The 141977-nt window shown below is 35.2% G+C and overlaps 8 protein-coding genes and 1 long non-coding RNA gene across 12 annotated transcripts in view; 3 read left to right on the forward strand and 6 right to left on the reverse strand.

The window, feature by feature from the left end:
• Nucleotides 1-28758: 28758 nt before the first annotated feature.
• On the reverse strand, nt 28759-33673 carry LOC125654791 (solute carrier family 46 member 3-like). Of its 3 annotated transcripts, none has more exons than XM_048884864.2 (5): nt 33532-33673; nt 31272-31680; nt 29797-29880; nt 29387-29543; nt 28759-29166 (listed from the first exon to the last, which is right to left on the reverse strand). In XM_048884864.2, the coding sequence occupies exons 1-5, from the start codon at nt 33535-33537 to the stop codon at nt 29040-29042; spliced, it is 783 nt and encodes a 260-aa protein (XP_048740821.1). In that variant the 5' UTR covers nt 33538-33673; the 3' UTR covers nt 28759-29039. The 3 variants fall into 3 exon arrangements, with proteins under 3 accessions (XP_048740821.1, XP_048740810.1, XP_056005243.1); XM_048884853.2 differs by having other exon boundaries at nt 30555-31680; XM_056149268.1 differs by having other exon boundaries at nt 28761-29166; nt 31653-31680.
• Nucleotides 33674-39677: 6004 nt separating this feature from the next.
• LOC125653503 (carboxypeptidase B-like) lies at nt 39678-49501 on the forward strand. Its single transcript, XM_048883040.2, has 11 exons — nt 39678-39738; nt 41254-41331; nt 44605-44689; nt 44922-45146; nt 46011-46112; nt 46267-46371; nt 46640-46750; nt 46879-46963; nt 47718-47920; nt 48835-48919; nt 49286-49501. Exons 2-11 carry the CDS (start codon nt 41258-41260, stop codon nt 49468-49470), a joined length of 1260 nt encoding a protein of 419 aa, XP_048738997.2. The 5' UTR covers nt 39678-39738; nt 41254-41257; the 3' UTR covers nt 49471-49501.
• A 10010-nt stretch (nt 49502-59511) lies between these two features.
• On the reverse strand, nt 59512-69319 carry LOC125653495 (CD180 antigen-like). Its single transcript, XM_048883002.2, has 2 exons — nt 69114-69319; nt 59512-61716 (listed from the first exon to the last, which is right to left on the reverse strand). The coding sequence occupies exons 1-2, from the start codon at nt 69156-69158 to the stop codon at nt 60157-60159; spliced, it is 1605 nt and encodes a 534-aa protein (XP_048738959.2). The 5' UTR covers nt 69159-69319; the 3' UTR covers nt 59512-60156.
• A 97-nt stretch (nt 69320-69416) lies between these two features.
• Nucleotides 69417-74138, reverse strand: LOC125653492 (toll-like receptor 10). Of its 2 annotated transcripts, none has more exons than XM_048882986.2 (2): nt 74078-74138; nt 69417-71098 (listed from the first exon to the last, which is right to left on the reverse strand). In XM_048882986.2, exons 1-2 carry the CDS (start codon nt 74120-74122, stop codon nt 69533-69535), a joined length of 1611 nt encoding a protein of 536 aa, XP_048738943.2. In that variant the 5' UTR covers nt 74123-74138; the 3' UTR covers nt 69417-69532. The 2 variants fall into 2 exon arrangements, with proteins under 2 accessions (XP_048738943.2, XP_048738932.2); XM_048882975.2 differs by lacking the exon at nt 74078-74138 and adding an exon at nt 73879-74025.
• An 8-nt stretch (nt 74139-74146) lies between these two features.
• Nucleotides 74147-75902, forward strand: LOC125653635 (uncharacterized). The gene is made up of 2 exons (XR_007361995.1): nt 74147-74285; nt 75727-75902. It is a non-coding gene; the product is annotated as an uncharacterized LOC125653635 (long non-coding RNA).
• A 107-nt stretch (nt 75903-76009) lies between these two features.
• Nucleotides 76010-85084, reverse strand: LOC125654781 (toll-like receptor 3). Its single transcript, XM_048884840.2, has 2 exons — nt 85021-85084; nt 76010-77936 (listed from the first exon to the last, which is right to left on the reverse strand). The coding sequence occupies exons 1-2, from the start codon at nt 85021-85023 to the stop codon at nt 76335-76337; spliced, it is 1605 nt and encodes a 534-aa protein (XP_048740797.1). The 5' UTR covers nt 85024-85084; the 3' UTR covers nt 76010-76334.
• An 8008-nt stretch (nt 85085-93092) lies between these two features.
• LOC125654291 (acyl-coenzyme A diphosphatase FITM2-like) lies at nt 93093-94285 on the reverse strand. The gene has a single exon (XM_056149722.1). The coding sequence runs from the start codon at nt 94164-94166 to the stop codon at nt 93234-93236; it is 933 nt and encodes a 310-aa protein (XP_056005697.1). The 5' UTR covers nt 94167-94285; the 3' UTR covers nt 93093-93233.
• Nucleotides 94286-94385: 100 nt separating this feature from the next.
• On the forward strand, nt 94386-121281 carry LOC125653434 (zinc finger protein ZFAT-like). Its single transcript, XM_048882883.2, has 16 exons — nt 94386-94510; nt 98265-98467; nt 99665-99838; nt 100183-100284; nt 103645-103779; nt 104374-104898; nt 108445-109218; nt 109443-109868; nt 111526-111748; nt 111939-112063; nt 112230-112509; nt 115649-115868; nt 116487-116633; nt 118569-118680; nt 118841-118920; nt 120279-121281. Exons 2-16 carry the CDS (start codon nt 98287-98289, stop codon nt 120573-120575), a joined length of 3801 nt encoding a protein of 1266 aa, XP_048738840.1. The 5' UTR covers nt 94386-94510; nt 98265-98286; the 3' UTR covers nt 120576-121281.
• A 4996-nt stretch (nt 121282-126277) lies between these two features.
• Nucleotides 126278-141977, reverse strand: part of LOC125654756 (neurochondrin-like) — a 26758-nt gene continuing 11058 nt past the window's right edge. The window contains exons 10-19 of the mRNA XM_048884794.2: nt 140139-140308; nt 137246-137440; nt 135053-135168; nt 134013-134751; nt 132123-132246; nt 130209-130298; nt 129525-129692; nt 128365-128463; nt 126927-127044; nt 126278-126834 (exon numbers count right to left, since the gene is read on the reverse strand). Coding sequence (XP_048740751.2) covers nt 126762-126834; nt 126927-127044; nt 128365-128463; nt 129525-129692; nt 130209-130298; nt 132123-132246; nt 134013-134751; nt 135053-135168; nt 137246-137440; nt 140139-140308 — 1892 coding nt within the window. The 3' untranslated portion in view covers nt 126278-126761. The remainder of the gene's footprint in view (nt 126835-126926; nt 127045-128364; nt 128464-129524; nt 129693-130208; nt 130299-132122; nt 132247-134012; nt 134752-135052; nt 135169-137245; nt 137441-140138; nt 140309-141977) is intronic.

Consider the following 141977-nt stretch of genomic DNA (forward strand, 5'->3'; position numbering starts at 1 on the left):
TTAATGTTGCATATCTATATTTTGTTTTGATTAAAATGTAAACTACTTTATAAAATACCTGTGGATGTTTAAATGTGTGTTTTAAATTAGGTGAATTAGTAGGAAAAACACATATAGTATAAAATTATAACTATTCCTTCAACACTGTTCAAGACAATGTTGTTTTAAAAGCTAAATCACTTCGTGTTGGAATGTTTACATGAAAACTTCTCTTGTTTGATGTATTGAATGTATTGTATATTAAACTTAATTTTACTTGATAATCTTCCAAACCATAGACTTCTGATGATAAAATTATGAAAACACTGTTCACGCTTTTATTTATGAGGGCCGAAACCTTCTTGGTGCTTTGCCTTTAAACTTCATTTTATAAAACTTGCTTTCTTTTTTTTTTTTAAATATGCTTTTTTCGAAGAAAAGTTATAACCATGTATTATAAATTATTTTGCACCAAGAAGGTCTCAGGAATAAATCTGTTCTCTTACCTGACTGAGGAGGCCCAAAGAGAACATTTAAATATCAGCATTTTCAAAAGTATATTTCTTATTTCAAAACAAGCATTAAGAAGCCAAAGAGGCATATCAGATTTGATGTATAGATGCACCTTTTTAAAAAACTTCTTTCTACTACAATACTCAGTATCAGTGAGTGAATGGAAGCATTAACTGAGAAGAAGATTCATTAAAATATTCAATATGATGTGGGTGTTGCAGTTGGGGTGGGAAAAGTTGTGATGTAGCTGGAGGGGGGAAGCCCAACTCAATCATTTGAATTAAATATTGGTTATTAATCATCACAATGTTCGTTAAAATAGTGATTTTTTTAATTTGAATCATTCAAATAACAAAGAGGAAAGAAAAAGTGTTAATAAACCTTGTACATCTACTTCCAATTCATGTGTACTTACTGACCTATAGCTTTCTGTTACTACATGTATTAAACTGTTAAAGTACTTATAATATTCTTATTTTGTAATTCCTATTTACCATATTGACATTATTGTGGTGATAACCCTTACTACAATATGTCCACTGTCGTATGTATTTACATATGTGTGTAGAACATTTCTTTTCCACCTATATTTTAGAACTTTTCATTCTCACAGGGGTCCAACACAAAACTAATTTTATCCACTTCATTAAAATACATATGTGGTCATTATTGTGTTTATACATGTATGTCTTAATTTACCAAAATATTACAGGCACTTAACATATTTTTCTTATCTAAATTTCGGTGTACTCTGCAACGTAAAGCTGGCCGGGGGGGGGGGGGGGGGGGGGGGGGGGGGGGGGGGGGGGGTGGGGGGGGTGTTAAATACCACTGTGCTTAATTTGTCAAGGTATCTTAAACCATTTATACATTGGGTTAAAATTCCAAGCAAGTTAATACCTTTGTTACCTAGAGTAACACATTAAATATCATAACATTAAACTAACACGTAAAAGAGACGACTGATACGGGATTTGACCGTTTTCTTACTTGATTCTAGGCCTACTTTCACTTTGTGTGTGACGTCACAATTATGGTCACATGGTGTGCAGGGAGCTGCCTTTAGACTCGTTCGTGTTTAACATGCCAATTTTATAGAAAATTCACAATCAAAGTTTCATTTGAGTGGCACATTTGTGTAATTATTACCTTTCTACACTTACATAGTATTTTTAGTCATTCATAAAACAACGTAATATTTTAAAACAAACGACACCTGTAGTTACTCGCGTCAGTTTCCGTCTTTGCATATGACCTCGGTCTCAGCAACCCGATTATGTTCGGCAATCATCGTTCCCATGTCCCTGTATACGACACAATGGCGGTTTATACGAAACGCTCATTGTAGGTGTGCTCTCAAACAATATTCTCTTGTTTATTTTGCTGATTTTTTCTTCAAATCTTGGGGATTATATTAGTTATATCGGTAGGTGTTATTTGGTGAATAATTGGATAGTTGAAAAAATACCGTCAGTTACAGCTTGTATAGGCCTTTCCGAAAACGTGAGTTATCTCTCTTTGTATTCTTACATTTAGTGTGAATATGACAACTTCCGGGTAGTAACACAGTCAGACTGCTCATATATTATTAGTATGGGCGCTGTTCAAAATCGAGAACAGTTGAAATCATTTGTACGAGTGAGTTAGAAAATGTTAATGGAAAAAAAGAAGAAGAATTTCTTGATCGAGTCGGGAGTGATTTTCGGGGGGAGGGGGGATTTTAAAAATTAAATTGGAAATCACCCAGACATTCATTTGTTTACATATGTATCCAATAACGACTGACATAATTATTTTGTAGGCAATTTTTTTTATTATAGATATTTAAAACGTCGAGTGCCTGTGGTGAGAAGATCTTGCATACATGTAAAATCCCCCCCCCCCTCTTTTCAAAATAAAAGAAATCAATTAAAATAGGAAATCAACGCTTTCATTGTTTTATCAGGGCTAAATTTATTCCACCACCACCAATCGACTCTTTCAAAAATAAACCAGATTGCAATCATTGGGTAACTTTCTGCAAAGTACCTGGACGTGGACGTGCAAATCATTTTGTACACTGCAGCATGAAGCTAGGATTGTTAATATCAACTGATATGTTTAAAATGCAGTAAAATAGGTAACTAAATAATATTTTTTATTAATTTTGTTGAATATTGCTAGACTGATATAAATTATTTTTCATAGACCTGTGTGATCCCGGAAGGGGGGGGGGGAGGGCATATTCTCAAATGTACTCTCTGGGGGATAGGTAAGTTTACCCCCCCCCCCTAATACAATGCTTTTGACGTCTCTGTATCTTCCCTCTTTTATTCGTTTTAGCCCCCTTGAAATCTATTTGATTATGTATAGGCACGTATCGTGTCATAAAAGAAATTGCAATGACAGATTTAGACACCCCCTTTCGCCACAAATTTACAAAATAATTTGAGTAAAACTCCGAATATTTTACTCAAAATGGCTGTATTTACAGGTACATACTCTTGCCGACTATAAATTCAGGGTGTTCAATTATACGTTATTTTATTTTCAAAGCATTGCATGTCAGTTTAAAGATGGTTTGTGACGACGAAATTCTTTATGGTTATACTTGTATTTGAAACTGTATAAAATTTGTGGGCAGACAGCTGGAAATCTGTCAGTGGCCTCTGCTTCATTTACAAATTTTACTCACCAATCGAAGGAGATGAACATTTTCAGAATCCAGATGTGTCAGTCCGACATACCTAGACGTACATCGTGGCAGAACTTTCATCACTGAATGTACTACATTGATATTGAACAAGTAACTTCTGATATTTTATTATAAATCTGACTGTATTAAAACACGGGCTAAAGATCCTGAGGAAATGTATGCAATATATGATATATACTAATTTCAGTTATAAAACACGTGAAATCCTGGAAAATGGGGGGGGGGGGGGGTTAGTTAGAATAATCTTACTGCGTCTCGGGACAGGCCCGTCGTAGGAAATTACATCAGTTTAACGATAGAACATCCTATCGGAGAGGGGGGGGGTGTCCTCCTCTACTTACAACATTAATTTTCTATTATTTTTACAGGCAAAGTTGGTTATTTTCACGTGTATGAAGTAAACCTATGCATTGAGATCTTTTACTAACGTTAACATGTTTGTTGGCGTGATTACTGTAAAATTATACAGCATTATCTTTGCGGCCTTCTGCACTGTTGATAATGACGCTTCTCGAATATACTACCCGGAAGTCTTAACCTACTGTTACGCAAGCGTACTACGTTCCGGATCAAGGAAAGATAACTCATGTTTTCGGATTGGCCTATTGCTTTAAATATGAATTTAAAAAAATCGCTAAAATTTATCAAAGATGCGTATGGCCGAGTTGCAGTTTAGAATGACCCTAATTTGTGAAGGTGAACACTGTTTTAGTAAAATTGAATAGTAAGTTACACAGAACATTTAAGAGAAGGGGAAATACTTACTTTGAAGTAAAATAATGAGTTACATGTATAACAAACCTCTGTGGACAATATATATGGTTGTATTAATTGCAGAGTTTACAGAGGATTTGTATATTGAATTGTGAATGTGTTTATGCATAAAATGAAATCCAAGTTAATGTTTTAATTTATTTACATTATATCTTCATCCATACAACTTTATGGTCAGACCAGTAGGTTTCTACGATCATGATTTGTAAGTTTCACAAAGATGTCCCTAGTAGTATGAAAGTTCCGAGACCGGACAAGCTCAAATCTATGGCATTTAGTGACCTTGACCGTTTGACCTAAAAATAAATAGGAACCTTCCTCCTTTGGATGTGATCATGTTTTGATTGATTAATTGAATATTGTTTAACGTCCCTCTCGAGAATATTTCACTCATGGAGACGTCACTACTGCCGGTGGAGAGCTGCAAAATTTAGGCCTATGCTCGGCGCTTACGGCCATTAAGCAGGGAGGGATCTTTATCGTGCCACACCTGCTATGACACGGGACCACTGTTTTTGCGGTCTCATCCGAAGGACCGCCCCATTTAGTCACCTCTTACGAAAACAAGGGGTGCTGTGGACCTATTCTAACCCGGATCCCCACGGGACTGATCATGTTATGCAAGTCTCACAGAGACCGGACAAGCTAATTGTGGACACCGCCCGCCCGACTGACACCCATCCTTCGCCAATTTAAAAGCCGAGATTTACTACGCAACTCGGCTAATAAATGGAACAAATCTCAAACACACAGGACGGACTCTGCCCATAATCGGTACCATTACCGATATATATCGGAATTCGTCGGCACCGTATTTCCGACAATGATATCGTGTACTAGCAGCAAAAATCCCCCATCCAAACTAAAGCTTAATACCACCTTCCCACTCACGGATTTTTCTTACGAGTCCTTACGGATCTCCGACTCGTAGTCAATCGCAAGCATTCGTAAATCACTCGTCGGTATCCGTTAATAACTCGTCAAATCTCGCACACACTCGTAAGGATTCGTGTAAGTAGGAGCATTTTTTTTTTTTTTTTACATGTCAAAAGAAATGCACATGATTGTCCACGGATTTCATTTTCCGAAATCGGCCGAATATTTATCAAAATGTAAAAACAAAAATTATGTATTTTTTAAAGAACATCTGCATAACAGATTTCATAAAATGTAACCCATGTAAGTTTAAAAATCATAATTGATAATCAGTTTTATATTCAAACATTTTGTTCACAAACACTGCAGACTGGGCTGTAACTTCCACAGAGAAGCGGTGTTGATCGTATCATCCAGCATTCGGAAACGAAATTAAACTTACCTCTAAACTCACTACTTTATGCTAATTGAAATTTAAACTCTTTTAATGAATGAAAAATGGATAAATAACAAGCAAGAAAATGTTTATCTATATTTTCCGCCATATTGTTTTCCATGTGCCCGCTCTAAATTTATCGGGCGATCCGGGCTACTTTTCGGTCGACCGGCGGCTTAAAAATACTTGAAACAATTTACTTGCCCGCTTCCGGAAGTATCAACCGACTTGACCAGGGCGATGAAACAAGTGCGCCCTATGCGTCATTAGAAACGGACCGGCCGATCTCAATTATTGCTATATCTTTAAAACTATGTAATTTTCGGCACGTTTTTTTTTTTTTTTTGTATGATGTTCCATTTAAAGACTTTTTATACCCCCGAACGAAGTTCTGGGGGGTATATAGGAATCACTCTGTCTGTCTGTGCTGATTCGTGTCCGGGCCATAACTTCTTTGTTCTTTGACATAGGCATACGATATTTGGCACACAGGTGGATCACCATGAGACGATCTGTCGAGTATCTTCATGACCTCTATATGACCTAGACCTCAAGGTAAAAATTAAAGGACCGCCGCGGTGGCCGAGAGGTTAGAGCGTTCGCCCCGTATGCGGAAGGCCGGGATCGAATCCCGGCCGCGACAGACCTAAGTCGTTAAAACAGGCAGTGACAGTTCCATCGCCAAACACTCGGCATCAGGTGTGAATGTCACGGGTCCTCGGAGATGACCTTAAAAACGGATGACCCGTGTCACAGTAGGTGTGGCACGCTAAAAAACCCTCACTTCTCAACAGCCGTAAGCGCCGAGCATAGGCCTAAATTTGAAGCCCTTCGCCGATCTTGGTGACGTCTCAATTTGAGCGAATAATTCTCGAGCGAGACTAAGCAAGATACAATCAATCAAAACTAAAGGTTTTTAACATCGGATTCGTGTCCGGGCCATAACTTCTTTGATATGGGCATATCATATTTGACACATGAGTGTATCACCATGAGACGATGTGTTGGGTACCTTCATGACCTCTATATGACCTTGAACTTTGACCTCAAGGTCAAAATTGATTAAATGGTTTTGACATAGTCATACCACAAGACATGGGTGTATCACCATGAGACTATGTGTCGTGTACATTCATGACCTCTTTTTGAACTTGATCTCAAGGTCAAAATTATAGGTTTATACCATGGATTTGTGTTCGGACTATATCTTCCATTTTCTGCTACATAGGCATACCATAATTTATACCTATTCACAACACTTTTTGCACGGATTTACAGTCTATGACGTTTTTTTGCAACTTTACCTTCGTGTTTACATTATGGATATCGATAATCCCAGTTCGTCAACGTTGGATTTTTTCCTCACTGGGAAAGTAACGCACTTCCTACTTGGAGAGAAGAGGTCTTAGTCGTGATGGAACAAAGAGTGAATTGGCCGCACTATGTTTTGCTGCAACAAAAATGCAAGTACCGGTCGTGCCAACTTTCGAAAATTCAGTCGTCAATATGACAAGATTTTAACCCTTGACGATGATACTGTTCTGCCAAATCCAATTAAATTATGCAAGGGTTGGTTTGGAGAGAAAGAAGGGGTAAAGTTGTGGCCACCTGTGTCCATCAGTGACATTTCTCTATATTTTATGCATAGAAATGACCCTATGAGCTGCAAGTATTTAAATGAGTACAAGGTGGGGAAAGCGTATGAATATTTTGCAGCTGGGTGGCTCAAAGAAGTGTATTTCCATCCTATTACTTCACATTCCCCTTATTGTTTGTTGCGTGCTGCCTGCACTCCTTCAATGAAAGTGGCAGGTGTTGACCATTCAGTATGGTGTTGTATCAAAAAGACAGAGGGAACAATAATGAGGGCTTATTGCTCCTGTACTGCAGGGTAAGTTGTTCTTTGTTTCTATATTTCTTGATGTTTTTCATTAGTAAAAAGCCGCATTTATATTTGACAGCAAGTACACAGACAGTAACAGTATTAATACTACTATTTGAGCAAATAATATTTTTTTTAAAAAAAAGATATAACATCTGACCACCATTACAAAATTGGGATTGCGAGACAGATGTATCAATCACATTTAGCCCATGATGTAATAGAAGCAGAGGCTCTTTTTAAAAAGTGTATAGCAAATATAAATAGAGTTTTTCGTATGGTTTGTTTATGACATGTTCCTTTCATATCTCCTACCCAAAGTAGGTGTGTAAATAAGTAAGGGATTTAGCCTTCGGCCTCGTCCCCTCCCCCTCGCAAATGAACATCTAATTTGGAAAGAAATATGACAGGAATAAACTGTATAACTAATATTGTGATAATTCTAATAATCTGTCTATAATATGCTTGTCCCATTAATAAATTAAAATGGTCAATGATTATATGTAGTTCTAAATGAATATTTCTGAACTTGTACTTGATTTATAATACATGCCATTATTATGCCCCCCTTTGAAAAAGAGGGGGCATATTGTTTTGCACCTGTCGGTCGGTCGGTCTGTAGACCATGGCTACGTCAACAAACGAAATCATTTGAAGCTTGGAGTTTTCAGGTCGTATGGGGCTTTAATGAATATTTGAAGGTATGTTTAGACACAAGTATTGTAGGAAAATATGTTAAGAATTTTTTTATATTAAATTTATGAGACATCAACTCAAGAATACAACGATATAAGGCCTCAACCGTGCGCAGCTTTTTTTGCGCCGTAAATCGAAGGTTTTTATAAGGGGTGGCTCTGTAGCTCTCTGTTATGTCAAAATATTTTTTCAGAGAGCTACAGTTCTGCAGCTAGGGAATGTACATACAATTTCAAAGTATCTCAATACATGATCATATTTACACTTTCTATATTTGTGAGTAAAGAAAACAATGCAGTAGAACATAAACAGTTTGGGCAAAACTATGACATAATTTACAATTCTTATTTTTGGAAATAATTGAAGATTTATAAATATTTTCTACAATGCTCATGCAGTCTGTCTTGAATCAAAAAAATTATGAATGCACATGTAATACATAATATTTTGTGTACATTCTGTCTGATGGCAATATACTTTTAAAATTTACTTAATATCAGCTATTTTAAGCCATGGGATATTGTCAAGTTATTCCCCCAAGTCACATTAATCAATGAAATTGTCACTAGACAATATACTAAGGCTACTTAATTGTTTTTCTATTCTTACAGTAGTGGGAAGTTTAATTGTTGGTATTTAAAAGGGAATACATTATAGTTGTATGGGACATATTGGAGGGATCTCAATTCCTCTTAGAGTGAATAATAGTACATGTTATTTTATATATCACTTATAGATGACATTTCGACATGTCCAAACGCACTTGCGCATGGAATAACTATGGAGCCTTTGGCAAAGGCACAGTATGCCACAGAGGACTGTACCAAACATCTTGGATTCCGAAGTTCTGAATGTGGGTTATTTATCCATCCCGAAGTTTCATACATTGGAGCAAGTCCAGACATGTTTGTTACATGTACATGTTGTGGAGATGGGTTACTGGAAGTTAAATGTCCTATGTTAGATCCTTGCAAGTCATGCATGCCTAGTTTATGTAGATGTAAACATTCCCTGAAATATTTTTGTCATAAGAATAATGTAACAAATTTGAAGGAAAACACTGCATACTATGCACAGGTACAAGGTCAAATGGCCATTACTGGCAGAAGATACTGTTATTTTTATATTTTCACAGACCGTGCAACCTTTTGTGAGCGAATAACGTTTAATTCACAATACTGGTCATCCATTTTGAGTAGCCCGACATATTTTTTTCATGAAGTTTATGTCAAAGACTATACTAGAATGTGATAATGGACACAAAACTTCAGATGAACCTATGGATGTTACAGCCATACAAGGCAATGTTTGTTTTTGCCAAATTTGTAATCTGGTTGTTAAAGAGTCAGAAAATGTGTTTTTTCTTTCCAGGAGCGTAGCATCTGCTGTGACAATTGGTATCATTTTAAGTGACCAAAGCACGCTTACAGAGTGCAAATTCATGGATATGTAAATTTTGTGTTTAAGCACCAAAATTGTTTGATTAACCATGTACATGTATGTACAAGCAAATATCATAATGTGCAAGCAAAGATGCCAATATATTAAAAAATCAACAACAAAAATATCAGAAAAACTGATGGATGCTCCCCAAACTGCATCTAACCAATGAACTAGTTCATATGAAAAATCACATGCACAATGATCAATATACATGTAACTGTTGAAATAATGTTGCTGCAATGAAGGTTATATATATATTTATCTCATGCGTGTGGTGTATATTGAAAGTGAGATAAAGCATTTAGCTTTATCACATGCCCGTTTGATAAAGCACTTCCGGTCCGAACTACTTTTGACACTGTCCCCGCTTAGATGACATATTTTCTGTGTTTATGCATATACATGCATGAAATAAGCGTAAAACTTATTATTCTGTATTTATTTAGAATTTATTTTATAGTAAAATTAAAATGATGTTGCCCCCACTGACATATAATGCAAGTTACCGGCCACAAAAATACCAACTAGTTCTGTAACTACTCAAAAATTACGATCAGAAAACAAAAATATGTGCACACTATTATCATCGACAAGGAATCGACCGCCTACTGGACAAGCCTAATCGAAAGTACCTCGACATGCTGTGGTACCAAGTATTCACAAGCACAATCTCTTTTTTCTGGAGCATATTAGGCCTAAATGTACAAATCTCAACAGCTTTACTAGGCTAGGCCTATTTAAAGTGCCTCAGGATTTCCTCTCGCCCTCAGATCCAAAGAAACTACGTAAATAAAATGCACAAACACTTCTACTTTTCATTTTAAACTGTTGAACATTCTAATAATGCTGCATTAAAATATTACTTTCATTGATCATTGTTACACATGTTTATTTCAAAACGTCATCAAACTTTTATCAGAAGGTCAGGCCTACGTCAAAAAATAAATACTCGGTCAATAGTTGTTACTTTGTTGGAATGGCAAAACCATTCTTAATTATAAACTAAAATCCCTTCTAAAACAATTTTCATCCATGGTTTCTTTTATAAAAATGCACTTTTGTACTGTATATTAATGGTTTATAAGCGCACTATTTTTTCCAGCGTAAGGTAGACAGATTAAGCACGGCGTCTGAGCCACGGATTCAAAACAAATTCAATCAGCTGTTTCTACCATACTGGGGATCATCTCAAAATTAAGTGAGAAGAAGATGCATGAGATAAATAGAACATCTGTAATTGCGTATTTTAATATTTGGTTTATCCGAGTCGTTGATAAGGTGTATTTATTCGCTCGGCAAGCCTCGCGAATAAATACACCATATCATCTCGTTGGATAAACTAAATATCAAAACATGCAATATAGATATCCTCTAAATATATATGAGTGACATTGACCTTTCTAAAAATGACCTTTGTCTAAAACCATATCATTATGCCTGTTACTTATTTGTGTGCTATATGATCTACTTGTTCAAAACTGCTGAAATAAGGAAAATTTTAGTTTTGTGTGACCTTAACCTTTTCAAAATGACCTTGAGAGACCTTGGTCCTGCATTAAGTATATCTAGGTAATGGTGGGTAGAGATTACAAAGACCAGCAACAATTTTCACTATATCATCTAAGTGATGTAACATAGTAAAAGGTACCTCATTTTTAATTATGTGAAAAGTTTTCATTCTGCAAATAGCCTGTACAATATGGATCCTTTTATTTGTAATTTCTTTTGTTTTCCTCACTTCTTGTGTGGTAAATTGACTCTTCTACCAGGAGGAATAATTAATTCCGCATTAAGTAGCAAGAGGTCCTCAGCTATAGTAAAGCCTTTGTCAGCAAGAACCTTGTCATGTGGTTCAATGAATCGCGCCGGTAAGTGAGAAAGTTTCCCAGTTTACTTTCGGAAGGTCGGTGGTTTCCCAGGTACATTGTATCTGGGTTCTATCTTCCACCAATAAAAAAAATGGGCGCCACCAGATAACTGAAAAATTGTCGAGTGTGGCGGAAAACATCAATCAATCAATCAATGAGGTCTAGAAAGCCAGAATGCTTCGTTATGTGTTTATCACTGGCCCGCCCTCCCCAACCCATTGGACACAAAATTTATCATTCCCGATTGAGTGATACAAACATGGTACTTAGCAGTATTGTGCTTTTTGTAGTCACTCCATGTCTCTGCTTTGACTGAAAGGTCATTTGGAGTTTCAAGAAAAATCTCAGTGCAGTCCACAATATGTCTAACAGCACTGTATGGGATTTTCTTGAATGAGGGGATAGATTTTCTTTAACTATTTCAGAAGGGGGGTTAAACACAAGGGATCCAATCACCTGTGACAAAATTTTGACCCATGTAGTGAAAATATTTGATACATTTTGCTTGGAAATACCAAATCTTTGTGCCAGATCTTTATTAAGTAAACCTAGTCGGATTTTCATGAGGGTCAATAATATTTCATTCATCATCGCCAGGCGACGACTGGGACCTCTTTTATTGTAACCAGATTTGTATTTTAATGGATTTACAATAAACCTAGGGTCATTCCAGTAGCGAACATTTGGCGCTAATAGAGTAACTTCATGACAAAGTTTGTCATAAGCCTTGAGATTTGAAATTCCAGTGTAAAATTTAATAGTTTTATCATCATTAATTTCTTTAATGTCCAAAGGGCTGCAAAAGTTTCTTCTCGTATTTTGTTTTCAAAGTGGCTATTTCATGCTGGGCAACAAGAAAGTTGTTTATTCAATTTTTGATAATGGCATCCTTGCTTGTACATGATGAACATCCAGAACAGTCATCATAATCATGCTCATTACTGATATATGAATGCATAATATTGTTTTCCGTTTTGGGCATTCTCTGATACAGTAAAAGAGGGTGCAGAATTTGATGTGTTAGTACATTCATTTTGGGAAGATTCAATGTCCATGAAAGTTTTATCATTTGAAACTGTTTTTAATTTTTTTCTTTGGACTAGGGAAATGAATCATTTCCCTTTCTTTTGGGGTTTTTCTTGGAGTTACAACAGATTATATATGACCCAAATGTAAAGTAGGATATGGATTGATACTTGTAGGTTTGCTGTCTATGAAATGCAAAGAGCATATTCTTGAATCTGATTTGGGAGTCCATATTTTTGTTGGGTCATTTAGATTTTTTCGATTGACAGCTCTCACGCAGCACTGTCGTTCCACGGCATTATCCTCAGATGGAAAGGTAAATAATCTGAATGGTGGATCACATTTACAGGGATATTTCCCATAATTTGTATTGTGAAGAAGACATTATTTCTTATTTCAAACATTTCGGTTGAGCATCACTGAAGAGACATTATTTGTCGAAATGCGCATCTGGTGCATCAAAATTGGTACCGTATAAGTTTTACATCCTACTCTTCCAAATTCTCAATCTATATCCACTGTTGAATATCCAGTTACACAACATATTCTATTAGACAGGACTGTCAATTTGATGGTAAGTTCAAAAATAAAAGAAATAACAGAAAGTGGGATATACAAATTCAGTGCAAACATAAATACAGACTATAGTTCTATTCTGTGCAACAAATTGTGAAAAATATTAGTTTAAGCTGACAGTTAGTGATAAAACATAATGATAATAATAGTGCAGACATATAAAGTATATTGTTTATGATAAAATATTAATGACATCTATAAATTAATTCAATTTTTCTGCCACTGAAACACAAACATTCATATACATTAAAATCATAATCAATGCATGTGCTACTGCAAATTGTGAGTTCATATATTGCAAGGCAATATTGATTGTTACTTCAAGCTGACTATTAGCATGATTAGTGGTGAAACAATGGGTATGTGATAGGATATAAGCAGCATGCAGACATTTTGTAACAAAGCACCGGATGGTTAGGCGAGGTGAAGAACATAATGTTGAGAATGACAGTGGGTAAATGATGCAGATTAAGATGCAGCAAAGTGGCTCAAAATTAGTAATCCATCAACATTCTGTAATAAAATTCACATCCTTCAGTAAAATCTACTAAAAATTTATTCTATATCATTAAATGGATACTGTCATATATAAATAAATATATAATTTTTTTTTAAATCACTGTCTGGTATGGGATATTGAAATAAATAAAATAAACAACACACAAAGATAAAATTCGAATGCAAGCGTTTCCATTTTAATACCTCATGTGTTACATTTAAAAATAATTTTGGGTATGTGAATTATTACCTATTTTAGAATTATTAACTATTTTAAAATGTAACGCCTGATTATTTTAAAAGGGAAGTGCTTGTTTTCGAATTTCAACTTTCTGTGTTGTTTATTTTATATATATCATTTAGGCCTTAAATTGGAATAAAACATATATAGATAGATAATAAAATTAATTGTAATTTTTACACATGTATAATTTTCAAGGAAAATGGGGGCCAGTTTTTGTAGTTTGTCCTATCTAGTCCTTTGACATTGGTCATAACTCCTAAATGGTAAATATTAGAGTTTTTATACTGCACATGAGCATTTCTTGTGACAAGATCGTTCTACTGGTACCAAGATATTTGTCCTTGTGACCTTGACCATCTTTGGAATTGACCATTATCGGGGGCATTTGTGTTTCACAAACACATCTTGTTTTTTTTTTGTTTTTTTTAACCTTCTCCTCGAGAACAAGGCCATGATTAATCATATATTCGTGTGAGCTCGAAATAAAAGACACCAGAATCGTCCACTTCTGCTACATACTTGGATATTTTATTAAAAGTAGACATTGATGGCAAACTGACAACTCATTTGTATGACAAACGGGATGATGTCAGCTTCTCCATCGTCAAATTCCCATATTTCATAATTACCTGCATATAGTGTATATATCTCTCAACTGATACTATACGCAAGAGCTTGTTCTGCGTATTGTCATCGAGGCAAGCTACTGACAAACAAGTTGATGGTACAGGGGTTTCAACAGTCTCGATTGAAGTCAGCATTTCGCAAATTCTATGGTCGTTAAAACGATCTAGTTCGTCAATACAACCTATCATTAGGTCAAATGCTGTCTGGCGTGTTTCATACAGATTGTTAGGCCGTTTTTGGCACACTGATTTTGACTACGGATAACTCCGTTTACCTGACCAGGATATAGGGCTCACGGCGGATGTGACCGGTCGACAGGGGGATGCTTACTCCTCCTAGGCACATGGTCCCACCTCTAGTGTGTCCAGGGGTCCGTGTTTGCCAAACCATCTATTTTGTGTTGTTTAAAGGAGTTGTGAGATTGATCGCTGTTCGTTATCTTCACCTTTCATAAATATGCAAGCATTCCCAGATGGTGCAAATTCAAATGTAGTGCATATGTGTTCCAATTATATTTCACAGGGGTCGGGTGGGACCATAATAGGGTACCAAAGTTTTACATGCGAGTACATCTTCTCCAAAATAGCTGGGCCGGGAATACCCTTATTAATATGCAAGCATCTCCAGGTAGTGCAGATCTTCACCTTTCATTCTTAGCCGGCTATATATCCCCTTTTAAAACCTTGATTCTTGATTCCCTATTGCGACCCAATCCTATCCCCGGAAGCCATGATTTTAACAAACTTGATTCAAAGCTACACTATCCGAGGATGATTGCATATTGATGAGTTTTCATGGCCCTGCTGAAAGATTTTTAAACACTGTTCCTATATATTCCCATTTAAACCTTTGATCCCCTATCGTGACCTCATCCTACCCCCAGGGACTACAATTTGAACAAACTTGAATATGCACTACCTAGAAACGCTTGCATATTCATATGATCAGTAATGGTCTTGTTTTTTAGACGATTTTTAAAGACTTTGATTCTCTATTGTGGCCTTGCCCTACCCCCGGGACCATGATATGAACAAACTTGAATCTACACTATGTCGGCAACCTTTAATATGAATTTCAACTTATCTGGTCTAGTGGTTCTTAAGATTTTTAAATACCCCACCCTTTTTTTACTTTTTCTTCATTGTCTCCTCTCTGCAGGGAACATGCCCTTCTTTTTAACAAACTTGAATCCCCTTCACTCAAGAATGAGCTGTGCCACGTTTGATTGAAATTGGCTTAGCGGTTCTTGAGAAAAGATACCACAAATTACTAATTCTTAATTATCTCCAATTCAAAATGAGCGTGACACTTAATAACTTAAATTTTCTTCATGCTTTATGGCAAATATGGCTGAAATTAGCCCTGTGATTCTGAAGAAGTTTAAAATGTTAAAAGTTTACGGACGGACTGACGCCAGACAAATGATCAGAATAGCTCACTTGATCTTTCAGCTCATGTGAGATAAAAAAAAAAAAAAACAAAAAAAAAAACAACAACAACGGTAAAGTCCATTGAATAGATTCCCACATGTGACAATGTTAACGTTTCATCATACAGCCTCTATTCTAATTCTCGTTGACCGATTAAGCACCCTTCAAATGAAAGGTCAAGTTTTCTATATCGAGTTGAAATCTCGCAGTTCTAACTAGTTCCTTGGGGATCCGAGTTGGAATGGGTCCTCAGTACTCCTTCCTTGTTGTAAAAGGCGACTAAATGGGGCGGCCCTTCGATGAGACCGCACAAACCGAGGCCCCGTGTCACAGCAGGTGTGGCACGATAAAGATCCCTCCCTGCTCAAAGGCCATAAGCGCGGAGCACAGACCTAAATTTTGCAGCCCCTCGCCGGTAGTGGTGACGTCTCCATATGAGTGAAATGTTCTCGAGAGGGACGTTAAACGATAATCAATCAGTACTATAAACTAAGGTTGGTTTGTCGGGGGAAATGCGCGTGTCCATCTAAAGCATCGAAGTGATGGAAGCTTGGGGTATTTCAAGGATTTACATGTGGACGCTAAATTATGTAACATTTGAACATCTACATCGTAAATGGTATTTCCTCATTGCCACTGTTACTTATCTTCACCTTCTCATTATCATATATCAGACATCTGAAATTCCGAAGATACCGATTTCTTATACTGCTTGAAAATTCAAAAAACCATTTCATTTAAGGTAGGTAAATACTATTGGAAATTATTTTCGATCAAATTTTTTTTTTCATTTAAATAACTTTTACAACTCATAAACTAACTTTAAAAACCCATATTAGACATACCTTTGCGGGCTTAGTTTTATACTTTGTGCTACAGAGCACATATACCCCCAAATGCAAAAGCCAAATTTTAACACAAGGATGCATGATCTCATGTTTTATTAATTTATGCACCAAAGCACATCATATTAAGCTATAATTTATAAAAACCAATAGAGATTCATGTACTGAGAGAATTTTTAAAGATATTCAATTGAAAGCATACATAATTGCTGTTTAATCTGCTCACATCCTTCAGAGAAAAAAATCACAAAATATCGCAATTTCAAAAAATTCTCAAAATCTATATTGTTTTACATGTCAGATTTTCTTTAAAAATATTTAGAGTTATATCGAAGGTTAACAAAAAATACTAACATATTTTACCATAGTTGACCAGAGATATTTTGCAAAATGGTTTCTTAAATATGTAAACCCCCATTTTGGTAATTCCAAGTTTTACAATTATTCTTTGCACACTTTGAAAATAGTAAAATGTAACATCAAATACAGTCTTAAAATCAAGATTAACAGAATATAACTATATATATATATATATATATATATATATATATATATATATATATATGACAAGATGAAGTATGTTGCCACACATGGTGCAACCTCTTTTGAAATTATCTTCTTGTGTACAAATTTCTACGATACGTCTCCCAACACGCCACGAACTTTTTGACTAAGGAGTACGTATGACGGGGGTAGAATCGTTCTCCAGACATGGATCAACATTTTCAACATCTAAAATTTACACATTAAATAATTGATTCTTTTGTTACATACGCCAACCCAGCGCAGGAACCTCGCAAAATAATTGTTTTATTTTTCATGACATGAAATTACACTTACTGTGTTTAGTTTTTGAACCACTGGCTTCCCTTGCTTTCTCTAGTCCCTCGAGTCTGCGGAGGGTCGACGCTTTCACGAAAGGTGCTTTTTTTTAACGGGATATTCTTGTATTCTTAATAATAACTATATGATACGTTACAGAATGTTTCGAAAGTCGAAGTTATAACCGGAACTTCCTAGTCGGTGTTTAAAATTTAAAACCGGATACGTAAAAGTACGGCCTTTCCTTAATGCACTACATTCTTGTCTTGTAGACTTTCCATTCTAAAGAATGATGAGTAGGGTGTGCCTATGTACACTTAGAGTCTTAAAAATGTCTTGCGTGAAAATAAAACGACTTTCAGTGTAGAATCGTGCTTTCCTGACACTGATTGATAAACTTTAGTAAAAGAAACTACAATGCGGTTCTGTATGAGAACCACAAATTCTATATTCAGCATAAGGTAAAAAATAAATTAAAAAAAATATGAAATATCTCGTCATGAAATTGTATTGGAATAATTCTGTTGTTAAAGGTTACTTAAGAGTCCGGGCGTGTTTTTATGTGGTATCATAAGTCAGATAGTTAATGCAATAAATGCGTAACCATACATTTAGATTTGGAACATGTTTTACCACGCGGCCACAGGTACGGGTTCCAGTGATTTGGAACAGTTAGCAATGATTACAAAGTTGGCATTGTAGATAACTTTATTAAAAATCAACAGCTATGTACAGTAGAAGACGTTTTCTAAGGACTGGGGTTGAAGTTAAGGTAAGACAATAGCTAACAATTAAAATGTCTTTGTAACCTACAGTCCAGGAAAAATAAGAGTACTTTAAAGCTAGTTCCACTTGGGTTTAACTACTTGAAGAATTGATAATACAACTGACTTCAAAATAATTAATTTTGAAGTCCATCAATGTTTAACATAAAAATAAATCTTGATACAAAATCAATCAATTTATTAAATTGCGTGTTTTTATCTGTGTGATTTCGGAAAAATTAGTAATCGGTTATTTAGAAAGGATACTGTTTTGATTCTGTTCATCATTAATGTATATTGAAACTTCGATAAAGACTGGTCATTTATGCACTTCTTTTATATTTATACAAATGTAGTATGTTTGGAAACGACTAGCCCACCAATTTTATTCCGTATGAAATATTTCTGTTAGTACTGCTGAATATAATATTCATATTGCTGTAAAACGCTGGCTTACCTTGTGAAAAGCTTGTGAAGATAACAATTTTCACTGTTCCATACCCTTCAGGGGTGTTTCCATGATAACATTAGCTAGTTCGTTGTTAATGTTGAAATTCAAATCTGCATAATTTTTCACCAATAAGATGTTAATTTGTCTATACTGATTTAAAAATTTCATGATTCCACGGATGGGGTTTGGCTCTAGTATGGGGCCAGAATTATAGCAATTATTGTCGTTATCATTTGGAAGACTTCTTTAATTTACCTGTTGTTGTATAAATTTAGGAAAAGCAAAAATGGATGTACCAAAATTATGAATTTGCAACCCCGGGATTTTAACTCAAGGGCAGGTCCAAAATAGTCACAAAGTGGTAATGTGATATTTTGTAAAACCTTTTATCAGTAAGAGAACTGTCGCGACATTTGTGTTTAAAGAACATATCTTGTTTTATACTGTTGCTATATGTTAGATGCAGAACAGGGGAATTATATTAGATTTCATAGCCCTTAGAGCTAGTGATACTTTTAACTACTACTCGGGTGACCGATAACGCCTGTGGGTCTCTTGTATTTACTATCATCAATATTTGATTCTTGATAGAAAGGGGGTCATGGGTAAAGCTGCATACTAAGTATTGTTTTAATAGTGTTTACTAGTATTCTGACCTCCATAAATGTTTATATACCATTTAAGTAATGCTACAACTAAGTATTCACTGGTTCAATACTGATCCCATTGGTGCAGATATATTACACATCTATTGCTGAACCCTATCCAGTTGAAACTTTTTGTGTCAATTCAAATTTTTAAAGGATTTGACAGGGACTATATTTTGTGGCGGAAGGATTCACTAATCAAAAAGTTCTAATTCTGCATGATATTACAGTTTCTGTTTCATCCAATATATCGTCTATTTTTATACCCCTATACGTGTATTTCAGTTTTATAATTTATGATACAGGTAGTTGAGACTTGGAACTAGTTCAAATGTTGTAATTTATTAACTTGGTTGATATATTTTTCCAAACGGAACACCGATTCATAAAAAGGTTTTAATTAATTTACTCGAAATTTTGTATAAAAATTCAGTATTTTCGCCAATAATTAAAAAAATTGATCTCCAACTCCCACTTTTTTAGTTGCATTTTAAATTGGAAAGACCAGCTCTTGAAAATTATGTAAAATTTTAGAAATTGACATTACTCCTAATATGTCCTTTTTTAAAACTCTCAATTTTGACGTTTTTCGTATATCAAGTACAAAAAGGTCATTATTTATTTCCTTTACTAGTATTAATTTCATTTTCTTCACCTGTAGTGTTAGAGGACATGATTATGGATCTATTTTATGTAATGATTGATTTGTGTTCCTTATGTTGTGTTGACACTAACAGAAAAATCAAGTTTAATTGAATAAATTCTAAGTGCAAAAAGGTCATGTTTAGAACACTATAGCTCAATAACTAGCGTTGCGACCCCAGTTTTTCTTCTTAATTTCCTAATTCTCCTTTAATGTAGAAATCAAAAATGCACTTCCCAAAAAAATTGACATTACTCCAAATGTCAGGTGCGAACCTCTTTAAGTGCCATACTGCATTTATTAAAATATATTTGAACGCCTAAGAATATAAGACTCTCTTATGAGTAACCATGAAATATAAGGTTATTCCACCCGAGGGTTGCAAAAAACCTGTGAAACCCGAGGCTTTGCCGAGGGGTTTACCGCTTTTTACGTCAACTGAGTAAACTCGGGTGACCTATTGCAATTTGTTTTCGTCGGTCGTCCATCCTGCGTTAACAATTGAACATTTTTAACTTCTTAATAACTACCAGTCCAATTCTTTTCAAATTTGGTATGAAGCATCATTGGGACATAAATTATAAATTTCAGGACTCCAGCACCCCTGGGGTCCTAGGGGCGGGGCAAAAACTGCCGAAAATTGACCAATTTTCAAAAATCTTCTTCTCAAGAACCACACACATGTAAGAAAAACTAAATGCATAGTGATGCAGGAAGGCCTCTACCAAAATTGTAAATTTCATGATCCCCGGGGTAGGGTTTCTGACCCCAGGGCGGGGCCAAACTTGTTATATAGTGTTTATGTGTAAAACACTTGAATTACATCTTCTTTAATGCTATTGATAATAAATTGAAAGTAAATAGTTATTTAGAAAGAACAGGTAGTCCTTTACCAAAATTGTAAATTTGATTATTCCAGGGGTAGGGGTTTTGGTATCAGGGTGGGGCCAAAATGGTCAGTTATCAAATGTGTTAACAATAGACATTTTTAACTTCTTCTTGATAACTATCATTCTAATTCTTTTCAAATTTGGTATGAAACATATTTGGAATAAGGGGAACATATAATGTAAATTTCAGGATTCCTGCACCCCTGGGGCAGGGCAAAAAATGACCAATTTTCAAAAATCTTCTTCTCAAGAACCACACACATGTAAGAAAAACTAAATGTATAATGATATAGAGCCTCTACAAATATTGTAAATTTCATGATCCCCGGAGTAGGGGTTCTGACCCCAGGGCGGGACCAAACCTGTTATATAATGTTTATGTGTAAAACACTTAAATAACTTCTTTGGTGCTATTGATACTAAATTGAAAGTAAATTCTTATTTAGAAAGAACAGGTAGTCTTTTACCAAAATTGTAAATTTGATTATTCCAGGGGTAGGGGTTTTGGTATCGGGGTGGGGTCAAAATGGTCAGTTATTAAATGTGTTAACAACAGACATTTTTAACTTCTTCTTGATAACTATCATTCCAATTCTTTTCAAATTTGGTATGAAACATATTTGGAATAAGGGGAACATAAATTGAAAATTTCAGGATTCCTGCACCCCTGGGGCATTAGGGGCAGGGCAAAAAATGACCAATTTTCAAAAATCTTCTTCTCAAGAACCACACGCATGTAAGAAAAACTAAATGCATAGTGATATAGAGCAGGAAGGCCTCTACAAATATTGTAAATTTCATGATCCCCGGAGTAGGGGTTCTGAACCCAGGGCGGGGCCAAACTTCTTATATAATGTTTATGTGTAAAACACTTAAATAACTTCTTTAGTGCTATTGATACTACATTGAAAGTAAATAGATATTTAGAAAGAACAGGTAGTCCTTTACCAAAATTGTGAATTTGATTATCCCAGGGGTTGGGGTTTTGGTATCAGGGTGGGGCCAAAATGGTCAGTTATTAAATGTGTTAACAATAGACATTTTAAACTTCTTCTTGATAACTATCATTCCAATTCTTTTCAAATTTGATATGAAACATATTTGGAACAAAGGGAACATAAATTGTAAATTTCAGGATTCCTGCACCCCTGGGGCCTTAGGGACAGGTATAAAAATAACAATTTTTTTAAAAAAATCTTCTTCTCAAGAACCACATATATGTAAGAAAAACTAAATCATAGTGATTTAGAGCAGGAAGGCCTCTACCAAAATTGTAAATTTCATGATCCCTGTGGTAGGGGTTCTGACCCCAGGGCGGGGCCAAACTTGTTATATAGTGTTTTTGTGTAGAACACTTAAATAACATTTTCTATAGTGCTTTTGATACTAAATTGAAACTAAATGGATAGAGTAGGTAGTCTTTTACCAAAATTCTAAATTTGATTTTCCCCAGAGTAAGAGTTTTGATCCCAGGGTGGGGCAAAACTTAGTATATAGTATTTATGTGTAAGTTTGCTGATACTGTATAAAATCTAAATGCATACTTAGGAATAGCAGAAAAAGATGTACAAAAATGGTGAATTTCACAACCCAGGTTTATGACTTTAGGAGGAGTCCAAATTAGTCATATATTTTAATGTTCCGTGGCCGAGTGGTTAGAGCATCGCGTTCAATATCACACGGCCTCTCACCTCTGTCGGCGCGGGTTCGAATCCCGCTCGCGCCGTTTAGTGAGAAAGTATCCCAGTTTACTTTCGGAAGGTCGGTGGTCTCTTCCCAGGTACATTGTATCTGGGTTCTCTCTTCCACCATTAAAATTTGGGCGCCACCAGATAACTGAAAAATTGTTGAGTGTGGTGGAAAACATCAAACAATCAATAATACACTTATTATTTAAAGCCTTTCATCAGTGAATGCACTTTTGAGGGCAGTGAAGTTTTAAGAACACATCTTGTTTTATATTGTTGGTGAACCGAGGGGAATGATTTTTCTTGGGTGAATAAATCTTCCTATCTCCCGAACATTCATGCAATAAATTGTTTATTATACCGAAACAAAGCAAGACCACAAAATTACATTTGAGATTGGAGTCCGTTCATCTATACATTGTACATGTACAGTACGGCCAGCGCGGATCCCGTATTTTCCGGGCTCCCCCCGCGGGATAGAGCTACCGCGGTATATCTCGGGTAACCCTGCATATCCCGCGGTCCCTCTGTCCTCGCCGCGGTCTCACCTGTAGATGATTAATGCCATCAACAAATGCGAGTTATCTCCCGTTAACTTAAAAAAAAATATACTGATCATAAACTGAAACAGATCGTCCAACAATACTATAAATAAATCAATTGCCATATACATGTGCATGCATCGCTTGTAAAATCACATTTTATAAAAACTTCTCACGTTACCTTTATTGAACCATACATTCAATACAGGTAACTCTCGAATTATCGCCACTCAATTCATCGCCATTTTCGTTATAACGCCGCATTTTTCTAGGAACATTTTTCCTGTTACTTAAAACTCTCGTTAAAACGCCAAATTCGCTATCGCCATTTACCACAGTGTTTTCATTACAAAAGTCTATTTCAACATGTTAATTATCTCGATAAACCGCCATAGGTGCACATGGTCAGTGAAGCAGTAAATTGGTCATTATCGATCTCCGGCGTACACCTGGACAGAAGGATCCCAGTAATTGCTGTACATATTGAATAAACAAGAAAATTACTCGAGATGAACTGTAGTCAAGTTGTTTATACATCATAGAAACTCATTTCAATTTAGCTATGGCTTCGCCACGAAAGAGGGTCCTGTTAAATTTCGATGAGAAAAAATCATTACGTACCAAAGACATCATCCAAAATGTACCCATCAGGATATTGCAAATCTTTTTTTGTTTTTTTGTTTTATGGGAAAAGTCTATAAAAAGAAGGACAGTGGGCGACATCTTAGCAGCAAAGGATGCAATTCTTGCAGACCCTGATCCAATCTCTGAAGGCTCGCCTGCCAGGAAACGGCACCGCAGTGCACTTAATACTGACTTAGAAAAGGCGTTGTTTATGTGGTTTACGCAAGTCAGGACAAAAGATAACTCTTACATATAAAAGAACGGTAACTCTATTTCTTCAAGATGGCAGTAATTCAATCCATCGCCAAATTCGTTATAATGCCATGATTTCATAAGAACAAAAGGTGGCGGTTTATCGAGAGTTGACTGTATAAGGGTAGATTACCATATACCAATTTCGGAAGATGACCATATACAAGTGCATATATATACGCTTTATCCGTAAAACGGCAAAGGTAACTTCACGAAAACTGATTATCCCTGTCAGTATCAATCACATATTTGTGGTTTCATAAATTGTTTTTCAGGAATTTAATTCTATACAATGTATTTGTACAAATATTTAAAAACAAAACAAAACATGGATAACATAAATTTATATCACAGTAGGGAAAGGAAAACCTTGCATCAGCGAGAGAGAGAGAGAGAGAGTGTGTGTGTGTGTACTATTTAACATAGCTGACTGGACTGTGAAGAAACGGTCATGGGTATGTGTATATATGTTACATAACACTCCATGTCTGTTTCAACGCCCCAGACATCGATCGGCACACGCTTTACCCGTGAAACAGCAAAAGTAACTTCACGAAAACTGATTATCCCTGTTAGTATCAATCACAGATTGGTGGTTTCATAAATTATTTTTCAGGAATATAAGTCTATACATGTATTTGTACAAATATATATATATATAAAAAAAAACATGTATCACGCAAATATTAAAGTAGGAAAAGGAAAGCCTAGCATCAATAAACTCTATATGAAATTTGAGAGGGGGGGGGGGATAAAACGTGTAGTGAGGACAATTTTTAACCATTTGACAAAAAATCTGCCCAAGTTACGTCTCCATGAACGTGACCCGCAGCATACGAAAGATGTAGATAGAAAATGTTATATTAGAGGGGACAAGTGGTGTGAGGATATGTTCTAATTAATATTCTCTCAAAACCATTTTTTCCCACTTCGAAAGAGAGCATTAGATAGGTGTCCCTATAGCTATATCTAACACAGTACATTTTTGCCTTTACAATAACATGCGTGTATTCTCTTCTAGACATTGTGAAGACGTGGTTTCATTATCTAGAGAACGGTCTCGGGGATGTGTATATCTGTTACATAACACTTCCTGTCTGCTTCAACGCCCCAGACCTCGATCAGCGCACGCTCTACCCATGAAACTGCTAAGACAACATTAGACTAGCCACACGAACACCGCTTGGTAATCAATACAAATAAAGCATCAATCTAATTAAAATAAAATATTAATCGGATCTAAATTCTCAAATTTTAATTACGTTTTTGGGGCTTTGAATATCTGAGAGAGAGAGGGGGGGGGGGGAAACGCAATGCATATTTTAAGGGAGGTAATATAATACCAAAAAGTAGATAACAAGTAAAACGCAAATGTTGGGGTATACGCCACCCCTGTCGTATATGTGTGGCCTTACTCTACAACGTATAATAAATTTTGATTTATCATGCAATTAGAGAGTAATTTTGATGATACTGACATTCATATGTACCGTAATAAAAGAAATAGTAAGTTGTAAGCGAGGAAACCAGCACTTGACGAAGGAATTAAAAACAAACACCCTAGTTTAATTACTGGTAAAATTTGTTTGGTATAATAAATCAATAATCAGGGTGTTGCGTGACGTCACTCGGCAGTCCTTCAGCGCGAAACATTTTGACAGACCTAATCAGAATCTGAATCCACAACTGCACGCTTTCTTCCTAGAGGAACATTGATATTGATATTAATTGAGCAGTTATTTAATGACGATTGTGTGAAGAGAGATTCCAAGTGGTTTTTGTTGGTGGATATGGACATGGATAGACTTTCGTTTTCCACACGTGCAAGGACTCGAGTCTGATGGACATTGGAGGCACTTGTTTCACCTGAGACACATATAGGGACAGTAGACGTTGGCAGAGTGAATATGGAGGTTGGTCTAGAACTAGTAGACCGTGTGGGCTGGGTTTCTGTGAACTGGCATAATGCACCAGATGACATAGATGTACTCGACAGTATTTTCGATATGAGGAATTTGTGACTGTTGTTGAGTGTGCAGTAGTTGTTCAAGGAATGTGTAACTTGGTGTCCGGTCACATACACCTGGGGATTATCAGGGACATTACAACCTGTCATTTTTTGTACAAGAGCTTTTAGGACGCTAGTGTTGAACACCGTCAATCGAGGCAAGTTGCAGGCTAGTTTTGTATTGATTATTACGTCATGGGATATGAAAGATAAACGTCACGTTATATGAAAGATAGAAATATCTTTCATACCTTTCTTTCATAGAATATCTGTATCTTACATACGTAGATATGAGAGAAAACAAGTTTCTTCCATTGCCTATGAAACTATCTCTTTGCGACAAACAAACTGTCCTTGATTGTTTTATACGGAAGCCGATAGGTGCCAGGGTATAGAGTTAATATTTATTTAACTGGCGGCCGCCACTTAATTTATGTGGCGGCCGCCACTTATTATCTGGCGGTCGCCAGTTAATTTATGTGGCGACCGCCAGTTAATTTATGTGGCGGCCGCCAGTTAATTATATGGCGGCCGCCAGTTAATTTATATGGCGGCCGCCAGTTAATTATATGGCGGCCGCCAGTTAATTTAACTGGCGGCCGCCATATAAATTAACTGGCGGCCGCCAGATAAATTAAGTGGCGGCAGCCACTTAATTTATATGGCGGCTGAGACTCAAATTAAATCATTTATATGGCTGTCACCAGTTATTCAATTCCTCTCTCTTTCTCTATCTCTCTCTCAAAATGAAAGGGGTGCAATCCCTCCCAATGCTTAGTAATATGTATGTGATATATATATATATACAATTAAGAGCATTAAATTATTGTTTTTCTATTGTACTGTTGAATACGTAGAACCACGGGGCTGACCCTCCATTTTTTTTTACAACGTTCAATTTCTATTATTTTCACATGCAAACTATAATTATTTTCACATGTGAAATAAGATTAATTGGCGGATTGGCCCCCACCCCAATCTTTTGGTGGTAGTAATGAATGGTAAAAATGTAATAATGAATTAACTGATCAATTGAAGGATGAACGGAGCCCCCTCCCTCCAATTTAGGAGTACGAAGTTTGGACAAAAGAGACATTTTAGGTTCCTTTTTTTGCTTGTCAACAATTGTAGAAGACAATTTCTCCTCCGACTGTCCCTATACACTTTGAAAAACGATGCTGCGTGTTTGCGTACTATTCTAAATCTTTCCAAAATAATCACTCAGCGATACGAATTACATTGTTTTTGCAATTGGCAGCCGCCATATATGGATTAAGTGGCGGCCGCCAGATAAAATAACTGGCGGCCGCCAGTTAATTTATATGGCGGCCGCCAGATAATAAGTGGCGGCCGCCAGTTAATTTATATGGCGGCCGCCACTTATTATCTGGCGGCCGCCAGATAAATTAAGTGGCGGCCGCCACATAAGTTAAGTGGCGGCCGCCAGTTAAATAAATATTAATTCTATACCCTGGCACCTATCGGCTTCCGTAGTTTTACGTCCCACTCAGGGTTTTTCATTCACGTGGAAATGTCACCGCCTTTAAATAAAGTGCCGCAAATTTTGACCTAAGCATGACTTGCACTTTTGATGCCGGGTGTTTAGCGAAGGAACAGTGACCACATAATATTATGCTACGACGCGGCGACGGAACTGAAAATCAAAACCTCTTGATTACAAAGCTAATGAGCTGACCACAGCTATATCCACTTTATCCTGTGGTACATATATATTATTACTACAGTAACTTGATCCGAAGATTCGAATCACGTCGAGTTGACAGGCGCGGATCATCAGATCACACGAGACGCGAAGCGTCGAGTTTGATCTGATGATCTCCGCCTGTCAACGAGATGTGATCCAACTCTTCGGATCAAGTTACTGTAGTAATGATAAATTTATTATATACCCCCTTCTGCATTTTAAATCCACATTTATAAGATAATAAATGTAATCCAAATTATCAAAAACACAGACATACTATGAAATTATGTTTTGTGTACGCAGTTTTGTTTTGTGACGGGGTCAACATTTTCCACAAATATCGTTGCGTTTATGCATTGTGACGGCATCAGTTTCAGAGGATACTGATACGGAATCAGAAAACCACAGTGTGGTGATCCGGAAAACCGGATCACACGCTGTGAAATCCACAGTATCAACGAACGATACATTGATGGGTATATAATAAATACAGAATTCAAGTATTCTAAGACAGGTGTAATGCCCAAACAGGTGTAAAAACAGAATGAATCTGGTTAAGTAATTTTATCTTGGTCTAGATGAAGGAGGAAATGCGCATTCAACAAATAAGGGAGATACATGTACTACATGTAGTAAGCACTATTTTTACAGTGGAGGCAAATACACCGCTGGATTTTATATTGTTTAACGTCCCTCTCGAGAATTTTTCACTCATATGGAGACTCACCATTGCCGGTAAAGAGTTGCAAAATTTCGGCTTATGCTCGGCGTTTACGGCCTTTGAGCAGGGACACGGGGCCCCGGTTTTTGTGGTCTCATCCGAAGGGCTGCCCCATTTAGTCGCCTCTTACAACAAGCAAGGGGTAATGAGAACCTTTTCTAACCGGATCCCCACGAGACTACATCACTAGAAGCACACTACAAAATGTTGAATCGTTCATGCATACACTGCTAAATAATTATGTAATTGTGATTTCAATCTGACCTTGCAACTACGATCATAGATTAGAATTATCGTATTCACTACACATATTATTAAAAAAATTTTTTTTAGCAATTCTCGAAAAAGGATCACTTGTATTTTTTTTTCGAAAGAAGCTAAAAGGACAACATAATATTTTATGTTTTAGTGCAATATTTATCAATAATTCTAAACGGTTACCACATTATCTGCAGTTGGCGTGACTTAAGAGTTAACCAATTTTTGTGTAATGTTGTATGTATGCATCAATTATTTCTAATGACTTAGTAAATGTCATTATCCAAACTTAATATTGTGCGCCCCAACATTTACAGATAAAATAGAGATAAATGAATGGGAATCTTATAGGTTGTGAAAACAACGTTTATACATTGAAAGTGAATGACAGAAACGAATATATTTATTCATTTTGCATTGTATTTTAAAACCAAGTATTGGCTGTCCATATATCTGTGACATCTATTCTGAATATATGGGAAAACGTTCCTTCGCGACTTATATATTTGTTCGTAATCAGGAAGGAAATGAATCATGGAGAATTTCACATCCAAATGGCTTTTAAAGACCATTAGCTTACACACAGACCTACAGATAACGTCTGCATCTTTTGTCTTTATTTCTTTAAAGTCTTCCAGTTAACTAATGCTATTTCGTAAACATTATCATCCTTTTGCTTAACGTCTTCCTGTAGGTTTGCTTCGCTTAAGATTGGTACTTGTCGTGAGGAGATGGCAAGGATCCTGAAACAAAAATAGAGTCATTACATTTGATCAAAAGAAAAAATCTACAAGTATGACTACAAATTTGAGATTTAAAATGATTAAAAAGGCATTAGTATGTTGAATCGCAGGTGGGCATTACAAAGGAATCACAACACAATGTGATGACGATGATGACTACTCGTTGAAATATTTCTGAGTAATGAACGAAAAATCAATGTTTGTGATGCTACAAACGTACACCAGCAGAAGTAAAGATGTGAGAATAATGCCTGCCATCACAATAAATACAGTTCCTCTAAAGAATGAAATGGTGTGAGCGTAGATTGCATTGAAAGTCAGACTTCCTATAACACCACATGCTGTTTCAATCCCTGCGATACCACCAAAAAGGGCACCTGTGAGAGGAAGATATAGTTCAATTTAGATGTACACACAAGCGCGTTACAAATTATCATTTAGTGTTTTATATGATATTCCAGCATTGTAAGAAGAAGACTCAACCTTACACACCCCGTGAAGTCCAAAAAAAATATAAACTGTTAAAACAGTACAATGTGGTGTGGATGTCATACAATATGAAACATTTCAGTCAAGAAAACGTGAATATAACGAAAAGTGATTAATCTCATAAGAATCTCATAACAAAACCTTGCTTATCTGGTGATGTCATTCTCGACATGATAGCCCGAATCATCGGAAGAGTTAGAACGGAACCTCCGCCAGCGATCGCCGCTGAAATATTATAAAAGTTATATACCGAAAAATACTAAATTTTAAAAGATAAACATGGTCATTTAATGTTGTTTTAAGATAAATTCTTAAATTGATACCTGGTATCTTTTTGATTTCAAGACCATAAAGATGAATTAACTATAAGTACCCTTGATACACTGACAAGAATTAAATATCCACTGAAGTTGTAGAAAGAGATCATCTATTGTGTCATTTTTCTAGGATATCGCTCTTCTTTTGTGAATATAAATTTTCAACATAATCTACATCCAGAATAATTTGTGACTAGAGGTGACGAATTCCTTTACTATAATGCATGATGCATTGCATTATAAGAAACATTTTGAATATCAAAATAGAAAACGTCTTTTAAAATCATACTTGAGTATCACCAAGAGCAGACCAACGGTACATGTACTTAAAGCATATTCCGTATTTCTTTTAACGAATTTATCCCTGTTTCAGCACGCCCTGTAATTTTCAATTCGACAAGAATAAACAATGCTTTTTTAATGTCTAAAATTTAGTACTAAATTTATGCACAAGTACGTTTTAATTAACTCAAAAGAAAACATACGCTCAATATATAGTGCATAAAGGTTACTTAAATGGTGTGAAGTACCCAAAACCAAAATGAATTGGTAATGGATATCGAACTTGACAGTTATTCGTACCGATATACAACAAAATATCCGTAGTAGCTAAAGCTGTAATCACGAAGCCGCTTATTCCCGAGATAGATCCAAGAATGGCCACCCCTTCATCGCTCAAACAGAGATGGAGAACTTTTATCATTCCCATGCAGATGACGTTCTGGAATAGACCAGCTAGTGAACCGTACAATCCCACCTTTACAGAATCCCAGCAAAACGGGTGACTTATTTGGTACAGAGTTTCAACTGAAGGTTTTCCAACAATGGTAAAACTGGTGGTTAAGAAAATCAGAATACATAAATTATATTTCCATCGTTTTCCTTTGTTACTTTTTGAGATGTAAAAGGAAAATATAGCTCTGATGTAGTTCATGTAAGATGTCCCAGTGATTGTCTTCTTCGTATTCAGTGTCATCGTCTCCGGCAATACAAAAATAATAATGAAAATCGACAATGATAGTATACAACAGGCAGTCATCTGCGGCCAAACGTAGTCTGTGGCTTTAATGAAATATCCTGTACTTAGTCTCCCTACCACAACACCAACACCAACAGCTATCTCCAGGTAGGCAATGGCTGCTGAACGTTGTTTGTTTTTCTCGGTTATGTCAGCAATATACGCAAACGATGCCATTACAATTGCCAGAACACCCCCCGATATACCTTCAATGCCACTGCCTATCAATATGTAATTTATATCGAGATTATAATATATGCAGAAAAGTAATATTGTTTTACTTATGAATTGCCCAGAAGCTGGTGTCAGGAACAGAAATATTCGCCCCAAACGGTCACTGAATGCTCCAAGAAACACGTTGGAGATAACAGCAGGAATTCCTAGAACTAAAGTTTGATAAATACTGAACAAGGCAGCCTCTTTCTGAATAGCCTCGCTCTCCGGAGATGCTTTTGTTTCGTTCACTATGCAAATAGATCCCTTCGAGACTGGCACTGTTCTTGTGGGATACAACTTTCTCGATAGATATAGTGGCACATAAAGACCTGAAACGCCGGAAGACATCATATACCCAAACAAGTTTAGAAACAGAATTAATCCGGGCAAATAATGGCGCCATGATCTGGGTGGAGGGGCGTGTTCATTCTGTACTGACGTGATACCTTTTCTTTCCATTTGGTTAGTGTCTTCCTGAAACGAAATAGTAAATAATGAACAATCTTTCTAAGTATTTAAAAGAAATGAGATGTGCCCCGAGACATTGTTCCCACTGTGGTAGCAAATATATCTGTGGACCTATACTACAAAATCTTGATTCATTAATTTTTCTGGATCTATAGACCTGTCTTTGTAAGCGTAGAACACTGTTCACTCATATAAAGATTTTATCACTGTGTAGTCTAACCCTAACCTTACAGCTGGACCATATTTTGAACAAATGAAATGCTGGTGTTTGCTAATAATACATTATTACATTCTCCCAAGTAAATGCAGAGGATCTATAGTAACACGGCTGAGTGTGTGTATGAATTACCTTGTGGACTAGATATTCATAGTACACTTTAGTACTATGGATCATCATTTTTGTGTATATAATTGTTTTCCAAAGTCAGTCATTGGATCCTGTTGATTTTATAGGTTAAGAGCCAAAGGTCAAGACCACTGAATAGCATTCTGTAAAGTTATTGTTGGTTGGAAGAAGACGTAACTTTGGAACTGGGTGTAATGAAACTTACATACATGTACTTGTTCTCTATTGTTATACCCCCCGAACGAAGTTCAGGGGGGTATATAGGAATCACTCTCTCAGTCTGTCCTTCAGTCCGTCCGTCTGTCTGCAGATTCGTGTCCGGGCCATAACTTCTTTGTTCTTTGACATAGGCATACCATATTTGACACATGAGTGTATCACCATGAGACGATGTGTCGGGTACCTTCATGACCTCTATATGACCTTGAACTTTGACCTCAAGGCCAAAATTGATTATAGGGTTTTGACATAGTCATACCATGAGACATGGGTGTATCAACATGAGACTGTGTCATGTATATTCATGACCTCTTTATGACCTTGACCTTTGATCTCAAGGTCCAAATTATAGGTTTATACCATGGATTTGTGTTCGGGCTATATCTTCCATTTTCTTCTACAAAGGCATGTCATATTTTTACACTCAGGAAAGAGGTAATTTATACCTATTAACAACACCCTTTGGGAGATTGGGGTATGCGGGTTATTCTTAGTGGGCATTGCTCACAGTACCTCTTGTTACTTCTTAATCTGTACAGATTTTTAAGGTCAACGGTCAAGGCTATTGGAGGGAATTCCTCACAGCAAATCTTGTGGGCAGAATTCAAACAAAAAACGTAGACCTACTGGGAGAAAACTTACAATCCTAACTTCATAATATTTATTTGATAAAAAATAAACGTAACCAAGACATAGAACTTAACTGTCTAAGTGAAGAAATGTTTAATATAAAGCACAGAAAATTTCACTTTATTTGGATACCCACTTCCGCCCTTACCCGCGGTTATATTGTATAATATTTCATTCAGAACTTTTATACATAATCAAGAAAAAATTATTTCTCATTTCTTCATGCACACTTTCTAACACAACCACAAATAGATCCGCCACTCCTGCGTCCGATAAAGAAACCAGTTAGTATGTTTTGTCTGGATATAAGTAACCCAGAGGACTGAAACGTAGATTGCAATCACCAACTGTAACCCCCAATACAAAAAAATGTGCTTGAAAGATACTTTTAGCAACTTAAATGATACGGATATCTTACCGTTCCGTATATTGACATTTCAATGTTAAACAGAGAAATAGAGTTTAAAACTAATTCATCGCTGTATTTTTGTTAGTCACATTTTATTTTCCGATGACAATTGTTTCAAGTGATATTTAATGACAGGATCATTATTTGTAACATCTGTATTATGATTAAGGGAGAACAAAGAACGTAGAAACAATGTCATAATTGTAAACAACAAACGTATGGAAGATGACAAATAAGGAGAAAAAATACTCACCGGCATTATGCATTGAGTTAATGAACCAGTAGATAGACTGCATGTACTAGGCTTAATGATGCATTGTTATCTTTCTCATCCCATTCGGTTTTAAGGACGAGGGTGTGATCAAGTCGGGATCGGAATACAAACTGTTAACATCTCAATACGATATTTGTACACAGTGTTGTATGTGAAGGAAATATTTCCTTTCTTTTACAACTATTTTCAGTTATATGGTGGCGCCCAGTTTTTATTGGTGGAAGACAGAACCCAGATACAATGTACCTGGGGAGAGACCACTGACCTTCTGAAAGTAAACTGGGAAACACTTACCGGCGCGAGCGAGATATTGATAGAAAATGGAAATATTTCCTTTATTTCCACAACCATTTTGAAATCAGTTGGTTTTGGTTTTTTAGGTCATCCGAGTAAACTCAGGTGACCTTTTGCAATTGGTCTGCGTTGGGCGACGTGCGTCGTACGTTAACAACTTCTTCCCAGAAACTACTGTGTCAATCTTAACCAATGGTATGTAGCATCTGTAGGTGAAGGAGACCGGAAATTGTAAATTTCATGACCCTCCATCCTAAGGGGCCTTGATTTTGGAATAAAAACTGCCAAACTGATGTATTTCTTTAAAATTTTCTTTACTCCTGGGCATCTAGCAGAGAAAGTGAGTATATAGTAATGTTGAGCAAGGAAGCTTCTACCAAAATTGTAAATTTCATGATTCCCGGGGTAGGGGCTCTGACCCCAGGGCGTGACCAAACTTACTACATGTATATAGTGTTTATGTGTAAACACTTAAATAAAATCTCCTTTAGTGCTATTGATACTAAATTGAAACTAAATGCCATTTTTAAAAAGAGCAGGTAGTCCTTTAGCAAAATTGTAAACTTGATGATCCCAGGGGTTTTGGTATTAGGGTTTGGCCAAAATGGTCATTTATTAAATGTGTGAACAATATACATTTTTATCTTATTCTTGATAACAATCATTCCAATTCTTTTCAAATTTGTTATGAAGCATCTTTGGAACAAGGTGGAGGGAGCATAAAGTGTAAATTTCAGGATTCCTGGGGCCCTAGTAGCGGGGCAAAACTGCTAAAGATTGGCCAATTTTCAACAATCTTCTTCTCAAGAACCGCACACGTGTGAGAAAATCTAAATGCATAGCGATGTAGAGCAGGAAGGCCTCTACCAAAATTGTAAATTTTATGATCCTCGGGGTAGGGGTTCTGAACCCAGGGCGGGGCCAATCTTACTATATAGTGTTTATGTGTAAAACACTTATATAACATCTTTTAGTTAGTGCTATTGATACTAACTTGAAACTAAATAGATATTTAGAAAGAACAAGTAATCATTTACCTAAACTGTAAATTTGATGTTCCCAGGGGTGGGGTTTTTTGGTATTAAGGTGGGGCCAAACTTAGTATATAGTATTTATGTGAAAGTTTGTTGATACTGTATAAAATCTAAATGCATACTTGGGAATACCAGAAAAGGATGTACAAAAATGGTGTATTTCACAACCCAGGGTTTTGACTCTAGGATGGGGCAAAATTAGTCATATTTTTTATGTTTTAATGTTAATACACCTATTATATTATGTAAAGCTTTCCATCAGTGTATGCACTTTTGATGGCATTTAAGTTTTAAGATTACATCTTGTTTTATACTGTCGCAGAACATTAGAATTTAGCTTAGATATTCAGAACAGGATATTTTTTTTCTAGATTTTATAGCCTTTGGGAGTAGTGGTACCTTTGCACTAGTTCTCAGGTGACCGATAAGGTCTGTGGACCTCTTGTTTTTCAATCCAATCAATGATCATTTGAGATATTGATAGAAAATTAGTCTATTTAAAAATGTAGATGAGATGAAGTCGTTGCCTGTTCGCATTGCTTTTCAGTCACTATCTGGTGTTAATTATCAAATTTAGTACAAATTTAAATACAAGTAAAGTTTCAGAATCATATTTAAATCTTGGGGATTGGATGGGGCCTCAAGGGGGGCATCAAAGTTTTACATACAAAATAGGAAAAATCTTTTAAAATCTTCTTCTCAAGAACCACTGAGCCAGAAAAGCTGAGGTTTATATGAAAGCTTCCTGATATAGTGCAGATTATAAATTGTTAAGATCATGGCCCCTGGGGGTCGGATGGGGCCACAATAGGGGGTCAAAGTTTTACATACAAATATATAGGAAAAATCTTTAAAAATCTTCTTCCCAGAACCACTAAGCCAGAAAAGCTGAGATTTATATGAAAGCTTTCTGATATAGTGCAGATTCAGGTTTGTTAAAATCATGCCCCCCTGGGGTAGGATGGGGCCACAATAGGGAATCAAAGTTTTACATACAAATATATAGGGAAAATCTTTAAAAATCTTCTTCTCAAGAACCATTGGGCCAAAGAAGTTCACATTTACATGAAAGCTTTCTGACATATTGTAGATTCAAGTTTGCAAAAACCATGGCCTCCAGGGGAAGGTTTGGGGCCATAATAGGGACTACGGTTTTACATGCAAATAGATATGGAAAATCTTCTGATATGGACCAAGGTGACTCAGGTGAGCGATGTGGCCCATGGGCCTCTTGTTGAAAATACATGACGGTATGAACTGCAACGTTTCACGCTGGCATACTTCATGAAGTTCATATACGTTAAGCTGAACAGTTCATACATTAATGTATTTTTTAAAATGATTTTTTGGGGGGTAATATTTACATTCTACATTCATATCTGTCGGAAATATCTGCCTTTAGAAGAGACGTAAGTACTATATTTATTAATATCTATATGCACATTGGTCATACTGCAGCACATTCACGAACAAATGGGTATTATCACAATTTGTACAGATATCAAAGACGAAAATATTACAAATACATGTACATTGTATATCCGGTATAAATTGACTTATTGCTATGGTCTTTATAAAAAGAAAGTTTACACATTCTTTACTTACATTGCTTTTCTGTCTTGATTAATGTCTTAAACTCTTCATAATTAGTGTAGCATTTGAAATATGCATCAGATTAATAATAGAGCGTGCTGAAACTAGTCAGCATTTCGCAAATTCTATGGTCATTATAACGATCTAGTTCGTCAATACAACCTATCATTGGGTCGAATGCTGTCTGACGTGTTTCATACCGATTGGTAGACTGTTCTTGGCATACTGATTTTGACTGCGGATAACCCCGTTTACCTGATCAGAATATAGGGCTCACGGTGGGTGTGGCCGGTCGACAGGGGATGCTTACTCCCCATAGGGCCCTGATCCCACCTCTGGTGTGTCCAGAGGTCCGTGTTTACCCAACTCCATTTTGTATTACTTATAGGAGTTATGAGATTGATCACTGTTCGTTATCTTCACCTTTCATATATGAGGGCGAGTCAATAAGTAACCAGTTCTTCTTTTTCGATGTAATTGCCCTCTAGTGTGATGCACTTAGACGAATGGTGTTCAAGTGCAATCAGTCCAGTATTGAAAAATTCAGGGTCCTTTCCATCGACCCACTCCTCAACCACTGTCACAACTTCTTCGTCAGACCGGAAATGACGTACACGGATATCCTTTTTCAAGTTTGGGAATAGAAAGAAGTCGCTAGGAACTAGGTCAGGCGAATAGGCAGGATGTAGTATTGATTCATACCCATTTCGCTACTCAGCATCCTTTGCAAGTGTGGTCTCGCGTTGTTTTGTTGCAGCAAAACACGTTTAGAGAGTTTACCTCGGCGTTTTTTTTTTTTTTGTTTTTTTTTTTACGAATGTCGGTTCTCAGCTGCTCTAGCAAGTTTGCATAATACACTCCCGTTATTGTACTTCTCTTGGGTAAAAAGTCCAACATAATAACGCCTCCTTTAGCGTCCCAAAATACTGTGGACATCACCTTGCCAGCAGATGGTTGCGTCTTGAATTTCCTTGGCCTCGGGGACCCATGCCCTACCCACTGACGACTCTGAGCTTTATTCTCTGACTCATAATAACGAATCCAAGTCTCATCTACAGTCACCAGACGCAAAAGAAAATCATCTTTTGACCTGAAACGCTTCAACAAGGCGTTGCATACTTGCCATTTAACGTGCTATTAGCTTGTGCATACCTAAACAATCACGTAAGATTGTTGAAACGCTACCATGTGAAATGCTTAATGCCTGTGCTATTTCTTCCACCTGAATTCGCCTATCAGAGTATAGCAGATCCCGAACTTTTTTTACACATTTCTTCGTCGGTGGCATACAGTGGGCGTCCAGACATCGTAAAACCCTCGTCACCTTCTGAAATACCACCATGGAAACTACTAAAACCCAAAGTAGACACATCATTTTCTGAATTCAAAAAATCTTAAGCAAATTCCGCCATTTTCAAGCAAAAATTATCCGAAATAAAACAATCAAAACATACTACAACTGATATCTATACAGATGGTTCAAAAGACCAAAATAAAGTCGCTGCTGCTGCAGTAATCACAAACGACATTTTCTCTGCACGACTTCCAAATGTTGCAACAATTTATTCCGCCGAAGCAAAGGCTATTCAGCTTGCGTTTCAATACATAAAAACTTCTAATGATAAACATTTTACTATATTCTCAGACTCCCTATCATGTCTTCAGTCAATAAACAACATGAATATTGATCATCCATATATTTTAGATATCTTACACCAGTACTATCTTTTAACTAAACAAGGTAAAATAGTTGAGTTCTGCTGGATCCCAAGTCCCATTGGTATCCATGGCAACACCAAAGTGGCCAAAAATGCACTTCAAGGTGATATTGTACACTTCAAAATCCCTTACACTGATTTTAAATATTTCATAAAACTATATGTTAATTCTCTTTGGCAAATCTATTGGGATTTCTGTGACAGAAGTACACTATATTCTATTCAAAACAAAGTAAACAAATCGTGTTACATCGTAATGAAACGGCAAGACGAAATGATTATTTTACGAATACGCATCGGACATTCAAAATTGACACATTCGTACCTACTAAACAGAGAACCTCAGCCTGAATGCATATTTCATCACATTGTTTGATTTTACGCCCATACGAAATAGACTTTTTAATAGTGTACAATCAACGAAAGAACTTTTTTACAAATATCGACTATCATTATATTATACAATATTTACAAGAATGCGACTTTTACAGAAAAATTTGAAATCTTTCATAATACAACTGTTTATATACACGAATTGTTTGTTTTTTAACCTGTTTATATATTTTTAACTTTTATGTCCGTCGGATGGGACGTTAAAAGATGTCCCGTGTCAAGGATCACAACCCCCTTGGCACGCAAAAGATCGTTTCCCTGATGTTCGAAAATGAGTAGGCTCACTGGGGGCCGTCAGGGAAACTCAAACACTCACAACCAAACATCATTCAATTAGTTAACCGCCGTAAAATGTCTGAAATATTGCCAAAACGGCGTAAAACCTCAATCAATCATAATCATCTTCTAAAAACGTTCTACCGCGTTTGAATTCCCCTACCCAGAATTTAACCTGAGTATAAGATGGTGCAGAAGACCCATAAACATCGGCTAACTCGCAGTGCATGTCCTTGCTTGTTTTACCTTTTAAATACAAGTAACCGATTATAGTACGGTACTCAACTTTAGATGAAAAGCATGCCTTTGCATCACTAGCCATGTTTGACATTCAATATCCTATTAAAGAATGGTTCGACCCGCGTACAATTTTGTACCCAGGTATAAAACATGTATTGAAACAAGGCATGAAAAAAGTGACCGTTTCGGTCAATCGGCAATAGGATAGGCTGGTTACTTATTGACTTGCCCTCGTATTAAGTTTACCATACATGTATATACTTTTGCTGAAAGAGCTCCTCCAAGTTTATAGCATTATTTATTGTAACAAAACAAAGTCAGACGTTTTAAAATGTCTTACTGGATAAATTTCTTGTATTTAAAAGAATAACTCCTATTCAGAGCGTGAACATCATGAATAGGGTCTTAAGTCGTGCTGCAAATATCGAGAAAACTCCACAACGAATAAGATAACATGTCTTCTTCTCTGTCCTGTATACTTGTCCCAAATCTTGTGAATATACAAACTAAACCCCGTGATGTGTATGACCTCGTTTATCAGATAGCGTATCTTTTAAGTCTGGCTACAGTTTATATATATATATGATATGAAGTTTTAAGATCAAACCATCAGTTGATAATAGCGCGTCTGTATTTAGGTAAGGTGTTCTAATTTCAAAACAATTTTAAAGAGATTATTAATAGAGTGTATCATTATGTATTTACTATAATAATGTATAATGATAAATATTATATAACTACAATGTATGGTAGTATTATATTTAATATGATAATGTATAATGGTACATGCGATATTTCTGCAATGTATGGTAGTATATTGACTATGATAATGTATAATAGTAAATGTGATATTACTGAAATGTATGGTCGGAAACCCACGGTTCATTACGCTTCGTTCCTCTCTCCATCACCCATTGATCTATTCATTCCTACTTGTTCGTTCTCATGAATGAATATCTAAAAATATCACCTAAATTGAACTGATACACAAACTAAGTAAGTGATAAGTATTCAGGGAGTAATTAAATACTTGGAATACTTATTATATCACTTTTTTCGTTTGTCGTAGGTATCATATCCAGGATATTACTTTCAAATATATTGTTTTTATGTTTCTACTTTAGTAAAACAGTTATACATTTAGAATGGGTAATTCGGGAAATAGCAAAATGGTTCCCCTCGACAAAAAACTATTCCCTTTGGCGGCTTCGCAGGAGAAAGCTTTTTTTATTTTTGGATGTCTCGCCGAGAGAGCATAATTTATGCATGTCACTGTATTATACTACATGTGGATGTGAAGTGTGGTGGCATCATAAAGACCCATGCAAGGTGAAGATAACGAACAGTGATCAATCTCATAACTCCTATAAGCAATACAAAATAGATAGTTGGGCAAACACGGACCCCTGGACACACCAGAGGTGGGATCTGGTGTCTAGGAGTAAGCATCCCCTGTTGACCGGTCACACCCACCGTGAGCCGTATATCTTGATCAGGTAAACGGAGTTATCCGCAGTCAAAATCAGTGTGCCAAGAACGGTTTAACAATCGGTATGAAACACACAATATCTTGCAAGAAGAAGTGCAAAAAAACCCACCAAATTTGTAGTATTAATTATGAGTTATCTATAATTGCAGCGCTTTGAAATTGAAGTCATTTTAATGTTTTAGACCTTTATAAAATGTTTGCCTGGAGGACAATATATTAAACTGGTACCCCGCTGATTGGTGGCTACACACAAACATAAGAGATGCGAAGTCAACAGGGTACCAGTTAAGGCAAATGAGAATTATTTTGTAATTATTATCGTATCCAATGTGTTTGTAGACATTCTGACGAAATCTTTGTGATTTTCTAGTTATGATCTTTGATTTCGCCACCTTTTTGGAACATGCAAAATTTTAACAATGTCTTAGACCCTATGCCTACTGGTAATCCAGTGTGGCCAACATGGCAATTCTTCCACAGAAAGGGCTGTATTGATTCCTATATATTCATGTATATTATAAAAAGGCTGTCTAAAAAAGTTTGATAAACCCTTGGATAATTGAAGTTTTGGTACGTTGCTTTGTAAGGTTTCAGGGTAATGGAGTAGGTCTTATATGCAAATGATATTTTAAAAGTACTCTGATTTGATTTGTTGTATTTATAGGAAAATGATTCTAAAGTTTCTAGCTTGTTTTCTATTGGTGTGGGTTCCCTGTCCTGCACAGAAAACCAGGTTTGATGGGTATGTATACGTAATCTTAAACAATACCATGTATTTTTGTTTTTGAATATGCGTTCCTGTGTCTTTTATATTGGTCTGGCACGTACTCGTTGATTTCTTTGAAGAAATATTCCTGTCTAAGTCCATCTGAGCTAAAAGCTAGAGCGAACTTTCTTCGGCGTATTGTCTGTCTGTAAACTATACATAATATTGACATCTTCTTCAAAACCGTAGAGCCAATTTCAACTACACTCGCCATAAAACATTCTTGGGTAAAAAGGATTCAAAATTGTTTAAAGGGGAGATATTAAGAAATAGTGAAAATGTAAAACTTATACGGTACCAATTTTGATGCACCAGACACGCATTTCGACAAATAATGTCTCTTCAATGATGCTCAACCGAAATGTTTGAAATCCAAAATAACAATGAAGTTTTAGAGCTACTATAGGGAAAAACAGTGTGCCAAAAAAGTGGAGTCAAATTATGGTGGTATATTTTAGAAATCTTTTCTTAAGAAGCACTGGACAAGAAAAAACAAAACTTATATGAAAGCTTCCTTAGTGGGTGTTGATTCAAAATTGGTTAAATCATGACAGGTAGGATGAGGCCACAATAGGGTATCAAAGATTTACATGGGGATATATAGGAAATATCACAAACATTTATCTCAGGGTTATGATTAGTCGTTAATATTCAAACATCCCCGGGTAGTGCAGATTCGAGTTTATTAAAACCCTCAAGTAATGCAGAATTTAGTTTATTCAAATCATGGTCTTGGAGTATAGGGTGGGGTAATAGGGAATCAAATTTTTACCTAGCAATATATGAAAGTTCTAAAAACCTACTCATGACCAGCAGGTTCAAAATTAGTCAAATTGATATGCAAGCATCATCAGCTGCTTCAGATTCAAGTTTCTTTTTAATCATGGCCGGATGAGGTAGGGTAGGATGGAACCCGAGTTGTGGATTGAAGTTTGACTCTGATTAGGCTTAGATTAGGATAATTTTCCATGAGAATATGTAGGAATTTAAAATTTTAAAGATTAGTAGAACCACGCTAAATCCTATTAGTATGGAAACATCCCCAAGTTGTGTGAATTCAAAATTACATAATGAAAAGATGAAGATAGCGAGCAGTGATCAATCTAATACATGAAAGGTGAAGATAACGAACATTAATCAACCTCATAATTCCTATTAGCAATATCAATGAAGAGTTAGGCAAACACGGACCCTGGTCATACCAGAGGTAGGATTAAGTGACAAGGAGGAGTAAACATCCGCAGTCGACCGGTCACACCCGTTGTTAGCCCTATTTCTTGATCAAGTAAACGGAGTAATCTGTAGTCAAAATCAGTATGTAAACAACGGCCTAACAATTGGTATGAATATAAGTTGAAAATCTGATTATCATCTTCCGGCGAACAGCAAAGCCATGTTGAAATGTTAAATGAGAAGTCATATTGAAATGTCAAATGAGAAGCCATATTGAAATGTCAAATGAGAAGTCATATTGAAAATGAAAAATAACCATGTTCTGTGGATTTAAGTTAAATCATGATTACATGGGGCTTGGTTGGGGTCATAATATGGGGTCGAATGGTGTCATGGGATAATTGGGGCCCAAATCATTTTAAAACCACTACATTTTGGAACCGTTCTTTGAACGATAATTTACAAAAAGCAATACGCCGAATGACGTTGGAAATGGCATCAGGCACGCGTATTATAGATTCTAAATAATACCAATGGGAATATACCTTTGGATCTGTGATTGAGATTGATTAGCAGTACCCGATCGGTGTTAGGTCCAGGGTCTGTTTAAATCAAAATACAGAATGTACTCCTTGGGGTGTAAAAAAATAATTTTAGATCAAAGTAATTTTGCTGGGTTTTTTTTTTTATATTGATTCATTTTCCCTAAATTTGTGCAGTTGATATTGTTTCAAGAAAGTTATATAAGATTGATCACTATCCATTATATTCACCTTTTATATACATATATTTACTACAATGTGCATAAGTATATGCAGGAATACGGAAGTTCCGAGTTCTCCAAGAGTTATTTCCCTTTGTCGAACTCTTCCGTAAGTTATGACGTAAAATATGATGACAGTAGGTACATTTGCTAATTACTATCGTTGTATTATTTCTTAAAAGATGATATCCAGAGTTTCTGAGACCATCCTATCTCAGGGAAAAGGCAACTTCAGTGAGTTTATGAGTATTGGATAACAAAATGGCTCAAACAAATACATGTATTGTTAATTGCCATCTTTCTTTGATAAAAGCGTCACTCATGTAGAAGAGGAAACGAATAATGATTCAATAGCCAATTTGATGATCTTATACAAACAAATTATGCTTGATATGGCCAGAATATGCATACCAGTGATTGATATAAACAAAAGTTACGCTTTTATTACATTAATCGTACGTAATCGTTATGTACAATGCCAGTCTACGATATAATGTATACATTGTGTACCCACCATACGTCATAAAATGCGAAAGAGTTCGACAAAGGGAAATAACTTTTAGGTAACTCAGAACTTGCGTATTCGGGCGTGTTATCACATCGTACGTAGCGTGAAACTTAACATAATTATGTCCATTTCATAATGGTCATTGACAATTAAATCAGAGATTAATCATATTTATAAATACACATTAGATTGGAAAACAATCCATATCTCTGTTTCATATAATGTTTATATTCAACGAAATATATCTTTCTGCATTGGAATTGAGTTTTGAAATTAAGTTTATATATTTTAGTGGTCGTTTTCTATTATGTATCAAAGAAAGGTGAAGGTGTGGTGCGGCTCACACGAAAGTCCCTTGTATTCTTGCGCTCAGTATCAAAATCTACATAGGATAATTATATGTAACAAATTATTCACAAAGTTCAGAATCCATGCCCTGCACTGAAAGGGTTTGTCATGCTCGACAGATTGCTGTCATTCAAAAATCAATATTTGTATATAATTATTATACATGTATGGGACATGGGATGCCTACTCCTCCTAGACACCTGATCCCACCTCTGGTATGTCCAGGGATCTGCATTTGCCCAACTCTTTAATTTTGTATTGCTTACAGGAGGTATGAGATGTTCGTTATCTCCACCCTTTCATTCGCTTTACTTTCGGAATAATCACAGATTCGGCTTTGTTTCGTTTCTCTTTCAGAGTGTCGATCAAATGATATAGTAAATACTATTCAGTTTATCACTAATATAATAAGTACATAACTGGTTAACATCTCTAAATGGAGTATACTCATTTACAGCTTTTCAGTTCTCCGGGTAGTTCCTACGTCTGAGAAACAGCTACTGCTATCAAAACAAATTTTGGAAAATCAAAATCCTCTAGAGGTGAGATTTATCTGATTCAATAATGGTGGGGTTTTTTTTTGTTTTTTTTTTTTTTTTTATGTAAAATAGACATAATTGTGAATTTTCTAAATAGTTTATACGACTGCTGGTTCTTTTTTTCCTAATATGCATTGAAATGTTGCAGACTAAGTTTTACTTTCACAATCAGAACGTATTTTAGTAAGTGGACCCTGTATGTCATTACGTACAGTGTATATGTACATTAGTATAGGTAGATGTATGGCGATTTCCTGGAGGCGTTGATCACAGCCTGGACATTCAAGTATCTCCCAAACACTTCTCTAAACTTAATCAAACTTTGACCGAAAATGGACTTCAGGCACATTTATTGATACGAGACGTACAAACATTGATATCAGAACAAGAACGATTGAACAAGAATGTAAAGGAAACTGCTGATTTGTTTAATTACGGGAAATACCATACACTTGATGAGGTTTGTAACCATTTATTGTGCGTCATCTGTAAATTTTAAAGTATATAATCATGCTTATCACACTTGATGAGTACTGACAAGACCCCCCTCCCCCCATCTCTCTCTCTCTCTCTCTCTCTCTCTCTCTCTCTCTCTCTCTCTCTCTCTCTCTCTCTCTCTCTCTCTCTCTCTCTCTCTCTCTCTTACGATCAATTAAAGTAGATAGAAAAAAGATAAAAAGCTAACTCATACAGAGTGGTGAAAAATATACCATTTCAAACTTTACTGAAAATGGCATAGATATTTTTTCGTCGATGCTTTATTTTAATCTTTGGTGATCAGGTTTTCCAAAAGTTTGTTGGAATTCCTTTAGGCACAAATCGTGTTCCTTTATTAGCCCACTTGTTTTTATATTTTTATGAGTGATCCACCACTCTGATTCCACGCACTTGTAAGTGAAATTAAAAATATGCTTCAGTTCCTCATGGACAATAAATATCTTCATAGTCTTTGGTGATCAGGTCTTCCAACAGTCTGTTGGAATTCCCATGGACACGAATTGTACTCCTTTGTTAGCTGACCCGTTTTTATATTCTTACGAAGCAGAATTTATTCAAAAACGTCTACTGAATTACGGGAAAACGCTCATGTGACCATAACAATATGGCATCATATAACTACTGTTGTTTATTCAATATAGTGTTTATGAACACACCGAATCACAGTCCTGCAAACATATTGTATTTTGAGACCAATGGACCAGTAACAATGATTCGTACTAAATTGTAATTTTAATTATACTGATGAGTATAAATACAAAAATTACGAAATGAAGTATTACATTTAAGGAACTGGCGGGATTAGGAATTTTAATTGTGGTTTTAGGTCAACAGTTGGATAAAAAACATCACAGAGTATTATCCCAACATGACTACAGCCCTTAAAGTCACTCAATCCTACGAGGGACGCACAATTCAGTTGTTAAGGGTATGTCTCTCTTATTTTCATTTCAAACTTTTCATTTGTTGAATGTTAATTAAAATTAAATTATCGTGGTTTTAATGGAATAGCAGATGCAAAATGGAAACGTATTAATATATGTATGATGATAAGTTTAATTTTTGTAAATTTTTCTCATAAGATTTCTACAGGTGAAGGTAATAGCAAACCTAGCTTCTTCATCGAAGGAGGAATTCACTCCAGGGAATGGATATCACCTGCCACCGTGCTGTTTATGGCGGGTCAAGTAAGTGTATATCGTAGTCATCAAACGAAACGTTACAGCGCCAAATAACCATCATGCACTGGTAAAATTTCTTTGACGTGGTGCACATCCTGTTCCACATTTACTGAAACTGACAGATATTCATTCGTGACACAAAACCTTGTGTTTAACAAACTGAAAATGGGGAATAAAACGTTTCTGTCACCATGGATAGACATTTTTCGAGTTATTTTGATAACATAACTATTCTTTTTCTTTGGTGGCCTGATGATGTACTTTTCCTGTTCAGATGCTGGATAGATATTCATCCGATACGAGGATTAAACAACTGGTGGATAGTTTTGATTGGTTTATCCTTCCTGTATTCAATGTGGATGGTTATGAATATACTTGGACAAAGGTAAAAACCGTTTCTCGCAACATATGAAAAATCATATTACTGTGCTGAGATAGATCCCATTGTAATAAAGTACGAATTTTCTCCCACATTTCTAAAAATATGAATAAATTCATCACCAATGATTCCAGAATCGTAACTGGAGGAAAACTCGTTCCAAGCATGGATCTTGTGTTGGAGTAGATCCAAACAGAAACTGGGATTATGAATGGTGCAGTAAGTTTTTACATGGCATTACCACAAATAGGAAACATGGCTGCATGTGTGTAATCATCCTTAAATTTGACAGCTATACACAATTTCCGAGTTGCCCAATAGCTCTTTCTCTTTGAGGAACTCTTTTGCACAGTGAGATGCAAAACACACTTTCGTCCACACGCGGTGGGTACAAATGCTTATCGCTGCCATCATATATTGCCTATGTAAGGATGTTTATCGTACATCAAGTAATCACCCAAATTGCCGGAACACAAAATTTTAGTAAGTTTATGAGTATTTGATAATAGAATAGCTCAAACCAAAATCAATAATCACCATCTTTCTTTGATTAAAGTATCACTCATGCAGAAGAGGAAATAAAAAAATAATTTCATTTATAATTTAATGGCCTAATTAGACTTTTATTCTTCATATGGTCAGTTTAATGTATACCAACGGCTGATATAAACAAAATTAACGCTTTCGTAACTTTTATCTTATTTACATAGCTAGTCTATAATATATGTATACATCTTGTACCCACCAAAGCGTTCAACAAAATACTGAACGTACCTCCATCACAGAAGAGCTTATATCTCGGAAGTTGTGTATTGTGGTTTAAATAACACAGTTGACTGATATGATAATCGAAGTTTTAGTTGATAATAGTTAGGTAGATTGCATTTGGAGAGGTCTACTTAACAAATCATAATCCCATGTTTGTTATATCAGGCAAGGAATGATAATCATTTGAAAGAAACTTTTTTTACAGAGGAAGGAGCAAGTAAGGAGCCTTGTTCGGATCAGTATTGTGGTCCTTCACCATTCTCTGAAGTGGAAGTTAAAGGAGTCGCAGACTTTATCATGAAGAACTCTAAAAACATTAAGGGATTCATAGATTTCCACAGTTACTCACAGCTGTGGATGACTCCGTGGGGGTACACCAAACAACTTCCTCCGGATTTTAAGGACCAGGTAAAAGTGTCCCGAGATACTCACAAAGAATAAATGTTTGTCCCTATCAGTACAGATCCTCTAAAGGTACCAAGTATAATATAAATGATATATACACGCTGTGACTGTTTCACCGAGCGAGGCATGAAATGGTCATTGGCCTTCATAATTCGATTAAGTACGGTAAATTAGAATCCACTTTAAAATATATTTATTTATTTATGAAATTCCTCTTACGCTAAACGCCCAGTAACATCTTGATATTGAAGGGGGGAGTATATGAGGATAACTACAGGATCCGCCTATTCATTTACAACGGGGAATATAACGCTAGCCAACGTAAGCCGTGCATTGTGATGTCACATCAAGACTCCACTATTTTCTCTCTTTCAAATCAAACAATTATAAACAACAATGCATCCCGTTTGCAATTTAAAAGACATTTAAAACTAAACAAAACTAGTCAACAAATTTAAAGTGCTAAAACAGGAAACGTAAATATATCGTATAGTTTTATTTAAAGAAACTCATGAACTCGTTCATCTATTTACATGTAGTCGTATTACTATTTCTTAATAATTGGCTAAAACTGTAATATTGATGATTATATCGTTCATATTAAACAAACTAAATGTTTATTACAAACTGTACGTCAGTCTTGTATTTTTGGCATTCAAAATTAAAACACGAATAACTGTAGAAGCAACTGATGAACAAAACAAAATGGCGGCGTCCATATGGATCATAAAATTTTCATTGAACGTATGTAGAGATTATTTCTATTCATTTGCTATTTCTTTCTTTTACATACGTGTTACCTTTAAAACTTTGCTTCGCTGACGGGCCTTCGGCCCGTCCGAGCTTCGCTCGGTATAAATACTAGACTTGTAAATAAACAATGCTCTACAGGCACCTGATATATCTTCTTACTTCAGGACAAGGGGTCCGAATTAGCGGTGAAGGCGTTACAAAAAGTTTACGGAACCAAATACAACCACGGCAGTATTGCTAACGTTATATGTAAGTTTGTTCTTGGCTATTACATTTTCACCATCTTCTAACAATACATTAATCTATTCATGCAACGCCATTGTCTATCCAGATACAAGACCTTTTGTATGTCCAGGGATTCATGCTTGCCTTACTCTTAATTTTGTAATTCTTTGTAGGAAGTATAATATTGAACACTCTTCGTTATCTTCCCCTTTTCATTGTCCAAGATGATTTCCATGATCAATCTCCTAATTTCGAATTACATTTGTATCAACATGTTACAAATGAAAGTTCTATAGAGCTATACATTCAATTACGTTTTATCGTATGTATTTAAGATAGTATATTTGTTATGAATAATATTTTGCTGAATCGTTACTATTTTGTCTGTAGACGTTGCGAGCGGAAGTAGTGCTGACTGGACATATGGGGCGGCTAAAATAAAATACTCCTACGGTGTAGAGTTACGTGACACAGGAAAATACGGCTTCCTCCTGCCACCAGATCAGATCATTCCATCTGGAACTGAGACATTAGAGGCTCTTATTGCTTTGGCGAATTTTGTTGTTAATAATTGATGGTTTTCAATCAATAAAACAGTTAATTTTATATATTCTGTCAAATTAAATTCAATGTTTGCGTTGTTTTGCAACGACATATTCCACAGTAGATATGACGTATGTGAGTAAGAGGTCCCGGTTCATATCCCACACTGAAGAAAATATCGAAGGCTTGTGTTGTTGCACATGTATAGATATGGGGAAATTATGCTGGACCATGCATGTTTTCACCGGAATTTCTTCAGCAACTGACCACATTTCTTAGTTTCGTATTTGCACCAATCTACAGTATATGCTAGGAATCATGGTGACACCTACATGTTGTATATCAACATTTTTATTACGAAGAAATCGTATCAATAAATAATTAATAGAATATGTCTATTTTTATATTAAATAATGATTGAACTTATATTGGTGAATATCGGCAACAGTTGTATGCAAAAATTCACTCAAAAGTCCGGAAACGTTTAAACCCAACTTACACTAATATTCATCAATTGATGTAAGTTCAAAGACCATATGATATTAAGGAAAGAGTGAATAAAGCAATGATGGATATATGGTAGATATATTATAAAGCAATATTCAGTTTCACTTTGTTACAGTTTAGAATCTAGGACGAGCAGGAACCCATGTAACGATGTGTATTGTGGTCCCAAACCATTTTCAGATGTACATACATATATGTAGAGGTGAAAGCAATGGCTGATTATATAATAAATCACAGAACAATAATACCATTAAAACATTCATTGATTTCTACAGCTACTCCCACTTATAGATTTCTCCCTGGGCCTACACAAAACAACCTCCTCTTGGCAGTGAAGACTTCGTCAGTAATTACTGTATCAGAGGGTAAGCAGCGATTACTACCATTCTTTAATATCGCACCAGTTTTACGTAAAATGTCACAACTATGCATGACACTTGCGCAGTGACACTCCGTTTTTAATGTCATATCTGTAAGACCCGTGACTTTCAATTGTAATGCCGGGCACTAACAGTCAATACCTCTACTTTACACGGCACTGGGAACGAAACTCGGCTGCGAAGCATACACGCTAGCCACTATACTATCACGATCAGTCATTGGTGAATGTAAATATATATTTGCAAGTTCTTTGTTAGTCTCTGTTTGTCAAGAGTGTAGAATTGTGGTTGTTAAGTGGTACGTGTATCGTTGTTACCTATTCCAATATTAGCATATATCCATCAGTAAGATTACACTATTGTAATAGTGGTGATCACACGACCGTGTGTTGCATTATAGATACTATACAAATAAAGCCATAATGATTTCAATCGGTCTATCCATAGATATATCGACTTCACAGAAAAGCATATCGACCGATTGATGTTATATTATTTTTCAAAGAATGCTTGACAAAATTAGGGAACATAAACTGCAATTTGAAAATTATTTTTTTAACATATTGAGTTTATTGGAATAACCTAACTGCCGTTGTAGTAGCTCTGTTCGTGTTCTTTGCATCAACATTCTCCATAATAGCTATCATTTGGTCTTCATTTACAGTCGCGATACGACCTTTTACTTCTAAGTCTGCAGGCTTCGCTTTCATATTGTTTAGAAGTAGGTAATGACGTGAACCGGAAAGAGAACTTGATTGGTTGGAATGACATACGTCAGTGAATCACATTCATTGTTGCACGTAGGAAAATTTCCCTAATCTATTATTAGAAAGTACAGGTCAATCCGAGTTTTTTATGTTTATAATTAAAAATACCCAGTCAATCCGCATCTATATACTTTGACACGTGAAATCAAACGAACCAATGGTGAAATGCATTACAAGACATAAAAATAATATCATATATTATCGTCTTTGCTATGGATGTTATTGGACAAAGATTCTTCTGTTACCGTGGAAGCTTTGGATAAGATCTGTGGTACATAAAATCAATTTATGTATATAGATTGTTTAGGTCGTTTGGCTTGTTATTTTTAGACTAGGTTCTTTTAATAGTCACTTCTTTATTTAGAACATGCAGAGTGCTCATGCTCAGGTTCTATATTTTTTCGGGGTTTTTCCAGCGCATGCGCTTTAGATTGGCTTCGTTGCGACGAAAGGTTTGAAAACAGAAGTGAATTATGTTTGCATCAAAAGACACGCCCTGGGGGAACGGAGTAGCACCTTGGGAGGGTCCCAACGGAATGACCGAACGACTTGAAAAGATTTACGAGGCCAATAACCCCTACCCCCTCATTTTGCAACCCAATGTCCCTGGTCCCAATGTATCTACTTTCAATTTTCCCGCCACCATTGACGTAGATGAAGACCAAATTAGACATGCGGTTGAAATCAATTATGATCGACAAGAACATGCTTTTAAATTATATTTGTCTTTAGGGTCATTTTAAGACACATGGAAACGGGAGAATATTGATATTTTTGGTCATTTTACAATGACACGGTGCTGGAACGATCTACTATGTACATTTCGAGACGATGAGACTTACGAACGTTAGTGTTAAGACTGTGACGCAGAGACCTCTTTACTCGTTTATTGATTGGGGGATAAAGGCAGAAAAAATATTAGGGCCTATTGGTCACTCCCTTGTTACATGTTAAGTGGTATTTAGATAACGGGTTAAAAGTGACGCAAATCTATCAGGTAGTGGAATTTCACGCGCAGGCATGTCGTTAATTAGTTAATGTCGTGACCGAATCGCGAGGAGCAGGCGATACGTGACTGGAAATGGAAATTATTGACAATACAATGAAATTAATTGGGAATTCGGGTATGGATCTTTACTCATGGACAAGACGAAACATCGTGTATGTCCAGGGGAGCGCGAAACCTGCCTCGCAGTGAATCAAGATGAAAATAGAAACGCGACGTGTTTTTATGAATGGCCAAACCTAAGATCATGATGGATCTTCCGATTTAATTAGGTTACTTTACCTTACAATATGCCAAGAGGAAAATGTTGGTATTTAATTACGATTTTCTAACGTTCATGTCGATCGCGCCGATTATATGTTAGTGGATACCAATTCGAATTCTTTGTGTATTAGCGGGGAAAACATGCGATACATCATTACACCGAACATGTACGAAAGTTACGACCACCAAGTGCAAAATTTTTGTTGTGATTTTCTCTTACCTGTACCCCAGGAATGTTGCAAAATATACAAAAAATTGATAGGCGATCACGAACGGAAATTAATGTAAATTTAGTTCCGAAGTTATTAACAAAAATCAGATGTCTAATCCATGGGAAATTTACGATAACATCTTTAGCAATCAAAAGGCAGGGCACGGTTTCAATCGCTGGATTAGCGCCCGTAACAATACGATGTTTACTTACAAACAAGAACGAAGTGGATTTATTTATTAAAGTCGGGGGGGGGGGGGGTATTCTTACAGAACCTTTGGAAATTATTTTGAAACCTAATGTGTAAGTTTGTATATAAGAATGTTAGGTATTATTTATGTTTATATATATCAGTGTATGAAAGGTGAAGATAACGAACAGTGATCAATCTCATAACTCCTATAAGCAATACGAAATAGTTGTGCAAACATCTATGATAAATGAGGAAAGAAAAGAATTTAGAAAAATGTGGAAAGGAGAAGGATGGGTTTGGCCGCTTTGTTACGGGGAGGGGGGTGACGAGGTCGTTAAACCCATCAGGGAATTTTTCCTAAAGAAAAATGGTTCCTAGCGTAGTCGTAAAGACCAGTAAACCATGAGTTGGTCCCTGGCATGGTCGTAAAAACCCGTAAACCACTTGAGGACGTTCCTCATTGTATCGATGACTGGGCTATGAATGCTGATTCGGTCGGTAGGAGAATTAGCTTTGTGTTGCTGTGTGTCTATGTCTGACTCATTCCTTCGTTTTGAACCAACTTCGGAGAGCAGATCCAAAGTCCTGGTAAAGGATAATGGCTACTTTTGACCGGGAAAATACGCAGAAGGGCGTCCATTTGAAGCGAGGCTATTTTTTCGTAAACGGGAGTGCCGCCATGTTAGCAGAAAAGGAAACGGAAGCGCTGCTATCTTAGTTAGCCTTCATCTTGGCGGAAGGGCGGCTGTCTTTGTTGGTTGCCTTCTTTCCGGAAACGGAAGGGCCGTCATCTTGGTTTCGGTTTGGCTTCAGTTCAAGGGGCTCGAAATGTCCCTACTATACTATTGCGGCGGTTCATAGAATGACTGAAATGTAAAATTTCTGTTATATGAAGTAGAAACATAAGAAAATAATCATGACAGTTAATTTAATAGAGTATTTCAGAACAACGTTCGTGGACAAATTCCTCATGTAAGTAATTTTACATGTAAACACCGAATTCATGCATTTCGCTCGCATTTCCTCATAAGTTAAAGCTGTATGACCCGATGTTCATGTATTACTTTTGTACATAATTACTTTAAAGCAGATTAATTACTTTATAAAATTATTAACTTTCCCTTAATTACATGCTTGAAAACATCTGCATGTAAAAGAAAACAGTGAGAATATTATTTAGAAAGTAAAATATGTGTGATACATATATAAATCATCCCATAATAGACGTCTATAAATAGACCCACGCTCGTCAGGGGAATCTCAACATGATGTATTAAGTAAACTCATACGCAACTGTCTAGTTATAAGGCTGAAAGAGCGTAAAACAACGAATTAATAAGAGGTATTTGGTATTTTTATTTCTATTAAACTTGTGGCACGTTACTGTTGTAACAAAATACACAGCTTTACACAGATAAGACCACCGAATGACCGATGATCTGAAAGTTTGAACTGGTCACGTGACTGTCACTTGAAATGGCAGAGTGACGCTGTTATTTGTAAACATCGATTTAAAATCAAATAATTTGGGTTAAAACTGGTGAAATAATGTATGATGTGTCATACAGCTTCATAATTACTTACGTGCGATGATTTAATAGCGTTTTTACGAGATGGAAAATAATATTGTCATTCGGACCATACAGCTTTAAAACCATAATTTATGGTCGTGTTTTTATATTACATACATGTTTTTTTTTCTTAAGTAAAAGACGTTATATATGGATTAGAACTTGAGCATTCTGGGTCTAAGTTAAAGCAATACAAGCTGTAACTGACAGTAAATAAATTAGAAAATAAAAGAACAAATATTTTACAAATGTGTGATTGAATATATATTATGATAACTTTATAGAATCAGAGTGAATCTTAAGCAAGAAACCCGTCAAATCAGCAGAAAATGTCGATTCACGAATCAATGTCATTTTCTCAGTAATTCCTGCTCGTAATCTCCGATGTACATTGACCTGGGATGTTACCAGTTCGGAAAAAAGCGAAAGAGAGGCACTGAGCACGTGTCAGATTTGTAAACATTTTAACATGCCAATTTTATAGAAAATTCACTATCAAAATTTTATTTGAGTGGCGCAGTTGCGTAATTATTACTTTATTACACTTTTAGTACTTCTTGTCATTCATGAAACGATGTAATACTTCAAACAAACGAAACGTATAGTTACTCATGTCAGTTCCATCTTTGTATATGACCTCGGTCCCAGCAACCCGATTATGTTCGGCAATTATCGTTCCCATTTCCGTGTATACAACGCAATGGCGGTTTATACGAAACGCTCATTGTAGGTACGCTCTCAAACAATATTCCCTTGGTTATTTTGCTGAATTTTTCTTCAGATCTTGGAGATTATATTAGTTAATACCGAAAAGAGTTAATTGATGCATAATTGGATAGTTGAAAAAATACCGTCAGTTACAGCTTGTATTGCTTTAAGGAGTAAATTTAAAATAATTTACAACCCATTTACTCAGTGAATATATTACTTATAATTGTCATAGATTGCTGATGAAAGTTAAATGGAAGGAATTCAAAATCAAGTCTTTTACTTTTGATTATTGTGTAAAAAAAAAATTATATCGCCTCAATTTTCTCAAATGATCATTGTTAAAAGTTTTTTGTTTTTTTTTATTAGTTTGATCTTGAATTTAATCGCAACAGTCCTTAAATTTCAAAAGAAAGTCATAAAGTGTGAAACTTCGTGACACGGGAACGTATGGCTTCCTTCTTCCTCTGGAACAGATCGTGACACCTGGAAATGAAACGATGCAAGGACTTGTGGTTTTGTCTAAATACAATGCAGAGAACTAATATGTCGCGATTACAAAGATTGTAGAAGAAATGAAACGGCTGTTTTGATGTCTCGGGTTTGGTTTGTGTGGGGTTTTTTTTGTTTTTTTTGGTTGTTTTTTTGTTGTTGTTTTTTTATTTGGTTTTTTTTTTTTTTTGGTAGCAATTAATTTTCCTATACATCGATACGGAATTGAACATTTTTATCATCCTGTTTATATCTACCAGGCATTGATGCATTACCCAATTCAATACGTAACACACAAACATTGTTTTAGTGTTTATTACATTTATAGATTTACGTTAATTGTGCGTACTTTTCATGTCACGTCTGCAAAACATATTGTAAAATAAACAGGGGAAAGAACGTCGTGTCTTTCCAGAAATGTATACAGATGATGATATATATATGTTAAATTCTACACTTTGCATCAAAACGTGGATGCTGAACATGCAAGTACATGATGAATTATACTTTTTTTATATATAAAATATATAAATAGCAAAATAAACACACCCGTAATACGAAAACTGAGGATTCAGGAGCACGCATAGGAAATAAAGTTTGTTTCAGGGACATGCCATCCAAGACAAACCGATTCCATACAGTTTGGTATCGTGCCACGTGGACATCTGAAGTCGTACCCGGTATCTGTCTACATACTGAAGGGAACTGTTCAATCGTAAATTTTCGGCATAGTTGACGTCAATAAAGTTGATAGCATACATAACGGAAGGCGTTTCATTGAACGGAGGGTCAAAGGTTATGGTTTCTGTTACGGGATAAAATGGTTCCACTGGATAACTGTATGCACTAATTCTTCCGCTCTGGCCTGTCACAAAATAAAGCGAGTCTTTTTAAAATTTCAATTAGAAAATGAATGAAATACAAGTCTTCATGAATTATATTTTTAAAATATTCAAGTGTGGATTGTATTTAGGTTTAAATGCATTAAAGTTGATTGAAGAATTTCGATGAGGAGATCGTTGTCAGAATACTGTTCCTCGAGACTGACAAAAAGGCGACGTGTAGCCATACTTGTTATTATTGGAAGTATACCTCTACAGGTTCCACAACCAGTGCGAGTTAGTAACCAGCTTTCATCTCAATCTCGGGATTCCTGATTCTTCTAATTTTCAAGAGTTCCGAAAATTGTCGGACGTCTCTTTTAAAAAAAAAATAAGGAAGGGGAGTTTGAAAAAAAGTTACTGTTTATTACCTCTTTCTCTCGTTATACCCTTGCAGAGTTTTTTTTTTGGGGGGTGTCTTTTTTTAATCTTTCCTTCAACTGATGTCAATTCTTTTGCAATATACATTTACATGCAATTGACTAAGATAAAAATTTTGATGTATATTTGATTATCTATTTTATGAACGTCTTTACATCGACTGTTGTCAATTCCATTCAGATTTACATGTACATGAAAGGTGAAGATAACGAACAGTGATAAATCCCATAAGCAATACAAAATATATAGTTGGGCAAACACGGACCCCTGGACACACCAGAGCTGGGATCAGGTGCCTAGGAGGGGTAAGCGTCCCCTGTCGACCGGTCACACTCGCCGTGAGCCCAATATCTTGATCAGGTAAACGCAATTATCCGTAATCAAAATCAGTGTGCCAAGAACGGCCTAACAATCGGTATGAAACACGTTAGACAGCATTTGTCCCAATGATAGATTGTATTGGCAAACTAGATCGTTATAACGACCATAGAATTTGCGAAATGCTGACTTTAAACCATCTTCGCTAGCCAAGGGTTTTCGGTCCACTCTTCTCCCCATAAACAGTTATGGGGAGCGGAGTGGACCGAAAACCCTTGGCTAGCGAAGATTACTTTAAACGAGATTGTTGAAACCCCATTACCAGCAACTTGTTTGTCAGTAGTTTGCCTCGATTTAAAATTCACCATACGCAATTCTACAAGCTCTTGCGTATCGAATCAGTTGAGAGATATCAACACCATATGCAGGTGATAATGGAATATTGCTACATAAATATGGGAAGTCGACGATGGAGAAGCTGAAATAATCCCATTTGTAATCAAGTTGAGTTGTTAGTTTGCCGTTAATGTCTACTTTCAATAAAATATCTAAGTATGAAGCAGAAGTGGACGACTCTGTGGTGGTTTTTTTTATTTCGAGCTGAATAACTAGATTATTAGATATAAGTTTTTCGCATATAAATCAAGATTTGTATGATATTGCAACGTTTTACACGTCATAATCAAACTCGAGTTTCTTAACTTTTTTTTTATTTTCAAGAGACACGAGGCTTGTCGAATGTCTCTTGAAAAATAAGGAAGGGGAGTTTTCAAAAACCGGTTACAAATGAATAATTATAACATGAATAATTAAGATAAAATCATAATTGTAAAGGTATTTCTCCCCATCTATGAAACACCTGATTTGCGCTGATTTATATATATATAATATATATATACATGTACGTTTTACCATCGACTGTAACAATTGTCAATTCCATTGAAATATACATTTATATGTTAGTGTTCTAGAAGATCTGTCGAAATGAAATACACAAGGGAAAACCAATCAGAATCGTCCCAGGTGTTTCATACCATGTTAGTACAACCAAAAAAAGAGCAACTGTGCCGGAGCGATGAAACAAAGTTGATGGAACAAAGTTGATTATGGGAAAATTATATTTTCATTCATCATTGAAGTATGTTTTCAATCTTCCAATACAATGTAGCTATAAATTCTAAAAACAAAAATCATAAAGTCTGATAAACGTTGATACGGATATAAAATTTAAATGTACTTACATTTTCCAGCAACTGTTTGTGCAATCAAAACAAGGGCTACTGTAAGAGTGTTAAAAACTACTGGTTATAAAGTACATGTAAATAATGAATTAAATAGCATATCAATTGTGAAGGCGAGAATGTTTCCATACCTGCAAGATTCACAATTATACTGCTATTCGTATTCTGTAATTTGGCCATTGTGTACTCTTTTTTATGCGTGACAGCTCGAACAAATTCGTATATATAGACTGATAAAAGACAGAAACAAGTCATGCATGTCTGAGTGATCGACCCCTCGTCATAGCTTAATTGTTTTAATTTCTTTTAAGTGTAGCTGTGGGAGGTGTGTTTAGTATGCAGTGTTTGAATTCTAGGTATTTACCACACATCTGGTTTCAACACCATCCCATTCATTTATAAAAAAGAATAAGCGTTTGTCGAAGTGATTTTTTGAGGGGTGCAAGCAGTCCATAATACTCTTGCTACATCAGTTTTGCGTAAATAAATTTTGAGATAACTATTTTCTGATCTCGGATTGTTTTGTTTAGCGTACTACATGTACGTGTATCTAATGAAAGTGTGAATCATTTTAATTGATGTCAATGATTTTTGAGTGGGATGTTTCTTTACCCTAGAGAGTTTTCGAAAGAAAACATGATGTAGATTTAAACAAATTGCATGTAGTAACCACATACTTATCCTCTATGTGCCCTACTGGACGCGTGAGACCACTAGTAATTACCTGCATCATGGGAAATAGGTGGGCATATTTTATACGCATTGATGTTGTTAATATGCAGTTGCGTAAATTGCAGGACAAGCTTCTTCCGATCAATCTTCGACATTTATATATCCGGTGATTCGATAATGATAATCCCATCTTCCAGTATATAAAATTTATTGTCTTACGTCAAAATTTATGAATGTGCGATTAAAAACATTTTATTACACATGAAAAAACTCTTCGTTTTAGTTAATAATGTCGTTATGATAGAATGGTGTCAGAATAACAAGTTATTAAGAAAGCATTTGTTACATGCATCGAACAATACGAGTATCGTAACAAAAGTTTCGTTTTCTACATTTGGATAAAAGACAACAAAAACATCAATAACACCTGAGAACTTGTATCGGCCGTTTTAAGAAATATTTGAATAAGCAAAATAAAGAATTTAAAATTAGCTAGTTTATTTTATTGCATTACCAAAACAAAAAACAAAAAACAAAAACCAACCCAGAAACAGTAACATCAAGTGATAAACAGAGTTCATTACATACTTAGTAATACAACTTTTTGTTTATTAGATAATTAGTAAATGTAGGCTTTTTTGTTTATTACATAATTAGTAAATACAGTTTTTTTTTGTTTATTACATAGTTTGCAATACAGGCTTTTTTATTACATACTTTGTGATACAGGTTTTTTGTTTATTACATGCTTATTGATACAGGAATTTTGTTTATTACATGCTTAGTAATACAGACTTTTCAAGTTTCATCCAAGATGTACTTTTTTATGTTCAAGAACGAATTAATTTCTTAAATAATTTGAATAATAATCTTTGTTTTTGTTCAATCTATTTTTCGTATATACTACGTATGCAATTTTCCTAATGAAAACATCAACCAGAGACCCTCATCACAAGGGCTGGTTGTTGCATGTATTAGGTGTAACATGGAAAAAGTTATACATTATTCTGTATGTTTTGCAAGTTTTAAAATAATATATTTTTAAAAATACGTATATGTACATGTATTTTTATTTCATTTTAGAAAAACAAGGTTACCTTTATCATATTATAAAATGATATTCATATCAAGTAATTAATGGTTCCTCGTCATCACTATTCTTTTGTCTCCTTAACTTCCTCTTCCACCAGATAACAATATTTGTCACAATAACTATAGCAATCATAAGTAAACATAGAATGATTGCAGTTATGATATAAGCATTGAATGGTGCACAGTCGGTAGGCTTAATTTTACGAACAAAGGTAGCAAGTGATTTCCCTTCCCAGTCACGTGGTGTTGCGCAGCGATACCGACCATAATGCCAATCGTTCTGGATTTTCACGAACTCCTTTTCCTTAACCCATATCACAAATGGAATTAACTGGCAAGAGCAACTAAATGGGTTCCCTGTGAGATTGAGATCTGTCACGCTTGAGGGTAGGAATTTGGGGTCCAAGGATTCAATCTGATTCCACATTAGGTGTAAATGATCCAGCTTTTTGTTGGTGGTATTCGACATTATATCCAATCGGGAAATTTTATTAGAATTCAAGTCCAGTGTTGTGAGATTTTGCATTTCCCATAAGATGTCTGGAATTGCTGTTATTCCAACATAGCTGAGATCAAGTAATGTTATTGATTTTGAAAATGGGGCAAACAAGGATGAAAGTTGAAGAGAGTTCCATGTACTCAAATCCCAGCGTTTCATTCGCAGTTTCTGTAATCTACTGAGATGTTTGAAGGCTAAAACATTTTCACTGGACGGCGGAAACAAATATTTCATAGAATTAAGATTAAGGTTTTCGAGCTTATGGTTGTTTTGAAATGTTGGTAATTGGATTACGGTATTTCTAAGCCCATCAATCTGCAGATCTGTCAACTCTGGAAATCTAGAGAAACTGTAATTGTGTATTCCGTCTACAAGTTGACTGCCGCTCAAACTCAATTTTTTTAAGTGCTTTAAACAATCATGTCCGTCCAAGGCCGATAACCGTAATTGATTGTCTATCAATGCCAGGTGTTTTAGGTTTGGTATGACGCAGGTTTTATTAAAAAGAAATGTTGAATTTGGGTAAAAAGACGTTCTTGAAAGGTTCAAACTGTTTAACCAAGTATAAGGCTTTGAGATTCCAAGTGAAAAATTTAAATTTTTATTACTACTTAAATCCAGGGTACTAACTTTAAAACCGCTGATGTAGTCAAGAGCAAACTTTCCAATTTCATTATTTCGAAGCACTAAAACCTTTAACCGTCGTGGAAGGAGTTCACAGAGTTTCAAAACAATTCTACCAGTCAGTCCTACGCTTTGAAGACAAAGATGTGTCAGTTTTGTTGAATTAATATTTTCAAAACCATCTATTAAGTGTTCACCAAGCTTTGAGATGTTTTGCATTTGTAGCGTTCTTAGGCTCGAGAATTTTGAAAATAATCCTGCCTGTATTGAGTATATGATATCATCCTGAAGATTTATGCATTTAATTTTCTTCCATTTTTTGTGCTCGTGATCAAAGTTTTCTGTACTTAAATTCGATATATTTTGAAAAGATATTTTGGTACATGATTTGTAGACACTGCAAGTTCTTGCCGATAGTGCTGGTTGTGCTATGAAAGCAATCCCACCGAAGACTGTGATTACAGACATGACCTGCAATGATAAATTTATTACTTTCATGGGATTTAACGGTCGCCATAGTATCATACAACGTGGAACATAAATCAAAAGTTTTGTGGCTAGATGTACATCTATATACTTTTCCCAGTTGTTGGAAAATAGCCCATGTGCTACCTCTTTTCAAGAAAGAGTACCCTTCACGTTCATCAAATTACAGACCCATTTCTCTATTAAGGTGTGTGAATAAGATAATGGAAAGAATCATTTTTAAACATGTCTATAATTATTTTCATAGTAACAACCTGTTTTATAAGTACCAAGCTGGGTTTTTGCCTGGTCACTCTACAGTTTACCAACTTATTGAAACACATCACACTCACAGTAAAGTGAAGGATATTGGTGAAAGTAGATAATGTTGTATGGGTTTTCGTGATCTTTCTAAAGTTTTTGACAGGGTTTGACATAAGGGACTTCTTTTTAAATTACAAAAATATGGAATATGTGGAAATTTTTTGCAGTGGTTTTAAAGTTATTTGTGAAATAGATATCAGAAAGAGATGTATAAGGATTTGTTATCATCCAGTTTTAACTATCAATGCTGGGGTGCCTCAAGGATCTGTACTGGGACCGCTTTTGTTTTTAATCTATGTTAATGATGTAGCACAATCTGATTAAATTACAGATATCTGAAATAGCGCCATTTGAGAGATCTGTATTTTAATCAGATCGGATGTAGCACAAAATGTTATCATTTTGTACATTGTACACAGATGATAATTCAATTCAATATGCAGATAAGAATATATGTAATATTGAAAATGTTATGAATCACGATCTCAAAATTCTTGAAGAATGATCAAATAACTGGCTTTCAAAATTTAATCCTAATAAAAGTAAAGTTTTATTTTTCACCAAGGCAAAGCATAATGAAATTCCAAGACTTCTTTTTCAAAATTGTCAACTAGAAATCATTTCTTCCCACAAACATCTTGGTCTCACTTTTTCTAATGATTTAGAATGGTCTGTGAATATCAATTATATTGTACACAATGCATATAAAAACTAGGACTTCTAAAGAAACCCAAATTCACTTTATGTAGAAACAAATTATCTAAATTGTATATGACTTTTGTTAGACCTATACTAGAATATGCTTCAGTCGTATGGGATGGATGTTCTTCTGCAGAAAATTAAAAGTTAGAACAAGTACAGCTCCATGCAGCTAGACTTGTAATGGGACTGCCAATTCTTGCATCCAAAGAATCATTATATTTAGAAACGGGTTGGGAACCACTATGTAAAAGACTGGAAATCGCAAAATTAATGACAATGTATAAAATTCACTTCAATCTTATACCACAATATTTAGGCGATATCATTGCCAATTTTCGAAAGGATACATCGCGCTACAATACTCGTTACGAATATGACTATATGCCTCCTAGAATTAAGCAAGAAATATATAATTAATAATTTTTTCCAGATGCCATTTACAAATGGAACTTTTTAGCAAACGAAGCAAAGAAAACAACCTCAATTAGTCAGTTTCTAATAATATCAATATTTCAAAATTTGTGTCTTAACATTTTCTTCTTGGCAAAAGAATAGTAAATATAATTCATACTAAATTAAGACATAACTGTTTGCTTAACTATGATTTAAACCGAAAAAATATTGTAAATTCTAACTGTCATTGTGATATGAGAGAAGATGATTATCATTTTTCTTTATTTGTAAAAGGTTTTCAATAGTAAGAAATGTTATGTTTAAAGAACTTTTTCAAATACAAGAATTATCTATTATTGATACACTGATTTTAATTTGGGGTATGAAACTAACAGCAAACTTTTTAATGCTGTTTACAAATTCATACTTAATTCGCGCAGATTGTCATGATAGTAATTCACTTTATGCTATATGTACATGTATTTATTTTGTATATACATATGTTTTATGAGAATTTGTTATCAATTAATCTAAGATAAGAACCTCGTAAGTTGTAAGAACTTGTGATCATTTAATAACTTTTAAAGTGATGATTTAACAACGATGCTGATTGGATGAAATTGAAAAATGCGTTTGATTTCTGTGTCCCAAAAAAATCGTCCGGAGTTCATCTGCACTAAGCACGCGGAACTGCTTTTCTCTGGAATGCGTCTTCCCCATTAACGGCCGTTCTTATTTTGGCGCTATTTACAGAACGGGAATGTCCACACATGCATTGTAAACGAAATGTATTCGTTTAATGCTACCAAAGATAAACACAACCAAAGATATGATGTGAATGAAATACAAATTAATTTATAGAAACTAGTGATGACGTGGCAGAACAGTAAACTTGATGACGTAGGCCTAGGGCACAGACCAATCGGAACTCCTCGAATATCTCGCGCACTCGACATAGATCTCGGATGTAATACGATGGCATTCATGGGTGAATTTGATGCATTGCCAGTTGGCAATGCATCAAATTCACTCATGGATGCCATCGTATTACATTCGAGATTTATGTCGAGTGCGCGAGACATTCGAGGAGTTCCGATTGGGGCACAGACTGGTAGAAGTAGACAGATTACGGTATGTATTGTCTGCTTTACTAATTCGATAACATGGCGGAGCAAGCAGCGAGTTTTGATCTGGTAAATATTAATGAAAATGAACTGCGTTATATGGGCCTCAGTCAACGAGGGCAATTTAGATGAAGAGGTGTTGAGCTTTTTACTTGATATTGAAATGGAACCGAGTCGCATTCCACCGTTCCTACGATACAACCAGTGTTCAATGTCTCGAATGAATGCAGTATACATCCAGTCACCACTTGTTCTCTTCCTTTATATTTATTTCAGATTTTAACCATTGCACCTTTAATTTGGCGTATAATCCATTTAATTCTGCACTGTAACTCTACCTCACCCGGACACACAGCCAGTTTTGTTGTTTTCATTGTTACGTATAGGTATTCCTACGCGCCATTTCAGAAACGTCAATTCAAGCTTTTTGATGAGAGAAACTATTTATTTTTCTATTTTGAAAATATAATTAAATAATCCAAACCTGTTGTTTATTATATATGCAATAAAATGTGTTCAAACCAGATGTACATCATTAACTTAGAAAATGGGATGTCATCACAAAGTGGATGTTTAATTCTTCTGATTCTGGTTAAAAGCATTCCTGTTCCAAAATGAGCTGCTAATATCTTTAAATGAGTTGTCATCCTGATATTTGTATATTTACTTTGGTTTATCCATTATTATTTTATTTGAAGATATATTAAAAGAATAGATAAATAGCATTATTTAGCCTCGGACAACCTTTGGTCTTATCGTGAGGAAATTGTCATATTTTAAACTGTACACCATTCAGAACTGTACATGTATAAACTTGAGTCTTAATCTATTATTAATGTAATTTGATATTGTTTATATACCTTCTATTTTTAAAATTCATATCATGCGCTAGGGTAATATAGTTACAATTCATTATTATGCTTCTGATCTTGAAATTTCCCCTAATATGAAATTTCCCCTAATATGTCAGCAGTTAAAGTCCATTAAGAAATAAAGTTTTTATTTTCCATTTTCGTAATTGAAGTATATTGACATTTTACTTTCATTTCTGTCGGAATTCCCAGCCATTAAAATAGAGTACTATATGTATTGAGCGTCAACATCAACCACATATACAGGTACATTGTATATATCGTTTACCAATTTACAAATTTACCCATGATTCATCTAATAAACTTTCCTTAGTGAAAGATGGAAGAAAATCTTACAAAAATCATGTCATAAATAAACATTAAAATACATATTTGACGTGACCAAATGAAACTCCGCGCAAGCGCGGGAAATCATAATTAATATTGCATTTCTTTTAATGCGTGCTTGAATTGTTGTGCACATGAATTGAATGAACGATATCTTTAATTCAAATGAATTTAAGAACATTTTTTGAATAATTACGTGCATTAGTAATGTAATATTTATTGATATCATATGCAGTAAAACTTGATTATTAGGAAGTCACTTGGAGCTCCAAAATGAAAATAAGATAATGATTTTACGAATGGAATTGTAATCCGTCATGCCGAATAGTTGATCAAAGACAAAATGAACTGTCGTTCATAATTTCAAAATTTAAAACTCAGCATTACGAATGTGTTTATAATGGTAGTTTTTGTCCAGTGCGACAATTAAGGGCAAAATTGTGAATTCACGTCGTTTCTTCTCGTCAAATGCAATAATCGAAAACATAATGCACTATATTAATGCATGACAAACAGAAAGAAGAAATATTGTAAACAGTGGCCTGATTTCTTGAACCTTGTCAGGTAGTGTACAACCTAATTTCGATAGATTGTTTTAACTTTAAAGTTATAGGGCGCAAACTTCCCATAACCGTCCCAGACCATTCGATATCTGACATACCGGACAGTTTTCCATTTATTACTTACTTTCAAGATATCACAAAACATGATCAACCATAATACATATTTGAAATTTCGTGTTTATCCATGTGTTTGTACATATCAGTAACTGTTAATAAATTATTACAAAAAGTCGTAACAGTGACCTCTATAATCACGAAAAAAAAAAAATTACGATCATCGAAAATATCAGATGAATATCCTATAGATTTCAAAATATATCGATGTGTCAGATCGTTGCTTTCGGAAGTGGGGTTGGGTGTCCTTCATTGAATGACATATATATAAGTAATATACAATGTAATTATAAATCGTCATAAAATGATAAATATAGGCCTAGTCAAAATTATTATAAATATAGCTAACACTGAACACCTACACAATTTTATGCTGATCATGTAAACCAATCGCAACTTCTCGACTTGCCAGAAAGGCAAGAGAATGTCTGATTTTGCCTCATTCTGGGCGCTTCGTTCTGGAAATTTAAAAGTGTTGCACGTCTCATGTTAATTTTCCTAAAGGTGTTGCATGAAAAATTAAGTTATTCAAAAATATGATAAAACCAACTGGAACGTACATGTATGTCTTGATTCAATATTTTTTAAAAATAAGTTTAAAAGACGTGTTTTGATAAAATTAGCCAAAATATTTCGAGTTTAAATCAAGCAATAAGTGATTTATATGATTTTTAGAGTTAAAATGGAGGGGTATCCCCGAATTTCAGGAAAACTGCCCCCGTGAAACAAAATAAATTTAGCATGAACATGTTCTTCGAGTTTTCCTCTAAAAATCTGTCGCTTTGAAATTTTGTTTCACGAGGGCATTTTTGTTGTAAATTTTAAAAATTCGAAACGATTTCACTGGTATTACTTTCAACTTCACCTGTACGTTAATTTTCCTTAGTAATGTATGGTCTACTGCGTGGTTAATTGGGTATGGTCGTCGACTCTTATATGTAAAGATGTTTTCTATTTTTAAAACGACCGGGTTTGACTCCCTCACGAACACATTTTTTTTTTTATATTACGTTTTCCATCTAGATTTTTTTTTTCTTAATTGAAACACGCTTGTAGTTTTTTGTTGTTTTTTTTTTAATGTTTCATGTCAAATCTCTGTTTATTACCATCCGCCGAGTTTGAAATTAGCTTCCAACCTGGACACTGCTTAGTTTGTAAATAGGACTCTCAACAAACACGCCGAATACAGCATGCAATGCCTGTTGTTGTTTTTTAATCATAATAGTCAGGGCTGCTCACGAAAACTTGTATGTCTTTCTGAATGAAAGTTGTTGACAAAGGCATGGTGCCTTTTACGAAAATCCGTTGTGAACTATGCAAAGCTTTGAAAGAAAAACTTTAAGGCCAAACAAGGTAAATAACCGTTAAACCGTTTGAGTTTATACATTGTATGTATTCCAGTAGCAAAGTGCTATGTTGAATCAATTTTTACAGGTGCATGTACTTCGAATAATGTTGAACTTTATTAATGCGTATTAATCTTACCATATTTTGTTTTGTGGTCAGAGTCATGAACAGTTGCCAATTGTTGGTTGTAGAAAATAATACATGCGAGTATAAGAGCTTCTGGACTGTAATAGTATAGAATATTAAATATTTGATACACTCTTGATATATAAACTTGATATTTGGAAAACTTCATCAATGCGCGTAGCGCATTGATGAAAAAGTTTTCCATCCAATGTTTCGTTTGATACATGCATCAAACAAAGAATTATAAGTTTTATTTCTTATCATTTAATTATGTTTTTAAGATAGATTCTCCCATTAAAAAGCTTGAATTAACATTTCTGAAATGGCGCGTAGGAATACATATAGGCAAGAATGAAAACGAAAACAAAACGGAATGGCTGTGCGTTCAGGTCAGGAACAGTTACTGTGCAGATTTAAATGGATTATACGCCAAATTAAAGGTGCAATGGTTAAAAGCTGAATTAAATATAAAGGAAGATAACAAGTGGTGACTGGATTTATGCTGCATCGTGTTGAAGGAGACGTTGAACACTGGTTGTGTCGTTGGAACGGTGGAATGCAATTCGGCTCCATTTCAATATCGAGGAAAACGTTCAAAACGCACTCGTTGACTGAGCCCATATAACGCAGTTCAATTTCATTGATATTTACCAGATCAGAAATCGCCACTTGCTCCGTCATGTTATCGATCTCGTAAAGCAGACGATTCATACCAGGAACTCGTGTAATCTGTCTACTTCTACCAGTAAGTGGTCTACGTCATCAGATTGACTATTCTGCCACGTCATCGCCTATGTATGTTGTTTCTTTAAATTAATTTGTATTTTATTCATATCTTTAGTTGTGCTAATTTTTGATAGCAATGAAAAACAAAAATCAAACAAACGCATTTCGTTATATATAATGCTTGTGTGGAAAATCCCGTTCTATAAATAGCGCTAAAATTACAACGGGGAAGACGCATTCCAGAGAAAAGTAGTCCCGCGTGCTTAGTGCAGATGAACTCCGAACGAAATTTTGACAGAGAAATCAAACGAATTTTTCAACCAATCAGCATCGTTTATAAGTCATCACTTTAAAAGTTACATGCCTATCTTATTTACTCAACAATTAGCAAAACTTGTTTCTTCGGTAAGATCAAAACCAAGCATCGATAAACAACGAATTTACTTCATATCGTATTATCTTCAGTTGTCATTGCAAAAAGAAAAAGAAAACTGGCTTAGATCCGCCAGAGCGTATCCGCCACTGTACTCTCATTTTTACTATTTCAGGGTAGTTTATCGAAAATTATGAAAGTAGGTTTTTAATTAATTTTACGATATCTATTAATCAAGTAATATTCTATTATAGCTTACGGACTTCTCACATATGGAACCATATTAAAGGTACAGGCAGTAGCTCTGGAGCAGCATCTTGGAGTTTATTTAATTCATAAGTATAGATATTGAAGCGAAATCAACCTCTTCGATGAGTAAGAAAACTAAAGATTACAGCACTCACATACTCACCCACACTCGAATAGTCCCGTTACTATACCCCTTCTCGCAATTCATTGCGAGGAGATCATTAAACAATGGACTCAAATGCAGTGTGTGTTTTGTTATACAAATTCACCACAATCCATTATTAAGAGATCTTTCCTGTGCTGCAAAAACATGTAACAGCTTAAAATGTGGACTTCCTTGTAATTAAACAGGAAGTATAAGGAATGAATAATATTATTTTTGGATTACTTCCCTGTCATGCTGAGCACTTATCACATTAATCGATTTAAAATCATCAATTTTCCCTCTGAATCACTTGTGCACACCTTTTAACCATGCAGTTTTAATGACATATAATATATTTAATATTTACAGCTTGTACAAAAATGTACAGAATGTCACTATTCGCCATTGGTGTGCTATTTTACTTGTTTTTGTCACAGTCACGATAAAAGTTTCTGTCTTTCACAAGAACCATCATATTGCGATGTCCTTCTTTGGCATCTTCTTTTTAAGTGTTTAGATACAGCTGTCGCAACAACTGTAACAATCATTAAACAGCAAAGGACGAGGGCCGTGATGACGTAATCATTGAATGGCTGACAGTCTGTTTTCTTGGGTCTGAATTCAGACAGCGATTTGCTTTTCCAGTATAACGGTTCTGCACAGTGATAATGAGTTTGCCAGTCCTGAATAATTTTTGTGATTTTTTTCTCAAGCGCCCAGTTTTTGTATGGCATTAGGTCACAGGTACACCGAAATGGATTCCCTGATAGGTTGAAGTCGAGTACGTTTCGCGGTATTACCCTTGGATCCACGGATTCAATCAAATTGAAAGGCAGCCAGAACTTCTTTAGTTTATCATTCGTTTCTTCGGATATGCCATCCCATGACGAAATACTATTATTGCCCAATATCAAGGTTTTTAATTCTTTCATTTTCCTGACTATACAAGGAATATTCGTTAGACCAGTAGATGTCAAGTCCAAATTTTCTATCGTCTTTACAATGGGTCTGAAAAGATTATCTAATTGACTTGAATTCCACAAATTCAGCTTCCACCTTTGCATATGCAGGCGTTCTAGTTTCCTCAAGTTCATAAAAGAATTCACATTCTCTAATGTTGGTTGAAAAGTATACTTCACATCATTAAGATTCAGTTGGACAAGCTTTGTTGTCTTCTTGAATGTAGGTAAGTGATTGAGATTGGATATTTTGTTCAAATACAGGGATTTTAAGGTTGAAAAAAACGAAAAGCTTCCTCTCTCTATGGGATTGACGAAATCACAGCTACTTAATTGTAAAACTGCAATTCTATCAAAACAGTTATTTTGTTTGTCAACTGCCGACAGATTTACTTTTATCCCTTTTATTTCCAAGTTCGTCAAATTCGGAAATGCGCAGGTATCATGGACGTTAAACACAGAGTTCCACTCAAACCCAGAGTAAGATAGTAGTAGTTGTTTCAAAGAGGGCGAAGTTCTACTTATCAGCAGAGTAAGGTTTCTGTTGTAAGAAAGATCTAGTATTTCAATGTTGGCATTTGGAATGTAATCCATCGATAAGGAAGTAATGCTATTGTTTCTAAGACTGAATATCTTCAGGTTTATGGGCAGGTGCGGATATAGACCTTCCACAAGCGAGGCGGTCAGTCCAACATTTTCCAAACACAGATGAGTTAATTTGGTTTTATTAGAATTCACAAGGCTTTTTTTAATTGTTTCACCTTCCAAAGGAAGGTTTTTGAGATACAAATTTGAAAGATTGAGGAATTTTGAGAAAAGTTCCTCTTGGATAAAATGTATTTTACCACCATTTACATATATGCACTTGAGATTCTTCCTAGCCGATGAGCCACGAAAGTCCTCTTCTGTTAAATTTTGTGTTTTCGTTTTGGTAATCTTCAAACAATTCGCATTTGGTTCACAGGGCAATTTTGCGGATGTAGTCGCAGCATTGACAATTCCAAGGATTAAAAATGATATGGCAATGCTATACGGAGTTGGTACCTATAGTGAAAGAATAAATACTTGTATCAAAACGTTTTGGAATATTACATTATTTCTTGAGATGACCATTTCCGGTGTTACCCTCAGCTGCTGTATGTGCACGATTAAATATTGTCCAACATTGCTCAGCCCATCAGATATTCGAGTGTTTTACATAAAGGTATATTAAATTATATACTCTAAATCTTATATTATCTACTTGTATGTACAACAGGTTTATCATAACACTGTCAGTTATAATTGTAGACGTTTGGGGAACACACCTCCCCGAGCACGCATGCCGTCTTTGAGTATTGTCTATTACCAAGAACCATACAGTTCATAGGTTTATAAAGTATGACATAATAAAGAATACTATGGGAATAGTAACACTGTAACATTAATACAATTTTCTATCGATGAAAGCAGCAATTCTTTTAGAAAATACGTGACTCAGTATTGATCAATTCATGCATTTCGTAATAAAAATATCATAGGGTAACACATGATTGGAATGGCCATTTTGAGAAAAGTGGTAACAAGCCTTTTTAGCGTATACAGTAACAACTGGTATAACAATTTTTTTAAATATCGAAATACTTTCATTTATCAATTTACAAAATTGAAAATATTGGAGAATTACGGAGATGCGCAGAATAAGTTTGACTATGAAATGAACTGAGCCATCACACTACAAGATGAGTTTATTCCAGTTTTGTGCCCAGACTGTATAACAGCAAAGACGGCTTATATGGACTACATCGCTCACCTGAGTCGCATTGGCCCATATCTAAAGATTTTCTTTATATATTAGTATGGAAAAATTTGATCCCCTATTGTGGCCCCATCCTACCCCCGGGGACTATGATTTGAAGAAACTTGAATTTGCACAATGTTAAGAAACTTTCATGTAAATATCAGCTCTTCTGGCCTAGTGGTTCTTGAGAAAATTTTCAAAGATTTTTTCTATTTATTCTCATGTAAAACTTTGATCCCATATAGTGCCCCAACCTACCCCCGGGGGCCATGATTTGAACAAACTTGAATCTGCACTATGTCAGGAAGCTTTCATGTAAATCTCGGCTCTTCTGGCCCAGTGGTTCTTGAGAAGAAGATTTTTAAAGAGTTTCTCTATTCATTCCCATGTAAAACTTGGATCCCCTATTGTGGCCCCATCCTACCCCCGGGGACTATGATTTGAAGAAACTTGAATTTGCACAATGTTAAGAAACTTTCATGTAAATATCAGCTCTTCTGGCCCAGTGGTTCTTGAGAAGAAGATTTTTAAAGAGTTTCTCTATTCATTCCCATGTAAAACTTGGATCCCCTATTGTGGCCCCAACCTACCCCCAGGGCCATGATTTGAAGAAACTTGAATTTGCACAATGTTAAGAAACTTTCATGTAAATCTCAGCTCTTCTGGCCCAGTGGTTCTTGAGAAAATTTTCAAAGATTTTCTCTATTTATTCTCATGTAAAACTTTGATCCCTTATTGTGGCCCCAACTTACCCCCGAGGGCTATGATTTGAACGAACTTAAATCTGCACTATGTCAGAAAGCTTTCATGTAAACCTCAGCTCTTCTGGCCCAGTGGTTCTTGAGAAGATTTTTAAAGATTTATTCCCACGTAAAACTTGGATCCCCTATTGTGGCCCCAACCTACCCCTGGGGGCCATGATTTGAATAAACTTGAATCTGCACTATATAAGGAAGCTTTTCATGTAAATCCCAGCTCTTCTGACCTAATGGTTCTTGAGAAGAAGATTTTTAAAGATTTTCCCTATATATATATATATATATATATCTATGTAAAACTTTGATCCCCTATTGTGGCCCCAACCTACTCCCGGGGCCATAATTTGAACAAATTTGAATCTGCATTATGTCAGGAAGCTGTCATGTAAATTTCAGCTCCTCTGGCCCAGTGGTTCTTGAGAAGAAGATTTTTAAATGACCCCACCCTATTTTTGTGATTATCTTCCCTTTGAAAGGGGCACACCATTCATTTGAACAACCTTTACCCAAGGATGCTTTGTGCCAAGTTTGGTTGAAATTGACCCGGTGGTTCTGGAGAAGAAGATGAAAATGTGAACAGTTTACAACGACGACACCGACGACGACAGACAACGGACAAATTTTTATCAGAAAAGATCACTTGAGCCTTTGGCTCAGGTAAGCTAAAAACGATTACAACTTTAACTACAAACTACATGTAGATGCAACTTATGGGGAAATAAGTACATGTATATATGATATGCAAATCAGGTGCATAAAAAAGAAAAAAGTAAATGGACAATATCAGTGTTATACCAAAATATGAATAATAAAGTAGTATGAATTTAGCAGTTTTATAGCATCATCTTTTTTTCCTGATATTCACTCAATTTGACAATTACTGATTTGCCTTCATTAATAGTCAACCCAATAAATAAATAAAAACTTGTTGAGCTTGTATATAACAAAACATACATGTATTTCCCTCCTCAATATGGAATGGACAATCAGTAAAGAAATGTAATTCATATTCTATACAATTTAAGTTGCATAATTCACATATTCTTCTCTTGTTTGTTTCTTTCTAGAGGAATTTTCTTATCAGTATTGTTCTTTACAAATTACTATCTTCCTCTTTCAATTCTTAGGTCATGTGCACTTAGATTTCTGAACAGGCATGTCAAAGTATCATGTATCAAAATACCGTGTATCCACATAATCCGCCGTCAATTAATTGACTGTGTTAAATTAGTCTAATAAGTAGACGACACTTCCGACATATAACAGAAGAAAAAATCTGGACTTACCATCATTCCTAAATTGTGTGAAGTGTAATCAACAAATACTTCCCTAAACATTTCTAAAACCTCAAATCGAGGAAGTCACACCAAATATATCCGATTTCCACTTTAAAAAGCTGGTATCGTTATCAAGCATTCGTGGAATCGTGATAACTCAAAACTAGACTCTATACTAGTGTATATATGTATATATATATTACTTAACTGCATAAATCTTCTGACTCTTACCATCGCTTTTATATTGTGTCATGTACAAGGGAGAGTCAGAGCGGAGGCGAGGCAATATTGAATCAAAGTACGGATAGTACTGAAAGGTGATGGCGTGTGTTGCGAAAAGCTTAACTCGGGTGAACTTAAAACAGAACAGAGATAGTAATTACATAAATGTGGAATCATTAATGGTAATTCATTTTGTAAGTTCTAAAATTGTTCAATAATTCTTAATATGTTTATAAGATATATTTTCTTTTCTAAAGTAAAGTTTCAATCATAGAAACCCTAAACCTACTTAAAAGTAAATAATCTAAAAGATAATGGAATGTTTATGATCTCAAAATATTTTTACTCAGTCAAAGCATATTGTATTTCGGTCATGTTTGTTCCTGACTTTCTGTATATTTATATCCTATCTAATGAATTAAGTATTATGGAAAAGCGTTTTACAGATATAAATAAAATTCCCTGATGAGGCAGCAAAATCGTTTAATCTATCTATTCAGCAAAGGACAACTAAAGTTTTCTCCGATTTTCTTTTACCCACGAGATCCACCTGACAATCAGCTGGCGATTGCTGCTTGAGAAGTCATGGCCTTATGAGGGAAAATATTTAAAACAAACTGAATAGTGTGATCTGAAATTGCAACGATTTTTCTTTAACAAAGACGGCTAAAATTTCACAGACTTGACGAATTGTATCATGAATTTTCTATATATGGAACTTTCTATTCAGACTTGCACCCTATTTTTGAACAAACTAATTTGTAGTTAATATTAATTTTTTTTTTTCATGCTTTATTTTTAAACATTTACATTACATCTACATAGATGATATCACACACAAAATCACACACATGCATACAATATCTTCCATACAAAAACTTTCTACATGAACTAGTATTTGACAGCTAGGCATAATTTAAAGGTATTGAAAATATACATATCAACAAAATGATACTAAAAGTAATGATAACAAATATAACCTATAAAGCTTTGGTTTTTCATCACTTGGATAATATTAATCTTTATTAAAACTTTGCACAGAATTTAGAAAATGGGTAGAAGTAATTGGGGTCTAATTGTAAAAGAAAATCTATGAATGACAGGTTGCGGTACTGTTGTGGTTGGGGCCCTAGCTCCCAATAAGGGAATTCTGGATTCGATTTTCGCCGAGTCAAACACAAGAAGTTGAAAATATATAGTGACTGGTCCTTGGCCAAGCGCCGGGCATTAAAGGGGAAAATCACAGGTCTTTCGGATATGACTTTAAAAACGGAGGACCCTTGTCATGGTAGGCGTTGGCACGAAAAATATCCCTCACTGCTGCGGCTGTAAGCGTCTCGCATAGGTCAAAATGTCGGGCAATTCATCTAAAGATAATGACGTCTCTACATGAGTGAAAAATTCTCATCTGGGACGTAAAACAACATACTAACAAAATTATAATAAATATCATGTGACTATATTGTGCAGCAAAACACGACAGCGGGTGTGACCGGTCGACAACGAATGCTTACTCCTCCTAGGCACCTGATCCCACCCCTGATATGTCCAGGGGTCCGTGTTTGCCCAACTCTTAATTTTGTATTCCGTATAAGAGTTATGAGATTGATTCGTTATCTTCACTTTTACTTACAGACTCGAGCTCGGTCTATCATGCATCGCATCATATGATACTTCATACTGTGACCAATCAACAGGGGATACTTACTCCTCCTAGGCACCTGATCCCACCTCTGGTGTGTCCAGGAGTCCGCGTTTGTTCTACTTTTAATTTTGTTTTCTTTATAGAAATTATGAGATTGATTACTGTTCGTTATTTTCACTTTACAGTGTGATCATAAAAACAGTATGCTTTCACTGACCTATAACAAAACGTTTGTTATGAAAGGGTAAGAATAACTCAAGTGAAAATAGCTGAGTCAATATCATAAATAGTAAGTGTATAAGATAATTGGGTTTCATTGCGAAAGTTGCAAATGAACAATACATTACATGAACAATACAATACATATATTTTTACTATGATTACGGGAACATTTTAGGAATAAAAACTTAGCAAGAAATGATGGACAAAATATGTACCTAAACCAACTGTATATCTCACACATTCTCTTCATTTCGTGTGTAAATTATTCCATAATGTTCTGAGAATTAAGTGTCAACAAATTAAATGCGAAATGAAAAGAAAATCAAAATCTATAATTCATTTCTCGAGATCAGCCTAAAACGGATTCAGTTTGGAATTAGACCTTCATTTTATACCGGATCTTAAGATTGTGTTTTTTCGTTCTTTCTTTGTAACACACCACTACATTGGTCACAAACACTATTAACACCATAAAACAGCACAAAACCATGGCTGTGATGACGTACTTGTTAAATGGCTGACAGTCGGTGGGCTTCGGATTAAATTTCACAAGACTTAAATTTCTCATGTTCCATGGTAGAGCACAGAAATAATGCGTCCCCCATTCCTTTATTAGTGTAGCGGTGTACAGATGGTTTTCCTTCACCCAAATCAAGAATGGAACGAGATCACATGTACACAGAAATGGATTCCCAGAAAGGTCCAGTTTGGTAACATTTTGTGGAAGATAACGAACATCCACAAATTCTATTTCATTATTTTGGAGTAGAATTGTCCTCAGATGCGTATGCTGTGAGCCAGATATGATGCTATGCCAAACCCCTATTGAGTTATTAGATAAGATCAGAGTCTCCAACTTCGACATAGTTGAAATAACTGTTGGCATAAAGCTAAGGTTGTTGTTACTGGCATCCAAATATTTCAAGTTTTGCAGTGGGCTTAACAGGTCGCTCATGCTACTATCGCTCCAGTTCCCGGGGTTTAATGACTGAATTTCTAAGTGTTCCAGAGAGCTCAAATTTCCAAATATGTGCAAGTTTTGACTACTTGGATAGAAATTGAACTGAAGATTGTTCATCTCCAATCCTTTCAATGACATGTTCATGACTGGCAGTTGGTATATATTGAAGGTTTCGCTTAAGCTTAACCATTTAAGATTCTTTAGGTATCTGAAACTGTTTCTGTACAGACCATCTTCAAATATGCTATGTTTTATGATTAGATGTGTTAAATTTTGAAAACAATTGTCTGGAACATCGATTGTTGAAACATTTACGAAAGTGCGCTCCAAATTAAAGTAAGCAAGACTGGGTAAAACACAATCACCACTTTCATTTTTAAACAACGTTTTCAAGAAAAATCCTGTAAATGCGACTGATAAATTCGTGAGTGGTAAAGACTTGTTTACATCGTGTACTTCAATGTGCCTGAAATGAATACTCTGACTAAGGTCAAGAGAGGTCAAATTTGTCAGTTGCTGGATCCATTGCATGGGAAATGTTGTTAATTTGTTTTCTCTCAAAGACAGAGTATGTAGTGAAGGCGGAAAGAGCGCAAGTGTATGAATTTCAAGTAGTATTTCATCATTCATAGTTATGTTGTCCAGTTTTAGAATTTCGAGCTTTTTGTTTATTCGATACAACGCGTCCTTTATTCCAGGGCCGATGTTTTGATTTTGGCTCATATTAAGGGAGATCATTTTTGTAAAATTTGAGAAGAAACCCTCTTCAATTTTATGGATACTAGTGTTAACGAATATGACTGTCTCCAAGCCTTTTACACAGTGTTCATCGAAATCTTGGAATTTTAATTCTCCGATAATATGATTGATAATCTCGCATTTGTTATCAGCTGGCCTTTCCTTGTCATGCTCCGAATTAGGCTTGTAACATACACATTTGCTGGGCTGATTTTCTCCATTCAGCGAAAGAATTAAAGTAATATAAACTATGGCAATTATCCTATATATGAACAAATCCTACAAAGAGAACAATGAGAGTTAATTAGTTTTCAAACGCTAAAAATTTGTTTCCTTCTTTTTACAATTTTAACCTAGCTGGTACATGTTACCCTTAAGATAACTCCATCCTCGTGTGATGTCATATGTTTTTGCAAAATCTTTATTTCAGTAAAATTTGCGCATGATAAAAGTATATCTTTTGGAGGGATTTTATTCACTGGGTATGATAAAATATTTGGTAAACTATTTGATATTGAAAAGATTTACATTTTCAATAAGTGATCAATGATTTCTTATTCCGTGAGGACCCGGGTTAGAACAGGTCTCAGTACCCCTTGCTTGTCGTAAGAGGCGACTTCATGGGGTGGTCCTTCGGATGAGACGACAAAAACTGAGGCCCCGTGTAACAGCAGGTGTGGCACGATAAAGACCCCTCCTTGCTCAAAGGCCGTAACTCTGCGTAGAGATTGCTTTGATACCATAACTATATTTATGGTATCACAGAGTTTGCACGTCGTTCGAATAAGACCTTTAATCAAAGTACTGAAAGTACTGAAAGATGGGGTCAAATTATTCAATGCATAACTTTCAGAAATGGTGCAGTTATGCTAATATGACAATTCATATGAAAACTCTCCAGACAAATACTTTAATCAAACATAGGTCTTGAATTGCAGATTTGCCTACAACTTCCTATTCGTGTTTTTGATAATTATAAGAAAAATGTTCAAAATCGAAATTTTCTTAAAGTCTGTTCATTTTTATGGTTTTGAGGCCAAAACGAATATCTAAAGAAACGCTTGGATTGTGACCTCCTAGTCTTGTGGCCAGTTTTGTTTAATCAATATGATCCAGAACTCGATATTCTTGGTTATCATTTCGCCGAGATAGTTCCTTCTTTATTATACCTCAATATTTTTTGGTTTGTATCTTATAGTGAGGGTCACCATTTTAACTTGTGCACTTAGCTCATCAGCTATTCATAGCTAAAGCAGGTGCTAAACACTTGTGAAAAAGCATGAATGCTATAATAGAGTAAATGAAAAGAAATATAGATAAAGGCATGGAAAAAGTTTAATATGTTAACAGAACAGGAAGATAACATATGATAGGTTAACATATGACAGTATATATTTAATAGCTTATTTTTTATGGACCAACATAATGAAACCAAATGTTAAAGATAAAATTGATAATGACGTACTTTGGAATTGCACAATACAACCTGTCAATAACACATGGAAGGTTAGAATTAAGTGGATATGTAAACATTCCAATTCTTTCTTTAGCAAAGAACATTTTCTAAACTACTAAAACTGTAAACAAGAACATGTAAATTGTAAACATTGTAACAAAATAAATTGCAATGCTGGGTTTTCATCGCTATTTTCAGTATCACAGAAAAGGTTATAATGAGATGGACATGTAAACACTCCAAACTTGTATCAAACAAGATGTGTTTGTGAAACACAAACTTCCTCCGATAATGGCCAATTCCGAAGATGGTCAAGGTCACAAAGACAAATATCTTGGTACCAGTAGAAAGATCTTGTCACAAGAAATGCTCAAGTGCAATATGAAAGCTCTAATATTTACCATTTAGAAATTATGACCAATGTCAATCTTTTTAAAAGTAGATAGGTCAAATGTCAAAGTCAAAAGGTTTAGTACAAACAGAAAGGTCTTGTGACAAGGAATACTCATGGGAAATATCATAGCTCTATCACTTACTGCTAAAAAGTTATTAGCAAGGTTAAAATTTTCCAAAAGTAGGTCAAACTCCAAGGTCAAGGTCACTGGGTCAAAAATGTTGGTACCAACAAAAAGGTCTTGTCACAAGAACTTACTCATATGAAATATCAAAGGTCATGTGTCTTACTGTTCAAAAGTTATTGGCAAGGTTAAAGTTTTTAAAAAGTAAGTCAAACTCCAAGGTCAAGGTCACAGGGTCAAAAATGTTGGTACCCACGGAAAAGTCTTGTCACAAGGAATACTTATGTGAAATAGCAAGGCTCTATCACTTACTGTTCAAAAGTTATAAGCAAGGTTAAAAATTTCAAAAAGTAGGTCAAACTCCAAGGTGGAAGTCACAGAGTCAAAAATGTTGGTACCGTACCCACAAAAAGATCTTGTCACAAGAAATACTCAAATGAAATATCAAAGCTTTAGCTCTTACTGTTCTAAAGTTATTGACAAGGTTAAAGTTTTTAAAAAGTAGGTCAAACTCCAAGGTGGAGGTCACTGGGTAAAACATGTTGGTACCCAAAAAGGGTCTTGTCATAAGGAATACTCGTGTGAAATATCAATGCTCTATTACTTACTGTTCAAAAGTTATTAGCAAGGTTAAAGTTTCAGACAGAAGTACAGAATGACAGACAGGACAAAACAATATGTCCCCTGATCTTCGATCTCAGGGGCATAAAAATAGTTTCTAAACTACTATAACTGTAAATATGTACATGTAAATTGTAAAAATTTCAACAAATTATTTATGTAATTTCAAATTTTTTGACACACATTAGGACTAGAAGTTTCCTATGCAATGAAAGATATATACATGTGATAGTCAATCATAAATATACAAGTCCACAAGCCAGACATCTCTTTTTAAATAATATGATATAAAGAGCTGTAAATTATATAATTTCAAAATATCATGCATCAAAGATGCGTATGGTCGAGTTGCAGTTTGGAAAATTATGCACGCTTGCATTCACGAAGTAAAAACATGCACGTATTTTATATAGTTTATAAGTATGACGCTTTGAATGGCCGCAATACATGTAGGTGGTAATGACCTTGATTTTTGGCCTTTGGATTTCAAAAGTAACATGAATCTTGAATGTCATCAGGATTTGAAGTCTGATAAACATGCACCAGCAAGTACATGCATAAAAGTTAGAGGCAAGCTCAAATCTACAGTATATAATGAAAAAGAGACTTTGACCCTTTGACCTCAAAATGAATAAGAAAAACGTCCAAAAGAACTCGCCTGTACAGTTGACGAGAGGTAATATTGCTGGCTTGCATTAAAACTATTTCTTTGCCTGCATAGAATAAATAACACAACAAACTCCGGAACATTCGCATATTCTCGGTTTCTTCTGTAAAAAAGGCCGGATGTAAACAAAGTAAGAATATTTGCTCATGAAAACAAGAATCGTTTCTGTTTGAAAGACAATTCAAATTCATCTAATAAATCAATGAAAAATAAAAAGATTGGTTTTTTTTTTCCCTTCAAAATATTGATCGTATGTTTCTCAAATCGGTGTACAAATGATCAGGGCAATTTATGTACTCTTTTCCTCGGCACGGCTTCCGTTTTGAGGTCTCGACTGACAGTAAACTAATAGACGGGGTCACGTGACCCCCGTCTAAAAATGAACATATGTACATATGCAATCGCAACTTCTCGAGTCTTTCCAGCAAGCTCCAAGTGTTTCCGAGTGTGCGACGGAAAGGCCCGAGAATGTACGATTGTGCTACGGAAGAAAGAGTCCTCACTGCTACCAGCCCTTCAACTAAAGCTGGTGATGTCGCTACATGAGGGATTTTTTCCCCCGAATGTTATGTGAATCAACATACAAATAAAACAAGCAAATATTACAAATAACAGATGTTTTTGTTATAAATTATAATTGCTGGTTTAATTATTCCCAGTAACAATCGGTTTTGTTACCAAATGAGAAACGGTTTTACTGAAAATAAGCAGGAAATAACAATTGGTTTTATTCGTTTGAAAGAAATGAGTGAAAAATTATTTTCTTGAAGTTAATGAACGCACAGACGTCAGAGGCGAAACAAAATGTCCATGAGCCGTAACGGTGAATATCTTATATCAATATAAGAGCTGCGTAGTTTTCTGAAATTCTGAAAATCGGTGTTAGGCTATATGGTTAGACTTACCCTCATAAGACTGGCTATGTGGTGAGACTTACCCCCGGAAGACTGGATATATGATGAGACTTACCCCGTGGAAGACTGGCCATATAGTGAGACTTACCCCCGGAAGACGGGCTATATAGTGAGACTTACCCTCGGAAGACTGGCTATATAGTGAGACTTACCCTCGGAAGACTGGCTATATAGTGAGACTTACCCTCGGAAGACTGTCTATGAAGGTGAGCCGTCTCACTATATCGCCAGTATTTCCCTTAAGAGTGAGGAGTGAGGCTTCCCCTTAATTTTAATATACAAAATAGTATTCAATTCGACATTTGGTAAATTGACGACGTTTTATGTCTTAAAACAATAATGATTTTCATTCATATGTCAATTCGATATATCCCAGTGAACTCGTTATAAAAGACACTACAGAGTCCTCCACTTCTAATCTATACTTAGATATTTTATTGAAAGTGGATATTAACGGCAAACTAACAACTCAACTTTATGACAAACGGGATGATTTTAGCTTCTCCATCGTCAACTTCCCATATTTATGTAGCAATATTCCAGTATCACCTGCATACGGTGTTTATATCTCTCAACAGATTCGATACGCCAGAGCTTATTCTGCGTATGGTCATTTTTTAAATCGAGGCAGGCTACTGACAAACAAGATGATGGTGCAGTGGTTTCAACAGTATCGTTTAAAGTCAGCATTTCGCAAATCATATCGTCGTTTTAATGATCTAGTTTGCCAATACATCCTAATGTTTTATTGGGCCAATTCAGGGGCGGATCCAGGAATTGCGGTTACGGGGGGGGGGCGCCACTTTATGAGGCAGGGGGTCTGGGGGCGAAGCCCTGGTGGGGGCCTAGGGGGCGAAGTCCTGGATTTTACAGATTTTATAGGGCTTGAAACATATCTCTTATTTAGTCTTTTGTCCTATTAATGACGCAAATTTTTAAGAGTTTTTGGACAAAATTAAGTTCTCCCAATAAAGTAATTCAAGAAATCAATAAATTTTGTCATTTATATTTATTTCTCCGGGAGTGGAAGAAATTATTGCTTCTTACATTTTTTTGTACATTTTTCTAAACAAGATACCACGATTTACGTTAAGTTTGAAAATTTTATGGGGGGGGGGGTGCCGGCTGCGCTCCCCCTTAAATCCACCACTGCAATTTGCGTCTGACATGTTTCATACCGATTGATAGGCCGTTCTTGGCACACTGATTTTGACTAGAGATAACTGTTTACCTGATCAAGAAATATAGGGATCACGGCGGGTGTAACCAGCCCATATGATTACTAGTTAATTAAAGGAATCTGATTTTCTACCATGGTGTGCAATCAGGAGTAGATGCAAGGTGGGGGACGAAAGGGGCGTGGAGCAATCCTCAGAGGTGTTGTGTTTGTCTGAAGAGTCCGCCGTTATGTCTGCAGTGTGTCCATGGCTAAGTCGGGGTGGGGACATGGAATGAAGCTCCTGGTGTTATAGGATAGACACCCACTCAGTAGGTTCCCCTCCGGAAAATCGACTTTATGCCTGGCCATTTAGTATTACTTTAGGATAATGGAGGATCAAGAGGAGTATTCACGACCGATGTTGAAAATTCTCAAGTTATTCTGTATTCATCAATTGATTAATTGCTATCACCGTATAATTTAGATTAAACTAGATGTTTAGTGTAAACTCCTCCAACCAACCCCACCCCCACCGCCCTGAGTGTTAGGTTAGATTAGTTTAAACCGTATTCATTTGAAAGAAAAGCATGATAAGTACATACCATTAGAATTGTTGAGATTGGAAATCAAGCGCATATACTTATATCAATTCCTCTCTCATTATTATATGTTATTATATGATCACGTTTTCATAAGAAAAGAAAGTGAGCAAAAACAAAAATAGAAGAACAGAAAAGAATAGGTTTGTCTGAAATAACAATTACGTTGGATCACAAGTTAAGGCATGGTATATGAGAATGCATGAATCACCCGAAATTGAAACGATACGAATATTTACATGTGTATGTAGAAAAACAGCGGATTGACATTATGAATGATATAATCAAAAATAAAAAGTGTTAGGTTGCACTATAACTTTACATGCATGGATAAGATAACATAAGAACTGTTAAACTCTCTCGCTTGTACTTCATTTATAAAACGTTTTTTTAAATTAAATTGTTGAAAGTGCTCAATTTATCACAAGTTCTTATAGATATCTCCAACACGCTTTAGTTCAAGTAAAGCATGCTTTAATTCAATTATTCATTAAGAATTTTTAATACTAATTGATTAGATACTGATTGAAGTTAGGTAGAACTGATGATAAAAGCCTGTTATGAGGGTATGATTTCACGAAACGATAGCTGGATTATGAGCATTAGGAAGAGTTACCATAACTAGGATTGTATATGGGATAATATTGGACCAAAGTATTCTTAATTCTATATACAGTATTACACAACAAAAGATATTTGACATGTACATACGCAAAATATCTTTTCTATGGAATCACGTTCTTCTAAAAGGCAGCTTTTTCAATATGCGGTTTGCAATCACACCATGGCCAAACTTCATTTCAGTACAACCATTCCTACGCAGGATACAATCGTGCTTTTAACGCAGAGTACAACCAACCCTTACAGTGTACGATAATTTACTGTGGAGAGTGTAGATGTCCGTGAGGAGGGGGTTAGAAAGATCGCTATTGATAATTTAGGGGGAAGTCTCACTATATAGCCAGACTTCCCCTTGGGGTGAGTCTCACCATATAGCCAGTCTTCCGAGAGGGGTTGGGGTGTCTCACTATGGGGGAAGTCCCACCGTATAACATCGGAATGGCTTTTATCATCAGTGACCTTAAAGAGGTATGTCATCAAAAGATGCTTCAAATTATTCTAATGCAAAATATCATTGCTTCCGGGCCATTACGCAATAACTTCCCTTTAGCAATTTTTGTGCCGAATTCTAGAATATCTCTATCACAAACGCATGGCCTTGACAGAAACGTATACAGTCCTCGAGTCTGAGACAAAATGCCATATTTTCAATATAGGGCCATGACAACATCAATGAGTAGATAGTAATAACGGTGAGAAATCCCAATTCAAAAATTTCAAAATCAATTTCTCTTGGGTCAGGGATTCTATAGACCCAGGGGCCTTGAATTTCACAATTTTGGTAGAAAATTTAACAAAATTAACATACCATATCCTGGTATCCAGTGATCCAAAGTATAAACCGAAATACACTAACAATTTTATTCAGGAAGTTTTTTTTCTAACGTAAACTCTGAAAACCTTCCGGGTCATTACCTTGTGAAATTTGTAAATATGTCCTATACATCTGTTCCTGCCTATACCAATAGGACTTGAAAAAGTATATACATTATTTAGCACTGACCCTGGTTACTCAGGTAATGCTGGACATCTTAGTAAATATTTAGCAATGGGAAGAGTGTATACATATGTGTACGAGAATGAAGATCAGAATTTGTATACAATAAGCATTATAATGTCATTATTAGTTTAATCATATATGCAAGGAAAATGTATGCTGTTCTCCGGGACCCACTTGGTAGTATTGGTCGTCTGCGTAAATAGAGAAGTCTCGGAAAGTCAATGTTTCGCTGATGCAGAGTATTGAATGCCGACGTACAGCGCATATTCCTGACTCGAAAAGAATTCCTATACACCTCATACGAAATAATCTTTTTTTTTACCCCCAAAACCCACCCTGAAGTCCATCTCAGGATGAAAAAGCAACATTAATCTCCAAAATCTAATCAAAAATCACATTTCTTTTTTTAGTTTGCTGGGAATTACGTGAGCGGATCAAAGAATCTATAATTTCAATTAGACTGGTGGTTTCTAATCGATATATCATTTTGCAATAATTTTAAATGATATAATGATATGATAATGTATTTGCTCGTTTAATCATTTGTTTGATAAATATATATAATTTGTGTAGAGAAATTCAAAATGCACTATAATTAAAGTACGTATTTCTGCAGAATAATATCTCCATCCGGCAAGTGTTATAAAAAACTGTGTATTAGCTCACCTGACTTTGACATTCCGCATGACCTACTCAATACAGCGACCTTTCATTCCGCTAGTGTTCGATGACAAGGTAGACTGAACAACGGAACAAGATAAGGGACCTCAATGCCTATTATTGCTCGCTTTCAGTTCGAGGCTGTAGGATACCACCAGGTGGCTAATGAGGGTCGGAACTATATCTAGTCTGTGGTGTCAGGAAGGAACAAACTGTCCACTGGCTGGAGCAGGAGATCCTTATGGGTATTACATGTACATGCAAACAAGAGGTCTGTGATACCCGGAAGTATTGTTTAGCTCCCCTGAACTTTGACAGTTGACGTATCTCATAGAGAATAAAGGTCTTTGATGCCTGCTGTTGGAACTGTAATATTTGAAGACAAGGCGGAATCAACATCAGGGCAAGGTAGAGGATCCCTAGGGCTATCATTTACCCCTTTCAGTTTGAGGCAGCAATGGTACCACCCGGTGGCTCCCTAGGGCACATATTTGGAGTCCCTATTATTACTCTGTGAGAGGAGACATATGGAGCGCCAAATTAACATAAACTCAAATAATTGAAGATATCTTCAATTATTTGAAGATATCATCAATTCAATTATTGCTCTCTTTGTAGCGCGCATCAATTCAATTGTTAATATCATTAATTCATTTGAAGAGATCATTAATTCAATTAAAGCGCGCATCAATTCAGCAGAAGAATTAATGTTATCATCAATTCATTTAATGCGCGCAATAATTCAGAATTGAAGATATCATTAATTATTTGAAGAGATCTTTAATTAAATTGTTGCGCTCATCAAATAAATTGATATCTTCAAATAATTGAAGATATCTTCAATTATTTGAGTTTATGTTAATTTGGCGCTCCATAGAGACAGGGACAGAATGTGCATTGGTTGAAGTTGAGAATCCTAAGGGTTACTTGATACCATGAATATAATTAAGACCTATGCGATACCCGAACGTTTTGTTTAGGTCGCCTGAATTTTGATATTTTCCAAATCTCATAGAGACTATTTAGTATAATGACTTTCATCTTGCCATCGTAGAGATTCTCCATATCTAGGCTTATCAATTCGCGAATTCTGTTTGAAGCCATAGAGGTACCACCTGGTGGCCTTAGCGAGTTGCGACAGTTTGATGGTTTTAGTTCATATTTTTCCACGTATTCGAAAGACTTACTTGGACTGGTCTGCATTTCCTCACGGTTTCTTTTCCTACTGTCCTCCATAGTGAACTGATACTCACAAGGATTCACCAACAAAGAAAAGTCCAAAGTTTCTTTTAAATCTTCGTATACACTTTTTCTTTATAAAATGATGTGTCTTGATTGTCTTATATCTTTTCCAAATGATTTAAAAACCAATCACAATGGGTTACATATGAATTTAGATATAAAATTTGAACCTACATGGCCAAGTCAATCGGAACCCTGTATGATGGTTTTACGCCTACTCTTTCATCTACTTAGAGAGGGTCGAAGAAACCACTAAACCTCGTATGGGATCCTAGAAGGTATTTCGTCCCAAACAGGTAAACTATGTGTGGTACCTAAAGGTGTTTTTGAGCACGTCTGAAGAAATATTTCTTTATATATCCCTAATTGGAAATATGGGAGATAGGAATGTCGCTGTAGTTGAAGACAGAACAAACCTGATCGCAAGAAGAGTTTTATGTGTCTTCAGGGGCGTTGATATTAAGTAAGTTGGAGAGTTTCAATCTACCGTTATATTTGTTTTCTTCCGATTATTCCATAGCTATATATTTTACATTAGAAATTTTGCAACCATAAACGGAGCATCATGTGTGAGGTGATGAGCTTGTGAGGAACAAGCAAATATGCAACATATCCCTTATAAAATTGCGCGAAGTACAAACTATACTGAGTATTATGAACGAATGTCGGTAGGTACATGTACCATGGATAATTGATAAAGATTTAAGATATCTTTCAAATAGAGAAATCCTCAAATCATTTATACCGATCTCCAAATGTAAGTTTGCGAGCAATGATTCCACCATATTGATGCGCGCATCAATTGAATTGATCAGAGCAATAAATTGAATTGATGCGCGCATCAAATCAATTATAGCTCTCATCAACTGAACTAATGCGCGCATCAATGTAGTGGAATTATTGCATCAACCTACACTATCTTTTGATGTTTGCATATTGATATGACTAAGCATGGCACAGTTGGTCTCGCGAATTTTTTTTTGGAAGTTTTCCCTGTATATTCCCTGTGCTCCATACCCTGGTCCCACCAAAAACCTAGGCAAAAATTTGAGCAAACTTGATTCTACACTTCGTGTGGATGTTTGCAAATCAACGTTACTAATCCTGGTCGATCGCGGTAGCTCAGTGGTAGGGCGTTTGCTTTGTAACCGGAAGGTCGTGAGTTATAGCCCCGTTTATGCCATGACCGCGTCAAACCTAAGACCTAAACATTAGTAGCCATTGTTCCTTCGCCAAACACTCGGTATTTAGAAGTGGGGTCTTTCTGATATTTTAAACGGAGGTTCCATGTCGCAGCAGGCGTTGGCAAATGAACGAACCCTCACTGCTACAGCATTGATCTAAATTTGTAGTATGGTAATGCCTCAATATGAGAAAAAAATTCTTGACGGAACGTAAAACAAACAAATTTATGGTAGAGTTGTTCGTGAAAAGATTTTTAATTTTCTCCCAATATATCCAAATCCCTTATTGTGGTTCCACCATACCCTCAGGGCTGTTATTTGAACATTTTTGCATCTACAATCTTTCACATACGTTTTGTATTTTCTGGTTCAGTGGTTCTTCAGATTGGATATCAGGTCTTCCAACAGTCTGTTGGAATTCCCATGTGCACGAATTTTTCTCCTTTATTAGCTGACCTGTTTTTATATTCCTATGATACAGAGTTTATTCAGAGGCTTCTACATGAGAAGAAGAAAAAATTGTTGTGGCCTTCAATTCGACATTTATATAATATCAACGACGTTTTATCTAATAACAATAATAATTTTCATTCATATATTGATTCGATATATCCAAGGTTGTGAAATAAAAGACACCACAAAATGTGGTCAATTTTATTTGCTTCCATCCTTTCATTACAAATTACTGGTATAAATTCAATTTACCATTAATGTGCAACCTCTCATGTGAGCTAAGTTGCTCATAAGTGTTGCGATTGACTTCTAGTAATTCAAAACATTAATTCAATTTAAATTTTCCTTTAAAATATGTTTCAAATTGAATAGTTTTCTATGAGTACTCTCAGTCCTTTGAAGATTTTGTTTGGTGGTTGCTAGTTTCTATCTGCATATTTGCTGCTGATTAGTGGCTGCTAGCTTCAGCCTGATGAAAATGCACAAGAGTATGAACTTCTACCAGTCAGTGGCCTCCGTCATCTGGTTGACTGTTCTGCCACGTTGGGGTGTGCGCAAATTAAAATAGAGCGAGTGATTTTAAAATTTCAATTATTTATAATTAAAAACAGTTATTGGCCTAATGATTTTATACATTGTAACCGAGCCTTGAAGGCGTCAAGACTCGTCGCCACCACAGTTGAGGTGGGCAAGATATTCCACTCTTTCATGGTACGAGGGTAAAACGACTGTTGTACGCGGACATACATGTACATGTGTATTTCATGAAGCGCTAATCCCCCATTTTCATTAATAATTCTATTTTTTTTTAAACCAAAATTTCAAATTACCAAAGCTTCGAAGCCCTCGGAGTGGAGGATTTATGATCTAGAGCAGTATCGCTTTGCTTTCATGACATCCCCGGGGTCTCGGTGGAAATGACACGGACTCTGTCGTTGTTATACTTAATATTGGCGCAGAAATGGCTGTCACCACCAACAATGAAGACATTTATGAAATAGATTTCAGTTTTGAAAACACGAGTGTATGAGCTGCGACGCTTCGCGCCAGCATACATTATGAAGCGCGTTAAATCTCCATGAAAAGTATGCTGGCGTGAAGCGTTGCAGTTCGTAACCTCATGTTTTTTTCTTCAAAAAATGAAATTATTTCTTATATTCACATTGTACTTTCATTCCATTTATCACAACAGTAATGTCATGCAGAAAATGGGGAAATTTTATGACTATCATTGAATATAACTTATTTACAGTTTTCTAAACAAGTGTCTGAGCAAAATACACTGTCAGACAAAATATTGTAGCTAAAATCATCGAGGCGAAAAAAGCAAATTGTCTTCACAGCTTTTGGTCACATGACCACCTTTAACTGTAGCCCTCTCCGATTTTTTTAGCTCACCTGAGCCAAGTGAGATTTTCTCATTTTGTCCGTTGTCAATCGGCGTCTCCGTTGGCGTAAATTTTTCACATTTTCATCTTCTTCTCTAGAACCACTAAGCCATTTTCAACCAAACTTGGTACAAATTATCCTTGGGTGAAGGGCGCATTAAAGTTTGTTGAAATGAAGAGCCATGCTCCCTTCAAAGGGAAGATAATCACAAAAATGCAAAATTAGGGTGGGACCATTTAAAAATCTTCTCAAGAACCACTGGGCCAGAAAAGCTGAAATTTACTTGAAAGCTTCCTGACATAGTGGAAATACAAGTTTGTTAAAGTCATGACCACTGGGAGTGGGGTGGGGCCAAAATAGGGGATCAATTTTTACATGCGAATACATAGGGAAAATCTTTATCTTCTTCTCAAGAGCCACCAGGTCAGATGAGTAGAGATTTAAGGAAAAGCTTTCAAATTTAGAGTTGATTCAAATTTGTTCAGATCATGGCCCCTGAGGGTAGGGTGAGGCCACATAAGGGTTCAAAGTTTTACATGCTGATATATTAGGAAAATCTCTAGAACCACTGGGTAAATTAAATTTCAATCAAACTTAGAACAAAGCATACTTAGGTGAAGGGGATTCAAGTTTGTTCAAATGAAGGGCCATGTCCCCTTTGCATTATTTTGCTCTTTTGGTAGATTTTTTTCCACTCAGAAAAGGAGGGCCTTTTCAAACACAAAAACTCTGGCAACAGATCAACATACCGTAGGTTCTACAGATTTTGGAACCATTGTCTGAAATATATGTGTGTGTACAGACAAGAAGTCATACATTTGCCACAGCTGATTGGAATAGGTTTTGTCCCTATGATCCATATTTGCCTCTCCAAATACAGAAAATATAATTCCAAATAATATCACAAACATACCAACAAACATTTTATTTGGGCAAAATAAGAGTCAAAACGTCGGAGGTAGAATAAAAACTTTACAAAAACTATAACGATTTTGTAAAAATTCATGCGAAGGTGATGCAGTCTATGGAATAAATCCATATTTGAAAATCAAACAAAATTTCAAAATATGAAAAACTCAAAAGTTCACTTTAACATCATACATGTATTACAAGTGCATTTTTACAAACAAACAAAAGTAAACGAAAGTCTCTATATTTAATAAACAATAAAATAAATAATGTGTAGTTCTCTTCTGACTATATTGAGAACTTGTTAGTGAGGCTTGATGAGTTTCAAAAGCTACACAATGACTAGACATTTGTATATATATTGCACATCTTCCCTAATAAATTGAAACTGATTTGTGAGTGTGCACCAATAGTTACTTAATGTAATAAAAGTTATTTTTTAATCAACTAACAATTGTTTAAAATATTGTATTGAGCTAAATTTCCGGCTCTTGGTACATTACAAGAATGATTGAATATTACCAGGATACTGTAAAATATATGTAAATTTTAAATTATTTACTACAATGTTCATATACCTATATTGTCAATTGTCCTTATCTATTTTGAATTTGTTAACTCCTCAAATGTTTGTTTATCATGTACTCTATGTATATGTCCCATCTTGTGGTCTAATCAAGATATATACATTTATGTACATGTAGCATCAATATTACTGTAAGCTCCAAAAATCTAAATAATCACACTACAACTACAGTTTATACACAGGTTTTAGCTGTTGTGAACTTGGAGCAAGAATGTGATCTTCGATATGCATTGTGATAAATATCTCCAATAGGTTTCAATGAAGGTGAAACTGATCTCATCTATCTCGAGGGACAAACCCTCCCCTTGGTTGAACATTTTTAACAATAATAACTTCCCTCCACCTTTAAAATATCTGGATCTACCTCTACTATACACATGGAAGTAAATTAATCAATTTGAATGATAGTGTCTTTTCATCATCACAAACAGAGGGGAATTGATACAATGTAAATACAGAGAGAAAATTAAAAGTTTATACAGCACCCTATAAACATTAGTTCTCTAAAGCACTTTACAAATGTGAGAGAAAAGATAATATAAAATCGATGTGCACACACATGTGAATAAAATATCCATAGTCTCAGAATTAAAATGCATAATTATTATCATTAACATATAGCGCCTAATGTAATGATCAGGGGCGGATCCAGGAATTGCGGTAGGGGCGCCACTTTATGAGGCTGGGGTCCGCTTTGTAGCAAAGCCCCCGGAAGCTCCTGGATTTTACAATTTTTTTAGGGCTTGAATGTCTCCTATGTAGTAATTTTTACTACTTTCTATCATTTTCAATAAGGTGAAATTAATAAAATGACGCAAATTTACAGGGGTTTTGGAAAATATGTAAGCTCTCCCAATAAAATTAATTCAAGAAATCAAAAGATTTTGTAATTTATTTCCCCAAGAGTAGAAGAAATTATTGCTTCTTTTATCATTTACATTTTTCTAAACAAGAGACCATGATTTACCTTAAATTTGAAAAAAAAAAAAATGGGGGGGGGGGGGAGAGTATGTGTTGACCCAGTTATTGGTTAGCTTGGCAAGTTGGCATTGTAATGATATGCTAATTAATTAATGATTATCTTGACAGTTGAAATAAAATTATGAGCAAATGTAAATTCACATGTGTATTACTGTATGCACATATTTTATCTAGAGATGTATCATCTATTAGGAACAAATTACTGCATATACATCATGTATTTCTTGTATCATAATAATAAAGTGGTTGCAAAATGCGAATTTCAATTTTGTATGTGTTTAACCTTTAAAAACCACGTATTATAAAATGGAGACTTCTTGTACAGTTAAATTGATACATTTAAAACTCTAAAATTTTATTTTCAAAATCTGGACATTAAGCACTGATGGAGTAATGGATAAACAAACCCAAATTAATATACAGTACCATAAAAAATACAATCTGATTTTTAATTAAAAATAAACCGACAAAAAAAATTGGATTTCTACTTTTAACACTGTTGAATGGCATAGAAATTAGACATGCATATCAAATAAATATATTCAAATACATAAAGTAAGCCAAAGGAATACAATAGACTATAACTACTCCTCAGCATTTGAAAAATGGTGACATGTCTACCCAATTTTTGAAAATTTCATCTGACTCTCTCCAGGCTTAAGCAACATCTTCAGGGATCCAGTTTTTGTATATCCTAGAATAAGTTTATAACTTCCAAACCAGCATGCTACAGCCATAAACACTGCTACAACTTTCTGGGATGTTGTATGGAATCTATAGATAGTGGAAATGATCAGCATAAATTCCCACAGAACAGTAAAAAGTGCTACTATCACAAAAGTAACATTGATATACGGGGTAAGAACTCTGTAACTCTTCCTTCCTTCCAGAAAGTCACTCATCTTGATGTTTTTATTGTTTGGCAAATCAGAATCATCAAACATTTCTCCAAGTTTTTTCCAGTCTTTAAATATCTTCACTTCTTCTGAAATAGTTAGTAGATTATGTATCAGAAGAAAGACGTGTCCTGAAATATCGAATCCAAGCCAAGACTTTCCATGCTTTATACACGCCTCTCTTCCAAAAACTCCTTTCCCAGAACAGACTCCTACCTGGGACTCAATATAATTTATCATAGACACCATTGTGTACCACCAAAAACTCCCCATGCAGAGCCTCAATAAATGAACTTTGACCATGCTTGTTTTCCCTAAATTATATACATAACTTGTTTGCGTAATGAAAGCAGTTAAGATCAAAAGAGTCCATCCCCAACCAAGTTTCACGAAATACTGATTGAACACATTATCTTTATTGGATAAATAAGTTCTCGGAAGCTGCACCGTATCTGCGAAGACCGAACCTAAGACAACACCGGCAAAATAGAGCCCAATCTTCACAGACGTGTCGATTAGCAGTATTTTCTTGCAGACAGTCATCACCAACACCACAATGAAATGTCCAACATGTATAGGTGGTGGGACTGGTTTTTTTCCTTGAGGTTTTTTTACGGGTTTCGCAGACGAACGCTTCGGCGACGCCATGTTCATTATTTACATTCTCTCTCACAACAGACGAGGAAAAAATATAAGCGATCGGATATGATTATAAAGATTCATGAAAACAAAATGATACAGTTAAAAACGAATCTGTAGTTTATTATCATATAGTGATCTTATATATTTTGACAATAACAAAGCTAAGATACAAATATATTTATCGCTTGTAAATGACCATTCATAATTTGCAAAGATTAACTATTCCAATTGTATCCGAAAAATTAATTTGAACCATCTGTATTTTTATTCAAGCCGCCATTACAGAAAACGGACAGATTACCAAATTTTTACGCGTTAATTCGCCATTTAAGTGCAGCGTAGTAACCCAAAGACTGGTAATTTGCTTGTTAAACACTTTTTTCTTCATATGAAATAGATTGAGACATTGTGCGTAACAAAGTATTTTGCTGACTCCATGTCAAAGTTGAGTTGGTTTCATTGTTTCATACGAATACAAAGTTTCGCACAAGCTGTTTTGAACGCCCATCGTTTCTGATCCGCTCCGCTTGCACATGTTTACGTAGAGCGGAGCGGATCAGAAACGTTTGACAAGGGAAGATGGAAAATTCCCTGTTCTAAGATACAATTTATTTGCGTTAATAAACACCAGAAGTGATATAATTTCTGTGTTGAATTAAAAAAAAAAAAAGAAGAGTGCATGTTGTTTAATGCCACAGCAAGATTATTCAAACTCTCCATTGATTTCAAAGAAGACAAAAATAGCTTAATTAATTCCCAACTTCACATCCTCATATTTTTGTAGACTCTGCTGTCAAGACATTTTATGCTAAATTAAAAAAGTTTAATGTATTTTATGCTAAATTTAATATATAGATATGATACACTGAAGCGAAATTGCATGGTTGTGGATTTTATTTACATAATATATCATCATTTGGGAACAAATAGCCTATTTCAATTTATTATTCGGTAACAAACTAATACAAAACTTCATCATCTGATAACCAATCTTAAAATTATATAATTATACACACACATCATGTATGAAAGTGTTGGATTTTTTACTATAAGAACTAGATCAGTCAAATATGAAGCACCAAACTAATTTCAGAAACTCAAATAATTGAAGATATCTTTAATTGTTTTAAGATAATCAGTTCAGTTATTGTGTGCAGTAATTGTATTGATGCTTGAATTAAATGAATCATTGCTCCTGATCATAATTGATTTGAATTGATCGATGCATGCAACAATTAATATTCAATTATTGTGTTTATTATGAATAATTGAATTAATTGTATAAATTTATGCATCAAATTTCAATTGATTAGAATAATAATTGATTTGATATGTGCATTGATTAATTCAATTGATGAGAGCAAATCATTAAATCGACCCACTTTGGGAAATGCACACATGAATTCATTAATTATATTTGCTCTCATCAATTCATTTAATTGATGAGCGCATCAATTAGTGGTGGAAATATTGCTCACAAAATTTAATTTTGAGTCCAGTATAATTGATTTGATGATCTCTTTATTTAATAATTCAATTGAAAATATATATCTTTAATTATTTACCACAACTTTGTGTAAGGAATAAATGCGCGCATCATTTCATTTTAAGAGAGCAACAATTCGGATAAAGAGATCATTATAATTCAACTGTGGATGTGTTGAATTGCACGCATTAAATCAATTATTGCATGCAGCTCTCTTCAATTGAATTAATGATATCTTTAATTCATTTGAAGAGAACAATAATTCTTTTACTTTAGAGAGAGCAATTATATAATTAAAGATATCTCCAATTCAACAATATCCACAATTGAATTAAATTAATGACCTTTTTAATTGAGTTGTTGCTCTCCATCTATAAAAGAATTGATGTGTTGTTAATTCCTTATACAAAAGCATTGTAAATAATCAAAGAAATCTTCAACTGAATTAAAGAGATCATCAAATTATTTATACCAAGCTCTGAATTAATTATTGTGAGCAATATTGCTATGAAATTGATGCTCCCATCAATTGAATTGAAGAGAGCAATAATTGAATTAATACGCGCATCAAATCTATTATTGCTCTCATTAATTCAATTGATGAGCGCATCAATACGCCAGTTTCGAGATACGAACTCTTCTGTATAGGAGGTGCATTTAGTGCAACTTTGAATGCCTAAGTGGGACAGAGTGGATATACAGCCAACAAGGAAGACGATGATTCAGAAATGTATTAAAAGCGGCTTCTCATTAAATATGTAAATGTGGGAAATACTAAATACTATCGAAAGAAATGTTTTACCGAAGTGGAAACATACAAATAATGTCATATTTGCAAGAAATATCTTGATATGGTACTTATGACCAGCGAAATAACGTGATAGGATAAGAATTCTATGTATTTAATTACTCCCTAAATACTTATCACTTACTTAGTTTGTGTATCAGTCGAATTCGGGTTATCAAACAGCATATGAGAAACTTAAATTACTGAGTACATTCACTTACGCTGTGATGAATATCTGTCCCACTCCCGCGTGTAAACAAATTCTTTCGCACCTTACTATGTACGAGAGTTCTCCAAAGGAATTCATTTGATGAGAGCAATAATTGATTTAATGCTCGCATTAATTCAATTAAAGAGAACAATAATTGAATTGATGATACAAATGTATCTTCAAATAATTGAAGATAACTTCAATTATTTGAGTTTGTTAATTTGGCGTGCCATATAAATGGGCATAACGATTCACTTCATAGAAATTATGATACATACTGGTAAAAATATACATGTACTCAAATTCTTTATATGTGAGCTACAAGTATATGTTATGATTGTTGAAAGAGCAAGATGTGACATGTATAACTTAAATAAAAAGTGCACTTGTGTCTCCACAAACAGAGAATCTTTGACCCAGGCATTACATACAAGCTTAAGGGGTTAATTAGCGAGGGCATTTTCTCCCTGCTTTATATGAGTGGGTGGTGGGGTTACATTCCCCCTCCCCTGTTTTTTTAAAATGTTAACTTTATAGAAGAAAATGATACGTATGAATTAATACAAGTTTCTTTCGAAACTGCTTAAATGCAGATTTTTCTCCCAATGGGTTTGAGCTTCTGGAGGCCTCAGACAGCACCTTGATTCCTGCTCATATTTGATACTTTTTTTTTCATTTGAGGACTTCAATTTTAAGGGGTGGTAGAATCATTTCAAGAATATATGTACTTATCATATTAGACCTGAAATTTTATATGATAATCAAGTGTCATAAGTTGCTTTATCAACTATTATGTAGATCACAGAACTATTAAAACTAATTGTAAGGACGTAAATCTGCCTATTTTGTGTTTGTGGGCATAAAGCACCATTTGAATAATATGTTAACAATTTCCAATACTTTTAATTCGAAATGTTCATTGAATGTACATTTGTGAATTTGGTAAATAAACCAATACACAAGTTCCGAGTTACCCAAAAGTTATTTCCCTTTGTCGAACTCTTTCGCATTTTATGACGTATGGTGGGTACACAATGTATACATTATATTGTAGACTGGCATTGTACATAACGATTACGTACGATTAATGTAATAAAAGCGTAACTTTTGTTTATATCAATCACTGGTATGCATATTCTGGCCATATCAAGCATAATTTGTTTGAACAAGATCATCAAATTGGCTATTGAATCATAATTCGTTTCCTCTTCTACATGAGTGACGCTTTTATCAAAGAACGATGGCAATTAACAATATTTGTTTAAGCCAATTTGTTATCCAATACTCATAAACTCACTAAAGTTGCCTTTTCCCTGAGATAGGATAGTCTCAGAAACTCTGGATATCATCTTTTAAGAAATAATACAACGATAGTAATTAGCAAATGTACCCACTGTCATCATATTTTACGTCATAATTTACGGAAGAGTTCGACAAAGGGAAATAACTCTTGGTGAACTCGGAACTTCCGTATTGAACAACTATAAATATTACAATATGTCCACACCGAAATCTGCTCAAAATCCATGAGTCAACTACCTTAGTCTGTATTGCTCAAGCATGCAATGGTTGCATGCTTTCAAATTTTATACAGTAGTAAAAAGCCCCACAAATTTTATATTTCAGAATTTGATGAAGAATAAATCAAATGGCTCTGGACACATTTATATGTGGATCATGTCAGCTGACCTTCAATGATATAGAGCAGTTTGTCATCCACAAGAAAGATTGTAATGTCAACCTATTACTCCCAGCAGATCAGCAAGAAGCACAAGATGATGAGAATGTTGATAATAAAGATTTTGAACATTTAGTGGTGTCCACGGAAGGTTTGTTGCATACGTTAACTAATTTTGGTCATCAAATGTTAAGTATTAATAGACCTGTGGTGTTAGCAAACCAGACTGAGTGAAAGATCAAGTCTTATTGAGGTATAGGCAGATGTGGACTATGGGGGGATCCATTTCTCCCTCTTGTCTATTCCTTTGCCTAGCTCTTCTTCTCTCTTTCCTTCCACTCTTTCCTCCCTTCTCTCATCTCCATCTCCTCTTTATACACTTTACCGCCTCTACCTCTTTAAAAATTTAAAAGTGCAAGTACTTTTTACTCCTTAACCTTTAAGCCAATTATAGTTGAACATGGTTTACAGTGAACATGCTTATACTGAATTCATTCTTACAGCAAAGTGATTTTCATTCCTCGTAGTTTTAAAATATAATTATCAACTTATTGGATATGATGAATTAAGTGTATGATAAATCAAAGTTTTTGTGCAACAGGACTTCGATTGTTTTACTGTAAATGTTGCATACAATATTCCTGTGTAAAGGCTGCTAAAATAATTAAGGGCTTTGTCTCATTATCGATGAGATGATTGAGACAATAGGGAGATACTCCCAGTTGGATCTCATTGTCACTTAATGGTCTATGGCCTGGCACAATTATCATGGGTTAGGTGCCCGTTTATATATAATTATATACACACACCACACACACACACACTTTCAATGCAATCTTTACCAATTGTAATGATAGCCATTTCCTCATGAATGCGATGTAGTTGTAAACAATGTTGAATTCATATGAATCTTGATAAATATAGTACATGTGTATGTCTGATTTAACGGCTGGAAATTCTGACAGAAATTAATTTATTTCTTAGATATATGCTCCCTAATTTTAGTGGCAAGGACTCAACAAAAAGCATTATGAAAACTCTGTATTGACTTCATTACAACAGTTATCTTCTCTCCAAGATGCATTGCTGCTGATTCTAGGCAATGTAAAATATTGATCCCCATCTTCATTTCCAAACTGGAATTTGTTGTACTGAATTTTCCTTGTTATGTCTACATGTTAATCTATAGAGTCTGATTCTTATTTTGATGACAAATTTTTAACACACCCAATCAATGTATACATAATCAATATTAAATGGTGAGCAATATAGAGTCCTTGGAGTCTACAGTCTTAAAGATGAACTGTAAGATAAGTTAGTAAGCACATATATATGATATACGTTACAGATTCTAATGCAGATAATGAAGTAGTGTCATTTCCTGAGGGTAGCCGGGTGATCTCGACTGAAGTGCTGGACTCTGTAACCGGTGAACAGCAAACTGTCATCATTATCCATCCTGCACCAGGATCTGAAGTTCCGAGATCAGCCCAAGAAACCACTCTTAGCAGTCAAGCTCCAGGTTAGAGAAAATATGTGTACAGTCAGTACATTTTGATTTTAGGTCTTCACTAGCCCAACATTGATCAGATTTTAATCAGAAATGTTATTATATAAACTCAATCAAAAAAATACTTGGCACTTATTCTATCCTTTGTTAAGGGTTTTGCTATGTTTGTAAAATGTATATACATGTGTCATTATATAAGATTTGTTATCATAATCAATTGTAGCAAGGTACTAATACTGTACTATACCACTTTTGTAGTGAATGTACTTGAATATACATTGCCGTGTTTCAAATTTTTATTAAATGTAGTGATTGAGTAAAAAGAAAATATATGTGTATATTTTCCACATACGTAGCTTCACCGAAAAAGCGAGGTCGACCTAGAAAAGAAAAATTAGATGGCACAGTCACACCAACTAAAGTACAGAGAGTGGAGAAACCATCAACACCTGATATAGGTATTCAATTAAATACATGTACATAATCAAAAAGTCTATTTTCTGTAAAGTCAATGATTTTCGTTGTTTTGTAAGAAAAACATAACCACAGATATAATCCTCTAGGAACAAGAGAAACTTCACAGAAGTAAAGAATACAACTCATGTGTACCTGTATATAACACTATACAACAAAGTCAAAAGGTTACAATTCCTCAATTCAACTGTGATGTCACAATAACTGTAGTTGACCTTGTACCTTGACATTTTATGTGTCAGATTAAAACTGATCTTTTACAATGTAAGATATTGTTTTACTTTGGTCAGAAAAGTATAAGAAATAAGATCATATTATTTTTTAACTTCTATACCATATCAATACAATATTGTATAGATGGTTAAAATTTGATATCCTATTTCTTGAGTAACAACTCAGCTGCCATGAAATGAAATCCTCAAACATGCTTTACCCCCTCTCAAACCACGATAAACTATGAAAATTTGACTTCATGGGAATAATTGATTCTGCATTATTTTACTAAACATTTTAGGAACACTTCCTCTGTTGAGATATTCTTGCTAAAAGGTATCCCTCTTTAGTGAGAAAGTAAACATGACCATAAACAGGTGTTTTGGCATCTTTATTGAAAATAATGGCAAATCCCATGCAACGCTGAATAAGTGTGACACACGCTCAACATGATGCGAATTGTTTCTATAAAATTGACAACACAGTCAAGAAATTGCATATCAAAGTTGCTGCGTAAGAGGAAAGCAGTCTGAAATCCAATACACATTGTGAATATTTTTGTTTTGATTAATATACAGTACATTGTATTTGCAGAAGTATCGGACATTTTAGCACTTTTTCTTCTTTTCACGTGAAATACGGAGATGTACTCCACGGGTGTTTTTCGTGGTTGTACGGGATATATTTTTCTAGAGAGGGATAATCGTGTTTTCGTGAGAATATCTCACTGTAGGGGAAGTATTTCCAACCTACTAAATGTGGTTTTTATCCTATTTTCATCAGTTGCATGTAGATAATGTATTATATATGTATAACAACATATTTTGCCTTATTCTCAATAGAAAATTGTATTGCTCACTAATATATTTTTATGCACCCATGATAAACAGGTTATACAGTATTATCATGTGATATGTCTGGATCTGTCTGTCTGTCATCATTACTTCGAAGGCTAGGATTATTAAACTTTGTACAAATATTCCCAATACGTAGAGGAAGAAGCATATTGTTTTTGAGGTCAAATGTCAAGGTCAAACTTGCATGGGTAATTTCCTAGGCACAAACAAGATAGAAATAGTACTAAGGGAAGGAAATATATATGAATATTCAACATCATAGATGGGTTGTACTATGCTGTAGTGCAGTGTTTCTGTCTGTAGTCTTTTTGTTTATCAGCACCTTGTAGGACGGGTAATAAAAGTATGAATAGGGTCTGGGTAGAATAATTAATTCTGGTGCACATGTCTCTAAAGTCATGGGAAAGTGTCTATTATTTTTCAAGGTCAAGATCACATTATTATGGGTAAACATGAAGGAAAAACAGTGTGAATAAAGCTAGGATCATCAAACTTGGTGTTCGCGTTTCCCATGGTGTTGGTGCCAAGTACAGTATATTGTAATAATTTTGCTGCTCCAGTATTGTTTTAATTAATTACTAAAATCCCTCTTGAATTTGATACTTTTCATCTTGGAACTAACATTTTATTAATAATCCTTGGGATTAGAGAAAGCGTGATAAGAACACTGTTGGAGCCATTTTTTTTTTTTTTTTACCAAAAAATTGTTTATGTCAATAGTTACTGCATATTACTGAATATATTTTGTACTATGAGCATGAATGTTACTTTTGTTAACTATAGAAAAAGGTAGCACTCATCATTGCCAGGAAGACTTTCAATGACTTTTTATGCGCCCCCCCCCCCCCCCTTCAAAGAAGAGGGGCATATTGCTCTTGAGAACCATTCACTTCATCATAATGATATCTTATATATGGGTTGGATACAAGTTGAAGAGAACCCCTATTGATTTTCAGGTCAAAGGTCAAGGGTCAATCTACTCTGGACATAGGAAGACACTGTCCGCTCAATATCTTGAGAACCCTTTGCTTGAGAGACATTAAACTTGGTACACTGGTACATCCTAAGGGGTAAATGACCCTTATTGATTTTGAGGTCACATGGTTAAAGGTCAAGGGTCAAACTGGACATAGGAATATACTGACCATTGAATGTCTAGAGACCCTTTGCTTGACAGACATCAAACTAGGTACACTGGTACGTCTTCAGGAAAAGATGACCCTTCATAATTTTGAGGTCACATGGTCAAAGGTCAAACTGGACATAATGATATACTGTCTGCTCAATATCTTGAGAACTCTTTGCTTGACAGTCATCAAACTTGGTACACTGGTACATCTGTAGGAGAAAATGACCCCTATTAATTTTGTGGTCACATGGTCAAGGGTCAAAATGGACATAGGAATATACTGTTCACACAATATCTTGAGAACCATTTGCTTGACAGGCATTTAACTTGGTACATGTACACTGGTATATCTTAAGGAGAAGCTGACCTCTATTGATTTTGAGGTCACCTGGTCAAAGGTCAAGGGTAAAACTAGGCATAGTAATATATTTTCTCCTATATTTTAAGAATCATTTGCTTGATTGACTCCAATCTTGGTACACTGGTACAGTATATGGAGTGGATGACCCCTTTTGATTTTTAGGTCACATGGTCAATCCACTCTGGACATAGAAAGATATTGTCTGCTCAATATTTTGAAATGGTTTGACACTATCATTTAAATGATGCATGTGCATAAGGGTTCATCCATAATTGTCAACCATTTTCCAAAGTGTGCAAAAAGCACACTTTTTGAGACCCCACCCCCCACCCCCTCAAAAAGTGTACATCAACCATTTTTAAATTCCCAACAAGAAGGTCAACAATCAAGTTTATGAGCAATTTAGTTCAAACAATGAGTTCTTTAATATTGATACCCCTATTTCTTGTTATATATGAATGATATAATGTTTTATAAATGTGCAAATCTTGTGTACATAATAGATTTTTGTTTTTATAGAAAAAAATAAAGATGTCTCTGTCTTATCTTGTCGTCTTTTTTATAGGCATTACACTTTTGTAACATGACCAATACTTTTATGAAATAAATCCGGAAGAGAAAAAAAGAGCGTATGGTAAAATTGTCGGTTTTTTACCCCCCTCCCCCCGAGCATGCTTTTTGCACACTTTGGAAAATGGTTGACAATTATGGATGACCCCTAACCCATTTTAATTTTGCATCATGGGGTGCATAGATGATTTACAAACTTTTTTTTTTTGTACAGGACCTGATGGAAAACTGTATTGCAAAGCTTGTAAAAAGTCATTCCACAAGGAAAGGTTTTTCAAGACACACAAATGCATGCCAACAACTGATTATGTGGACATCACAAGAAAAAACACATTCCTTGCAGAATATGGTATGTTAGTATTGAACGTGTCGACTGAAACCTTGGCATTCTATATTGTTACAAATGGCGATGAAATACATGATTGTAATTGTAACACTGATGAAGAAACTGAACACTCTTTTTATTTAGAGTTTAATTTCCTGATGTTTCTTTCTAACAGTCCACAAATCCCCAGTTTTAATAAGCAAATCGCTGATTTTGAGACTGTGAATAGCATACTGATGCTCTCTGCAGAATCTGGTTTGATTTCTCGGAGCCTAATTACATGTACTGTTTTTATTGTATCGATTCAAAGCTATGGTGGGCATCCTTTTACAAGTAGAATGTTGTAATAAGGGCAATGCTAAATTGCTGCAAATTTCTTTCTACATTTTATTTGCAAGTAATTCAAATATGCTCCATCTCACAAAATTGATATAGATTTCAATCTTATGAACAGCACTTGTGAGTTTATGTCCCTATGGTTTGTTGCTGGAAAGATGATTTCACAAATTTGAATACTCGAGTACATTTGATATAAGGAATCTACAGTGTTTCAAGAAGCACTCATTTGTTACATTTTGTAGTGTTGATTTACTGTACCACATGTATTTTGGGCTGTAGGTGAGAACGTGGATGGATCAGAAGATGAAGAGTTTGACAATGATGAAGACAAAGACTTTAAAGTCAGTGATTACAGATTGAGAGAAGTAGAGGAGGAGGAAGATAATGAAATAGAAGAGGATGATGGAGGAGAGGACAGGATACCAAAGAAAAAGCGAAAAATTTATAAAATGCGGACAAAAGCTGATAGCGATAACAGCAAAGATGCACAAGAAACAGATCATATTGCACAGTTAGGTGCACCAATTTTTCGGACTGAAAGTGAAAAGATGGCATTTGACCAGAGCTTGAATGTAGATCTTAGTTTTGTCGATAATATGTTTCGGCAGCATATGATTGAGCAGGATTTGAATGAGAAAGCTCCCGTACTATCTCGTATGGCAACCAATTCACTGAATCTGTACTCTTGTAATACTTGTGATAAGATTTTTAAGACTCTGTCGCACATGAGATTGCACTGCCTGATCCACACTGATGCCAAACCTTTCAAGTGTCCAAAGTGTTCATATGCCACCAATGGAAAAGGTAATACTGAAGATAGTAAATAATGTAAGAAGATAGCAATTAGTGAATAAAGTACCGTAAGAAGATAGCAATTACTGAATAAAGTAACAAAATAGCAGTTACTGAATAAAGTAACAAAATAGCAATTAGTGAATAAAGTAACAAAATAGCAATTACTGAATAAAGTAACAAAATAGCAATTACTGAATAGAGTAACAAAATAGCAATTACTGAAAAGAGTAACAAACTAACAATTAGTAAATAAAGTAACAGAATAGCAATTAGTAAATAAAGTAACAGAATAGCAATTAGTGAATAAAGTAACAGAATAGCAATTAGTAAATAAAGTAACAGAATAGCAATTAGTAAATAAAGTAACAGAATAGCAATTAGTAAATAAAGTAACAGAATAGCAATTAGTAAATAAAGTAACAGAATAGCAATTAGTGAATAAAGTAACAGAATAGCAATTAGTAAATAAAGTAACAGAATAGCAATTAGTAAATAAAGTAACAGAATAGCAATTAGTAAATAAAGTAACAGAATAGCAATTAGTAAATAAAGTAACAGAATAGCAATTAGTAAATAAAGTAACAGAATAGCAATTAGTGAATAAAGTAACAGAATAGCAATTAGTAAATAAAGTAACAAACTAACAATTAGTAAATAAAGTAACAGAATAGCAATTAGTAAATAAAGTAACAGAATAGCAATTAGTAAATAAAGTAACAGAATAGCAATTAGTAAATAAAGTAACAGAATAGCAATTAGTAAATAAAGTAACAGAATAGCAATTAGTAAATAAAGTAACAGAATAGCAATTAGTGAATAAAGTAACAGAATAGCAATTAGTGAATAAAGTAACAGAATAGCAATTAGTGAATAAAGTAACAAAGTAACAATTGGTAAATAAAGTAACAAGATAACTAAAAAAAAATAATTTTCGGACAAAAATGTGTTTTTCTCTTCATAGACGTATAATCATTAGTATTCAGGTAATCTTGATTGAAATATGATTTTTACTGTTTATTGTTCAGTAAGTCTTGAAAGCAATATACATGTATTTGGTAAGGGCAAGGCTCTCAAAATTGACTTCCAGTATTTTGAAACAGAGTTTACTTTTAAGAAGAATGTATGGGTACATTAATTTCATGAACAATGCTGGTAATCCTAAAATATGGCATTATGTATGTATGCTACATTTCCCAGATTTTCAAAATTTTAATAAAAAGGTACTTATTTTGGTACTAAGCAATTAATCAACATCAGAATATAGCAGTTGTGGATGGGTCAATGACATCAAAACTCTGTTATACTGGGCTTCCTCAAGATCTAAAGAATGGTGATAATTAATGGCTGATATTGTTTTCAAAAAGCCTTTCATGGGTAGCTGCAGACCACAGTCACTGCAAATGTCAATCCACCTGAGATCTATCGTTAAAATTTTGATTGAAAGATGGCTTACCATTGATCACAATACATGTATTTGGGGGCTATGATGGACAGGTGTTACTGTACTTTATTATTCAAATTTCCAGTTCTTATTTTTCTCATTTGCTGTTAACACAACAATGTTAAACGTGCATTCAAAAACTACGGAAGCCGATAGGTGCCAGGGTATAGAATTAGTATTTATTTAACTGGCGGCCGCCACTTATCATCTGGAGGCCGCCACTTATTAACTGGCGGCCGCCACTTAATTTATGTGGCGGTCGCCACTTAATTATATGGCGGCCGCCACTCAATTTAAATCATTTATATGGCTGTCACCAATTATTCAATTCCTCTCTCTTTCTCTATCTCTCTCTCAAAATGAAAGGGGTGCAATCCCTCCCCAACGCTTAGTAATATGTATGTGATATATATATACAATTAAGAGCATTGAATTATTGTTTTTCGATTGTACTGTTAGATATGTAGAACCACGGGGCTGACCCTCCATTTTTTTAAACGTTCAATTTCTGTTATTTTCACATGCAAACTAAATTTTTATTTTCACATGTGAAATAAGATTAATTGGCGGATTGGCCCCCACCCCACTCTTTTGGTGGTAGTAATGAATGGTAAAAATGTAATAATGAATGAACTGATCAATTGAAGGATGAACAGAGCCCCCTCCCTCCAATTTAGGAGTACGAAGTTTGGACAAAAGAGACATTTTAGGTTCCTTTTCTGCTTGTCAACAATTGTAGAAGACAATTTCTCCTCCGACTGTCCCTATACACTTTGAAAAACGATGCTGCGTGTTTGCGTACTATTCTAAATCTTTCCAAAATAATCACTCAGCGATACAAATTACATTGTTTTTGGATTTGGCAGCTGCCGTATATAAATTAAGTGGCAGCCGCTAGATAAAATAACTGGCGGCCGCCAGTTAATTTATATGGCGGCCGCCACATAAATTAAGTGGCGTCCGCCAGTTAAATAAATATTACTTCTATACTCTGGCACCTATCGGCTTCTGTAAAAAACAATGTTAACGCATGCACAAGTTATTCATATAAATATAAATCACAATCTTGATAATAGATAAATACAATAATAGACTTTATACATTTAACCCAAAGTGTTTACTCTCTTGGTAATTGATTGTATGTATTCACAGACATTTAAAAGTAATTCTGTGTAGGCAATTATCAGAACACTAATGATGAGTTATTCAGATACTAAAATGAAGTTTTTGTTTCAGTTTGTGGATTTAAAGGCATGACAAGATTCTTATTACTTATGTATCTGTCAATGATATATCATTTGTGGAATCATTGATCTTAATCCTGAAGTCGCTGTACAGTTTTTGAAATGAAAATTTTTAAACTGCATTAATGTGCATATAATACATATACATGTGAATATTCAACATGACAAAGTGGAATATTTGTGGGAAGGGATGCTGATATTCAGCTTACACGTAAAAATTATCCCTGTGTTTTCAGTCAAAATGTACAATGTAAATGGGGTGGGTTGGGTGGGTGGGGTTCCAGGTAAATGACATTTTCAATGACAGACTATATATACATTTATCATGACACAAATGTAACCCCAAAAAATGAATTACAACTGTTTTTTATCTTTACTAGTCCTATACTTTCAATGCAAATGGTTTGTGTATTTTGTTGGGATTGTCTTGCACACAAATTATGGATTTGCTACAAATTTCAATTAATTATCTCAGACATTGGAAATAAATTTGTAATTTTATGTATATATTTGCATTGGATACAAAAGACCCATCTCCTTTTTTCTTGAGATTTTTTAATGGCCTTTATCAGGGGTGTGCTTTTTCCTCTTCAGAGGAAATCCTCTGATTTGCTCAATTTTCGAAAAAATGAAACACTCTGGATTTGATCTAAAGTGGCAGAAAATGATATTTTTCCAGGTAGGGTGAGGTGTTTTTGACCAGTTTTCCTCTGATTTCTGAGGAATTCAGTCACATCCCTGCTTTATGAAGACACTGTTTCTTGTTTTTACATGTACAATGTACGTGTAGATATTCCTAGTCGATGTTTTGATTTGAGATACACATGTATCTGAACACTGTTACACATTATTTTGCTTGTTTCATTTAAGGTAACTTGTACACACACATGAGGAAGCACACAGGACAGTTTTTCCGATGTAAATTTTGTGACTTCAAGTCTGTGAACAAAAGTCATGTGTTGGAACATGAGGCTGTGCATAGCAATGAGCGACATCAGTGTGATCTGTGCAAGAAGGACTACAACACCTTAAAGTCTCTCATCAATCACATCAGAAAGTACCACAAAAGCACCCCCAAGGGTGAAGAGTACCTCTCCTCCTTCCTTCAGGGAGGTCGTCAGAGAGGCGCAACAGTCATTCATCAATGCCATGTATGTAACAGGAAGTTCAAAAAGAAGATCGACAGAGACCGTCACTTGTACGTACACGACATCAAGGACATTCCCACAATTCAGATGTGTTCTCTTTGTGATTATACAGCAAGCAGGAGAATTTATCTGGAGAAACATTTTCAGAAGCACAGGGTCATTTACAAATGCGTGAAGTGTGATGACAAATTCCTGAGCACCATTCGACTGATTGATCACCTCACCACAGTGCATTTACAGGATGATGCTACGTCTAAATGGGAGAGCATGTTTGAGGAATGTGTTAATAATAGCTTATATCTCCCTGAGCCAGATGAGATGCTGAGCTTAGCCGAGAAAGAGCTAGTCAGTCTCCCTGCTGAGTTGTCTCAGACAAGTCTAGAGGGAAAAGCTAATGTGGAGGTGGAGCACATACTAGGGGAGACAACTGGAACAATGGATGCTGAACAGTCTGCACAGAAAACAGATCTTCAGTTGAATGGAACAGATAATCAAAGTACATTTCTAGATATGAACTTATGCTTATTAAAAAAAAAAAAGCATATTTTAAAGAAAGCTTATTTCCAAAAAAAAGCAACTGCAGTGTATTAATAAACAGGGATATGTTAGTAATGAACAGATGGACTTAGTAAATGTTGTAAAATATTAATAGTGGTTGTTTTTGAATGACACCATAAAATCTTGGATATGGTTGAAATATGTGTTTGTTTACTTCTATAGATTTAGATCAAGCCATATCTGTGATAATATCACCCATCGAAAATGAGAATGTGGATACAGAAGAAAACAATTCCATGTACAAATCCGAACCAGATGATCCTTCAGCTCCCAATCCCGAGCCATCATCAGAAGTGGACAATCCCCCTTCTGGATCTGAAGAGGCACTTTCTCACTCCCTAGAAGACGAGGAAGTCTTAATGAATGAAGGTGATGATCCTGTTTTATCCTCAACGGAGGAACCTGGTTTGCCAACAATAGAGGAGAAAGTTGACCATGCAGATCTCATTCAAACCTTGGGGTATCGTCCCCTCAACTTTCAGATATTCCGCAAAATGAGGGAGACATTTGGGCATGAAGAATGTGAATACTGTGGCAAACTGTATTACAACAAAATGGACTACGATCAGCATGTGAGAACACATACAGGTAACAGAGAACACATACAGGTAACAGAGAACACACACAGGTAACAGAGAACACACACAGGTAACAGAGAACACACACAGAACACATACAGGTAACAGAGAACACACACAGAACACATACAGGTAACAGAGAACACACACAGAACACACACAGGTAACAGAGAACACATACAGGTAACAGAGAATACACACAGGTAACAGAGAACACACACAGAACACATACAGGTAACAGAGAACACACACAGAACACATACAGGTAACAGAGAACACACACAGAACACACACAGGTAACAGAGAACACATACAGGTAACAGAGAACACACACAGGTAACAGAGAACACATACAGCTAAGAGACAACACACACAGGTAACAGACATGTGTATGATATGATGTGAGAACACATACAGGTAACAGACATGTGTATGATATGATTTGAGAACACATACAATTAACAGACATGTGTATGATATGATGTGAGAACACCAGGGTTTAACACTAAGGCACGTCCGACCGACCGAGTCTACTAAATGATAGGTCCAGTCGGGTAAAATGTCGATTTACTAGTCCGACTGGTCGTGTTAAATAATAAACAAGAAACTACCAATCTTGAACCGTGTGGTGGAATAATCTCTATTTTTAGTTCTAATAAATAAGTCGCGGTCGGCAGTGATGTTTTACGACATCTACTCGATGTTAATTTCAAATAAAGTGTTTATCAAGTTAATAAATTACTTCGTAAACGTTTGTCATTTACATGAAGTATTTAAATATGGAGAAACTATCAGAGTTTTTTTTTTCTGGAAAGTTGGTCAGGGCTAGTGGATATAAAGTCAGGTCTAGTAAAAATCATTTGAAGTAGCCCGACTGGTCTAGTGCTGAAAAAAGTAAATGTCAAACCCTGGAACACACACAGGTAACAGAGAACACACACAGGTAAAAGACATGTGTATGATATGAATAAATAATTGTTTTATATATAATGCTAAACATTCACTAGAAATGAAATCTTTATTTTGATAATTTTAAATCTTTAACTTGGTTTTGATTTTATTAATGGTTAAAGTTACAAAACTAGACTATCACAACAGCAGATTTCTACTACAAAGTCAAATTTTCAGATCTTCAGCTCTAACATGAATAAAGAACAAAGAAATACATAAACTTTAGTAAATCTTTTATCTATGCAATATGAAGTTCTGTGTTGTTGAAATTAAGTCATTATTATTTAAAAATATGAAGGACAATGTGTCAAAACAATGCCAGGACCATGTTTTACACAGAACTTGCATATACGACCAAGACCAAAATTTCTTTTGCAATTTCTTTTCTTCCTGACATTGAATAAATTGTGAATAAGAAGAATTAAGTTATATAATTTTGTTTAAGTATAATCTCACAAAATTAATTCAGTTGAAGAGTTTTTAGAACTCTGTAACATTTTTAATCTTAGTCATAAGTAAAACAGAGCACAAGATGTTGTAAATATGCATTCCAATTCCTATAAAATCTGAAATATAATGGTCGGGACCTTTACTTTCCAGATTTGGCTCAACCTTTGATCTCTCGAATTCTCAATCACATGAAGTTTTATCTTTGTCTTTTGAAATTCGAGTTATCAATAATCACATGTACATTGTATACAAATCTATTTCCTCAGGAGACAACCCTTACCCCTGCTCTATCTGTTGTTTCCGTGCTCTGACCAAGGAAAGTCTGCAATCTCACAAGGCTAGGGAACACGAGAAGATGTCTTTTCCATGTAAGGAGTGTTACTTCACAGCTAACAGTCGGTCACAGTTATGGAATCACAGCCTTAAACATGCTGGGTATGGAGAACAAATGGGTATTGAGTGTCCTGAATGCCATCTAAAGTTTGCCAGGTAGGGTTAATATAAATGCAACATATTTCTAATCAAAGTTTTTTGAGAAATATATAAAAGAACAGATATATGTTCAGTATACACTATTCAGTATCATTGTGAATTTGATGAAGGAAATTCAGACACAATCGAAATGAAATTTTTCCATGAATTTGATGTAAACACTACCTGGCGTGTTTTTCTTGTTCAGCTGGACCTTGTTTAAAGAACATGCCAATGAAAATCATGCGAGCAGTGAAAACAAAGATCTCCTCAAGTTACACATGTATACCAACTTTGAGACTTCACCCAAACACAAGGTTCAAGGCAAAATTGGTAAGACTGGTTGTAAAGATTCATTACTTCAAGCAGTTTGAGATGCAACTCCATTTACATTTATGCTTAGAATGCTACATGTTTTGCTGTTCTTTTGGATTGTTGAAACTGTGTACATTGGGATAGTACAAATGTTTATTCATGTACATGTATATGAATATTGCAGGCCGCAGAAGCTACAAGTGTCCATACTGTGATAAAATGTTCATTCGAGCAAATTCAGAGCTCCAAAAACACATTTGGATCCACGAGGGATTGAAGCCATTTAAGTGTCCGCTCTGTCCTCATTCCTGTCGGAGCAAGAACAACCTTCAGGCTCATATGTTAAGGCATACCAACGAGAAACCCTACACTTGTACTGAATGTAATAAAGCCTACAAATCAAAAACTGCATTACGGTGGCATGTCAGGTCCCACAAGGCAGGAAGACTCTTCAAATGTGACAAGTAAAGATCTAATATTTCTATGTCTTATACATTTACCAACCACAGTAACCGGGTACTCAGCAGCTGTTCTATATGTCTGTCTGCTGAGGGGAAAATACTGTAAAAGTAGAATTTATTGTGCTGAAATAATTTCACTGTATTCGTAATATAAATTTTTGTGTTTTGTGATCAGTAAGCTATCGTAAATATCTTGGCAATTATTATTTATCTATTATTATTAACATTTATAAAGCACACAATTTTACAATAAAATGCAATCAAAGGCACTGCACATTAAGTCAAACATTATACAAGTAAGGAAAAAAACCCTTAAAAAATAATTAGGAGAGGGAGAAATTAATATTTAACAGTTAATCAAAGGCACTATTGAAATAAAATGCTTAAAGGTCAAGTACGGTGATTTTCCTAAAACTTGAGTTTTATACAGAAAAATGTCTGTCGTACACTTATGGATTAATTTCCATGGCAATTTTGATCAAAATGACTTGGCGTGAATTACATGGCGCTATCAAACTTTTACCTGAGCGATCGATAAATGTGTTGTGACGTGAGTTATCGCTCGTAGCTTACAACTTTCGACTGCATTGATAGGGTTTTATAGTGTTTACATAGAAAAGTCCTGTATTTATGGTACAATGCGCTGCTTTGAACTGCAATGTGAAATTGGGACAGGGATTAAGTATATTTCTTTTCCCAAAAGATACTAAATTTCGAAGAATTTGGATACTGAAACTGAAAAGAGACACTGAGATTTGTGACAAGCCACGAGGATCAGTGAGTGACACTTTAATTAACGATGATCAGGTTTCCATCATCCTGTTTGACTCCAAACAAAGTGCAAAGTGATGATTAACTGGACATCCTACAAAACAAGTGGAGGGATGTATTTTAATTATATAAAAAGTTCAACCCAAAAAGGGGGGGTGCACGCAATCCACCCCTCTCTACATCCACCACTGAATGCTTTAATGCGACATTGTATTCAATGGGTTTGCGATTGCACATAAAAATTAATGTCGCCCATTACCTAGTTCGAATTGATTTTATTTCTTTTATTAAATGAAATATCTTTCAAATATTGTCGTACTCATACTATATTTATAAGGGACTCATCGTCATCATTTCATTTTTTCACTATATATATATTGAAAAAATAAAATATAGTAAAAATGGAAATGAATTTAATTTTAAAAACCCATTTTGATAAAACCTTATTTATTGCGAGGTCAGTCCAATTTCCAAAGCTTTTTTTTTCAAGTTCATTATGAAAACAAGTACAAGTTTTTCCTTTTCCTAATATGCTACATTCCTAATGTGCTAAATATATATTATGAATCATTAAGGCAAAATTTCACACCTCAAAATGCTACAATTCGTTAACTTTGTGCCGTAATATATCAATTTCGCATTTGATGTGTGTTGTGAAGAAATTATATGTACTAATAGGCCTAATTTACATTTTATGATATTTTATCTACATGTAGATGTTGTTTTTTTTAAAAAAAAAAAGGGGGGGTGTACAAATAACGTTGTGCACAATAAGTTTTTTTCTTTTGTCTTTTGTTGTTCTTTTTTTCAAAATGGCATTTTTCAGTTAAATATATATCTAGCTAAACACATTATAATTTGAATCTGATCAATCTCATACAAATAAATCCCATAATAAAAAAATACAAACGTGAGAGTCAATCTAGTTAAATACGCTCACAATCGCTACAATAGAGTATACGGCGAGTATCTATGAAGTCTGATTTTGATTATCCTCGATTGTGTAAAATACAAAGGTTATCTTTTGATAGAACATTTTTTTCCAATATTATTCCCAATTTTCTATGGACTGGCCCGGTAAATAATTTCTAAATGAGATTCCAATGAGATATTTGTCGAACATATAAATGTATATATCATATAAATATTACTATCTGATGGTTTCGAAACGGGTGTAGGTACAAACATTATAAAGGTTGAATCCCTAAACTCAAGTGTATCTACGGTATTTCATCATCACTATCCACGGTGTTGCTAAAACTGACAATTTCTCACAGAAATTAAAACGATGATATACAGGCGTAAACAACTACAATTGTCTCAGATGACGTCATAAGAAAGGGTGACAATCCCTTCATTCGTTTCTATAAACAACGATTTTGGAATAGGTATTTTGCGCATTTACCTGGATTTTATAAAAAAAAAAATAAACACATCAATAAACTTTTCAAAACGGCTTTTAATGAATTATAAACTTTATTTTCAAATCTATTTTTATTACACTTGACCTTTAAAGATGGCATTTGAAATCGCTGTATTCACTTATTGTACTTACATTTTGTGGCAGTTCATTCCATACAGCTGGTCCTGATATGGCGAATGACCTAGATGCAAACGTTTTGTGGCAATGTATATATAATGCAAAATAAATTTCCAAAATATGTAGTACTTTCTGTTTAAGTGGTAAATCCGATTCAGCTTGATCCACATAAGGGAGAATTACTTTCTGGACATAACAGTGCATTGTGTCAGCATTATTAGTTTATACAATATACATTAGTTATGAACATTTGCATGACTTTCAAGAAATAGTTCTAAAAATTGTGAACATTTGATATATGAAAAATTCCATTTTCCATGAAATTAAAACCACCATGAAATGTACCAACACAGAAAATCCTGAAAATTTAAACACATAGAATTAAAGACGTCTACAGTAACTCTATGGTCATACATTTAATGTATATGCAAGAAGAGCAGGAATTGATATAAACTCTGGGGAAGGGTTACATGGCACAAACTCATCTTGTTTAACTGTTGATTTGCTTTGATAAATAATTTCAAGAACAGAGCAGAAAAAACATCACATTACATGTAGTATGCAAGACAAAGAAGCAATTAAATGTTGCCTTTATGCACGTTAATATAAATCGGTAGTTTTCTTTCTACTGATTATTATGAATGTAGTGGTCAGCTGGGTTCGATCACTGGTGGCCAGATAGCTCAGTTGGGAGAGCACCTGACTAGAGATTCAGGGGGCCCAGGTTTGAATCCCGGTCTGGTCCATTGCATTTTCTCCCTCCCTGTTACATATTATATGTGGATATCCTGTATACTACTGCATGTGTTCACAGTTGGCTTTTCTCAACAGATGTCCATATGAAGCAACACAAAGTGCTCATTTAAAACGCCACATGGAAATTCACAATGTCATTAAAAAGTATGCCTGCCAGTACTGCAGCTACACAGCCAACACCTTGAGCTATTTAAAGGTCCATTACACAAAGACTCACAAAGGTCTGTCTTACAACCTTGTGGATGTCCCAGTGATAGAGGAAAGTGATATCAATGCATCGTCTACTGGATCTCAGGTATGTTTTATAAAACACAGATCTTGTCTATATTCACACCTGTATCGCAGATGAGACGGTCTTACCAAGTAAAGCAGCATCAGATAAACTGGTTAAACTGAGTTTATGTAAATTCACACTAAAAAATAAAACTCACTTTATCTAAAGTATACTGTAGTTATTGTTGGTGTCATTTGATACTGTATTAAGAGGGCTGGGAAGAAAAGTTCAAATTTCAATGAGTTTGAAAATTGTACTCTTGTTGATTTAGTAACATAAAAAAAAAAACATTGAAAGTAAGACCATTGATTCCAAAATGATAAAAATATGTGCTAATGAATCCCCATTAAGTACAGCATTTACAAAGAATATGCAATACAACTAAAATTATGCTTTGTTTTGGTTCAAGGTCATTTCAGGTATTGAAAAAACAATGTGATTACCTGTTTTTATATGTTTAAGCTTTGATTATATGTACCTGTTTTCAGATGATTAAGCTTTGATTACCTGTTTTCAGATGATTAAGCTGTGATTACCTGTTTTCAGATTATTAAGCTGTGATTACCTGTTTTTTGATGATTAAGCTGTGATTATATGTTTTTAGATGATTAAGCTGTGATTACATGTACTTGTTCTCAGGTTTTCCGATGTTTAAGCTGCGATTACGTGTTTGGAAACTTGACTGACTTAAAGCGTCATTTAAAGATCCGTCATCATCTGACTCTGTCAAAGTTTGCTGGACTGGAAGGGGGGCAGTCAACCACTATATCTAAGCTCTCAGAACAGGTGAGAAAAAGTACAGCTATCTCTCATTGATCTCTGAGTTAATTAAATGTGTAGTAGTTGATGTGAGACTAATTCAAGTTCTGTTATTGGACCACTTATCACACTACATAACTCGAGGTTCCTGCATATTATTTCGCAGAATTTATCTGCCACATTTAGATTTCTACTGTACGCCTACTCTAACCCAATGCATCATAAGTAAGTATAAGAAATATTCATTCATCATGTATCATAGTCTATTACCTCATACAGAAAACACTACATAGTCTATTACCTCATACAGAAAACACTACAGTCTATTACCTCATACAGAAAACACTACAGTCTTATTACCTCATACAGAAAACACTAGTCTATTACCTCATATACAAATCACTACATAGTCTATTACCTCATACTGAAAACACTAGTCTATTACCTCATACAGAAAACACTACAGTCTTATTACCTCATACAGAAAACACTACATAGTCTATTACCTCATACAGAAAACACTAGTCTATTACCTCATACAGAAAACACTACAGTCTTATTACCTCATACAGAAAACACTACATAGTCTATTACCTCATACAGAAAACACTAGTCTATTACCTCATACAGAAAACACTACAGTCTTATTACCTCATACAGAAAACACTAGTCTATTACCTCATATACAAATCACTACATAGTCTATTACCTCATACTGAAAACACTAGTCTATTACCACATACAGAAAACACTACAGTCTGTTACCTTATACAGAAAACACTGCATAGTCTATTACATGTACCTCATACAGAAAACACTAGTCTATTACCTCATATACAAATCACTACATAGTCTATTACCTCATACAGAAAACACTAGTCTGTTATCTCATACAGAAAACACTACAGTCTGTTATCTCATACAGAAAACACTACAGTCTATTACCTCATACAGAAAACACTAGTCTATTATTACCTCATATACAAATCACTACATAGTCTATTACCTCATACAGAAAACACTACAGTCTGTTATCTCATACAGAAAACACTACAGTCTATTACCTCATACAGAAAACACTACTACATTCTATTACCTCATACACAGGTGCTAGTGAGTAGAGTAATCCCTCGATATATTGCGAACTTTTGTTCAAGATGAATTTGGGCAATAAAGCAGGGGTGGCAATATAACGAATTCACCATATTGGACAATTTACCAAGTGGTCAAAATTACCATAAAGTTATTTGGACTCCATTTGTATAAACATTTAAATTATCTGGAGTTTAATTCAGCAATTATTAGTAATTAACCTGGCCACCTGCATACCTTGTCCAAACTGTCACACTTCACTGCACCATTATTAAAGTATAGATGTGATTACGGATGGGTGTTAGGTAATTGGCATTATTATAGAGGGTAAACCCTCTAAAATTTGATCATTTGTTTGTGAAATTCAGTGGCATATGGCATTATGCAGGGTTGGCATTATAAAGGGGGTGTTAACATGGGAGGAAATCTGTTCTTTAGGATTTTCAGGCAATAAGCGGGGTTGGCATTACAACGGGGGGCAATATATCGATTGAGCACTGTATGTGTTATATAGGCAAGTTTTAATTGCCCTCAGCCTGCAGTTTATCCAATTCCACAGAATAATTTCTGCCTTGTGCCAGTAACTCGAATTTTATTTTTCCAGTGCTGCTTATAAATACTCGTGTTAGATTACCTAGCTGCATGAGCCCTAAAGGCAAATTATAGTATTAGTTTAATAAAGATGAAAACTAATAGAATCTTTTGTTGTTTCGGGGTAATAAATGTATATTTAGGAAAAGCAGAAAGGGTTTACCAAAATTGCGAATTTAGCAACCCCAGGGTTCTGACTCTTAAAGAGAGTCCAAAATAGTCATATAGTGTTAATATAATGTACATCATGATATTAAAGTATTCTATTGTAAATTTCAGGCCATAGCATTTCCTGAGGAGAGTGCCACTACTGGTATGATTACAGAAATAGGACAGGACGGCTCCGTTCCAGAAATTAGTTGTGTTCAAACAATTGATGCCGTGGCAACAGGTAAAACTTAATTTCCATTCCTCAACTGTTCTTCATGTGCATATACATGTATTTCAAAGGTTTAAGATTTTAGTATTGATCAATAGTTCAATAGCATTACTTTTTATGTTTTTCATGCAGAATAATATGTATTCATATTATTCACCTTTTATTATTACAGATATCAATAATTCAAATTTGGATGAGAAAACAGCATCAGCTGTCAATATCTTACAACAGATATTTGGGATGTCTCAACAGGTATACATTAAATAAGTTCTCGGTTATTGATAGTGGAGAACATCTCTCTGTATTTCCTATGAAATCTTACCATTTTAAAGTTTTATTAGGTCACTCAGGTGACGTGACCAAATGCTATCCGTTTTCCTTGTGCGTCGGTCATCAACTTTTAAATATTTTCAGCTTTTCCCCTTGATCGGCTGAATCAATTCCAACCAATTTGGGTAAAGGGGAACAGAAATTAAGAATTTCATAGACCCTGCCTCCTGAGATCAAAACCATAAAAATTAGTGCAATCGTCAAAAATCTTTGTTACTCTTGGACAGTAAGCAGTCAAACTGTTTGCATAATTATAATAAGCAATGACACTTCTACTAAATTTGTGAAGTTCATGACACTCTGGATTTAGGCCTCAGCGTGGGGGCTAAGTTAGTCATATATTGAAAATGCATTATATCTTAGAAACTTCTGGACAGCAAGGAGGCAGAATGTTCCCATGATTATAATGAGTACCCAAACCTCCACCAAAATTATCCGCCATGGTGGCCGAGAGGTTAGACCGTTGGCCCCGCATGTGGAAGGCCTGGGTTTGAATCCCAGCTGCGACAGACCTAAGCCATTAAAACAGGTAGTGACAGTTCCATCACCAAACGCTCGGCATCAGGTGTGAATGTCATGGGTCCTTGGAGATGACCTTAAAAACGGATGACCTGTGTCACAGTACAGTGTAGGTGTGACACGCTAAAGAACCCCCACCCCCGTTCAATGGCCATAAGCACTGAGCATAGGCCTATATTTGAAGCCCTTCACCGGTCTTGGTGACATCTCCATATGAGTGATTAATTCTCGAGCGAGACCTTAAGCAAGATACAATCATACAGTCCACCAAAATTGTGAAATTCATGACCCCCTGGGTTTAGGCCCCATGGTGGGGCCAAGTTGGTCACATATAAAAATGCATTTTATCTTGAAAACACTTCTTTACTTGACATCAAGGAGGCAAAAATAATGAGCGCAAGTCATCGACTAAAATTGTGAAATTTATGACTTCAGGTTCTATTCTTACATGAACAAGGAATCATGGAGTTTTCTACTAAATATTCCTAGTAGGAGTTTTGGGCCCTATTGCAAATTATCTATTGATATATTTCAAATGTTTGTTTATTCATTATTTTTATAATTTTATGCACAGCTTTGGTAAATGTGATGCATGGTACCCAGGTGACCGTTAAAGCCCATGGGCCTCTTTGTTTTAATTTTCATGAATTATAAAAGAAGAAAAAATAAACATGGGAATTTTCATGAGGATGTTAATTTCCATTTTTTGCAAAATACATGCATTATATGCAGCCTCTAAAACATAATTTATCACTCTACAGAATTCTAGTGAACCACAACAGTTCACCATTCAGTCAGATTCTGGGGAGGTCGTAACTGTTGACCCAGAAACCATTATTGTCCAGGAAGGTGGGGAACAGGTGCTACTGACAGACGGGAACCAGTCGGAAGGAGTGCACCAGCAGTACATTATCCAGTATGTCAACCATTCACAAATAGAAAATTCCATGGTCGAGATTCAGACCATTCAAGATGTACAACAATTTCAGTCCATCGAGCAAAATATAATACATTCCCTGGGTGAGAATATAGTGGAGCAGCAGATAGAGCAGAGCTGATAAGATCCAGAAATTCCAACCATTTAACATCAACATATCCGGAGACGATAAGATCTACAGGGCAGAGATTCCAACCATTTAACATCAACATATCCGGAGACGATAAGATCTACATGGCAGAGATTCCAACCATTTAACAACATATCCGGAGACTCCTACTTAATACACCTGTTCCTTGGAATACATCTTCTAACGTTTGTGTTTACATGCAGCTGCCAGAATCTGTGAAGAACTTGACTCATTTTTGAAAATTTCAAAACAAACTACTCATTTACTTCTTCATCTACACTGTATTTATTCATCTTTGTTTGCATACATGATTGTAACATTACTGATGGCATAAGAAAGAGTCACTAAATCTAGAACTCTTGGACAAACTTGAAGAATGAAACTGGGACAAGTTTTTGAAAAAAATACTTAATTAAATGAACAAACAACAATTTTAAAGCACACTTCTCTCTGTTCTTTAAGTTTGCTCTATGATTAGAACAGGTTTTTTTTGTTTGTTTGGAGAATTCAATTACTAATATTTGTTTTATGCATACTGTACATGCATGTATTATGATGCATGGAATATATAAAACTTTGCAACTAAGGTTCAAGTTTCATTCTGGTTGATCTACCTTCAGTGGAGTTTCAGCAGCAGATATTGATATGATTTTAAGTGTGTAATTGTACATATTGATAAATTTATTAAGATGTCAAAGTTTTTTTCTTCTTCAACTAACTTTCAGCAGATTTACGGCTTACATCCCTGAAAATTGTTCAGGCCTTTATGCTATGGTTGGTGATGATGCACTGAAATTTGGTATATAGTTGTAAATTGATGTGTTACAGGTCCACTTTAAAGTCTCACTGAGATTGTCTTAGTTTCAGTAGAGTTGTGGCCCTTAGACTATGAAACATTCTGAACCAGTTTTCTGTTTTTTGGTGTGCAGTTTTATTGAAGGACCAATTCTTTACTTCACTTCAGTATATGCAGATGATTTTCCCCAATGGGTGTGTAGTTATATATTGATAAGTGATGAAAATAAAGTTTTGTTGCATTTAATTTACCTCCAATCCATAGACTTGTTGATCTACAAAATCAAATCTTTTGAAGTTTTTTCCAATTGACATGATTAATTTATAGGTTTCACCTTTTTACTTGGTTACATGTACCATTCCTGAGCAATTCTGTTGTATCAACAAATTATCACCATTCAAAGGCATTCGTATCATATCAACATATTGGTTGAGTTTGTCTGATCACAAAAATTCTTGTCTGTGTCACAACTTTTAAGGAAGTCATTTCAGACATTCATAAGCAAAGCTTGTGTTTCCCTACTGTGTTCAGATATGATTTTATTGCCAGTGCAGTGTCAGACTATATTTTAGATTGTAATAAACGCAAAGATATTTAAAGACCAGGGGAGCTGCTTGATCCTCCAACCATGATGACCGTCATATTAAAAAACATCAAGGCTACAGGCATTAGTCCTAATGAGATTTATACATGTATGAGAAAGACCTAAATCTGATGTCAGAGTAGAAGAGGACCCCTATTGTTTTTCAGGTCAAGGGTCAATCTACTCTGGATATAGGAAGACCTTGTCCACTCAATATCTTGAGAACCCTTTGCTTGACAGACATCAAACTTGGTACACTGGTACATCCCAAGGAGTAGATGACCCCAACTGATTTTGAGGTCACATGGTCAAAGGTCAAACTGGACATAGCCTAGGAATAGACTGACCACTCAATATCTAGAGAACACTTTGCTTGACATACATTAAACTTGGTACACTGGTACTTCTTCAGAAGATGGTCCCTCTTGATTTTGGAAGTAGGAATAAACTGTCAGTTCAATATCTTGAGAACCCTTTGCTTGACAGACATCAAACTTGGTACACTGGTACATCTTCAGGAGAAGATGACCCCTATTATTTTTTAGGTCCAATGGTTAAACTGGATATTGTTTCCTATATTTTAAGAATTATTTGCTGGATTGACACCAAACCTGGTACAGTATAAGGAGTAGATGACCCCTATTGATTTTTAGGTCACTTGGTCAATCCACTTCTTACATTGGAAAATATTGTGTGCTCAATATTTGAAATTGGTGATACTACAATCAATCAGATTATGCATATGTATAACCCTTTTCAATTTTGCACCATCTCGTTTCAAAAACATTGTCGGAGCACATTTGGGGAATATGATTTATTTTTATACCAATGATTTGTCTTTACAAAAGCCGATTAGGGTCACTTAAAAAAATATTTCTAAAGGTATTATAACGCAAAATAAAGGCATAATAATGCAAACCAAAGAGGAATAATGTGGATATGCATGACAAATGCATTATATCGCAAAGTAAAGGCATATTAATACGAAAGAAAAGCATAATAATTCGAATGAAAAGCGTATTAACGAGAAGGCATAATAACTCAAAAGAAAGACGTATTAATTAATGTGAAATAAAAGTGTAATCACACAAATCAAAGGCGTAATATTATGCGGAATGTTCAATACTATATAAATAGTGCATGTAGCTGAGGGCAACATTGAGAATTTTCTCCCCGAGAAAACCATTGTCAACTGTTTACAATAGTTTTCAAAGAGTGAAAATTTTCATTGTTACTCTGAACTACATGCACTATTTGTTTTTTTATGCTGAATGTCATACATTTATTACGTGTTTTATCGGCCATGTCGTCTAGCAATCTGTGAACCATTCGCACACAATCTCTGCACGTGATAATTTTTACTATATATGCATTACCCGTTGTCAAGTATTGTTTCCCATTGCTAGATATTAACACCTTGGAGGGCGTGGTTTCTGTTCTCAGAGGGTAACTATATGTTTTTTTCAAATGCTTCACGACCAATCAGATTCAACTAAATTACATGAAAGTATAATAAAAACAATAGAGCTATATTTCGAGTTGTGATTTAGCAACAAAGAAATTTTAGTAATATTAGCTCATTCAGATGAAATTATCATTAGCATTGCCATTTCTACACGATTGGGAAGGTGGTACTCCTAAAGCCCCATACTGACGAAAACATGTAGTCCTAGCAGTCCCCAATCTGCCTGCATACTCCTTTTGTGGACTCTTCAACGATATAGTGATTACCGGTAACCTTCATTATAACCTACATAATGTAAAATTGGGTACTTTCATTTAAACTCAATTACTCTTAAAGCCTATATGACCCCTTTTAAGGGTTCTATATGTTTGATTTGTTCTCTATCCCTTTATCAGTTTTGTTTCATTCGATCACCCCAAAATGAATCATTAGAGAAGTCTGAAATGTGACTTCACTCTAGGTAGGCCCCAGGTGGTACCTCAAAAGCCCCTTAATGTGGGCGGAAAACGATAGTTCTTGGATTTCCCCATCTTGCCTGCATTTATTTGCGGTACATGCATCGTGCCTTTTTACTTTGCATTATAATACCTTACAAAGGCGCAATAATGCCTTTTCATTCGCGTCATAATGTCCTTTAATTTGCTTAATCCTCCTAGGCACCTGATCCCACCTCTGGTGTGTCCAGGGGTCCGTGTTTGCCCAACTAAAATGTATCTATTTTGTATTGCTTGTGGGAGTTGTGAGATTGATCACTGTTCGTTATCTTCACCTTTCATTATGTCACTTTGCATAATCCCTTTCAACGATTTAATAATGCCTTTTGGTTTGCATTATGCCTTTTCACTTCGCATTATAATTCCTTTCAAAGGCTTAATAACGCCTTTTGATTTTCGTTATTACATCTTTTTTGCATTATTGCACCTTTTTACTTTGCATTATAATGCCTTTCAAATGCATAATAATATCTTTAGATTTGTGTTATTACGTCTTTTGAATCGCGTTATTACGCAAGTTCAGAAAGGCGTTTTAACGACTTATTACTCCATGTTATTACCCTTTTCTTTAGCGTTGATACACCTTTGTTTTGTGTTATTATGCATTTCATTTGCATTATTATGCCTTTCTTTCGCATTATAACACCTTTGCTATGCTGTAATGCGCCTTTTAAATCCGTATAATTATGCCTATGTTTTACATTATAATGTATTTGTTTTGCGTTATTACGCCTTTCATTTGCATTATTGCGACTTTGCTTCATGTTATTATGCCTTTATTTTTGTGTTGTAACGCCTTTGATTCGCATTACGCCTTTAGAAATATTTTTAAGTGATCCTAAATGGCTTTTGTATGTCTTTGAGAGATACACATTATTTATAAATCATGTTCACAGGTGCATTCTTTGTTTGTGGAAAGGAAAATGTCATAGTACAACAAGAAATATTTTAGAAACATATCCCCCCTCCCTTGGCAATATTCAAAAGGTTAGAATGTTTGTAATGATAGTGGAAAAAATGGGTTATCTACTCTTGGGGGCATCCACAACAATAAGTTTGATCTCTCAAGATAATGAGCAGACACTTCCAAATAAACAGTCATTTAAGTAATGACCTTGTGACAAGGTCACCTACTCTTTAGGGGGTACCACTGTACCAAGTTTGATGTCTGTCATTAAAAAGTGCACCAGATATTGAGTGGACAATATTTTGTTATGTTCAGAGAACATATAATTTGACCTCAAAATCAATGGGGTCATATATATACTCCTTATGTTGAACCAGTGCCTTATGTTTGATGTCTGTTATTTAAAGCAAAGGTTCTCTAGATATTGAGCAGACAATATCTTGCTATGTTCAGTTTGACCCTTGTCCTTATGACCTCAAAATCAATAAGGGACATCAATTCCTTTCGAGGAACCAGTGTACCAAGTCTGATGTCTGTCAAGAAAAAGGTTCTTGAGATATTGAGACAACAATACGCAAGATCGCGACTACTGTTTCCGTCTTGGTTTTAAATTTTACTATCCCATTTGAAAGTCTCGCGAGATCCAGAGTATGCGAGAATTTGGGCATGTTGGTAAATAATACCGGTTCTGCAATCGATTCACCTGATTTTAACAATGGTGCACTATCATTGCATTGCAGTAGACTGTAGTAATGATTCAAAAAAAGAAACATAATACGCAGAAATGTCCATAAATGATAGATCTTAATGGAAATGTGTTTTTTTTCCCCCACTGCAGTCAGCCAGGAAATTCCCAAAGCTGAGAAGATCTTGGGTCAAAATGTATAACTTCGCAAGCCAAATTCAGGAGTTTATTTTTTCCTGTACCCACACGTTTTTACACCCCTTTCATCTAAACATGCTTTTAATTGTGGAAGGCACATGGAGGTTAAATCGTCTTCCGATGCAATGTTTGAATAAACAAAACAAAAAATGCCCAAGATCGACACGCTTTTTCAGACTTCTTTACAAGAGAGTTCCGATAACTCGGTATCTACGATCTTGCGTATTGGTCAACCATGGACCTTGTGACCTCAAAATTAATCCGGGACATCTACTTCTGTGGTGGAACCAGTGTACCAAACTTGATGCTTGTCAAGCAAAGGATTCTCAAGATATCAAGTGGTCAATATTTATGTATGTCCAGAGTAGTTTGACCATGTTACCTTAAAATCAATAGGGATAATCTACATTTTAGGTAGAACCAGTGTAATTTTGAGAACCAGTCTAATTTTGATATCTGTCGAGCAAAGGATTCTTTGACACTTGATCTACCAACTGACAGGTGCAGCTAACCAATAGAAAAATGTTCTTTTTTTTTCATAGTTCAAAAATCAAGAATAAGTTGAAACAATTGGATGCTGTATTTTAGGATCAGTGTTTTCTCTGAATAGCATAAATCGAATGACTGTGTATACTCTCTTAATCAACTCTGCCTACAGATATTGTTACTTTAGGAGATCAAATTAGTCCTATCCCATATTTAGCCCTTTGTCATGGAGGTGCATGTATTGTAGAGGCTCATGATTAATGTTGTTGAAGACCAGTGTGTGTTATGATCCTCAAACCATAGTCCTGTACTGCCCATCCAGTGACCGTAGCAACGGACATTAACATGTTCACCTTGAAACTGCTAGTGATTCAAAACTTCATCCATGGAGAAAACGCATAACACTAAAGTCCAGGCCAGTAGAAAATAGAGAATGAAAGTAAGCCAAAGCTTTGTTTGGTAGTGACTGTATAGTTTGCAGAACTGGAGCAATATGTGAAATGGAACGAGACGTGTGAAGGTATTTCTACACTGGGGGTAATTTCTCTGCTTGGAAAGTGTCATCAGGATTTCTTCTCATTCCCACCTTTTTCAGCAATTCCTAGTTCAGAACGTAATTCTTTTGAATCATAAACCCTGAAAATAAATTATTCAAAACATTTAGAAAACACTTTAAATCAACAGTGCATTTTGAAAATTTGTACAGCACTGCCATTAAAAATGCTTACTTAGAAAGTTGAAGACCGCCTGTGGTTTTGATCACATTTCTGACTCGTTCATGACAGTGTGCCATGGTAATAAACAAAGCTAACACACATCTGATCACCTCCTCTCCAACATCACGGCCTGTATAAAAAAAACCAAAAAACATGTATATTTCTTTTTTTCTCTGCCATGATAAGGCTTAGAAATAAGGTTGATCATGAAAGCAGGAAAATGAAGTACTGGTAGAATTGTGTCGATGAAACGAATATGTCGATCTGATAATCAAGTAAAAGGTTGTATAGCCAATAAATCATTTGGAACAAACTTTGATTTCAAACTTGTCACATTTGCACTTCAAAAATTAAGTAAACATCTGTCTGAAATCATCATAGGCCATGACCCTGCTGAAGGTCAACTGAATGAAACCTGATATGCTACTCTTAAATAGTTTATACCAAAAATATACAGTCATTTATACATACTGTGTTTCTACAAGCATAGTGAAAAAGGAATATAAAACTGAAGTGTAGGAAATTGTCAAAGTTCAAGGACAAATAGAAAATAAATCTGCTGAAAGTCTCTCAATTGGAATGACACTTAAACTTGACCTGTGATTCTTCAGCATCAAGCTGCGCACTAAACCATCAGCCCAATATCTGCAAGCATAATCAAGCTACGCACTAAAACATCAGCTCAATATCTGCAAGCATAATCAAGCTACACACTAAAACATCAGCTCAATATCTGCAAGCATAATCAAGCTACACACTAAAACATCAGCTCAATATCTGCAGGCATAATCAAGCTACGCACTAAAACATCAGCTCAATATCTGCAGGCATAATATTTGGTTTCAAAAGGAACTTCACAGTGCCACAAAAATTACACAAACTAAAATTAGTCAGGGTGAAAGGAGTGTTGCAGATTTTGAAACTGAAGAATTAGTTGCAATCTCACAAAGCTACTGTACATGTACCCATTTTCTCAACTCATGCAATGAATGGCATATTCAGACATTTACCTAATTCATGCAACTTTCTGAGCAAACACTGCATGAATTAGCCTAAAGTCAAGGAAAAGGAAGTGCTGATTTAAACTCTTATCCTTTGTATCCTTACATTTTATCATGGAATTGACATACAAGTTGTTTTTAGAAATGAACACATTATAAATAAATTTTTCCTTTACAAAAACTTTTAATTACCAACAAATGCATACTCCCCAATTCATTTATAGCTATAGTTTTTTCCCAGTACTGTAAAATGCTACGTTGCATCATGTAGAAATGAGAAAAAATGGTGACGTGTTTAGCAACACCAAAGAAAACTACAACTGATATGCTGCTGCATCATTCTAAGGACAAGCAAAACAAAAACTTTCCAAATAATGACACGACATAATATTGGTAACCTTGAGAAAGACATGATCTAAGTTCTAACTTTTTGTATTTTTTAAACTGACCTTGTACTGCAATGAAGACTTTGGCCAGATGTGGCATAATTCCCGATATCAGCGTAGCCTTCACTAATTGGGGGTACATCGCCGTGCAGGATGTCATAGCTACAATGGATGGCAGACAATGGTCATTTTAAATGGTTCTGACAAGCAAAGAACAAGACAATGCCTTGTTTAATCTGCTATGAATATACACTAAAACACACTTCTAACGAATTCATGCTTATTGTGAAGTGATATTTATTTCCCTACGAGAGGAAAATAATGAAAATTTTACTCTATGTATTGAAGTTTGAATAAAATGAACTGTTTTTCGCTGCCCCTGGACATTCACTTTAACTATGTTTTACTGTTTTTAATTTCGACTCATACCATGCTCTTGTACATGTATGTAAAATTTTATTCCTTTAGAATACAAGATGTAGGAATCTGATGTTCCGAGACTCGACTTGAAATTCTAAAGCTCACACTGACAGGGAAGTCCTACACATGTACATCATACTTTATGTATACACTATACATCATACTTTATGTGTACACTATACATTATACTTTATGTGTACATCGTACATTATACTTTATGTGTACATTATACTTTATGTGTACATTGTACATTATACTTTAAGTGTACACTGAACATTATACTTTGTGTGTACACTGAACATTATACTTTGTGTGTACACTGTACATTATACTTTGTGTGTACACTGTACATTATACTTTGTGTGTACATTATACTTTAGGTGCACACTGTACATTATACTTTATGTGTACATTATACTTTAGGTGTACACTGTACATAATACTTTACGGGTACACTGTACATTATACTTTAAGTGTACACTGTACATTATACTTTATGTGTACACTGTACATCACACTTTACGTGTACACTGTACATAATACTTTATGTGTACACTGTACATTATACTTTAGGTTTACACTGTACATTATACTTATGTGTACACTGTACATTATACTTTATGTGTACACTGTACAATATACTTTAAGTGTACAATGTACATTATACTTTATGTGTACATTATACTTTATGTATACATACAGTAGCCAAGTCTGATGAATATTTTGAGATTTATCCACATCCTGGGGATGCATGGCCATGATTTTGATGTATTTTAATGAAATGATTCCAATGTGTATTGTACCTTGTATTGTAAGAAACCAGAGTTGAGACGCCTCCTCCCAAAATGGGAGATAATGAGGAGAAACGGTCAGGACATCCTTTTTCCTGTTCTTGGAACTGTTGATGAAAGCACCTTTCACAAATGTACAGGCACAGATAAAGAAATGGACCAAGACATCCTCAGCAGCAACTGTCAACATACATACATGTATACGTATCAAAATCAAACAGAGAATGACCAGTTCATCAACCCACAGTGTGTAAGTTATTCAAAATCAAACATCAGAGAATGACCAGTGATCTACTCAGATTTGTATGTTCCCTTTTAAAATGTAACATGTTTGACAAGAATCATTATACTTTTGTGAAACAACAAAAGCACTGCAACTTGTGAATCCCCTTGCAGCTGTTGATGTTTAAATATGAAGTAGAATTCCATGTTATAGCAGTGTCACACTCACTCAAGCGATTCACATAAAATCATCTCTGTTGATGTTTAAATATGATGTAGAATTCCATGTTATAGCAGAGTCACACTCACTCAATGTTATAGCAGTGTCACACTCACTCAAGCGATTCACATAAAATCATCTCTGTTGGGAGATTCATGGTTTCTAGAATCTGGATTTGGTTTCAAAATAAAGGTACGTGTATAACAAAAATTTGGATTTTTTTGGTCATTAATGATGGCTTTAGTTAGACTTACCACTTCTTACAGCACAACTTTGATGTCTCAGGTAAAACATGCCCAGTGTTACCATTTTCAGCCACAATGGAGTAAATTCTGTTTTCCTACCTGCAGAAAAAATCCATTTGAATGTTGTTGGGATATGACATGAAGTTGGTCACGTGATCAAATCCTATAACGCCCGAAGGGCGTTATAGTAGATTTGATCATGTACCAACTTCATGTCATATCCCAATAACATTAAAAAATGATATTTTATTTCTTATATTTATATTTTCTATTTTGATTTGTGTTCTTACCGAGCTTCCATGATTATGTAGCAGATGACCAAAATAACGATCGTAGAACACAAAATATAGTTCGTAAGAGTTTTATCGAATAAAAAATTAGGAACAATATCAAAGAGAATATAAGATATAGATATTTAATTAAAAATGTTAAAAAAAAAGACGAAACGTGTAAAAATAAAGGTAATTTAGAGGGTAAAGTTAACTGAAATGACAAGAAGAGCGGAGTAAACTACATCCGTGATGTGATTTGGTCGCGATCAGCGATGGAGAAACTGGCGTCGGTCTAGTTTACCAAGTTGAAAACGCAATTGTTGATCACAGATTTCGACAGAAATTCAAAGGATCTGAGAGAATTGATGGTGGATATGATGGGTCAAGTTAATGTTAAGCTCTTAGTCAGGTTTTTGGAAAGAAACAACGGTATGTTCATCGTTAGGACTCGCGGTTGTAGCCATGCAGGAGACGATTCAAGACAGTAGGACAGATTTAGACCAAGTGCAGGTAGGTTGCGTCTTTTATTTACCTTCAGTGTGTGTAAAATAAAATAAAAATGAACTGACGGAGTTTTTGTTCACTTGAGAGATTTCTGTTGTAGGGATTTTAATGTCAGAAGACTCGCACCGGTACGCTGATATGAACATGTAAATTTTTCGAGCCTTGAAACCAGCCTCACTTATAATCATGCCGAGTCATAGCCGTGATGGAAGTTGCCAGGAAACAACAGGTTAACTTATCATCATGAAGTAAATAAATGTAGGCTTATAACTCTGCCTACATGTTTATCATGTTTTCGCTTCCAATATCATAGAACTTTATTTTATAAATTCGCCATGCAGAAGTTGCAGACGGTATTTAAAACTGAAACAACAGAAGGATATATGTTTAATGTTTCTCTTTTATAAATTTATGAAGTTCTTATTTTTTACAAAATAAACTGTATAAATATCCTGCTGCGTTTATTTCTGTTATGATGTCATTGCAGTGGCGGATCCAGGGTTTACGAAAGGGTGTGTGTGAAAGTCAAGTATTAGCCAAAATGCCTAGCCACTTTGGGTGCCAATCTGGAATTTTACTCACACTATTTCTATTATTTATATTTGTGGCGAGAGGGGGGTGTCTAAATCCCCCACTGCATTGCATAAGCAAGAAGCCAGGTGAAAATACAGGAACTAACTTTTGAAGCGGTGATCGTATTCATACGCAAGAACAAACTGATCACATGACCAATTTCATGTCACACGAAATTGAACATCAATTTCATTAGTACTGTCATATAAGGAAGTGCATTGGCAGATGTAAATATAAAGCAATGTATTTTTTTTAACAATCATTATAAATGGTTGGTTTTTGTACAAATAATTTCACAAGTTGAGTAGTTTACACATTACTGGAAAATCCTCATATTTTCTGGCAGATCCGTTTTTAAAATTTTCTTTTTAATTATAGTCTCTCAAAACCAATCAAAGTAATTGTTTTTTTAATTTTAAAATATATCATACAATTACCCGCCATAACAAAGAAAAAGAATGAAATAAATAGTAGAATTAATCAACCCACCCAAACTGGTCTCTATGAATTTACACCATATCATGGACTGTTAAATCATGTCGCTGTTTGACTTGAAGAGTTGACGATTCCTTACCTACCAGAGGAACAGCCTCCATAATAATCAGTGTCACATTTACCAAGTGTGTGCTTCTCCTCACCAAGCCTGGCTCTATTACAGCAAAGTTCAGGAAAATATTACACAACAGCTCCAATGCTTTCTACAAAACAAGCACAAAAAGGTTCAATACAGTTGATATGGAGGTACAATGTAGGAAAGTGAAAAACTGAACAATCTGCAGGGGTTCCACAGAAAATAATATCATATGTGTAATCAGCATTTTCTATTCCATAGAAAACCCATTAAAACACATATTTTTCTGTGTTTCATATGTTTTAATATAAATAACCTTAATATTGACTTGTATAGATAATCTATGGTGAAGATCATAATAGAACAGTAGGGAACAAGAGGTACTGTGAGCAATGCTCACTAAGAATACCCCCCGCTTACCCCAATCTCCCAAAGGGTGTTGGTAATAGCTATAAACTACCTCTTTTCTGAGTGTAAAAAACAAATGGCATGACAAACCGAACTATATTGCTACTTCGATGTCCAGTGCGCGTGACCTTTGACCTTTTGACCCCAAAATCGATAGGGAACATCTTCATCCCATGGGTAGTCCATATGTATGATATGGTGACTGTAGGTGGAAAGGATAACGCTTTAGAGCCCGGAAACCATATTGCTACTTCGATGTCCAGTGCGCGTGACCTTTGACCTTTTGACCCCAAAATCGATAGGGAACATCTTCATCCCATGGGTAGTCCATATGTATGATATGGTGACTGTAGGTGGAAAGGATAACGCTTTAGAGCCCGGAAACCATATTGCTACTTCGATGTCCAGTGCGCGTGACCTTTGACCTTTTGACCCCAAAATCGATAGGGAACATCTTCATCCCATGGGTAGTCCATATGTATGATATGGTGACGGTAGGTGGAAAGGATAATGCTTTAGAGCCCGGAAACCATTGCGTCTACAGACGGACGGACGGACAGACGGACAACCCGATTCTAGTATACCCCCCCCCAACAACTTGTTGCGGGGGGTATAATTATAGATAACCAAACTGTCAAGCATGAAAATCAAATTTGTGGCATTTTGTGAAAGATGAGTAACATTACACATCACCATAATGGCTAACTGCCTTTCAAATCAGAAATAGAACAAGAGTACCGCAAACACTACATAATACACTCATGAAAATGCTTACATAGGGTGTTTTTCTGAAGCCATAATTTATAGAACTTCGCTTCTGAATCAGATGATATCAGCCATCACCAGGCAGTAACATATTTTCTTTCCATTGTATGAATAAAGGGTCTTAGCTTAAAACTGTAACAGGAGGTAGATAGACAAATCAAGAGTTCTATGTGTAAAATATTTCCCTAAATTTGACCAAGATCAACAAACTGTAAATATTCAAAACGTCAAAGAAAATTAAAAATTGTAGAGAATCAAATTCCTTGCACTATGCACATCTTCAAGTTATTTACAAATACCCTAGCTTCTAAACAGTGAGAGGAGTTATAAGGACAAACAATGTCCTTTATCTAATTAATATATTTCCTCAAAATGGACTACCGGGTAGTTTAAACAATGACCAAGTCCATAAAAAGAAAAAAAGCCTGTAAATTGAAGAAAAATTGTCCAATCAATATGAAAATACCAGGTGCACATCTTCATATGGTGAGTAATGAGTGTACTAATTTTCAGAAAAATCCATGCACTAGTTTCTTAGAGCATGCACGGACAAAATCATGTCTACAGACAGTCATGCTGATTCCCATATACCCTCCCCCCTATACTTCGTTTGAGAGGGGGGGGGGGGGGGGGGTATAAAGATGTGCCTTAATTTAAATCCAAAGCCACACCTTTCCATAGTCCCTCTTAAAAACTTGATCTATAACAGAAAATACGTACTATCACATTGTCGTTGGTATCATCCACAAAATATCTTTTCAACATATGCTTCAAATAATAGTTCAACATGGGTAACAATTCATTGTCCACTAAGATTTGCCTAGGTTCATCCTCCGACGTCAGATGACAAAGTCCAGGCAATAAAAAGCGCAGCAGGTCCACACTCATACCGCCCTCGTCCCCTAGAAACGAGTCCTCATCCCCATCTCTTTGACTGGTGGCAGTCTCACTGCCCACATTCTCAGATGTCTCTTCCAACATATTTGTCACATCCCTTTCTGCATTTGAATCACTTCCAGATGAAAGACTATTGTTTGCACTGTCCGCATGGTTCAGCTGTGAATTTCCATCACTAGGATCTGTGTTATGGTTTGAATTGGCACTTTTCTCCCTGTCCTCCTCATCCCCATGTTCTTCTCTCTTCTGTTGTAGTATCACCCTCTTATGACCCTCTTTCTTCCCTTTCTCAGCATTTTCAGATTCTTGCTTTATATTTCCCACTCCTTGTTCCTCATTTTCTGCTTCTGACCCCTCATCCTTTATCTGAACATTTTTCTCCTGCTCTACCCCATTCTCCAAACTGAGGCACTCTGACAATGCAGCTGAAATGGCTTGAGTGTCTATATTCACCTTTTTCTTGATGTTTTCAAAACCGATATCATCAATAAAACTCTTTGTACTTGCATCTGTGTTTCCTTCCTGACCACTTAAAACATGGGAAAATTCCATCTGTAATTTGCTATAATGTAAAAAAAAAAAAAGAAAAGTCCTTTACAAACAGCAAAGTTTTACATAGCTTCAACTCTATGTGTATAGAAAGTTAACGTACATTGTAATTATCAACCCTCTTGAACCATTTTGTAAATGTTGATCACATACATGTACAATGTATTATATCTTTTTGACATACAAAATAAAGCAAACTTAACAAAATATTTTTAAAACGGTAACAATCTCAAAAGAATGTCAGCTACAAGAATCACTATTTGTTATCCATATTCTTAGGCTACAATCACGGACAGTATAGGATTGATTCTTACCATAAATGTAACAAGAAGGGTAGGATTTCATAAGTCTTGGATCTAAGAGCAGAAGTCTCCTCGGCAAGCCAGGCTCCTAAAACTCGAACTGTGGCAATCACAACAGGATTCTGATACTGAAATAATACTGATACTGAAATCATACTGATACTGAAAGCATACTGATACTGAATACGGATACTGAAATCATATGTTTTTCTTCTTCAAAAATTCTATTCACACAGTGCAGAATCAGTTGATTTGAAAAAACAGAGTAACTAACTATATGTATCATAAACACAGAACAAGAACATGGCCATTAAAATCACAGAATCCTTCTTCTTTTAACCTACATGTACACTGTACACGTTATAAGAAACACTAAAATTACATCTGCAATTACTTAGAACATCTGGACTAAAGTTTTGAAAAGTATTATAACGACCTTTCTCAGACCCCCCCCCCCCCCCCCCCCCCCCCAAATACCCAACAACCTCAAAAGTAAAATACTTATAAGGAAGGCTATGTCCAAAACAGTTTTGCAAACTTGTGTCTCTGGTATTTACATTCATGTCTCTGATATTTACAGTCATGTCTCTGATATTTACAGTCATGTCTCTGATATTTACAGTAATGTCTCTGGTATTTAGTCATGTCTCTGATATTTACAGTCATGTCTGATATTTACAGTCATGTCTCTGATATTTACAGTCATGTCTCTGATATTTACAGTCATGTCTCTGGTATTTAGTCATGTCTCTGATATTTACAGTCATGTCTCTGATATTTACAGTCATGTTTCTGATATTTACAGTCATGTCTCTGATATTTACAGTCATGTCTCTGGTATTTAGTCATGTCTCTGATATTTACAGTCATGTCTCTGGTATTTAGTCATGTCTCTGATATTTACAGTCATGTCTCTGATATTTACATTAATGTCTCTGATATTTACAGTCATGTCTCTGATATTTACAGTCATGTCTCTGGTATTTAGTCATGTCTCTGATATTTAGTCATGTCTCTGATATTTACAGTCATGTCTCTGATATTCACAGTCATGTCTCTGATATTTACAGTCATGTCTCTGATATTTACATTAATGTCTCTGATATTTAGTCATGTCTCTGATATTTACAGTCATGTCTCTGATATTTACATTAATGTCTCTGATATTTACATTAATGTCTCTGATATTTACACTGATATTTACAGTCATGTCTCTGATATTTACACTGATATTTACAGTCATGTCTCTGATATTTACAGTCATGTCTCTGATATTCACAGTCATGTCTCTGATATTTACAGTCATGTCTCTGATATTTACATTCATGTCTCTGATATTTACATTCATGTCTCTGATATTTACATTCATGTCTCTGATATTTACACTGATATTTACAGTCATGTCTCTGATATTTACATTAATGTCTCTGATATTTACATTAATGTCTCTGATATTTACATTAATGTCTCTGATATTTACACTGATATTTACAGTCATGTCTCTGATATTTACACTGATATTTACAGTCATGTCTCTGATATTTACAGTCATGTCTCTGATATTCACAGTCATGTCTCTGATATTTACATTAATGTCTCTGATATTTACACTGATATTTACAGTCATGTCTCTGATATTTACACTGATATTTACAGTCATGTCTCTGATATTTACAGTCATGTCTCTGATATTTACATTCATGTCTCTGATATTTACAGTCATGTCTCTGATATTTACAGTCATTTCTCTGATATTTACATTAATGTCTCTGATATTTACATTAATGTCTCTGATATTTACACTGATATTTACAGTCATGTCTCTGATATTTACACTGATATTTAGTCATGTCTCTGATATTTACAGTCACGTCTCTGATATTTACAGTCATATGGAGTACAATATCTCAATTCTTATCAAATCTAATTACTTATACTGATTTTGGGGAATGTTTTTCTTTGAGAAAATAGTTTTGGATGAAAGGAATTTTTCTTTCACATACATGTATTTATCCTGAAAAGATAAATCTGATATAAAAATTGTCAAAGCCTATGCTCAATGTATTCTAAGAGAAGAACTGCATAAAAAATATCTTGTTATAACAGATCGAAGTACACATACACTTGAGATTTATACTTACTAAACTAGCAATGTAAAATTGCAGTGATAAATACCTACATACAGAAAACAGAAAGTACTCATACCTGTCCTTTGGCATTGTTTTCGTCTGATAGTTCTTTTAGGAAGAAGATTATGGAGTGGAAAGCCCCTAACATGGCAGAGTGAAGCTGTAGGATTTGTTTTTCATCCAGCAGAAGACTTGGAGAGGTGGTCAGGTAAATAATTATGTTCTCCAACAGATGATAGCATGCACACAGCAAATCGGCCTTCTCAGAAATCTGGTGAAATATACCTCTGGTACTATACTATTATCTCTCACACGATTTTTTTTACTAGTGTTTTAGAAATAGACCACACACCTACTTTGGGGTAAAATTCATGAACTTTAATGACCAAATTACAAATTCACCAAACATTTTCCTTATCTAATATCTGTTTTAAAGGGTGTCCGGGTAGCGCTCTCACTTCTCACCTCTGCAACCTGAGTTTGATACCAATGGGTTTCCTCCGGGTACTCTGGTTTCCTCCCACATAAATGACCCCCTAGCGCAAACATCCATGCATCAAAGGACCCCATTGGAAATAAGCTTTCAAGGATTATCCTTGGTATTTATGTATGTATATTTGTATGTATCTATATACCGAATAAACATCTTTTTTTGTTCAATGAAACAAGGTTAAACAATGATTTTAGTTGCATTGGTTTTTTTTACAATATTATTTAGATTTATGATCTAAATCAGGCTTAGATTTCTTAGAAAAATCTCTAAGTTAGAGTTTTCTTATATTTGAGCAGTCAAAATTTGAGTAAAATCTCAGACCTAAGTCGAAGTTTCAACTTATAATTTTTTTCTCCAGAAATCCAGGCCTGGATGCAATATGACTCAGAGGTCTAATGGAATGAGTTGAATATTGAAAGATTGTCACCAGCACATGAATGGGTATATGTACGTATGGCTAATAATCAACTTTTCATAGACTGGGATCACAACCATCCATCAAAATATCAAGAGTGAGAGAGAGCTCTTTCAATACTTGTGATTTCCATTAGTGGAACTCTTCACATTAAAGTCACATAAAGTCGTGCTAATGGGACAACGTAAACATTAGGCACACGTAATCTGACATTGAATTCAAATTATATGTATAATCAACTGCAAACCACAACACTGTTCAAAATTCTAAAGTTAAAACAAATCAATTATTTTAACTAGAAAAACTATGTGAGGGAGCACAGGTACAGAATTTGCTAAATTTGACAGATAGTAAGTAATTTATTTCCAATTTCCAGATATAAAGCATCAACCAAAAGAACAACTGTAAAGGAAACAAGAGGCACTGTGAGCAATGCTCACTAAGAATGCCCCCCGCTTACCCCAATCTCCCAAAGGGTGTTGGTAATAGCTATAAACTACCTCTTTTCTGTGTGTAAAAAACAAATGGCATGACAAACCGAACCATATTGCTACTTCGATGTCCAGTGCGCGTGACCTTTGACCTTTTGACCCCAAAATCGATAGGGAACATCTTCATCCCATGGGTAGTCCATATGTATGATATGGTGACTGTAGGTGGAAAGAATAACGCTTTAGAGCCCGGAAACCATATTGCTACTTCGATGTCCAGTGCACTTGACCTTTGACCCCAAAATCGATAGGGAACATCTTCATTCCATGGGTAGTCCATATATATGATATGGTGACGGTAGGTGGAAAGGATAATGCTTTAGAGCCCGGAAACCATTGCATCTACAGACGGATGGACGGACAACCCGATTCCAGTATACCCCCCCCCCCCCCCAACTTGTTGCGGGGGGTATAACAAGAGGTCCATGGGCCACATCACTCACCTGAGTCACCTTGGCCCATATTTAAAGATTTTCCCTATATATTCGCATATAAAATTTTCATCCCTATTGTGGTCCCAACCTACCCCTCGGGGCCATGAGTTTTACAAACTTGAATCTGCACTATGTCAGGAAGCATTGATGTAAATGTAAAACCTTTCTGGCCCAGTGATTCTTCACAAGAAGATTTTTAATGATTTTCCCTATACATTTGTTTGTAAAACTTTGATCACCTTTTGTGGCCCCATCCTACCCCCGGGTGCCATGATTTTTACAAACTTGAATCTGCACTATGTCAGAAAGCTTTCATGTAAATTTGTACATTCCTGGTCCAATGGTTCTCGAGATTTTTTTTTATAAAAATGGCCCCACTCTATTTTTGCATTTTTGTGATTATCTCCCCTTCCAATGAGGCATGACCCTTCATTTGTACAAAGTTGAAAAGTCTTCACCCAAGGACCCAGTATCCAACCCAGAGGAAAGTTGGATTATCTGTCAGTGGTGTAAAAAAGAAACTTAAAGTTCATACAATCGAAACAAAGTTCCAGGCTATAACAAAAGTCGAAAAAGGCACAGAATCCAAGGCAGCAATATTTTCTGTTTCCGTCTTCATTATTACAGTGATCGGTTTATCATTTACAAAGTGTTACACAAATCCGGGTATCAGAAATACTGAACTGAACGTAATAACTGACTATCGCTAAGATAAACGACCGTAATTTGTAAAATGTAAATGTTGCAGTATCAAATAGTAATACATGTATATGCATATGTACAATATACATAATATATATGTGCCGAATCAACTTCTAATATAAATATATATAAATATATATATATATATATATATATATATATATATATATATGAATTGAAAAAAGGGGGAGGGCTGTCAACATTTTGCTTAAGTTCCAGTAATCTCAAACTTGATCACAAGACTTCTTCATTGACACACGAGTAATCAAAGCACAATAACTTTGATGGGCTGGTAATAAGAAGAATTTGCACTGAGGAAATAGGTTATAGGCATCAGCCTTACATTTACTTTGGGGCCATTTAAGACTGAAACTTCATGAATGTAATGTGGCTTTAAGTATCACAATACCCATCACATGTGTTTCAAGACATACCTTATCAATTGGATAATTCTCCAGGGTCATCCTGACCTCAATACAACTGAGGTGTATTATCATGAGGAGGACCTTGTTATCCTTCATATTAGGTGGCAAAACAAATTCCATTCCAACTCGATCTATCAGGGAGGCCACCAGTTTCAGGGCTGGTTCTCTTTGTGCTTCTCCTTTAAAATAAATGGTAAATGTTAATTGAATAAATGAATAAAAAATCCTGGGGGCATTGCGAGAGTCTGCTAAGCAACTTCTCACTATCCAGAAGAACAACTCCAAAATGGCAAAAAAGAAAATGATGAATTTTGAAATCAATATGTCATTAAATGTCCATACATGTAATAAATCCAAATTTCATTTGATTTGGTCAAGACTCCATTCATATCATTATTGGGAAATCATTGGGAAACAAAGAAATTGGCAATTTTACCATTACCTAACAATGAAACAATAATTATGTCATATTATAATCAGCTCAGGAAACATCATACTTGGCTTTTATCAAACAGCATATGACTCAGGGAAACAAAAGAAGAATCCGTAAAATTCAAATCTTTAGTTACATTTCCAAATCTCAAATGATTTGGTTCAGGATCATCCAGAGACAAACTGCTGATGCCCCTTTGTCCACCCCACATCAAATAATAAGTCTCCTAAATTTCACACAGAAAACTTTTGTCATAATATCTCAGATACATGTATAAATTCAACAAGAGGCCCTACTTGGCCTTATCGGTCACCTGAGAACTAATTAAAAGACCAAGGGCTAACAATTTCCTGCTCTGAATATCTAAGCTAAATTCTAATAATTAGCAACAGTATAAAATGTGTTCTTCAATGTCCTCAAAAGTGCATACACTGATGAAAGGCTTTACATAATATATGTATTATCATTAAATGATATCACTAATTTGGACCCACCCTAAAGTCATAATGTGCGAAATTCACCATTTTTTGTACATCCTTTTCTGCTTCTCTTATATATGTATACTGTTTCAGTAAACTTATATATGTATACTGTATCAGTAAACTTATATATGTATACTGTTTCAGTAAACTTAGGGAAGTCCTTCAAATGATAAAGACAATAATCACTATAATAACCACTTTTCTGGCCTAGTGGTTCTTGAGAAGAAGATTTTAAAAGATTTTCCCTACATGTATATATTCCCATGAAAAACTTTGATCCCTTATTGTGGCCCCACCCTACACCTGAAGAACATGATTTAGCAAACTTGAATCTGCACTTTGTCAGAGAACTGGCATGTAAATTTGAACTTTCCTGGCCCAGTGGCTCTTGAGAAAAAGATTTTCCCTATATATTTGCATGTAAAACTTTGATCCCTATTGTGGCCCCAACCTACCCCGGGGGGCCTGATTTTAACAAACTTGAATCTGCACTATGTCAGGATACTTTCATATAATTGTAAACTTTTCTGTCCCAGTGGTTCTTTAGAAGATTTTTAAGGATTTACCCTACATATTCCCATGTAAAACTTTTATCCCCTATTGTGGCCCCACCCTACCCCTGTATGCCATGATTTTAAAAACAAGAGGCCCATGGGCCACATCACTCACCTGAGTCACATTGGCCCATATTTAAAATTGTTACCTTTATATATATTTGCATGTAAAACTTTGATCCCGGTTGTGGCCCCAACCTACCCCCAGATGCCATGATTTTTACAAACTTGAATCTGCACTATGTCAGGAAGCTTGCATGTAAATGTATGCTTTTCTGGCCAGGTGGTTCTTGAGAAGAAATTTTTTAAAGATTTTTCCATATATATTTGCATGTATAACTTTGATCCCCTATTGTGGCCACAACCTGACCCCAGGAGC

Source organism: Ostrea edulis, chromosome 1, assembly GCF_947568905.1.
Source record: "Ostrea edulis chromosome 1, xbOstEdul1.1, whole genome shotgun sequence".
In the NCBI taxonomy this organism is placed as follows: domain Eukaryota; kingdom Metazoa; phylum Mollusca; class Bivalvia; order Ostreida; family Ostreidae; genus Ostrea; species Ostrea edulis.

Excerpts from the sequence above, each read along its gene's own strand:
- LOC125653503 (XM_048883040.2), top strand. The coding sequence starts at position 41,258 with ATGATTCTAAAGTTTCTAGCTTGTTTTCTATTGGTGTGGGTTCCCTGT. Across the intron at positions 44,690-44,921 it reads AAAATCAAAATCCTCTAGAG|GTAGATGTATGGCGATTTCC; the intron begins GTGAGATTTATC and ends ACATTAGTATAG. Across the intron at positions 46,113-46,266 it reads GCACAATTCAGTTGTTAAGG|ATTTCTACAGGTGAAGGTAA; the intron begins GTATGTCTCTCT and ends TTTTCTCATAAG.
- LOC125653495 (XM_048883002.2), bottom strand. The coding sequence starts at position 69,158 with ATGAATTGCGAGAAGGGGTATAGTAACGGGACTATTCGAGTGTGG. Across the intron at positions 61,717-69,113 it reads ACGGGACTATTCGAGTGTGG|GTCATGTCTGTAATCACAGT; the intron begins GTGAGTATGTGA and ends TTATCATTGCAG.
- LOC125654791 (XM_048884853.2), bottom strand. Across the intron at positions 29,544-29,796 it reads GACATCACCAGATAAGCAAG|GTGCCCTTTTTGGTGGTATC; the intron begins GTTTTGTTATGA and ends TTCCTCTCACAG. Across the intron at positions 29,167-29,386 it reads ACATCTTTACTTCTGCTGGT|GATCCTTGCCATCTCCTCAC; the intron begins GTACGTTTGTAG and ends TTTTTGTTTCAG.
- LOC125653434 (XM_048882883.2), top strand. The coding sequence starts at position 98,287 with ATGGCTCTGGACACATTTATATGTGGATCATGTCAGCTGACCTTCAAT. Across the intron at positions 103,780-104,373 it reads CACATTCCTTGCAGAATATG|GTGAGAACGTGGATGGATCA; the intron begins GTATGTTAGTAT and ends TTTGGGCTGTAG. Across the intron at positions 109,869-111,525 it reads GCATGTGAGAACACATACAG|GAGACAACCCTTACCCCTGC; the intron begins GTAACAGAGAAC and ends CTATTTCCTCAG.
- LOC125654291 (XM_056149722.1), bottom strand. The coding sequence starts at position 94,166 with ATGAACATGGCGTCGCCGAAGCGTTCGTCTGCGAAACCCGTAAAAAAA.
- LOC125653492 (XM_048882975.2), bottom strand. The coding sequence starts at position 73,929 with ATGTTTAGGGAAGTATTTGTTGATTACACTTCACACAATTTAGGAATG. Across the intron at positions 71,099-73,878 it reads CACACAATTTAGGAATGATG|GTACCAACTCCGTATAGCAT; the intron begins GTAAGTCCAGAT and ends CTTTCACTATAG.